The 144,179-nt window shown below is 41.9% G+C and overlaps 3 protein-coding genes and 2 long non-coding RNA genes across 21 annotated transcripts; 1 reads left to right on the top strand and 4 right to left on the bottom strand.

The window, feature by feature from the left end:
• Positions 1–2,940: 2,940 nt before the first annotated feature.
• On the bottom strand, positions 2,941–17,704 carry DACT1 (dishevelled binding antagonist of beta catenin 1). Of its 4 annotated transcripts, none has more exons than XM_075029574.1 (4): positions 17,242–17,704; positions 14,968–15,100; positions 13,284–13,439; positions 2,941–10,945 (listed from the first exon to the last, which is right to left on the bottom strand). In XM_075029574.1, the coding sequence occupies exons 1-4, from the start codon at positions 17,584–17,586 to the stop codon at positions 9,087–9,089; spliced, it is 2,493 nt and encodes an 830-aa protein (XP_074885675.1). In that variant the 5' UTR covers positions 17,587–17,704; the 3' UTR covers positions 2,941–9,086. The 4 variants fall into 4 exon arrangements, with proteins under 4 accessions (XP_074885675.1, XP_074885677.1, XP_074885676.1 ...); XM_075029576.1 differs by having other exon boundaries at positions 2,941–10,831; XM_075029575.1 differs by having other exon boundaries at positions 13,377–13,439.
• Positions 17,705–17,797: 93 nt separating this feature from the next.
• LOC142032392 (uncharacterized) lies at positions 17,798–33,048 on the bottom strand. Its single transcript, XR_012650818.1, has 5 exons — positions 32,910–33,048; positions 29,751–29,851; positions 26,945–27,063; positions 26,338–26,435; positions 17,798–18,037 (listed from the first exon to the last, which is right to left on the bottom strand). It is a non-coding gene; the product is annotated as an uncharacterized LOC142032392 (long non-coding RNA).
• A 3,331-nt stretch (positions 33,049–36,379) lies between these two features.
• On the bottom strand, positions 36,380–47,762 carry LOC142032393 (uncharacterized). The gene is made up of 6 exons (XR_012650819.1): positions 47,609–47,762; positions 47,297–47,378; positions 46,151–46,263; positions 44,721–45,530; positions 40,028–40,192; positions 36,380–36,816 (listed from the first exon to the last, which is right to left on the bottom strand). It is a non-coding gene; the product is annotated as an uncharacterized LOC142032393 (long non-coding RNA).
• An 11,419-nt stretch (positions 47,763–59,181) lies between these two features.
• KIAA0586 (KIAA0586 ortholog) lies at positions 59,182–133,376 on the bottom strand. 9 transcript variants are annotated; one of them, XM_075029554.1, is made up of 33 exons: positions 133,326–133,376; positions 132,791–133,108; positions 130,907–130,986; positions 129,753–129,822; positions 128,403–128,469; positions 127,548–127,725; positions 126,902–127,135; positions 126,193–126,361; positions 125,517–125,684; positions 124,903–125,023; positions 123,705–123,849; positions 122,156–122,197; positions 120,477–120,703; positions 119,447–119,519; positions 118,834–119,094; positions 118,207–118,381; positions 112,321–112,509; positions 111,267–111,454; positions 109,866–109,973; positions 108,580–108,660; positions 102,798–102,994; positions 102,500–102,618; positions 101,735–101,919; positions 99,048–99,207; positions 98,230–98,455; positions 97,432–97,679; positions 96,863–96,939; positions 94,008–94,142; positions 92,194–92,362; positions 88,969–89,108; positions 83,544–83,631; positions 64,265–64,330; positions 59,182–59,598 (listed from the first exon to the last, which is right to left on the bottom strand). In XM_075029554.1, the coding sequence occupies exons 1-33, from the start codon at positions 133,342–133,344 to the stop codon at positions 59,453–59,455; spliced, it is 4,869 nt and encodes a 1,622-aa protein (XP_074885655.1). In that variant the 5' UTR covers positions 133,345–133,376; the 3' UTR covers positions 59,182–59,452. The 9 variants fall into 9 exon arrangements, 8 of the variants coding, with proteins under 8 accessions (XP_074885655.1, XP_074885657.1, XP_074885656.1 ...); XM_075029556.1 differs by having other exon boundaries at positions 83,544–83,628; XM_075029555.1 differs by having other exon boundaries at positions 88,969–89,105.
• A 55-nt stretch (positions 133,377–133,431) lies between these two features.
• Positions 133,432–142,863, top strand: TIMM9 (translocase of inner mitochondrial membrane 9). 6 transcript variants are annotated; one of them, XM_075029569.1, is made up of 4 exons: positions 133,432–133,485; positions 139,088–139,153; positions 139,503–139,598; positions 142,334–142,863. In XM_075029569.1, exons 2-4 carry the CDS (start codon positions 139,115–139,117, stop codon positions 142,466–142,468), a joined length of 270 nt encoding a protein of 89 aa, XP_074885670.1. In that variant the 5' UTR covers positions 133,432–133,485; positions 139,088–139,114; the 3' UTR covers positions 142,469–142,863. The 6 variants fall into 6 exon arrangements, with proteins under 6 accessions (XP_074885670.1, XP_074885669.1, XP_074885674.1 ...); XM_075029568.1 differs by lacking the exon at positions 133,432–133,485 and adding an exon at positions 133,489–133,595; XM_075029573.1 differs by lacking the exon at positions 133,432–133,485 and adding an exon at positions 133,506–133,595 and having other exon boundaries at positions 139,093–139,153.
• The last annotated feature ends 1,316 nt before the right edge of the window (positions 142,864–144,179 follow it).

Genomic DNA, 144,179 nt, shown 5'->3' with positions numbered 1-144,179 from the left:
CCAGCAACATCTTGCCCAGCTTCACAGCTCCCGTTTGTCCATTTTGCTACCCTTCCTAATTGTAGGTCAGTAAATTATTTGGGGTTTTAGATTAATATCAGTGAGGATCCTTTGGCAGGACAAAGAGCCTTTTCTTTCCTTCCTCCATGCAAAAGCATTGACTCTCTGCTATACAGTAAGGATGGTGATTTATTATTTTCACTTCTTTTGCTGTGTTTCCTGTCCATATCATGACGCTTGTGTTGAGAAGTTAATGAATGGGGGAAGCACAACAGAAAGAAAATCCACTCACCACTCACCTATTTTTTTCAAATATGAAATTCATTGCTTATTTCATATTTTTGTAATGGATTCACAAAGTTTACTTAGACCAAAGACGTAAGTGCTGTGCTCTGAAGTCATGAGGACCACCCCCACAGCTGGATAACTTCAGATGAGAGTCAACAGGACAGAAGATGAAAGTTAAACAATCCCGCTGTAGTGGCAAAGAAGAGGGAAGGGAGGAAGGCTCAGAGCACCCACATTACCGTGTACATGAGGCCATGCAGCCTACCCAGGGTGATGGTGGGCATCTGCAACAGGCCCGGGGAAGACACATGCTCTGAATCAAAAGTCAATGGCTCAGCAATAAAAACCTCTCTCAGGGCTAAGACCATCCTTCAAGGGCAGCAATTCTTACCCTAGATCAACACAGGAAAAAGAAAGCAGCAGGGACCACAGCAGAGATCACTATCTCCATGGCAGGGAAAGGGAGGGGAAAGAAAGGGAACTTGTCATTTAACAGTAATAATAAACATTTCTGAGCATGCTTCCTCCTCGCCCTGCAGGAGCACCTTCACCCTAAGCACTGATGGGCTTCAGGTGGGATGAGTCAGATCCAAACTGCCCAGTCACGATACCCCTGTCAGAAAAATATCTTGTGGTAGCTGTGGATTGTGCAGATAGAGGGTTGCTTCAGGGTGTCCTGCACAGTGTTGAAGAGAGCGGTGTGTTGTTCCATACAAGCCATTCGGAAGACACCTGTAAAAAATGGATATGTTGCAGATGAGAAGGGAATAGTTTCTCTACCTTCCAAGCAACTGAACATTAAGGAAAACACCATCATGAGGTGTTTGACAGGAGAAACAAGCCAGAACTTCAGTTTCATTCAGCACTTGTGCTTTAATGCCAAGCCACAATTTATTTCATGAAGAAGAAGAAAAAAGCAGTAAAAGAAACACTTACCAGGATGAACATGCTTGCTGTGGCCTGGAGGCATGAAAGTGGCTTAGGCAATAGCAGAGATGAGGACATCCAAGTCAGTGGCCAACATTGCCCTTGACCTCATCGGCCACCGCGTGAGATGGCTGCTCTCATGACGCAGTCAGGCGCTGCTCCTGTGGTTGGTACTATGGCCTTTGCAAAGCTGCTCCAACAGGATTTACAGACTGTTCTCTTATCAAACCTGATGGATTTCCTCTCCCACTCCTTTCCCAGCCTTTGCCCTGCACTGGGAGATACAGAGCATGACGCAGCATTGAGGACTGACCTTATGTCTAGAAAGAAAAGGCCATCAGCATGATTTTGCCTTCCAAGGCTCTGGATTTTTAGCAAACTCCCACTCTTTCCTGAGTTCACCTTCCCGAGAGAAGAACAACTTCAGGAAATCGTGTCAGTCAAGAGTCCAGGAAAGAAAACTGTAATGCGATATAGGTCTAACCTGCAGAAACGCTGTGAAAGTCTCCTTTTACAGTGGGCCCTTCCAAAAGGAAACTAACCCACTGTAAATAATGTGTCTGGGAAGAGAAGACAAACTTTTAACCCTTCCCTTGCCTCTACTGTTTGCTCAGTCAAACTGCAGCTTTCGTTGAAGGCAGGCAAAGTCACCCTCTCTATGCTTCCTAGCTCTGTTCTCCAGCTCTGGGTAGCCCAGAGATCCCACTGTTTTGCTAATCCCACTGCCTGAAACTGGGATTCAAGTAAGATTAGCCAGGCACATGAATGGGTGGTGCTCCAGACTCTACAGGTTTGGTGTTTGCGCCTGGCCTTCCCTGCCTGCATCATTCTCCCAGCTCCACCTGGACATCCAAGGGAAGGGAGCAAATGTAGAAAGGGTCATTCTGTCTCTTCCAGAGTGCCATTCCCAGGGCTTACACGAAGTCCTGCTACTGATACAGAGCACAAGCACGTTCGCTGTTATGTATCTCGAAGTGTTTTTAGCTCAGTGTCCTCAAATACAACAAATAACAAATGCATCTCTTCCTTTATAAGCACTTCTATTACTGCTTAAAGCACGGACTTAAGATAGATACTGCTTCTCCCAAGTTCAGATTAACAGTTTGAATCAAATTTCACCATACAGGGTCTGGCTCTTAAGGGAGAGCAGGGAGTCCTTCCAACATTAACCAAGAGAAGTCACTGGGACAGCTTGTACAAACAGACATAGGACACTTGCAAACATAAGCTTAACGACCTTGATCCACCAGCATTCCTGAGCATGTGCTTAATTCACTCCAGCCACGAAGTACCCAAAGCATGCACTGAAATGCTTCACTGAGTAAGAATGGGCTTTAATCACATGCTTAAACACTTACTGCATGAGTACTTCAGAGATTAAGATTGATTAGGTCCTTCTCCTCCCTGTACCTCATGCTTCCCCTCCTCCTCATGAAAATCTCATTTCTGAAGACACGAGGCTCACAGAGTGCAAGGAGACACAGGGAACATATTTTTCAACAGGTTGCAAATTTTCCAGCTTCCTGCCCTTGACCACAGAAGACCTGAACCTTTTCTGGGAGAAAACACTTTATTTGCTTACAAAGCCATTACATCATGAGTCCAAATCATATAGATTTTCCTTTGGTATTGTCATGAAAATCTTAGTTCCCAGGACTTCCAACTCCAACTCCTTTAAAAAGAACAAAAGACAGATTTTTCAGAGCTTGGCTCAGTGAAATCAAGTTATTAATGTTAATATACTTTATTGATCTTAAAGGAATACAGCATGGAAACAAAGGCCATTAACTGAGAGAGAGACTCTGTTTACATTAACAAGTCATTCAGCACAGAAGGAGCAGATCCAAACTAAGGTCCCCCCAAGTACAATATATGCAGTTCAAGTGTTTACTTCAGCCTAGATTTAGTCTGGTCCCCAAAGTCATTTGGACCAAACTTGTCCACATTTTTTGACTGGAAGCTATTCTAGGGAGCCATCACTGGTTCAGACCCCCATGTCCCTGTCCAGGTAGAAGCACATTTGCTGTGCCCCTGGAGTGGACCGTCTGGGTTAGCGTTCCAAAGGCGTCTAGCTAGCGTGCACCAAAACTGCTCTGCTGTCCAAATCAACATGCAGTAAGCGGAGACGACCACGGGATTCGCTTCCAGACTGCTCTGTTGCTCCGAACAAAAGCCTGAATGTAGCCACAGTCAGACGGAGAGAAAAACTCTCCAAGGACAGCAAAGTCCCAAGGCAGGGTGCAGTAGACGCACTCTGTCACTAGGATGGTTTGTTTGGTTTGGAGGTCACCCACTTTTCCTACAGTTTAGAAGCAACTGTAGGATGTAAAATTGCTGCCCAACAGTGACTTCCACGGTAGGCTAGTATATGGACTATGTCCATAACAGTGTTTGCATTACAGGGGGACGATGCTCACCATAACAGAGGATTCTGGCACAGACTGCCCTGTGAAAGGGTGGCTGAAATTATTCTGCCATAGGACAAGAGTGACCAGAAACACATGTCCATAGTTTGAATAAATGCTTGCCACCATCAGCCAAGCACGCAAAGTGAAGTTCTCTGCAAAGCAATGCAAAACTTGTCTTCAGCAGCAGTTGGGAGGACAAAAGACTAATAAATAGTGAGGAAATCCAATTGCATAGACAACTCCCATCAGCTACACCAATGGGGATCATAGGACTACAGGAAACGGTCTGCTGGGTCAGCAGGATGGTGCATCTCCTCCAGCTAATGGTGCTTCAGCAGTTGCAGGAAAAGACAATCTTTGGTGGGAGCACACAAGCCTGGCCACTGTTTGCAATCCATTCACCTCACACTCCTCCTAGCATCCACAGTCATTGACTGGGGATGGTAGAGCACACATCCTTCCCTACCTTCTCTGACCCCTTTGAACTTGCTGATATTGTATCTGCCTCACTATTTCCTGTGGCAGCAAATTCCCTGCTACGTAAAAAAAGCACCTTCTATTATCCCTTTTAAATGGATCTCCCACTCATTTCCATATGTCTCCCCTCATTCCAGCATTGTGGACTTTTTTAAACCCCAGAGCAATTGTTTCTCACCACAGTGCTCCATCTATAATGTTTAGTTAGAGAAAGAAACATCATGCCATGCAAGGAGCCTCAACACAATTCCTTGGAGGTTCAGAGAAATTCAGGAGAAAAGCAAGTTTGAAACATAGACCTGGAGTTTATGAATTGTCTCCATTGGTTTGCAGTCTCTGTATCCTCTCTGCACTGTGCACAGGATACTGCAAAGAATTGAGAATGGTTTAGTTTTTTGTACTAGCAGCTCAGTTGTATGTATTATTGTTGGCTACTCCAAAGGTACATACTAGATGCTGAAGTTAGCTATTAAAAATGTCTTTAGCTGTTTCTGCTTCCTCAAAATGTTCATGTCCTTGTTCTCTCCTGTGAGAAAAATCACAGGCTGAGGGAGAGCCCTGCCCGGCATGGTAAGTCATCTGCTGAGTGGTGACCACAGCTAATAAAAGCCTTTGCTGCCCTTTGTGGCAGAAAGGAATGGAGGTCCCTCAGGGATGGCTTTGCTGGCTGCCACCTGAGGAGCGCCTGACCTTTCTCTGAGCCACCAAACAGATAGATTTGGGATTAGTGAAGGCACAGGAGAATCTGCTGTCAGTCCTTATCCAAGATGAACCCCATGCCAGAAGAAAACTAGAAAACTGGTAAGGGATGGACAGATTCCCTCTGAAGCCCCAGGACAGGGAAAGCTGCAAGGGGCTGGGACCTACAGGCTCTCTGCAAGCAGGAGTTGTGCTATGGAAGGTCAAAAACAGACCTGGGTGACTGGAGCTTATCACTTGTCCCAGTAAAGGGACAAGTCCCCCTTCCAGGACTTGGCCAGATGGTTAAAGCACCTTGGCAACCGGCAGTGCTGATAGTGGCCTTGATCATTTAATGAGTACTGGAAGAAATGAGGCAGAGTCCCTCGGAGGACTCCGTTTAGCCCAGTCCAACTTACTGAGCTAGGCATTAGACTGGAACACCTCCTCTCTCAGCCTCTCCTGGAAATACAGACGAAACAGGATCAGACCACTCCATTTATGGGACTCTCCATTCCCACCTTCCTTCAGACCCAGCTATCCAAACCGGCATATCACGTTTCTCACGACAAGCGTGAGGTCCACAACAGAGGCCCCCCACGCAGTTGGGAAGTCTAGGCACAACGCCAGGGCCTCTCTCCGACCCCGCACGCACCAGACACAGCTTGCTTTGTGATCCGCTGACCCACAGCTGGTGGCTGGGGTTAGGAAGCAGAAGGGAGACCCAAAAAGCCTGCTGGAAGGCAGACAGCCCAGTGACACTCTCATGCCTTTCAGACGACAGCACCCCAGAGCGTGCGCGACGCCGATTCCTGCACTGGAAGAGATGGTACTTGGGAGGTGTGCAGCGACACTATATAACCTGAATCGCAAGAAATCCAGCTAAAGGGATCTGCTCTTGGTCTTTACATTAAGCATATGGTTCTGCACTTCCCTGCACTCAGTTATATATGGAGCACAGGGGTAGCTAATCCCAAACCTCCCTGCCACAACCTGCCCCCACCTTGAAATGGGCCCCAGTGCAATGAAGAGAAATGTTCCCGCTTCAAACTTCCAAAGACTACCATAAACACTGGGGATAATTAAAACGTGAACATTATGAAAAATACACTGGCAAGGACTCAAGGCTGTGGAGCTGGAAAGCCAGGTAGCTTAAAGAAGTGCCAGATATTTAACTGGTCTCCAAGATTAGCAGATGTTTTTCAACCTAACGTTGCAAAAACTTACTAACTTAGATGTGTTTCCTAAATCAGAACCAGAGAACAGGATGTGTGCTGTGTATTGGGACCATATCAAGTACTTTTCCAGCACTATAAGATCTTTTATTTAGAAAAAAAAAGGGGGGGGAGGGTGATAGAGAGAAAAAAACTAGTTCTGTTTAAAGGATTCTGAATGCTTACCTAAATCGTATATGAAAAGGAAAATTCATTCCCCAAACTGAGAAGACTCAGATGCAATTAAGATGGAGATAGCATCAGCCCATTTCCCCGTCTGTTATAGAGCTATTCAGCAAGAGTACTGCAGAATACAGTGGTTGCAGCTGATACAGTCTTAGCGATATTTAGGTGGTTATTTTCTTTTTTTTTTTACTCAATTATCTAAAAAGAAACTATTCAGCAGCTCATTTTTGAAAACCAGTCTCTCTCAGCTGGTACGAGATGATCTGCTATGGCACTGCAATTAAAAACTCATCATCCCAAAGCCACTGGTTTGTCTTCTCACTAGCGGCTCCTTTACAGCCAGAGAGACATAGAGTGCACATCTGAAGATCCTCTCCTACTCCGCTACACCTTTGAGATTTGCAGGAATTTGCACGTTTTTCTCGCTCAAAGAGAGATTATGTGGCATGATTAAGAGGTACTCTAGGAAAGAAGCTACTAGCTTTGACAAGCTTCTTGACATTCCCTTTGTTTGATATAACACCCATTGGTTATTAATGGGAATGCATTAAGCTGCTGCTTAGCCTTAGTAATGCCATGTTTAATAACAAACATTACTTCTCTTCCCCTCTCTGCAGTGGCAGCCATTGTCCAGTAATTTCTGGATGAATTATTCGGTATCAATTTATAAAATTTTTATACATACATATATATATATACACACAAGCTGCTCTTCCATGTGTAAAGCAATGGGAGAGTTATGAACAGATAAGGTGAGTCACAGCTTTTCCTGTATCATGAGAGATGGAAGTGCCAAGACTTTCTGGGTCACTGAATCCAGAACCTTGTGACCATACTGCAAGACCCCTTACAGAAACTGACATTCCTCTATTAAAAAAAGGAAGAAAAAAAATAATACAAGAGACATTTTATAAGTAGGGATTTACTACACTGCAGATTAAAAAATAAATTCTGCCACTTAGAAAAAGCATTACCACTGTCTCAGAAGCTGCTCCCGGAGGCATTTAATTCTGGGTGGATATCTCCTTCCTACATTTGCAATGCAAGGAAACCTGAGAAAAAAACTGCTCTGCCTTTCAGGTAGGTGACAGCAGGAAGGACACAGAGCAACCACAAAGATGTCTGCTCAGCAGATCTTGCTATGGAACGGGCAGGCTGCACTCACGTCCCTGAAATTCATACCAGTCACAGCATCCACACCGCTTGTATGTCCACTGCTTCACGGATGCCAGAGCAGAAGATGAACCTGCAGAAACCAGCCCAACCCCTGGGCCTGCTCCATCAGACATGCCTGCCATAAACCTCCAGCCTTCCCACCAGGCAGCTTCAAAACTGTTGCTGCAAAGGGAAGCAGCGCTGTCTATGGTTAGCTCCTTTCTCCTTTGCTGGCAGACTCACCTCCAGTCCTACGGGAAGAAAGAAACTGAGACAGAGACCGGTGGGTGCCACAATTGTCACTTCTTTCCATAACCTTGTCAGGGTTGTGATATGGTCAGCCACCATACCTAAAGAGGGCACCAGGGACCACAAGCCTATCCTCTCCTCCACCCAGCCCAGCTCCCAGAGCACACAGCTCTTGGGGATTCATTTACTGGACATTTCAGAAGGACACCTGTCGCGTTACACAGATCTATTCGGTTACAGAAACCTACCATCTGCCCCTGTGTTGTACCAACCAAAGTCTGCAAGCACCCTGACAGAGAGGAGGATTAATATCACACGTCCACCTGCTCCGCAACGTGAGCTGCCCATAAGCAACAACCTGAAGATGTCTCTGAGCTCCTAAACCCCACCTTGCCCTTAAAAAATGCAAGTTAAGGGAAGATCAAGAGGAGCCATGACAATCCAGTTCCCTCAAAGCACAAGTCACATCCACAGCAACATTTTAAACATTTTAGGCATGCTCTGTTTCCTGCATGGCTAAATGCAGAGAATGTTAACAGGTCACATCAGAGACATGTAAGTGGTGACGACACCAATATATAAAACCATTGACTGGGTCTGCACCAATGTAACAAACTTTAAAAAAGTATTAAAACAGACTGTTTATTACAGCATATGATGTGTTATATTAATTTACACAATGATATATATATATAAAAACAGCCATTGATGATGTACAGTAAATTGGACATCAACAGGAATATTAAAACTACTGATACTCATGCACGTGACATGCATATGTTTTTTTGTTTTTTTTTTTTTAAAAAGCAGTTTTACACAATATACTGAAGTTACTAAGCCTTGGTCAGCTGCTCCAACAGTTTACTCAACATCACCGCTATCCGCAGCGGGACTCCCAGGAGATCGGAGCAGAGTGCACTCCAGAGAAGGCGACTTAACCTCGGAGACAGATTGAACAGGAGCCCTTTCCTCGTGGGGGAAGGCTGGGGGAGGACAGGGGTGAGTTTCAAGAAGAGAATCAACAAGAAAAGAAAAAAAAACAGGCCAGACTACCAGGAGGAAGAAGTTCAAGATGTGGCAACAGGAGCAGCAGAAAGGGACAAGCAAAAACATGAAGACCACCCACACTCCCTCCCCCTTACCCCCTAAAAACTTATGACCTTAAGCTGTCGATATCCTCTATAAGACCCAGAACTGGAAAAACTAGGCAAGGAAGATCCATTCCCAGAAACATTAGCCTTTTTTCAAAGCCTTCTGACACCGTGCACTGGAGGCCGTTCACCACTGAAATGGCAGTGTTATGGTTTTTTTTTTAAAAATGAGTATAATGGTCTTTTATTTCCACGTAAAAGGCACTAGTATCCACCCAAGTTCTGAAGACAAGTGACATAATTTACCTTAAGTTTTAAATATTTGTATAAAAAAAAAAAATCTGTGGAAATATGTACACAAAAGCACCTTGCTTCCATAAGCAGAAGCAGATACATTCCACCGAGTCACCTCACTAGACGGTCGTCATGAGCTTCAGGGAGCCCGACCGAAAGCGGAGAATTTTCTTCTTGAGATTATGGGAGGCTTTGATTTTGACAAAGGCCTTTGCCGCATTTTCATGCAGCTCCGGCGCCGCGACCGTTTGGATGGGGAGCGTCTGGACAAACTGAGACCAAATAAGGCCCCCGCTCTCATCAGAGTCGCTGGTGGTCGTGCTCTCCCCTACGAACTCCACCTCGCTCAGGCTCGACTCGCTGTCTCCAAAGCAGTTCGTCGTGTAGTTGCTCTGCTCGTCCTCGCTCGTGTCCACCACGGTGGAGTGGAACAAGGACTCGCACTCCGCCGAGTACTCCGAGTCGCTGGCCACGTAGGCGTACGGGCTGACGTAGGGCAGGGGGACTTGCGAGTAGACCCCCACGCCTTCCCGCCGGTTCCTCCTCGCCCTCCGTAGGGCCTCCTCGTAGGAGATCTCCGCCGAGGACTTCCACCGGCGGTAGTCGGCCCGCTTGTGTTTAGGCTTGGCCACCACAACCTCTCGGCCGTGCCCGTGGGATCGGATGGCGGATCTGTGGAGGCCAGCCTGCCGACTCTGGAGGCCCGACTCTGGCTGCAAGCCACTGCCTCTCTTCCCCCGCGAGGAGGGTTTTTTCAGTTTCTTATTTGTATCCAACTCATCAGGAAAGCGGCACTTCTTGCCGACCGGCTTGGTTTTCTCCCGCAAGGTCTGCGAACCGTTTTCCAGCCCGTTGGCAAGGTGGGGCCTGTGTTTCACCACGGAGCTTTTCAAAATCTTGACATTTCGGGTGCCTTTGTGAAGCTTCACGCTTTGCTGCTGGGCCGGTATGTACTGGGCGTTCACCAGCAACCCATCATCCAGGCTCTGGGAGGAGGAGCCCTCGCTTTTGAAATCCAGCGCGGGCCTCTCCTCGACAGCGGGCGACGAGGAGCGAGCCGGCTGCAAGCCGCTCTTCAGCAGGATTTTTTTGGGAGGCTGGCTGACCCTGTTCTCCGGCTGCAGCACCACGGGCTTCCCTGGGCTCTCTTTGGGAGACGCGGCAAAAAGCTGGCCATTCTCCTTGGGGACGTCCCCTGCCGCGGCCGCTGCGTTGCGGCTGAGCTCCGGAGGTGCCGGTTTGACGCCCCGTTGCAGGTGCTTGCTCTGAAGTTCGCTTGAAGCACCGGCCGGGAAAGCCGCCGGCAAAGGTGCCTTCCGACTCTCCATCTGCTCACCAGCCGGCTCCCTCGGCCTCTGCTTTAACGGGGAGGATGCTGTGTGGTCCAGAGCGGTGGTCCCACCAGAAGGCAAGGACGCTTGCTTGGAACTCTTCAGGTTCACGACATTACCGTGAGCCACCACCCCTGTGGGCTGCCTGACGCACATGCTCCCGTGCCTCAAGATCCCTTTGGTGGGATCGGCGTTGAGACTCGTCCTGGGTTTGTTAGTCCTTACCGCGTGAGTCTTTTTCTGAACCAGGCTTAAGATGTAACCGTCTATCCTCTTGCTGGTGGAAGGGCATGGCGCCGGCCAGGAGCCTTGCGGCAGAAAGGCGTTGGCAGGTTTTCCCGAGTCCGTTTCCGATCCGGCACAAACGTCGCTAATATCGCAAGCGAGCCTCTCCTCTTCTCGCTGGGGGTTTTCAGTCACGGGGAGAAGAAACATGGGACTCTGCACAGCTACCGCATGGAGTGGGCTGGGGTACCGGTAGACATCATTCCCGTTTTTAGACACCAGATCGCACTGGTACTTTGGATGTACATCTGCAACGACATCGAGGGAATTTGAGTGCGGTGTGGACAAAGAGCGACAGACAGAGCCTGCGGTCTGGTCCTCATGCTGGCCTTCCTTATTATAGTCCATCCAGCCTATGAGATCTGAAAGGCATTTTAGAAGAGTTTAGAGAGCCTGCCAGGGACAGTTCTGCCATGTTTTTCATGTGCCATCAAGGACTCCGGTCCCATCTACACATACGATGCAATGTTTATACTATAGCAGCACTGTTCAAACAGTAGAAACCTTGCAACCAGGGATGCCATTCAAGCGATACAAAAGCAGCACTATTCTTCTGTGGGTCTCTTTGTAACTGCATTTATGTAGGATTTCCCCCAATATGACTACACGGTTAGAAAAATAAAAATCACAGCCCTAATGACAACATTTACATTGGTTTCAAACTTGTGCCTAGATTGCTAAGAGCTTCCTAATTTACATCCAAGCCACCCAGAAGTCTGTAAGGGTCTGTAATGTTTATATGTTACACAGTCACCTGTAAAACTCACTGCAGGCCTCAACATGTATGAATTTTATATTTTGTTTTGCTAAATCCAAAGAGAAACATAAAAAATCTGGACGAGAGACCAATTAATTCTTTTAGCTTATTGACAAATTTCACTTCCAGATTTTTTCAAGCCTATCTTGGATCAGAAAAAATCCAGATTTCATTTTATTATTGTTATTATTATTATAATTACTACTATTATTATCATCATAATTATTTTATAATAATGCTAATAATAATAACAGATGCTCTTTTTGAGCAATAAAGGGTTAAAGAATGGGAAACAGGCTCATCTTTCCACACAAGTACAAGGAGTGCAGGTCAATCCAGCTGACATCCTAGCCTTGGCTCTGCAAAGAGAGTTCTGTAAGAGAAATCCAGTGCGTTTCAAGATGCATGAGTCAGATTTAATAGCTAAGGCACTTATTTAGGAGGTAAGCGACCTCAGGAGCAGGTCTTCAATCCAAGCACCTAAGATTATTATTATTTTCTTAAGCTTATGTTGCCCTTGTCTTCTTGAGTAGGGGTACAATCTAAATGATCCTTCCAGGTCACTGTCAGTCCTGTTTTCTACCCTTGGGCTAGAAACTTCAACCAGGGTACTCAAATTTGAGCACTCAGTGCTCATCACTTATCTAAGGCTTATTTCAAAAGAGGTCTCACAGACTTTGATAAAATTCACTGATAGAGATGATGTTCCTGTGTGGGCAGGAGAGGAAGCATTGGGAAGTTAGGGGCAGGAACTTCCTCCAGATCACCTCACAGTTTTCCCACATTTCCTAAATTCTTTGTCAGAGTCAGGAAATGCTGCCAAATAGACTTCCTTGAAACATGCCAGTTTGTGAAATTTCACCTCTAAAAGTGAGATGGTATGATTAATGAGAGTTTTAGGGTTTTGTGATGTATACAGAAAAAACCAGCAATGCAATCTGCTGGAAATCCTTGTGTATACTTTTCTGTTTATGTATGGCTGATGAAGATCACATATAGCTTACAGCAGGGAGCACTAAATTACCTCAAGTTGCTCGAAGGATAAGTTAGAGGACTTCTCAGCATCTCAGAATGAATGTATCCCAGGCTGTATTTTCCCACTTTAGAGTTAGAAGAACTTGAATTATTTTGTCCTCGATTCACAAAAAAATCACTGTAAATTAACCTTAAGGAGCAGAATGGAAACTGGAAATACTATGGTTAGAAGCATCCTCCACATCCCAGAATGAATGAGCAATAATGCTTGATCACAAAAGTCCTACTGAAGTGTCCTTTCTGGACAACAAAGGAGGCCTTCCTATTTAACCATCCCACACATTAAGGCTTGCATCTTCAGCCTAATGTCCAAGGAAAGTCAACAGCTCTCTGCCAAAGAGACAAAATACCTTCTCCCTGTTCACGATGTCTATTTGTCTATACTATATAAACGCAGGACACACCTCAGCATGGTCACCTGGGGGTTAAGGACCATCGGAACTGACAAAATGACTGGTACAAATAGACTGCCATGCACCCTGACCTCCTAAAACACGTAGCTAGCTCCTTGCTCTGTCACTTTAACGAGGACGTGGCTGCTAAGGTATCTTTCATTATTGCTACTTAGTAAAAATGCTTTTCTAAAGGAAAGCAAGAGAAATTAGGCGACTAATGTGTTTTATGTGTATAGGTACCACTGCCCTCTACTGGGTAGAGCAGCTGTCATATTTTCACATGTTATTTTCATGTCTTTAGAGTGGCATATTCACATGTAAGGCTGGACTAGTGGAGGGCAAATGGTCCTGCCTCATGACCCATGTACGTGACAGGCACTGGAATCTTTTCAGAGCACAATACATCAAATGAAAGGAATAAGGGTTAATCCAACCCAGATACTCCTGAGGCAGTATTTCCAAAGCCAAAGCCACCTCCTGGAGTATGATGTATTCGACCTGCTTTTACTATACCTGCAGATTTAGGGCGTCCATCTGAGATATTCAGTGTTGCCTCCAAAGGGCTGCAAAAGCAAGTGCTAGAATGGCAACTGGATAAACACTCACTGAAGACAGAGTTAGATGAATTGGAGAGCGATCCAGAAGCTCCATCACTCAGCTCATAAAACCCTATAAAAATAAGAGTTTGGATTTATATTAGTTATGTCTACACAAAGTTACCATTTGTGTCCCTAGAAAGGCAGTCAAGCTCGTGTTTATGTTGGCTTACTCTATTGCAATTAGTTATGGGACTTCATTCAGTCACCCAAAAGCAGTGCACAATTTAGTAATATCCTCATTGCTATGAAGGATTCCGTTTAAAAGTAAAGCACTTAAAAGTAAAAAAAAGCAGAACTTTACTTAGCATATGAAAATTGGAACTTTTTTTTTAACCTTTACATGGGTTTCCACCTTTTAGCAAGAAAGATCCAGGCTGTGTTTGACACCCCATTGATTTAATAGTGTGTTATACTTCCAAGACAAGCTCTCCAGCTACTGCTGGACTACAAAATTTTTACCAAGTGCTGGGCCCAATGCTATCCATTATTTGCATCAAAGTTCTGGAGATAAACAGTGGATGACATGAAAGAAGGAAAATGGTAAATAACGTGCAGACACAGAAAATTTTATTTCTCGGTAAACTGGGTCTACTCAAGAAAAATATGACATACCATAATCAAGATTTAGGAAAAAGGAATGCAGGGCATGTCTACAGAATGGGGATGTACCCTGGAAAACAATAATCCTGAAAAGGACTTAGTCAGCATGGAAAAGCAGCTCAATCAAGCTTAATGATATGGCAAAAAAAGCTAATGAGATTGTTGGACGTACAATGAGACTAATGAATAGCAGTAGGGGAATGACTTCAGCAGTCTATACAGCACTGGTAAGAAAGACATTGGAACGGTATGCCTAGTCCTCGACTCCAGCACGCTTAAAACAAAGCTAAAAAATTGGAGAGAGGCCACAAAGCTATTTAAGAGCTTGGAAAAATGCCTTAAAACAAATGACTTAATGAACTTGACCTGTTTAGCTCATCAAAAAGAGTCAGGAATTATACTCTATAGCACCTCCAAGAGGGGAAAAAGCTGGGTACTAGAAAAGACCTTAGTCTATGGGAGAAAGGCATATAAAAAAATCAGTGATGGAACAAGTCAAATTCAGATTAGAAATTAGCAATAGTTTTAACAATTGCAAGTTGGTGGATTCTTCACTTTTTAGTGTCTTCAGAACAAGTCAAGATGCCTCTAGGAAAGGTTCCCCATAGTTAAATACCACTTACTGGCTTCAACACAGTTAGAATGGGATGAAATTCAATATATGGGGGATCAAACTGTTTGATTCAGTGTTCCCTTCTGGCTGTAAGATCAATTTTGACATGTTCCTCCTGCCGGTGGTGCTTCCTTTCACCATTTTTCCTGCAGCCTCCTTCCTAATATGCAGCAGAATTAGAACTTTTTTGAACTAATTGGTGGGTGGCCTTGGAAAAAAAATAAAATGCCCCAAACACTAAAAATCTAATTAAGCTTGAAATGCTTCTCTGAATATGTTGTCTATAAACAGCAATGTTTCCAGTGGTAGGTGAACTTTGCTAGTAGGCATCGAGTTTAATTCCAGGTACCAAGGGAGGCTCCATTTTGCTGAATATTGGCCTTACCTGAACTTGGACGACTGTCTGTCTCAAGGTGTTCATCTGTCGTTTTTTCCACGTCCAGGCGGAGATCACTTATTTGCTTATCTAGCTCTTGTAACTGATTTAGTAGGCCGGCGTCCCTCCTCCTCAAGCAGTTCTGGATAACAAGAAGACAAACATCAGCTCCTTCAGTGAAGCAGACATGAAGGGGCTCCAAAGACAATCAGTCTTCTCCATCTGAGCATCGTGGAAAGACCTTGTCGATACTCTTTTATACAAAAACCAAAACAGAACAAAGCCCTGAAATACTAGATAGACGCTCTGGATAAATACTTAACTGGCAGGAATTATGCAGGCACTTCATTCCAGCCCCTTTGCAGCCAGTTCTACATAAAAAGCACGCTCCACAATTTAGGAAGACCAACACGGTATGTTGGCAAAGTGCATGCTCCTTTGCAGGACCACAGCTGTAACAACAAAGCTGTACTGTATGATATGGTCAAACCAGACCTGTGCACATGAAACGGGCTACTTCAGTGAAAGCACAGCTTTGCCAGCTTAATAGGGGACATTCACCACCACAGTGACGTTAGTCAGAGACCAAATCTCTTCACACAATGGGAAGAAACAGCTCTGCCAACAAGTGCCTGCAGTATGGCAACCACCTTGTTCTGCTGCACGTTATGAGCTTATAGTCTACCACATAGACAGCAAGATTCCCAGGGCTGGGATCACAGCCCTTTTATTAGTTTTGCAGTGCAGCAGGAAGGAAGAGTAATTCTTCCTCTTCTCCCATTATAATTGTATAAAATTGCTGTGAGATGAATTTTAAGGCTATTTATGAAGGTAATTTGATGGCATAAAATAAGCAATAAGAAATGATTTTGTAAGGCACTCATTAACCCACGGTCAACGCAATCAGTTTCCCTGTGTGTATTATAATGTTGCTTATCCATCATCTGTTCAGCTGCATACCCTTTAATTGTTCTGGCTACGGGGAAGGCGGGGGGGGGGGGGGCAGGAGGAAGGTTTATCTTTTTTTTTTTTAAAGTGCATCATTTGATCCGTGCCCAGCAGTGCTCTGATACGCTCATCGCAAAGAGTTTTGATGCTCATAACTGGACTAGTTCTAAGCCCGTTAAATCCAGGACAACCTTTCCCCTGGGGTGGGCCAGCCCTCAGGCAAAGGGAAACCAAACGCCAACAGTATTAGCGAGGCTGTTTGAAGACGCTGTGCTGGCATTGAACACCATCCTTGGAGAAGCAAAGGGACGATCCCAGGTCTTCTCCTACATTTCTGACGGGGAGCCGGGGGCTGGCTGGAAGGAAGGAAGCCCGGCTGGCAGAGGTGATGGGTTCCAGGGGTAACTCACTGCGCCACCTAATGCCACCAGCGTCCCCCTCCCCCAGCGAGCACCGCATCTGGCTCCAATCTGCAATGTCAAGTGCACAAATTAAAGTGCTACCACAAATCCCCTTGGTTTTGGGGTTGGGGTTTGGTTTTTTGGTGGTTTTTTTTTTTTTTGAGTAATGATTCCCTGGTCCTTCACTACAGCTCTTTGGCAGCCAGCCCCTTCTGAGCAGAAAAATGATTTATTTCTATCTTTTAAAGGAGGAAATAAGCTTAAATGAACTAAGGCAAAGGCTAACAAGAAAAAAGGGGGGGGGGGGGAAGCGGGGGGCTGGGGAAAAGAAGAAATCAGGCAAATAAATCACGCAATCCAACTTCTCCCTGGGTGAAAGCAAATGCTGAGCCGTGCACAAAGACCGCCAGGCACAGCTGTACGCTATTTTCATTGAAAAACGATCTGCCGCTTCATGCCGCCCTCCGTCTCTTCCCACACCAGCGCCAAAGCCCGTCCTTCGACAAAAGCATCCCTTCTTTTTTTAAGGGGCCCGATCCCGCCCGTTACCTCCTGCCGGGGTTGCGACCCGGGCAGCTCGCTCCCAACTTCCATTCAAGGCAACGGCGGCGCCTCTCTTGCCTTGAATGGAAGTCAACCCGCCGGCCCGGCTCTGGAAACCGAAGGGAAACTCCGCAACCACCAGCTAAAACCCGGCCGTTCACCGATTTGTCACCTCTCCGTGCTTTTAAACCACCACCCCCCCCCCCCGGAGGTCGCTCCCCGTCTCCTATCACCTGCGCGCCCGGCCGGCCGGGACGCCGCGCCGGCGGTGACAGCGGCGGGGGCACGTCTCCCCTTCGGGGGCACCGCCGTCCTCCCCAGCCCCTTCCTCGCCCCTCCGCGGGTCACGGGAGAGCATCGCGCGTGTGTGTGTGTCCCCCTCCCCGCTCACCAGCTGCCTCCGCAGGAGGAGGATGTTCTCCTCCAGGAACTTCTCCTCCAGGCTGCGAGGCGACGGCCCCTCGCCCGGCGGTTCCCCTCGGCCTCCCTGAGCCCCGGGCACGGCCCCCGCCGGCCGCCTCAGCAGGAGGCTCTTCACCAGCAATTCCTGCCGCTGCCTCAGGTACTCCAGCTCGCCCAACCCGGCTAACGTGGCTTCCAGCCTCTCCCGGGTCCGTTGCCGTTCCGCCTCCGCTTCTCCCTTCTCCCGCCAACGCGCATCGGGCTCCCGCGGCCCTCCCGCCTGCCCCGGCCCCGCCACGGCGGCGGCGGCGGCCGCCGCGGGGCTCGCCTTCATCGCCGGGGAGGGGGGCGGCCGCCGCTGACAGGGCCCCTGCCCGCGGGGGGCCGAGCGCCGCCGAGCGCCGCGCTGCCGCCGCCGCCGCCGCCGCCGCCGGTCGCGAATGGGCCGCGGGGCGCCCGGTTCCCTCCCCGGCTGCCGCCGCCCCGCGCCCGCCCACCGCCGCGCCTCCCCTCCCTCCCGCCCTCCCTCCACGCCCGAGGTCCTCGTCGTCGTCTTCTTCTTCCTCCTCCTCTTCCTCCCGCCCAGCGCCTCCGTCGTTCCTCACCCCCCCAGCCCCGCGGCGGGGTGTGGGAAGGTGGGGGGACGCGCTGACTTCTCCAAAAACTCCAGCGGTCCCCGCCGGGAGCCTTGCGCGGTGTAGGGACGGGCCATCGGGAGCGCTTTTGGGGGGCTGCGTTGCTTCTACGGCCCCGCACGTCCGAGAGCGGGAGCGTAAATGGTGCATCTGGGGAAAAACACACAAAAAACCCTGGCCTGAAGAAGTGAGGGGGTTAAGGAGAGGGTAGGGGGAAGTGGAAAGCAGGGGAGAACGTGGCAGTCCTCGCACCCGCGCGCTGAGCGCGGCGGAGGTACGAGGAGCAAAGCGCCAGCGAGGTGTTGCTTCAAAGCCCGTTCGGAGTCGACTAGCCAAAAAAAAAAAGCCATCATGAAGTGGACTTCCTAACAGCATCTAAGACTAATTGCAGCAAAGGATCTGCAATTAGGTTTTCAATGGGCACGCGGTGGAATGGGGGGCGGGGGAAATGCAGATGCCGAAGAAAAAAAGAAAAATGTTAGTATCAAAATAGAGCAAAAACTGAGTTGCAGACATGTTCTGAGGGAGGAGAGTGGAAGAGGAAGAAGAAAGCGTTGAGGGAGCCCTTTACAATATGGGGTTTGTTTGGAAAGATGTGAGCCTGCCGTACAGCAGCTCTCACAGACGTTATGAGCATAATGAAATGCTCTTTCCTGCTCTCCCTCTGTTCCTCAGAAGATTATGGTTGTTTGTGGTACTGAGAGGTCTCAGATGAAATTCGTCTCCCCTCTCCCGTGCTTTTTGCAGTAGACAATACATTGCAGTGTGCCGTACGCCTACTTGATCCGTTGTAGGTGTTGGTTCATGTTCCAAGAGCCTGCAGCTGACACAGGTCATTATTTCACCATCTTCTTAAACCAGTGTAAAGTGCTTTCTAAAAAGGATATCCATTTTCCTCCTGCAGCTGATAACCAGCCCCTCCGTCCCTCCCAAATGTTGGCCCAAATGTACGTGAGGCCACACGCATCAGCTCAGAGATGGTCGAAGCTAAAGCTAGCTCCGTTTCTTCTTGCTTTTGATCTCTTCCCAGAGCTGGTTCACCACACAGCCGTGTCAGCAGAGTGCATCTATGTTAATGTTTTAGTTTGGATTACGAGTGCCTTTTTGAACCAAGTCTCTAGGTCGTTCCGGCTTACCATGCTGTGATTCACATCGCAGAGGGATTTTAGAACAAATGATCTGAGCTGATTTGGGGTAAGACAAAAGCAGAAGAAGGGAACGCACCTAAAGCACTCCGACCACTAATGGTTGTCCATTAATGGACATTCGGTCTGCGGGATGAGAACACAACTAGCCCAAAGTAACACCCTTGAAATAATTACAGCGTGGACGGCAGGTCCTCAGTCCAGCCCTACTGCTCGGTAAATCCATGCCTGCTACGCTGTCCTAGCTGCTAATGTAGACGTGGACGTATGTGCCAGCAAAAGGGGGGAAGTGAGGCGGCACAGGAATAAGCAGCCAGAGAAGGCAGGGCGAGACCTTTGGGGAGCAATGTCACTGCCAGATTCAAGAGACCATGAAATTGCAGCCACAGAGAGAACTGACAAACACTGAAAGGACAAGGGATGCCCCAAGGGCAAAGGATTGACTGAGGTTGCTAAGCAAAACTGGAAATAAAACCCAAATCCCATACTGGACCAGTCTCTCTACTCATATTATATATCTGGGCCCATAAAGCCCAGAAGTAGGTTCAGCCCATGCCCCACAACCTATAGGCCACCGCTGCTGACCTAAAAACGTGCTCCATGGCTTTCTCTCCTGCGTGCAGCTTGGCACGCAGCACCCTCTGAGCATGTTTATGCTGAAAGCTGTGTTGCAATGCAGAGTTATTTTCCCAAGCGGGTACCAGAAGCTCTCCAGATATGGAAGCAGAGAGCTCCCACATTTTCCTTCACCCTTTTTAGTCAGATTTTGCATGTAGCACGGTGCCTTCTATGCGTTTGTACACAAAAGCTTCATGCAATATTTACGCAAAGCTATTTCAACTATTTCTGTGCTGTTGTTCACTGTGCAATGTAGACGTTGCTTCAAAAACAAATTGCAGCACTAAATGAAATCTGTCTTAATGTTCAGATTTACTTATCTTGCCACTTAGCATTTGGTAGATTTCGGTCCGATTCCTCCCTCCCAAGTCACCTCTTCCGCTCTGAGGAGTATAAGATACTGCTTGTCTCCTGTACTCCCTGCTGACATTTCTGTGTTCATCCTTCGCAGTGCATCGGTTCCAGGAAGGAAAAGAAACACAAGAACTGCCAAAACAGTCAACTGCCTACATCACACGGAGAGGAGAATGCAGCTTCGACTGAACCAGACTCACTGCGCGGCTAGGATCAGAGAAGAGGAAGGGAAGGGGAATCTGAAGAAGAGGAACTCGGGTTTCTCCCCATAGATGAAGGAATAATAGGGTGCCAGAGAAGCAGTGGGAATTAGGAGGCTGGATAGCATGGGAGAAGGAGATGTGCAAGTGAGCAGCCAGCAAGACATGCCAAATTACGTGAATAATAGAAGGAAAACAAGATGTGACCAAAGACACCACGAGTGAGGGGAGGGCCACAGAAGACTATTCAAGAACTAGGATGCAGGTCAGCAGAGTGTAGGTCCTGGACACAAGGGGAGGGAGAGCCAGGAAAGGCAGGGTTTGAAGGCAGCAGAAAGACCAAAGAGAATGAGCATAAAATACAGTCCCTTTAATTTAGTCAGGAAGGCACCGTTCAGAAAACAACAAAATAAAAGAGTCCATAAGCAGCAAGAGAAAAAGTCTGGCAATAGGTGGTGGAATATAGATGAGAGACAGAACCAGAAGAGGACAGTGAGGTGAGAAGATGGAGAAAAGGGTGCCTTTGCTAGGTATCGTCCTCACGTAAAACAGGTATTTTAAGCACAGAAGGAACAAGAGACTAAGACTGGTTTCTCCCCTCTTGGTTACACTGCAGTCGATCATCCCAGTGAAAAACTAGTCTGAGATAAGAGGGAGGCCCCAATCCCCAGATTAGCTCTGACTAGACAGCCCTTGGAGGCCTCTATCTCAGCAAACCAAACATCTCAAAACTCTTAGCAAGGGCTAAGTAATAGGACTCTCACATGAAAAAAAATCCCCGAGTCCAAAACTGTCTTCCATTCCTCTCCTGGCTTGTGGCAACAGCTGAAGGACTTGCTCTTACACTCCTTTGTAAAGTTGCTGTTCCTTAACTGGGGTAATCAGCTGAAATCCTCCAAAAACAAATAATCCCAGGTTCCCCATCCTAAACTCAAACATAGAAACTGCAAGGACGGAGGCAGTGAGTTATCTGCAGGAAAGGAGAAGAGATGATGATTGAGGAGCTCTGTTGCTAGGATGTTATGAGAAGTGTAATTCTGGCTAGTACAGAGGCAGTTATGAAATGGCTCATCTTTTATGATTATCGTGGTTCATCTCTTATGATTATACTATTAGGGGAAAGAAATGCTGTGTTCCCTTTGCATTTCATATATAGGGAATAAAGAGATGGTCTCTGCTCCATGTTGCTGACAAGACAAGAAAAAGCAGGTGGCTGCCACCCGTAATATGAAAGGAGCCCTGAGAAAGCAGTGGTTGGCACGACGGGCAGTGAATCCAAAACACATAGCAAGGGGCAAGACCTTCTGATCCCCATCTCACCATTAATTTCCTTCCCACTGGGAGCGAACCCCTACATCCCAATGCATACATTTGTCTTTCCCTCTTCCACCCCTGCTGATCATTAAATTCAGTTTAGATTAAATGAGGCCAATTAACACTTGTTACTTTTCCTAGGTTTATTTCTGACCAGTCACACTAAAATGAGTGCAGGAAATTGCAGAAATTAAGAGGCACATTGCAATTCCCTGTTTGTAAAATGAAAGCAATTGCTTTCCTTGCTTATTGTAACACAGCCCGTCGGAGCCAGGGTGATACGTTATCCAGAAACATCCACCTGGGGACTATGCTTGAGACCCACAGCTGTCACGATGCCTCTGACACTTTATTTTAATCTATTCTAATGTTAATTTTCTAAGCATTTCTTAATTGCATTGGATAATATAATAGGGTATAAATCTTATCAGCAAATCAGACTGACATCAGTTTGTGTTATCGTATTACCATGGTTACGTTATTATTATAAGTGAACCTTGCGCTCATTACTAACCACAAACAATTCTAGCAAATAACCTAAACTGAAGCAAAATATCTTGGCAGTGTTTCCATTTTTTTGTCAAACAAAACCGATTTCTCTGGGTGATGGGTAACTGCGGCATACCTATGATGCATTTTACTCTTCTCAGACTTCTGCAGCCTACATTTATTTCCTTGCATTTGTGCAGCACCAAAACATTTCCATGCTGTCAACAAGACACAGAGGCCAAATTCCTTAAACGCAGAAGGCAGAGTAGGATCTTTAACACAAACTCACAATATTCAGATGACAAGCACTACCCCAGCCTGTCAAAACATTACTACATTTAGCAGTTACAGCAAAACCTAGTAGTGACTGCTACATTAGGAACCATTGACAACTTGATTAGGTCCCTCAAGGGTCCAGTTTCCCCTCACTCTAATCTGATCTGACTGTGGTCTCCCACCAAAAGACACAGTCCCACCTTCCCTCACCCCCAGTGCCACTGCCCATGTGCCAGGTGAAGGGACAGACATTTCCCGTGGGGTCACTGCGGTGATCTGACTCCCTGATCTGATGTACAGGAGGGGAACACGCGCTGGAACCGGGGACAATGGCGATGCTGTTCCTTTCCCAGCTCCTGACTGTTAGTTTGGGCATTTCCTACATTTGGCTATTCCTCTGCTGCAGATCATCGTCCCACCAGCTGTGCAGGGACTGTGGCTGGAAAACAGATTGCTATCCTGATCTGAGTTAAAAAAACCTCTTCTTTCCTTTTTGTTAACCCAGATATTTCAACGATCCACTTTTAAGCATGAGCAGTTGCACTGGCACGACTGAGAAGGCAGAGTTGTACAGGAATGAAGAGACAAGAGCAGGAAACCCTCCAGCAAAAACCTCCATCGAGAGGGAATGTGGAAGGAAGGATGGACTGTATGCAAAACAAGAAGTCACCCAGGAGGCCATGGAAGAGGATGCAGACAACAGCTGCTTGTGGGAAAGTGACTTTAGAGCTTCTCCAGACATTCCTGTCAGACTATGAGCCATGCAAAGACATTCGGGGTTTTTTTGCAGGCAGCAGCCCATCTGTTGAGTCAGGAAGAGGACTGATTTTGAATCACCCGTTGCTGCCTCAAATGATGTGGTGCTCTCTAAGGCCATGAAAGATCCACTTCTGCTTGGCAAAGGAGCCAGAGCGGTGCAGAACCTCTGGAGGGCTGGTGAGCCCCGAGGCCAGCGAGGGATCGCAGTGCTGCTCCAGCAATGCCTACTGCCCACGTCTGGTGTCAAACTGACAAGGAAGATGGAAAACTTGCTTCTAGTCCCTAGATTAGGGAAGGCGTGGGAGAGAATTGGATGCAAAGGGTGGAAAGCCAGGCAAGATCAGCTCCATTTTTACCTCTGTTTTAAGGATAAGAGAGGGTCTGATAAGGACAACACGGGGAGGGGGAACATGGAGTTAAACAAACCAGTGTCACTCATGATGTTCACAGCTGACAAGAAGCAGACCTTGAAGCTATCCCCCTCATTGTTCACTGTACAGAAACTTTACCAGCATTTTAGCAAATCACCTAATACATCATGCCCTAATGCTAACTGATGGGGACTGCATTCCCTCCCCAGGCTCATGGACACTGTTCAAATGAAGTCAGAGCTGGACTGCTCCAAGTGACACTTTCTTTCTCACTTTTTTTTTTTTCTTTCTCCCTCATCACCAAGCAGATGATGTCAGTTGAGTTCTGCTGCAATTACTTTTGATTTATCCTTACCATATCATGTCTGATGTCCTTGTACTTTGACTCCTTTTCTTCTCTTGGCCTGGATTTCATCTTTACATTTAAAAAAGCCTAACCTTTGGTGACACAGACTTCTGCTTAGTTTAATGCCTTCTGGCACCCATGCTGCCAGTGTTCATCTCAGCACATCAGGCTGGGAAGAGCCCTCACCAGCATGGCCTTTGCAGAGGAATATCTATTCAACTGTGAATAATCAGCTACTGGGAGTGGAAGAGTAGAAATGATGGGCTTAAATTACAGCTTGAGATTTAGACAGCCTGGGAAAAATTCCCAACAGAAGGAAGCGGAACAGCCTGAGGAGGAGAAAGCTTCTCCATTGTAAGATGTCTTTGACAAAAAGTTAGGCATGAATATGTCAGGATCGATAAGGACTTTTCAAGGGACAACGAGACACCGAGCATGAGCTCATGCTCTTCAGGTCCCACATTAACGTAGGCTCCAAAGGCAGCCAGTCCAGTAAAGCAAGTCCATGCAAAGGCCAGACCCAGTCCTACCACTGGCTGCCTTCCCTTCTCCTCTCCCTCTGCCTTCAGTACTCAATCTTCCCTAGAGAACCACGCATCCTTGCTTACCAGGAAAGGGAGTCCCACCGTACCTGCGCTTGGCTACACAGAGATCTCTCCCTCTTGCCATCACCAATACCCCTGACAGCCTTCCGAGACCTACCCATGGCAGCCTGCACACAGAACCACTCATGCTGCTGAGCTCTCCCTTGCTCCTTCACGTTGCTAAGACCCTCTGCTCCTCCAGCAAAACCCATCTGCGTTCCCCTCTCAGCTCCACGTGCCCAGCAGCCCCGCTCTGCTCCAGCTCTCTGCCGAGAGCAAGGAGGGCAGAACGGGTCTCACCTCCAGCCTTCCTTTTCCCTGTGCTGCAGCAGAAGGACATCCACGTAGGGGTAGGGAGGAGGGAGGCAAAGCGCAGCAGGGCAAGAGAGGCAATGCTCTGGCCGGCTCTGCTTTGGGGACACTGCAAAACTACGGTAACATTGCTACTATAATTCAGTAAAGCAACAGCTCTCTTGTTATGCAGTGGTGTAGCACCGTTTCAGCCTGTGTGAACACTTACCCCACACAGGGCTAACCTAGCCAGCTAATGTATGGTCGGTAGTGAAGGTATAGCAATAGTGACACCTGCGTGGCCCAAATATTTTGTCCCAAACAGGCTTATATATTTCATGCTCTCCTTGCTAGCTGAATCATTGCACCTACCTCACCACACATCCATAAACAGCTCAGCTTTCAACCCAGGACCAGAGAGGTTCATGCTCAAAGTAGTAAGCCCTTCCCAGAAGAAAGGACATAATTTGCAGCACAATTTGCATTCAGACTGCCTGCGATGAAGGCAGAGCTGGCTGCGGTTGTGCTCTTTGGATGGCCTTGGGACCCCTCAGCTGAAGCAGGCCGCCTGATGGGAACCTGGAGCTGGGCAGAAATGCTCATGGGGAGGCTTTCTGATCAAGCCTTCCTGCATGCTGTGGGAAGCCAGGCAAGATCAAACTATGTCCACAACAGGTTTTAGTTCATACAAACCTGACAGTAATGGCAAGGACCTGTAGGGATTTTTTTCCTCAGCAAATTCTAACCCTACAGCCTTTAAAGGAGTTCATTTAGTCTCAGCTGATGCTTACTTGGACAAAGGCCCCTTTACATCAGCTCCACTGCCAGTGAAAAACAGCCCTTGAATATGAATCAGAGGCAACCTGCATGTATCTTGTTTGCACCAAACAGCACATTTTATGAAGTGGCTTTTAACTTATTTTGGATACGGGCAAGCTGAGGTAGGCTAAATAACTCAACCAAGGTCACAAGACTTCAGTGGCAGAGGCAGAAGAGATTAGGTGTACCATGCCCTGTCATTTGGGCTCTCCCTTTAAACCAGAAGTTGTCACACCCGTAAAGGAAGAAGGCTCAAAAGATCTTGTGGTAGTATTGGTCTGCTAGGCGGTCCTCAGTGCATCACTTCACTCATCGCTATCTCACCCTCACATTCTTTGCATCTAAGAACTTAATTTTGCAATTAAGAACGTAACCTAAAATTTTAAGCTTCATCTCCACCCATTGCCTCTCCTGGTTTTCTATACTCTATACTTTAACAGGAGTGAGTCTCATTTAGTGTATAACAACAAGTCAAGGAACCACGAAAAAAAACCCCAGCGTAAATCTCTTTGCCTGAAACAATTCCCTTTCCACTGTGCTGGGGAGAACAAACACAGACCTCTTGCTATTACTTAAGGCACGTGTCTGGAGGAAGGCGAGTTGTCACTGGCTCCAGGTTTTGCATCAGTGAGTCCCATAAAACTTGGAAGGTCAGGTGTGCAGTCATGGAGCCTGTGACACATAAACAGCAGGATCTGAATCGGAACAGATAGGGCTCTGGAGAGACTTGCTGTCAGTCTCTAAGACTTATCTTAAAACCTGAGCTGAGAAACTGCCGCACACAAAAGGCTGGCTTTGAATTCAGGTGCAAACTGACCTGCAATGGTACCTGAATCTCTTTTGTTCTCATTGTTCCACCATTTTTTGAGTATTGAGGCTCTTACCAATGTTGGCTTAAGAGGGAATATCACTCTTTAATCTTCTTTAATGAAGGCGTTGTCCTGGAAGAACACATTTTCTATCAACGCAGGCATCTGCAAACCTGCAAGAGAAAAGAATGGCATTTCAATTTCCAGAAATTATTGGCCCAAAACTTTAATCTGAATCTCACAGCTGAGCTGTTGATTCAGGGCATGCTGCATCTTTGCATTACCATTTGCTGTATTAGCATCAGATGTGCAGACAGGAACATTTTCTTAGAAAAATAGCCTGCAACAGCAAGGCAGCGCTGGGGAAGTTAGTTCGTTTCAAAAGATGTTGGCATTGCAAATCAAAGCCTTTCTCTCATATGGCACTGTTAGTCATGGGACAGCACTGCCAGCCCTGTCCCGGGACCGACTCAGCAGCCAGCCTGCCTGTCCCTCCAGACCTGGGAGAGGACACAGAGGAGGGAGCGCTGCATCTGGTTTGTCCAGAGAAAGCCGCTCCAGTCCTGCGATTTTAACTTTGTCTTTCCTTTAAAAGGAAACCTAGTTTCTGGTAACCATTTTGGTGCCTCTGCAATACGCTGAAATTGTTGCCCAGAACTGTTCCCGCTTTTCAGATGATTACCTCCAAGTGGCTCTCAGATTCCAACTGTTCGTCTCATGCATAATGTATTTCATTTCAAGCCTTTCATCTGTGCATAAGCTTTCCATCTATTTCCATCCTGGTCTCAGACACTCTTTTACCTGTAAAGGAAGAAAAGTTGCTATTTTCCCCCCTTCTTTCTGGAGCCTCATTTTTCTCAAACATTGCTTGCCAGTTCCAGCTCTTTTGCCACCAAAACACTATTTCAGGGGATGAGGTTCATATCAATCCTCTTGTTGCAGACTTTTGGGGACACCTCCTTTCCAGCAGCATCTACGTTGGCTGAAAAGCTCCCTGCCTGTGGCTACTCTCTGTTCCCTGCTGTGGGTGACAGATCAGGCAGCTGTGTTCCTCTGATCACTCCCTAATCCACGTCACCCCCGGGAAGGCAGCTTAGCTCATCCTCACCCACTCCTTCTAACCAAACCGACTTCAGGGGCTCTTACAACAAGGAGAAGCTGGATACGAGGAGCAGCACAGCAGCCACCAAAAGAGGATATCCAAAGGCCCGCAGTGTGCCTCTCCACTTGGACCAGCAAACCAGCGTCACACTTCGACCTCCCAGTATTGCCGTGCCGCCTTGAGATTACGGATGGAAACTGCGGGACAGCTGAACTTCTCTGGGAGTTGTGCTGGGGCGTGTGTTAAATGTCCATAACTCCCTGTGCTCTCTTCATAATCACCTGGTGGCCAGGGACAAGTCATTTAGATGATTTGGAATAGCAATGAGAGCACATTTAGAGAAACAAGCCTTCAAAGCAGGAATGCAGGGCTCAGCAGTCAAACATCCAGCAGTATCTGGATGCCACTTCTTTTCCAAATCCTTTCAGATGCAGCCTAAGGGGTTAGTATTGACTTTAAAAGCCAGGGGCCCTGATTCAACAAAAACAGCTAAGCACTTAATAACATTAAGCACATGCTCAAGTCTCTTCCTATTCAACAAAGCACTTAAGCACATACTTCACCCCTCTTAGATGGCCCAGAACCAAAACACTGGGTTCTCAGAATTTCTTCAACCTTTATTTAATTTTGGAGGAGGGACAGGAATTTGAACCTTGATCCATGTTTTGCAAAGGGTCCCTATTTGCAAGTGAGTCAGACTCCAGCTCCAGACCTACACACCCAAATGCTGGCACATTCATGTTTTGGATTGGGATCTGAATTTTTCAGCCTGCGCCTCACTCTGATCTATGCTTCATTCTATGTTCATTGAAGAGATTGAACTGCAGGCAGGGAGCTGTTAAACCACCTTTCTGTGCAAGGTTTAAACTGATGATACTTTCCCCAACTCCACCTAACTGAGATGCAATCCTGAGTCTCCACCTCGGTGTATAGCGCGCAGATGCTCAGCCTAGGAGCGTGCGGGATTTGCACAGCTCCTCCAATTTAGCTGCTCCTCCAAAAACTTAAACCCACCACAGCCCAGCTCCATAGCCTAACTCCCAGAGTCATGTGAAATCCGCAGCCTTTGGTTATTATTAAAATGTCATATAATATTCACTTGGTGGTTGCAGAGCGAAGGTGCAAAGGGAGCGAGCCCGGCGTGCTTTGAGCCCGCCGGGGGATGCAGCCGAGGAAGGGGACTGACAGCCAAGAGGGAGAGCCTTGATCTGCCTCCGAGCTGTTGTTTCAAGCTGAGGCAAACGTCACCACATTGCTTTGCGCACATTTCCAAATGTCGCCGATTCCTCCAACACCTTCTCCCCGCACCCCCCCCCCTTTTTTTGTTTTAAATTTTGATTTGTTTCAAAAAAAGCTGAGATCCTCCAGAGGGAAGCAGCAGGCATCAGGGAAAGTAGCAAACAAATAAAGAAGTCAAAACAAAAACAGCTGGGCCATGTGGCTAAATCCGAGCCCGCTTCGCATCTCGCACCAGTGCCAGTCGCATCTCAGTGCGTGGAGCTCAACTCTTCTCCTCTCTTGCTTTGGCAAGGGAGCTCCAGGGCTGCTGGCAGGGCAGAATAAAGCTACAAAATAAAAGGCCGGGCTTGTTCCAGGGAGACTGAAAACAAATAGACTGCCAGTTGTCTGAGGGAGCAGGGCAAGTGGTACTCAGACACCTAAGGCAGCAGGAGGAGGTGAGAGCCCTCCCATAAGCATTACTAGTTACCTGGAGGAGGAAGAAAATAAACCTGGTTAAAAAGAAAAGGAAGAAAATAAACCTGGTTAAAAAGAAAAGGCAGAATTCAAATAGCCGCATCATGGGCCTGCCGGGAAGACCATCACTGGAGGGTTTGCTTATTAAATGGTTGCCAGAGGGACAAGAGGAGGAAGGAGCATCCAGCCAAGGGCTATAGGGCCCGTAAGGAGGCTGTCACTTGGAGCAACAAAAGGCCCAGGGAACCAGTTGGCCCTTCCTTGCTGGTCACGGCAGCGAGAACACCAGGAAAGTCAGAGCAGCTGGAGGGACTGGTTCAGTCAGGCTTCCCTCCATGGCTGCTGGGGACCGATAGACATCCAAACAGCTCTTGTCCTTCCCAGGCAGCTAGACTCAAGGGGAGACAGGCACAAAGACTAAACGTGAGACCACTAATGAGGAGAGGCAGGCATGACAACTGCCTTGCGGGCAATGACTGCCTTAAACCTGCCCTGTTAATTGGCTTTCCACTATACCTGCTCTGAACAAAGGCACGTGGGCTGGAGACACCGAGCCTCCTTCAGTTGGGTGGCAGATAAAGAGACTGCAGTAAATGCCCCGTCTTACCGAGCGGGAAGCGGAGATGGGGAGACCTGCCTGAGCTAAGACACGGAGATGAGAACAGAGCTGGCACATGCACACGAATCTTACTAGTCACCATCTGGCGCTACTGCCACAAGATCAGGCTCCTTCACACCACTGGATGACACTTGAACAGGGGATTCCTCCTGGGGAAGATCAGACCTGGAAAACTTGAAGAAAAAAAAAAATAAGAAAATTAACAACTCCTTGCAGCCCAGCAGCACTTTGAGAACTTGTCATGCTCAGCTGGGCTCGGCCGTGTTGCTGGGAAGCGGTGCTGTCAGCCACCTCTCTGCATCGGCGGTGGCGATGCCGAGGTGCACTGGTTCGGCAGATCATTTCCCAGCCTTTGGAAATGGATGGCATCCTGGTACAACGAGCTCTCAGAATTACCCCGCTGCATTGCAAGAGACAAACACAGCACCCTGCATCATTGTGATGAGGCAAGAATTTTATCTTTCATGGACGTGAAGGCACTAACCACAGCATATTTGAGAGGGCCACAGTGTTGGGAAGGACTGGATGGCAAGTGTTGGTACAATAACAGGGGTTTGGCTCCTGGGTGTCACTCACTGCCCTAGATGCCATTCCCTGTCCTCTCCCATCCTGCTCTGAAGCCAAAGCAAGATAAAAGGTGGGGAGAGGATGGACCCAGCCCAAGAACCACATCCAGACCGTAGGGTGCTGGCTGGATTGTGCTAGTCTGCTCAGACCTTCCCCACCACTCCCCAGATCACAGGTCATTTCCAATTAGGGGCACCAACCCTAAATGTGGGTGCAACCCCGGGTTTACCACAGCAGGGGTGTTGCCAGCACTTCCAGCTTAATGCACAAAGCCCCGATGATCAACACTGGCTTAACAGAGAATCAGAAGAAAAGCTCCAAAGGCTGTCACCCTCTCTTGTCTTTCCCAACCACTCCCAGCAGCTTATCCAGGCAACCTCTTAACTAAAGTGACCAAAAAACCATCTTTCATTCTTGTCCCCTAGTATGTACACTGGCTTAATTTCTATCCTACAATTGCTGAGACCATCGGAAACCTGCAGCCTTTGGAGAGCACGCGATGGCTGCAGCAGCCACCCTGGGAGATTTATGAGGGCAGCAAGCTCTTGGTTTCCCTGGTCACCCTCAGAGGATTTACAGCCCCGTGCATTGAGAATGAACAAAGACCTGCTGTTCCTCATCAGAGACCTTATGATTCTGTCTGTGGGGAGGAGGCTTCAAACATAGATAACCTTTGCAAGGAGAAATAGCCATTCCTGGATGTAACATGAGAGATAGGCAGAAAGAAAAGCATCCGCAGTGCTCTGGGAAATCTCAGAAAATGAAGCTGGGAGTTTGCGTTATTTGTAAGGGTGGAGAAGAAAGGTTAGTCGTGGGGGCAGCAGGAGGAGGAAAGGAGGTCGGTAGCAGGGTTTGTTCATGTAAATTTGGCTTCTGGGCCGATTTTCTCCTGGATATGACACAATTAAAAGTTGCTTCTGCACAGGACTCAAGTTCCAGCTTCTTCTTCTATCTACAGAGCACACGGTGCCCTGAGGTCTGCACCAGTAGTCTTGGTCTCCCGTTTTGAGCAGGCTACACTCTTTGACATACAGATACGATGCACCTATGGGCAGTTTTTGGAGTACAAGGGCTGATAAACTTTCAAAGGCTTCACTGGAGCCTGTGCACTTTGCCCCTCTATCTGTGCTGGGGCTCTGATCTTCCTGTAATCAAGAAGAGCACTTCCAGCAATACTTTCTAAAAGACCGTGCTACACAGCCGTGACCTGTATGGTTTTCCTCTCAGCTTGTTATCCAGTCTTAAACAACTGGCATGAGACTTGCACTCAGCCGAAATACTTGATTCCACTAATGGATCTGACCATGAATCCCACACAGCTGTTTACTGTACCCTTTGTATTGGAGTCATCAATGAAGGAGGAAGGACGGTAAACAGTAATTACTATGCAGATTTCAAAGAGAAGTGCATCTGTGCCTTTGGTTTCTGCTTTGTTTGGTGACATCTTCACAGGACAAAGTGGAGTTTTTTTCCTTAACCCTTAAATGAGCAGGGGAAGTATGAATTTGTTGTGATACTAATTGTCATATGCATTTTAAAAAAAAAAAACAAAAACAAAAAAAAAACCCTAAGAACAAACAGTAACACCATTCCCTGGGACTGAAGATGCTGCATCTCAGTAAGTGGCTTCCTGGAGGAATATATCCACAAAGGAGCAAATTCCCATTCTAATTAGAAGGGAATCTCTGAGACAAGCTTTTCCATGAAGGAAACAAAAAGGCAGAGCTGACACATCTAATGCATATATTAACACTAAAGACATGGAAATTAATTGGATTTATTACTAGTCACAGCTGCAAAGATGGCTCATTTCTAAGTTTATTTTACAGAAAGTGGCGGGAGGAGTGGGATTTAATAGTCATCTCAGTTAAGGTAATGAGCCAAAACTAATGGTCTCTTCTTGTTTAGAGAGGCCCCAGCTCAGTGGAGCACCTAAGCATGTGTGCAGCTCTCACCGTGGTTTCCAGGGGATGCTTTGCATCTGCTGGAGTGTTTGTTGATGAGGAGGATGCTTACAGACGCTTATGGTCTGGGAGGGAGAGGAAGCATTTTTCTGAATGGCAGTCAAAATCAATGGGATGATCAGTTAGGATCATCCCATGTTACCATTTCTGTCCAGAAGAGAGGAAATGACTTTCCAGAGAAGAAAAAAGACAATGAGAAACTCAGCGTCATGAGGAGTTCCCTGCTGTCTTTAAGTTCTTAGTGTGAAAACAACAAAATCTCTCCCTGCACTTGCAGGTGATGAAGTGCAACAGAGGGTCTGGCAGGACTCACACCCTCTGCACAGGGCACAGCTGGGACAGAGGTGATGGCACAAATACAGTGAAATTAATTGCATTTCAATTATAAACCAAAACTAAGTAAATCCAGCCTGCCTACAAAGAGTTTTTCAGCCATTCCAGAAAGACGTCTGGATCCTGCAAGAAGGCTAGTCACTAGAAGGACTGGGGCTGGGCTTTCTGCCGTGACCAAGCTGCAGAAGGACCATCATTCCTTTTTTTCCTTTTTTCCTCTCTCCCTCTCCTACCTGCAGGGTCTCATGCCCTTTCTAGCCCAGCAGAGCACAGTCTTTTTCTTTTTTTTCCCCAGGTTAGTTTTCTGCTATTTTAACAAGCCGAACCAAGGGGGGTTGGGTCCATTCCAAAAGAAAGCCATAGCTACCTTGTGATGGCTCCAGCAGGTACACCACTGAGATGGGAAGCCAGGAGCCCAGCTGCAGCTCAATATCGGCACCAATGTCCCTAAATCACAGCCTCTCTCATGTTTTCTAGGCCACATCACTTGAAAGGATGCTGAAAAGGTGCCCAAAGGAGATTTCAGAGATCCCTCCTCTCCTGTGGATGAAGAAAAACAGAAGGCGTTCAATGGGAAAACTGACCGTGGAAGTGGCAAGATGGGTGTCATTTGCAAAGTACTTATCTCGCCTCTCCATAAGAGGGTTTGAAGGATTTTGGTAGCTTCCTTCCCAAATTGGAAACCAATTTTCTGAGGCAAAGACAGGCTGCCTTAGGAAGGGAGGTGTTAGACTAACAACAAAAGGGAAAGGTGCAAAGAGGGGACAAATGGAAACTCATTTAGCACATAATGAAGGTGTTGAGAACAAAATTAATCAAAGCAAAGAAGGAAGTGGAGAGAAATTCTTTCACCACCTATCCACCAAAGGTAGGTCCTGGCTAATAAATGGGAATCACTGTTGTACAGGCAAAAATTTGGCCCAGCTGGAAAGACAGAAACCTGGTGGGAAGCTGATTGGAGTGTTAAAATCATGGCTTTTAGGAAGACTGAAGTAGGGACAAGATGGAGAACTGTTAGAAATAGGATCACAAGCATCCAGGTCATTGGACTCAGTAGTAAATTAATCTGAAAATTGACGGCTCAATCATCTAAAATAGAAAGCACAAAATAGACCAACCAGTATCTGCAGTGGAGCACAAAATCAAACCTGGGAACTATCTGAACATCTCCCTGAGCAGCTGCCAAAGGCAAGGAGGGGAAAAGGGCCAGATTGTCACAGGGAAACTTCAAATGGAGCGAATTCTGCAGGAAAGCTGCCTGCAGCACTGAAACAGCCTCCGTATTTGTAAAGATGATGGTGATTATTTCCTATCTCAAAAGAACTCGTACATCCAACAGGGGAGAATTGTATATTAGACCTTTTTTCTTGGCAGATACAGAGAATTTGATCACAGGACTAAAAACGCACAGTAGCTTAGGTAGGAAGTGATTGCCACCTGAAAACATATGTTATGTGCAGACAGGATAAAATCAAACCCAGTAAGATATTGCCTTGCTGCTCTCCCGGGCTGCTGTTACAAACCTGAAAACAATCATGAGCCAAATCAGTTCAGAGAAAGAATTTAAACAGGAAAAATAAAACAAAAAACAAAAAACAAAAACCAACCAACCAACCAAAAAAACCCAAAACAAACCCAAAGAAAGATAATTGGGGAATACTGAAGAATATTTCTCTATACTGACCAAAAGGCAAAATCCAACAACCAAGAGACTATTACAGTGGTTAAAACAACAACCCCTTCTTCACCAAGAGGAGAATAGAAATGCCCTTTATGAAACAAATAGGGAACAGGGAAGCCAAAGGCAATAAATTCAAATCAGAAGGTAGGATATATAGATCATCCATATGGGAAACAAAAGGGCACAAGAAGCAGGAGACAGCCAAGAGAATTAGGGCAATTGCAGCATTTTTTTTTTTAAACTACAAGGAAACTTCATGTTTTCCATGCAGGGAGAAATAACCCTGCAGAAAAGGCAGCAATGTAAAAGCAACATTTTTGATGTGTGTCCCTTGAAAACAGCCAGATGGTAAGGTTAGATCATATGGGGCTGATGACATACTTTTCACTCCAGTGGTAACTAGGGTGATCATTAGACAGAGCCTAGGTATTTTTAAATAAACAGGTTTGTACAACATGCAGCTAGGCAGAACTGTCTATGCTGGGCTTTTACCTTGAAATTTCCCGTTGCTGCTTTGTTGACACGAGCAGCGCTGGGAGTTTCTGCGCAGAGGCATGGCCAAAAAGTATGTTAGGTAAGAATGGGTAGTGCAACACCTAAAACACTGGGAGTAGCCTTACGGTAAATCTCTCCCATATCTTCCCTGGTAGATACGAGTCAGTTCTCCCATTGGCAAACAGATCTTTCCCGTTCTCATAAAGAGCGGTGGAGTTTGCCTTCTGGATCCCGGAGATTAAATCTCAGAAGGAGCCCGTGCTGTTGTTGCTGGACACTGCCCTTGGAGCAGCGAGGAGGACCAGGGCATGGGGTGGGACAGGATCTTGCTGACACTCCCTTACAGCTCCTGGCCTTGGGATTCGCTGTGGGATCAGTGTTTGCCTTTCCAGCTGGACACTCCCAAACCCACTTCATCTGGGTTTGTTAGCAAAGATCGTTTATTGCAAAGCCGGTTTAGAAACTCCATGTAAATAATCCTCAGCCTCTTCCCTGTTATTTAGCAGAGCTGCAGCCCTCCAGGGAGCTCCCAAAACATCCTCAGAGTTGCCGGAAAGGCAGAGTTAGTCACTGAAACCTCTCACTGGTGGAGACAGATCCAGGAGAAGGGTGAGCCCAGGGCAGCTCGATGAGCACATGGCCGGGCTCGCTTCCAAAACAAGGCACCGCTCTGCTCTCCACCTCCCTGACCAAGCCCATGCTGACCACCTTCCCATGCACGCAGGCAGATCCTCTTTTCAAGATGGGGGGACTGATGCTTCATGGCGCTGCTGCATGATGGTGGCCATCCTGCTATTGTCCCACAAAGCCGTCCCCATTTCCACTGCAGCTGCATGGAAATCAGCCTGTGTAAACGTATCCCATGGGCCACCGTTGGCTCCACAGTCAATAGCTGAGCCACCCCACTCATGGGACACGTGCAGAGGCATGTACCAGTTGGTATCTTCAACTTCCAGTGTCTTAAGAAAGAAGCAAATCTATGGAGATTTGCACAGGCACAGGTCTTCTGTATTTGTGCAGCCGTGGTGAGACAAGTCTCTAAACGATGTCCATACACACCCACCTCCACTTTCCCAGAAAACGCCTGTTACACCACTACAAAAAAAAAATCCCCTCGTTTATTAACTATTAATGAAAGCATTCTCCCAAGAGGTGGGAAGAAACAGGAAAGCCGATGAGCCCAACCCAGCTTACCAGAGCCAGAGATGTGGGGTGTGCAGTGCCAAGCAGCGATTGATGCAACGTGAGCGGTCCTGAGCCAGTAAAGAGAAAAGACCTGGCCTGGTGAAAGACAAGCCTAAATCCCATGGGTGTACAGCTAGGGGCTGGCCAGAAACTTTAGGACAAAAAGCAAAGAGCAAAGCTACATACCTTGAATCCACCATGAACCGCACCATGCTCCTGGCTACAGTATATCAGTTCTTATTAATATGGACTGTTATTTAGCAAGGGAACAAGTCAATGGAATAATATACTCCAGATTCATTACTGTCAGCTCGCTCAGAATTATGTGTATTAATGACCAGATTATATCTGTTTATATAATACAAATTACCATAGAGTGACTGCAGGCATTGAAACGCTCCTTGTCTGTTTGACACACATAAATAATGGAGGAGCTCACGCTGCATTTGGTACACATGACTAACCTTTTATCCCCGGCACCCCGGTGCAGGCTGGAGAAATGACTCGGGTTTCAAATTCCTCGCTCCAGCTGTCATTAGCCTCGCAAAGTGTTAGCGAATCGGCGGCTAATTGATGTCCTTGTTGGACATTATTTTATTAGTCAGGCCTGGTGAGCATCAAGTGGAATTTTAATGCCCTTCTATCCTTGGGCCCGCGTGGCCGTAAGTATTAAGGCTTGTAAATAATTAACTGCACTCTAAGAGTTCTAGGAAGGGGCAAATAAGTTATTCTGTGGGTTCGGGCTGCTCCAGCTGGCCCTGGTGTTGCGACCAACATAGGCTCCTGGTAGGGATGAGTTGAGCTCTCCACGGGGTGGAAAAAACAGCCCAGACCTCGGTCGCTCAGCGATGGTGGTTTATCAACCAGTTCTGGGGTTCACATCGTCCTTGGGTGTGGATGGTCCTCAGGGAAGCTGCCGTGGTGAAAAAGGAGAACCAGGAGTTTGCAAATAGCCTTGAGAGAAGGTTCAAATGAAGGCTCAAGGGATAAAGCTGCCCGGTGCATGTTGCTGCACCAAAAATACATCATTGCGTCAAGCTGTCCCCAACATGTGGTGAGGAATAAAGGATTTTCACAACCCGCTGTGAGCTTCTGGCTTGTCTGAAAACCCACGTGCCGGGTCACGGAGGGGTTGGGGCTTAATGGCTGTGTCGCTCATCAGTCGGGGAACCGAGCAGCAAACCCATGCTGGTCCTGAGCGCCTTTCAGCAGCGAGACCGCAGCTGGGGCACCCAGGGTGAAATCAAACCCCTCCGCGAGTGTGGGGAGAAAGGTTTCACTTTGACAGTCTGCATGCAGAGCATGTTGCTTTGAAAATACTAGCCTTTTTGCTTCTAGTTTTTGCTTTAAAACTGGGTAAACAACCTGAAAATGAGCACAGATTTATAAATCAAGGACAAAAAATATTTTTGCTTGGGTTGAAATGAAACTTTGAGAATATTTTCCTTTTTAAAATTTCATCCATTTTTTTTCCTTTTCGTTTTTTTAACAGCACTGGGAAGTCCACCATAAACCCAGACCTCCCAAGCTCACCGCGGTGGATGTCCTCAGTGCCATCCCCTGCTCATCTCTTGAGAATTCTCCCCTTCCTTTCCCTCCTCTAGCCATCTCCCTGTAACCCCTCTGGAGCAGGAATCATCTCTTCCTACATGAGTATTCTGCATTTGTTCTCAAAGAGAGCCTCTGAGGCAATAGCGCAATGCGAAAAATAAATAATTTAAAATAAAACCTTCCTCAGTCTCATAAGATCCTTACTCCAGCCCTGCTTATGTACTGCACGGGCTTTCCAGGAGCTGAGTAAAAATGAACAGAGAACTTGGGCACACCAGGCTATTCATACATTAGGCAATAATTATAATGTATATTAACTGCCTGGGTGTTGAAAGAGTCCCAGCATGAGATTGCTTCTCTAATAGGAGACAGAAGTGATAAAAGACAGTAATAGATTGCCTTTCAGATGTGGAATTAAAAGCAGCGACTCATCAGATTATTTTTTTTTCACAGCCTCTAATGGCAAGTAGTTTCTTTTCAAGTCAGATTTCCATTTCCAAGGCTAAGCTCGGCAACACAAACAGAAATTAAAGGGGGGGCGGAGGGGGGGGTCCTATTCTGACCTCTCTGGCATCACAGGAACGGGGAGTAACTGCGTTCAGCTCAGCAGTGCTGCCCAGCCGGAGCGGGAGCCCAGGAGCCAGCCCACCTAGGCAGCCTTCTGAAGAGACTATCATCAAAAGATCAGGCTTTGGCAGCTTTTTTTTTTTTTAATGCTAACTGCAGCTACTAAATTTCCTTTTTTAAGAGATAGCCTAGAAGATAAAGCTTTTGAATTAGAGCAATCAAACAAAAAAATGAAGTTACTTCAAAGCAGTGGCGGAGATTCTTAAAAACTGACATTTCCACTTACTGATCTAGTTTGTCTCTAGCAAGGAATGCTTTCCAGACAATTTTGGCTGCTGTTTTTAGAAGAAAAGTATAGAAAGCAGGAGAAGAAAAAGCTGGATTTTAGCTGAGCTGGGAAGCACAGTAAATAACATTCATTAGGTACTCCTGGACATTTTTAATGACTCAGAGTTTTAAATCGTTCATTCAACATCTTTATGGGCCAAAATATAGTATGGTTTCAAACTCAAATCCTTTGGCAGGAGCTCTATAATCCATAAAACATTTGAAGGGGGAGTACAGGGGGAGAGGAAAGGAGGTATAAACTCAGGCTGAGAATGGTGTTGCTGGTCAAATTTCATCTAAATCGGCCACAAAGTCCACTTTTCTCTGTATTGATGGCACCTAAAAATAAAGGAGACCAGAGCACCTCCGTCTTCCCACCCCCAAAGCCTGGACCAGCACAACCACGTGCACGTTTTGGCTCCCAGTGCTCCCAGAGACCCCAAGCATGGGTTAACCAGGTTTCACCGCCCGCGTTTATAGTAGCTGAGCTCTTAAACACAGATGGCGATTTGGATCCGGCAGCACAAAAGCTGCATTTTTTTTTTTTTTTTTCCACTGTGCTGTCCGTTTACCTTGGATGGGAAATAAGCTCTTCAGCAGCTGGGACTTGTTTGTGCCCCAATGCTGCTCCTGGGGAGCTGGGGCAATTGAAGCCAAAGCCTCGCAGTTTGGTCACGGCTCTCCTCAAGGAACGTGGGGATGCAGGGAGCACCCAGGAGCTTTTCTGGAGCCCAGGGGCTGGTTTTGGGTGCACCCTTATGGGGTACAGTCACAGCCACCTACTGTATAGTCACAGCCACCTACTGGGAAGTTCATCCCCTTGCCCAGCCTCACCAGGTTGAGGCTGGTTATGGTGGTTTATCCCGCCCGTAGCAATCTCTGATGCCAGTTAAAGGGAGTTTTCGGGGTGCTGCAATGGGCAGAAATGCGAAGCCCATACCCAGAGCCCAGCACAGCCGTCGTTGGCAGGAGGCATGGTTGGTGGGCATGGTTGATGGTTGGACTCGATGATCTTGAAGGTCTTTTCCAACCTAAATGATTCCGTGATTCTATGATTCTATGAGGCCTTCTGGCTGACGGGAGACGCGAGCTCATGTAGCACGGACCTTGCAGCAGCAGCAAGCGGTGACACGGACCAAGTGACACCAGCTCTGCCACAACCCAGACCCCCCCCCCCCCAGACTGAGCTACAGCTGCCCTGCAGCAACCCCCAGACCCCAGCTGTGCCGACACGGGGTAGGGGCAAAAGCTTGGTATCCTGGGGGAGAGAGACCCGATACAACTGGGCTGCCCTGTTCCCCAAAAAGGGCTTGCTCCCGCAAACCCCGTTGCACCACCTGGCAGGGAGGGAGCGGGGAGAGGGCGGCATCTGGCAGCTGGGAAGGATGGAGAAATCGTGGCGGAGCATTAAAGGCAGCGCCCGTCGGCCCGGGGGCTGTTTACAGGCATCTCACTGCTGGCCCTGTCCCCAGGGACACACACCCGGGCAGGGCTCCTTGAGGAAAACACCCTGTGGAGGACATTTTAAGGAAAGTCTTCAGCATTTTGGGAACCGGAGCAGGCTGGGGGTGCTGCAAAGGCACCAGCTCACCCCGGGGCGGGAGCCTGGAGCTGAGACGACTTTTGTCATTTTGGTATGAAAGCGCTTGGGATAAGGGTGGTTGGGGCCCAGATCTCACCTCCAGCGGTGTAAATCAGGAAGGCATCCGCTGCCGTCTGCAGGGGCACGGCAGCAGGGCAAGGCCGTGACATTTGTCCAGAGGTGATGAGAAGCAGGGAAGATGCTTTTCTGTACATCGGTTTGACGAACATGGTGTTGTGGTTAAGAGACGTCTGGAAGAGCCCTGCGAGGGGAAAGGAAGAGAACACGCAGGATTTCCCGTTTATCAGCTGTAACCACCTCTTCCATCTCCGCTGTCAGACAAGAAAGAGTTTGCAGGAAGGCGCTGTGGTCTGGGCAGGAAAGGGATTTCGTCCCTATCACACCACACTGCGGCACATCAGGCCCCGCTGATGGTTTGCCTGGCTCAGACATGCTTTGCCTGGATCAGGCTTTGCAGCCATGTGCGTTTAATTGCAGCGGCATCGCAGCCATGCGGATTACCCAACGCGTTCACCAGCTGGATATCGAACCTGTAGTCCAAACCAAAAGCCCTCAAGTACAGAGCGTCTCACCGCACTCCAGCTTGGCTCTGCTCCCCAACTCCGCTCATTCCTCCAGAGACAAAAGGCTCAAGCCCTGTGGCCGTTTACTTCACAGAAATAGGATCAGGACCTAAAAGTAGCCATTAACCCCCCTCCAAAAAGTCCCCAGGGATTAATTTTTGTTGCTAAACGCTCTCCTCCTGCTCCCCCTTCCTCCCAGTATCCTGTTGCATGGAGAGCTCTAGCACAAAAAAATGCACAGCTGAAAATGAAGCATCCCCCCCGAGAAAACAAGGAAACCGACTCAGTAGTGAGCCCTTCCCTCTACTGCCCCATGTGCTAAACCCATTGGAGATGAGCAGCGCAGACCAAGAAACCCCTGGACTTCCCATTTTCTTGCTCTTTTATGATTACATGTCCCCGTTACAAGCAGGCAATAAAATCCTGCAGCCGCATCAACAAAATTAGATCAGTTCCATGGTTACATATCTGCCTTTAAACCTGACCAAATAACTCCTCGTCCTAAGGAACCTGGGGAATAGCTCTTTATAGGGAGAGCACGAAAGGAGACAGAATCGAATTAAAGATTCATTCAAATTAAAAGGTTCCTTTTTAAAAGAGGCAGGGCCAAGCAAGAAGGAGCTGGGGAACGTATTTCTTAATGAGCTCAGTGGCAGGAGTATCTTTAATAATAGATCTGATGGGGGAACCATGTAACCCAGCAGTGCACGAGGCATTTCCCTCCGCGCCGCAATAAAATGAACGGCATGTGTCCCCCGCGCACAGGTGGTTGTTAATGCTCCGTCTGAGCCCGAGATTAACTTTCGGTGACCAGAAGAAAAATGTGGCATTGGTCTTATGGACAGGCCTGATGATGCTGAGCCAATAGCACAGGAGAGAAAGTGCCCTAAAAAAAAGGGAAGATAATGAATAGTTATGAAGGAAAAAAAATAATTCTACGGTAAGATGAGATCCCCAGTAACTCGGCGGTGTCACTGCCTGGTCCTAATTTGAAAACAAACTGAGGAGGAGAAATGCTGCCTTCTTCAAAGTATGGATGAGGATTAAAAAAAGGGAAGGTTTTTTCCCCAGGCTCTGGCCTTAACTGCTGGGGCAACCTCAAGGCAGCCACTTACAACACGGACAGGACTTCTCCTTATAAATAGAACATGATACATAAGGTGCTTGTTTTGATGAACCCTCAGAGCATTAAAAACACGCATGTATCGCTTAGACACATCATTACCCCACAACTGCATTTTCAAAATGAGATTTCTCTAACTTTTTCTAGGTGGGGGGGCTGAAAATAAAAGGTACTTTACAGCTATTATCCCTTTCTTAAAGCAAAAATGCTTCCATTGCAAGGAAAACACAAGTTTTGTATAAAAAAATTTAGTTTAAGCCCCCAGTGAGGGAGCTCTGAGCTGACAGCCTGGGCTTGGGGGGTGATAAGTCTCCCTGCCCCATTTCAGGAGCGAGCATCCCAGCAGCCTGGCAGCCCCTCTCTGGCCGCGAGCCCTCACACTCAGCAATAACCCTCCTTGTCCGGCCGCAGAGAGCAGGCGACGATGCGTCACGCAGAAAGGCAAGGCAGGGAAATAGCCCCCCCGAGAAAAAAAATATTACCAAACCACTTGTGTCTAACCCGTGCAGGAAGCAGGGTCCAGTTTTAAAGAGCTTTGGAGCATTTCTCCGTGACCCCAAGCCTGCCCAGAGGATGCTTCCCAGCATCACCCAGCATCTCTGGTGGGACCAGCATCATTGGGGTCCAAAGGCAGCTCCTGCTGGGGACAGGGCAGGGGGGTTTGCAGATGCTCACAGGTTTATTATCGTTATTGCAGGCAACTTCAGCTCCATCGTTGCAGCCCGGTTCTGCAGCTCTCCAGGCTTTTTTCAGTCAATTGCATCAAAACTTACTGTCCGATAGGGCATCCTGAAACAGCGAGAGCTGCAGCCTGGCTGATTGCCGTCTCCCTTTCCGGGCTGGCGGGGGAACGCAGGAGGGGGCAGCAAGAGGAGACAGGCACTTTCTGTGAGCGGGAGGTGAGATTTATGTGAACAGTTGTGGGAGGGAGGAAAGGGAGGGCTTTGGGGCTCAAGAAAAATCTGCAACTGTTTTTTTTCCACGGCTGGCTCCCTCGCCGGCGGCTTTGCTTTGCAGGCAGCCGGCTGCCAGCGGTACTGTCAAACTCATCACTCTCCTGCTGTGGCCACACAGAGGCTTTGCAGGAGGTTCCCGGGCACCGGAGAAGTGCAACAGGCTGCACGAAAGCAAGCTGGCAGCAAGAATGGGCAAGAGCTTGGCCAGGAAGACAGGCAGGTGGGGAAACAGGGAAAAAAACAAAGAGAAAAACAGTTTGTGCCCCAACATCTCCAGCTGCACATCAGTCTTTTATTTTCCCCCCTTTATTTTCTTAGTTGACTTCAGTATGCTTCTCTCTTTTCTCAGCAGAGTCTGGCTCATTTTTCCCTCCCAGGGGAGAGACGGACTGCCTATGTCTGCAGCTGCCTGCAGGCAGACTGATTGCAATATATGACACATGTATATATATATATATATGCATATCTATATATAGGTGGTGCCCTGAGACTCCCTAAGACGCGGGTATCCAAGGGCACGGGCCCATATCACCCCCTCACCTCAAACTTCTCCCTCCCTTGCCCCGAATTGGAAGGCATTTCAAAGTCAGGTTTAAGGTCTTTAATTTCTCCGCTGCCTCAGAAGACTTCCCTGCTTGCTAGAAGCTGGGTTTCCGCTGCGGCACCGCAGCCCTGGCATTCGCAAGCCCCGCTCACCCCAACGCAGGATCTTGGTACAAACTTTTTCCAGCAAACCATGTGGCAACCCATTTATGAATGGGCAGGGTTTGGGAAGAGGCCCAACCTGGAGCACTGGGGTTTTGATGTTATTTTATGAATAGTAGCAAAATTGGAGCCCAGCATCTCTGTCCTGGGAACGGGGAAGTTCTGCCATGGATGTGGATGCGTGACTTAAGCTAAGAAAAAGCTCAGAGAGACACTGCACCATGCTAAACCCCAACATTTTAAAATCTTAAAACCTGGGATAGCATTGGAGTAAAGGGCTCAGGACATTCACAAATCCCTTCACAACTAAGTGACTCAGGTGCCACCATGCCCTTAATGAAGTGCCTTGACCCAGGACCATATTGTCACCGCATCCCACCAGCCACAGGCCACAAAGTACATCCTGAGTCACTTGGTGCCATCAAAAATGTCACGGTACTTAGTCGCTGTATTTAGCACAGCTCTAAAGCATCGCCTGCCCGTCTCAGATCACATCACACCAGCTCCCGTTAACAAAACAGAGCAAGTCTTTGGCTCTCATGATTGTGGGGTGAAAAATACTGGAAGCACATTCACCTCTAGACCTGCAATGCCAGTAACAAATGAGAAGCACAAGCAATCCTGTCCTTACACAGGGATTTTCTTATCCTGGCCTTACGCATTTTTTTTCAGTTGTTATTTCTGGGGTGTTACCCTATTTCTTGCTTGTTTTATGATATATAAGACTTGGAAGGTCAGCAAGGAGCAAGTGTTGTAATGTTTTTAGGATCTGCCAGGATGGGGACTGAGCGCATGGGATGAATCCAGCAGGATGGTTGGGCCTCCAGAATGCCAACATCTGACCAGAGCATCAAGGAGCAACTTTCCCAGCTGATGCTTCACTTTCCTAGCATGACCATCCACCAACTCCTTGAACTAAAGGGGATTTTCGTACTTGTTTAAGATGTTTTTGTCCTCAGCAAAGCACTGTTCAGTGCTCCCCGGTGAGGAACAGCCAATTCCTGTGAGCTGGAATAGCCCGTTCCCATGTGCTGACATTGCTGCACTCCAAAACAAACGTTTTTAAAAGTTTTGGCTGCTGTACGGCAAATGCCCTCAATCCTCACTTAGGGTAGGTCCCTTGGAAAGCAATTTCTGATGAGTTTTGTTTTTTAATTAGAATGTGGCTGCATAAAAAGTTATAAAGAGGTTGCTGTTAAACTACACTTTTTACAGCTGTGCTGTGGGGAAAAAAGCCTTTGCTTTAAAGCATGAGAAGGAATCAAGCGGGTAAGAAAGGCATAGCTTCCCTGGCACTCTCCTGATGAACTCAGGGCAGTTGAGCCTGGGGGAAATGCAAAACAGGCAGCTCAGCTCCATCACTCTTGCCTTCACCCACCCAAAAACACCACCGTGCCCCCGCCACGGCCATGCAGCCCCCACCTTCCCTCCTGCAAAGGATCTGCTGCACGTTGACTTCCACTCAAGGTTGGCTTCAAAAGGCTTGATTTAGCAACAGATGCAGGCACGCGATCAACCACGCCGTTACCTCCGGTTGTGCACCCAACGGTTTCCCTCTCTCTTGCCGACGCACGTTTGCCAACAGCAAATTGAAGAGTTACAAAGAAAAACAACAGAAATTGTTTGTTCCCCTTCTGCAAAGGACCTGGGGGGGTTCAGGGACCTCTGTGCAGGTATGGCTGCACTGCCACTGATACCAGCCTGATTGAAGGTAGACTTTGCCAGACGTTAACCGCTGGCAAAAACTTCAGAAGAGCAGCCCAAGTGCATTTTTCCATCGCCGGTCGCAGATGCGTCATTGGAGGTTCTGCAAAATTTCTCCCAGCGTTTTTCTTTTCTTTTTTATAGCCTCATAACCACTTAAAAACACTTCTTTTGGAGGAGAAGGGGTCTCTTTCTTTGTTCAGAAGTGAGGAGTGGATTGGTAGAAGACAAGGACAACCCCTTTCAAATGACTCCCCGTGAACCAAGCAAAGCGCCTGGATCTACAGCAAGATTGAGGCAGAAATCTTTCTTTACTGGCTCTCTTTGGAGAAAGAAACACAATAAATATGATTTACACAGCAGCTCACATGCTTGACAAAAGGCAGGCAACAGTTCAGCAGTTTCCCTGCTCCTGAAGGTGGGAAATCTGTTTGGTTACACTCGCCCCTTTCCCGAGTTGTTGGCGTATCCCAAGGAGAGCGTGATATTCCCGTGTTTCATTGGAGCAGCATAATATGACATAGAGACCTAGAAATCAAGGACCAGCACAAAAGCAATAAATACCAGCCACAGCGCTGAGCCAATTAGCAAAACAAGAGAAAACCAATTCAGCCTTGGGTTTTCACTTAAAGGTAGCAACACCTCTGCTGCAGCCTGGGAAGGTTCACAGGCATTGGCAGCTCTCTAAATTCACCTCGTGTAAACTCAGCAGAAAGATGAAAAATACATTCCTGCTCCAGGCAAAGCTGCTGAGAAGCTGCAAAGTGGCTGAAAGAGGAGTCTGCAGGCAGATTAATGTGGGGATCGACGAAATAGCCAGAGCAGCCAAATGAACTCAGCTGGACATTTGAGCGGATCAATCGGGATACGTGAGCGGCCCCCAGCCCAGCCAGCTAGTGAGCACATCGGAAACGACTGACCGCCTGGGTCAAAAGCAGTATTGGAAAACATGCCCAGAAAATAGGGCTGGAACCAAGGCTGATCTTCTCTCCTCACTGTCTGAGGAGGAACCCAACATAAAAATCAAAGCACCCAAATCACCGTGGTACTTCAAGAGCGCATGCATAGCGGAGAGCAGAGCATTGCAATATCCTACAAAAGATGTACGTGAAAGCACGAACAGAGGTTTTTGTGTCAGTAGCTCTCACCCCTGATGGAGGGATGTCTTCCAAGTTGGGACTTTAGTTCAATTCCTGAGTTTCTACACAGGGAAATCAACATCTGACATGCCAAGCAGCAGCTCTGTTTTGCCTTTATTAACCTGTAACCGAATAAAAGGTTTTAAATAAGCTTTTTTTTTCTGCAGGAGCCATGGCTCTTCTAAAATCCTCTTTGCAAAAAAGAAAGCACCAGGAACAGGTTCTGCTGCTGCATGAAGCTCCCCTACTCCAGAAGCTTGTGAGAAATCTCTCTTCTCAGTGGGACCATCAAGCCCAGCTAGCAAAAAATAAATTATTTTAACTCATATAGACATTTCGGCATTGCAGCCAGTCTTCATCAGTAAGAGCAAACATAATACTGGTGACTTCAATGCACCTTGCTGAAGAACAGGCTTTGAAACTCCTCCTGATGCTGCTGTCCTTATGCCCATCACCCTCAAAAATGGGGATATTTGAGATTTAAAGGAGGCTGTGCTGCACCAGCTAACAGCAGCCCCGGTCTACGGAGGACAGAGCAGCCCAACCTGACCTGAGGGGATGCAGGAGCATGAAATCCTGAGCCAGCGAAGGCTGGGGGCCGGTCTGAGCACCCCAACGCTGGGCAAAGTGCCCAGGGAGCACCAGCACGGGAGGGCAGAGGCGATGGCGAGCGGCAGTAAAACGAGCTGAGCTGGTCAACTAACCATGGCCTTACGAGAGCCGGTATTTATCACTCCACAGGTATCCGGGCTGGCAGGTAATGGCTACACAGCTCTGGCATCAGCTCTCCGTAAAGCAGAGTCTGCAGGAGATCCCCAATTCTCCGGCCAGTGGTGAAGTTGTTATATCTGGGGACCTGTTCTGTTTAAAGGTCTCCTAATGGTCCCCTCTGACTGTTTTGACAGTCCGTTGCCCTCTCCTCTGCAGCAGGGGAAGGAGCGGGGCCTCGTGGCTACCTCGCCTTTCCCACGCTGGCTCTGCCAGGCTGCGAGCGTCACAGCCGCCTGCCTTTCCTCGGCCTCTCCCAGCTGAAATCAATAGAGCGGCTTCGCTTTTCAACCCCCCCCCCCGTTTTACTTTTGGAAACTCTGGGCCCCACCCAGCCGAAAGCTGCCGTCATCCCCAGATAGCCATCAGCTCCCGGAGCCGCGGTACCTCTCGCTGGGATGCCGGCAGCTCATCCGGGAGCCGCTCTGCCGACTCGATCCATCACGTCTCCGATAGCTTTGATGGGGAGCTATGAAATTTAAAATATTATTTTAAAAAGTTGTTTTCAAATGCAGAAGGATATTCCCACTGGGGCTCGGAGCCAGGCTGGCCGCCAGCCCTGCCTTGCAGGGTGATACGCAGCAGCACGGAGCCATGCAGTTTGGGGAGCAACGAGGGTGCATCGGGCAGGAAAGCGGAGGCTTTGCTCCATCTTCTGACAAAGCACAAACCCAGGGATTCCCAATTATTCCCCATTACCTCCGATGATGCCTGAAGGATGCAGGGAAGGAGTAGGCGATGCCGGCAGAGAGACGAGAGCAGGAGATCCTTTCTCAGCTCAGCTGGAGCGGATGGTGTTGGGGCTTTGGCATGTTCGTTCTCCGGACATCGCCCGCGCAGGGAACGGAGCACACATCCCTCCTCACCCCCCAGCACAGAGCACTCCCACCTGCCCCCGCCACCTGCAGCAAAACCCTCAGCTGGGACAGCAGCAGAGGACAGGGAGCGGCAGGAGAAATGATTTTATTTCATCTCCGCTGCAAGGATCAGGAATCTGTGTGTAAACTGGCTTTGCAGCAACAGCACCTCTAAAGAAGCTTTTGCTGGCTGAGCGAGAAAGCTCTCTGTTAACTAATGAACTTAATGGAACACAGCTTAAAAACTGTCTATTTCTAGTTGAACTACCCAAATTCCTAATTTCTGCATACGCTCGCTGCCCTGAGACACAGCACGTAATACATCTACACGTACCGGCATGCAGTCTGAGAGCTGAAATACTATACCCATCAGTTTGTCTGAGGGAGGAAGAGTTATCAGATTAAAGATCAGCAAGATTTAAGAACTGGTAGAGGATTTATCACAGTGTCTTTTGCACCCATCTGCCTTATGTACTCAGCTGGGATTTACTCAGAGTTGTCACTATTTGGGCTCTGAGGAAGAAGCACGCAGAGTCCTTCTATGTTTCTCATTCAGTGAGATATCTGAGCCTGTGCCTAAATTCACCCACGTGAAGGATCTCACTGAAGCCAGTACAAGTATTCATATACTTAAATGTAGGCATGTGTTTTAAATATCTTGTGAAATTGAGGCTTGGGTGCAGTAATCCAAAATACTTTCACGTTTCTAAGCTTGTCCCCGGCCCTTCTCCTTTCAGAGCTTCTTTCAAGTTGATCAAAACCCTTGCACATTAAAATTTTCCATTTTGTGTGGATACTGTGTCAGTTTTACTAGCAGCAGCCGCAGCCCAAACAATTCAAATACTTCCAGGGACAAAATCACCGAAAACCAGCATTCGATCAGGTACTTGGGCTGCCTCAGAAATGTATGCGTTGTCTTTATTCTTATTTATTCCTTGCTGTAAGAGTTCAGCTTTGCACTCCTTAAACCATCCAATTTCTGAGCACTGTTTTCTTCAGATGTTTCACTTGCCATGCAAAAGTTAAGTATCACAGATAAAAATTCCCATTACATCAAACACCTTTTGAAAAAAACCACAACAAAACAACCTTTTCCCTAACAAAGATACCTAGCAAGATACAGAAATAGCTGTAAAAATGACAGACGAAGCATAATGGCTGTCCTGCATCCCCCTAATTTTGTGTTGTGTCTCTGGTGGCGGTCACCAGCAGATGCCCACAGCACAGGAAAAGTAAAAGCTGTGACAACTGTCTCACATTTGCTGAAAAGGATCTGAATTTCCAGCTAATTACCTTGTGTGAGAACAGGCCTTCTAAGCCATCTCATAGCCTAGGAAATGCTCTTGCAGACAGGAACCGGGAAGGAATATTTTTACGCCAGTAAAGGCTTTGCAAGAGGACCGTGCTTCCCCGCCACGCAGCGCCCTGCCTAGAAACTCAGATCAGTTTTTCTCTGCTTCTGTTTAAGAGCAGCATTCCCAGGCTGCATTTCCAAGAGGTTTTTGGTTTTACAGCTGTCATGACAATAATTTTCTCAGCTTTGCGAAGTTCCCTCATATCCTGTTCGAACCGGCTTATCTCTGTTTAGAAGTGATGTTCCTACACGGCATTCTTCAGGAACAGATGTTCCAGCTGATCCCACATTGCAGCACTCAACGTATTACACGGCCCCATTTTGAAACAATTAGCCTGTCACCGTTGAAAGAAACCTAATGGTTGGCTACTTTTTCATTTTTGAAACAAACAAAAAAAAAAAGAAATCAGAAGTAACCGATGGTTTATACTTTTTCCAAGTACGCTAAGATGCTCTAAATTTACAGTTCATTAAAATGGCAGCATGTCCTGGTTCAGCTGCTGGTCCCAAGATTTGTTATCTGGAGAAACAAATCTCTGGGCAAAGCTGCTAGCAAAGAGCTTCCCCAGCCCCACAAGTGACTGAAGAAAAGTAATAAGAATCTCTATTTACACAAATTAAAAGCTAATGAATTAGCGAGGAGGGTTTAGAGCAGTGGTGCCCATAGCTTTTGGACCACAGACCGCTGTCAACACATGGAAATTATTGTGGAATACAAGGCAGTCTAATGACTAAGTCTTTAACAGAAGATGCTCTGGAGAAGATTGTAAACACCCAACTGAGGGCCACGTAACCGTGGTTGTGACTCCAGTCGTTCGCAGACAACAGCTCGGGAACCGTCCGTGCAGGGCACTAACACAGACCCAGTAAATCACAGGTAAGATGTGGTAAACGGCTGTAGTGCCATAAAAGTCAATGGAGCTACATGCAGAATTAGATCAGCCAAGAATTTGATCCCCTACATTAAGCGGCAACAATACCCACGAAAAGGGAACTTGCAGGCCGCTGTAATAAAATTATCTCCCTTTGATCTCGTCGAGATTCCTCCAGCCTAGTCTCACTCGGAGAAATCAATCTCACGGTCATACAGATCCAGAGCAAAACGAGTAAGCACCCAGCACAGAGCCCGCCTGCTGCCAACACACGTCCCCTACTTGTCCCTATCTGCTTTGCACCTTCCCTGGTATGATTTTCTTGTCCTCTCCCTTTCTCCCTGTATCTGCCTTTCTCTTCAGGGCGCACGCATACAGCAAGGCGGGCGGTTGAGCAAAGCTGGAGCTGGCAGCCCCACGGCTGACGTTTCCTGGCCAGCACTGGGTGCCGTAACAAGGAAGACGGCAACAACCGAGTTGACGGCAACAACCGAGTTTCCAACATGGAGCAGCTGCCAGGCCACGTGTCCCTGCTGACACCCAGCCTGGCAAGGCCAGGTCCAGGCTGCCAGGACCAGGCTGAGCAGGAACAGCATCTCCAGGAGCAGGCTGAGAGCCCAGGCAGGAACAGCATCGCCGGTGACAGCTCAATAGCGGCAGACGGAGATAGGAGACGAGCTGAGGGTCAGGAGAGGGCTTGCAGTAACCACGAGCTTCAATTAACTGAAAACAGCAGAGGCTGCCTGAAATAAAGCTCCTTCTCATATCAGCCAACACTCAAGGCAACCGCATTTTTGACTATCAAAGCAAAACCAAAAAGCTTTGCTCTCTGCAATTGCTCACAGACCTTAGCTGGGAAGTAATCCTGCCACTCAAAATTTTAGCGAGAGAAATGCTTTCTCAGGCTCTTGGAAGGACCACACAGCACAGACGTGCCAGAGACATTCCCAGGTATTATACATGTGTATCAGATGTGAAACTCTTTCTTGAGTACATTTTACTCTCAAGCAGACAGCCCTTAAAATAGGAGCAGCTGAACTGAAGGACGGGAGCGGAACAGTGGAACGTTTGCAGGGACCCATCCAGGTCACTGCTAACTCCAAGTACGCATTTAGCAGCCAAAACTCCTCAAAGAAAGGTTAGAAGATGAGGTCTGCTCACTTGGAGGCTTTCAGGCCAACGGTGCTATTGGAAAATGACCCTTGGGGTGGGTTCATTTCTCCCACCCCCACCCCCTGATCCCTGCCATCCGGGGACGCTGAAGGGAAAGACACTAAAGGAGGTGACTCCAAGAGCAGAGGTGACTGGCATCCTAGAGGACCTGTTCCAAAAACCATAAGGAGGTGCAGAGGGCTAGCAGAGATATGGATACCTTCATTGCCCAGCAAACTGAATCTCACCCTCAACAGGGACACGGCAATAGGACCTCTGTACAGGCTTACTTTCACATACACAGAAATAGTTGGTTTGTAATGAAAGGCAAAGCACAGACACTGCATTTACCCCCTGGAATATCCCTACGAGGTTCATCACTGATTAAAGTGATTTCGGCTCCCCATTCCCCCCCCTCCCCCCAGACTGGCCTTTCTGCCTCTGGGTTCTTGCACATACCCGGGAGCGCAGCAGTCAGGGACCGAATTACCGGGGTTATAATTCTTGGCTGTGTACTTTTAACTACAGTGAGGCATTGGCAGAGCTCAGCGCACTAATTCACCTCCATGTAAACATGATTATTTTAAATGAACTCCAGACGAGGTTTAACTGTAAAAACATCTCCAGTTTTTGTAGCATTTTTAAGTGTTCAGCTCGGAGTTGTTTTCGTTACGGCAAGAACTTACCCTTTCTTCGGTTTACAAAGAAAATTTTCAGAATTAATGATGTCCCAACACCCCCCCAACTATAACATGACACTTGAACGAAAGTCACAAGTCTGAAAATTAAGCTGCAGTGGGATTTCATGGTCAGGATTTTCCCTTTCTTAGCCAGCCATTCCTTTCCTTACAAGTAAGAATGCTTTGCTACAAAGCGAAGTTGAAGAAGAGAAGTGAAAAGAGTAAGAGGTATTCACTTGGCCACATTTCTTTCAATGTTTCTGGCATAGGGTTCCCACTATAGCTTGCAAGGAGAAGTGGCAGAAGAACATTGTGTATACATTGTAATGGTTGTACTTTCTCTGAACAGACATGCTTCCAGGAGGCGGCAGATTAAAGAACTGGTGTTACTTCAGACAGAGAAAAATAACATCTTGCCAGTTGTGTTTATTTGTAGGAACCCATGATTTATGCTTTCCCATTTGTAGAGGGGTTGAGAGAAATGGATCACGTGGGCTCTGTTTAGATAATCCCTGAGGAAATTCAGACTACATCAGGCAGGGAGAGAGAGGGTTTGTTCTCATAGATGAGAGATGCTGGGAAATGGTAGGGAGACACGAGATTTCCTCGAGATCCTGGAATGAAGTTCAAGGCTCCGATTTTCTGAAAAGATTGAGTGTGGGTTGTGAGAATGAAGCAATTAAGATAACAACAAAAATAGTCCAGGTAGGCAGGGATGAGCAGTTCTTTGCTGTTATTTATTGGGCCAGTGCAGAGAAATAAAATGTTCCTCCCTAAAGCATTTTTACCTGTCAAACAGTACAACAAGAAGATGCAAAACTGTTCCTACAAGCACGAAAGAGGGATCTGTCACCCACCGACCCACACTCCTGCTCTTTGTTTTCCATAAGGATGCCTCTTTGTGGTGTGGTCCCCGTCTCATCTCTCTGCACCCTCCTGGTTTCAGCAGGACTTCCAGAAACCAGCCACTTTTGTGCCTATAAAGGTCTATAAGAAGCTAAACAAAACCACTGGCATCTCCTGCCCTGAACAACATCCTTGTCGAAATTAGAGGAGGCAAGAGTGCGACTGCTTTTAAAAAGAAAATACTTATTGCAAAGATGGGTTTAGTTAATTGATCAGGGGAAACAAAAGAAAGCAAAGCAAAATCAGCTGTTCAAAGTTTAGCATCAACAGAGGCAACAGCACAGCAGCCCGTGCACGGAACGGGAAATCCTCCTCAGTCTTGAGCTGCAAAGCTTATGGGCCAGAGGAATCCTTTACTCTACAGCACCTGGCACTGTACTGCCTGGAAAGCTGCATTAAATAATCGGCATTAACAGACATAAGTGCTATTTAAGCAGATGCTGGGTTTCACAGCAAGTAGCACGTTTGATTCGTGGCTCGGTGCCCGCTGCTTTGCCATAGGTGCTGATTAAGGAAACGCAGCGGGGAAGGAGACGTGACTCTGTAGCACGGAAAGGGAAGACGGTATTTATGTGACAGATGCAGGATGCTGAATGCCCTTCTCCAAGGGCACATCATGCTGGAAGATCACAATTTCCAAGACTGTCAGAATAAAAAGAAGGGGGGAAAAAATGACAGGATGCCACTCACATAGCAAAATCCCCAGTCGCTGCAATGAGCATCACACAGAACCTATTAAAAATAAGCTCTAAGTCATCATTTCAGTGGCAAGATTTTCACATGGTGATCAAACAGTCAGCTATCCAGGTGATAACAGGCTGCGGGGTAAGTACAACTGTACATATATTAAGCAACAGGCACCAACCTGGGGAGGATTTTTCAGCTGACTGTAAGAAATCGGTGCGCCGAGATGGTAGAGCAGGGAACGACCCCACCGATACGACCGCAGCGTGTCCCTGCTCAGGGGGGTCTGCCTGCAGCCAGTTCAAGGCAAAATGAAGTGTTAGCAACCCTAAATTTCAGGGCCGGGTGCTCCTGCCGAGAAAAGACAGCGCCGAGAGATGGTCTGAAGCGTCAGAGCCGCTGCCTTGCCTGCCTGGGGCAGGCAGGATAAAGATGGCCAGGGCTGGGAGCGCCCTGCCTGCTGCCTGCAGCAGTCGCTGCCTTCCTCCCCATCCCTCCGGGCAGCTGCCCATCGGCAAAGCAGGCGGCAGTAGCAGGATTGCGACTTTCCAGTTGGTTTTAGTTTTTTGAGTTCTAGCAAAGTTCTTGGCTCAGCACCCCCTCAACTCTTCAGATGGCTGATTTTTGCATCTCTCTTTTTCCCAACTATTTTTCTGAGAACTGCCCTAGACCTGCAATGGCAACTACACGGGCAAGAACCCCACTGGCTTTTAGTTCAAGCCATTTCAGGGTCTTCATGTATCCCATCAAGGTACTCAACAGCTTGAGTGCAAGACCCATCATCCTGGAAGACCTACGGGCCTTTGGGGTGAAGTCTGATCAGAACGACGATGCTTCTCTGGTCCAAGCAAGCTCTACAGAGGGGTGAAAAAGGACCTCTTCCCAAAATGGCCCTTTCTTGCACTGGAAATATTGGGGAATGACCTCCCCATGAACATGGTACTCACAGGCTTCTGATTCCACTTTTGATGGGACTTTTCTCTTACCTTCTTGTTTCTAACCCAAATATGAAGCAATGTATAAGAAAGAAAAATAATCCCTAAACTATAAGTCTACTTTCTGCACTCCCCTCTGAAGGCAGAGGATGAAAGCAAAAGGGGGTTTCACCTTCTACCCAAAATACAACAAAAGCTCTAGACTTGGACACAGGATTGTGGGTTTGTATTATTGCCATCACAGGAGCAGGGCCCAGGGCATTATTATGGCCGTGTCACCGTAGTGACATTTCAAATTTTTTTTTACATTTCTGTCAAAAAGCTTCTGTTGCAGTTCCCTCACCTGTTTCTGTAAAGAGATGTCAAAAGGATGACCCTGGAGAGGCAGAGAAGAGCCCTGTCTGGCTGAAGAAGCCAGAAAGAAGCGGCCAGAATTATCTCAACATTTTATAAATAACTGTAGCACTGTCTTGACAGAAACAAGAAAATGCTAAAACACACAATGGTGTGGCTCAAGGAGACCACAACATCAAGATTTGGATAAATGATATGGCCACATTTGCAGGACCAAAGCAGCACAATCACATCCAACGCCTAGAAGATTGGGGAAGGCATCAACACACAATCACAATAATGAATATTTTAGAGACAACTTTTAAAGATGTGTATCTAAATCTGGAGTGCAGCAGAAGAAAGGGAGGAAAAAAAAAAAAAAAGAGAGCTCCATAGGAACACGCCTGCCAGCCAGTACAAATATCACAATGCTTATACAATAGCTTTCAGTCCCACACACAAACCACTGTTGGACACCTATAGAAAGGATGAACTTCTCATGTAGTACAAATTCCGTAGGATGCAATCCTCTTGTCTTTCTGTCTTAAACTCTTGTGTCGAGTGTTAACAGCGAGCTGTTAAACAGCCGCAGGGTTCCAGCTCTTAAATGGCTACATTTCAGACTGAGATCCAGCAAATTTTTGCACATGTGTAATTTTAAACATCTGAGCACTTAATTCACAGGGAGGAGGTTGGCACGTACATCTTTACCCAGTCAGGACAGAAACATTATCCTGTAGCGATTTGTAAAGCACCTTGGAAGGTTAGCACCTGTTTTTAGCAGCTAATTTTGACAACTTCCATCTCTGAGCTAGGAAAGTGGACAGGAATAACAAAAGCCTCACTTTATCCGATTTCCCACAATTCAGATAAGATTAAGCGTGCACATGAAATTTTCCGCTTCCTATACTGAAAACCAAGGTAAGTCAGCTGAACAGGGGAAGGGTGACACTGGCATCAGACAAACCACCTACCAGCTTATGGCTGGGATCCTGCCCCAAGAGCCTGGGCTGGCCTGGGAGCAGGGAACTCCGCCTGTGCCAGGAATTGCATGATGTCCCAGTAGATCCACCCATTCTCTTTATTGCTGCCACCCTCACCATCCAGCATCTCTTTTTTTCTTCAGGGAGTGGGAGAGCAGGAGGAAAAAAAAACCCTGGATTTTGAGCACCTCACTTCTAAACTGCCAGATTTTACTTATCAAAGTCAGAAAAAGATGCTCGGCAAATACAAACACTTCTGACACTGCAGTTTTGCACTTTCCTATACTGCAAGTCCAATCCATGAACAAATACCCTCCTTCTAGTGCTTTCCTCATGTAAGACACGAGCAAGCTTCACCAGGAATTCAGTCAAACCAAAAAATAAAGCCAGGGTTTTGGTTTCCACACTACAATCCTGAAATCCAATAACAGCCCTCTTGCCCCCACCTCTCTGCTGCTGAGAATTAACTGAAAAATATAGCTGTATAGAGGTGGTTTTTTAATACTTTTCCTGGATGGAATTCTATTTGATGCTGTTAAGCTTTGATGACATACCCCAATGACTTGCTTGGAAGAAATCCATTTAGCAAGCTTGCAAATCATGCTGTTTCAGTTCTGTGAGTGCCCATGAGAAATGTGCATTTTCAATCATAAAAGCCATAGAAACAAAATGGAACTTGGAGATGCAGACAGATGAATTCCTTATCACGGCTTGGCTGTGTTCACAGAACATGTGCTTACCATTTCAAACTCCGGAAAACTATTTACAGGAATCTGAAATACAAGACTGAATCCAAAAGTAAGAAATAGATAAATTTCTAGAAGATACTTTTTTTTTTTCCATTTCAAAGGAAAAATGGAGACTGATTAAAACCAAAGGACCCCCACCCCCTGCCCCTGCAGCCTTTAGCTTTTCCGAGGAATATAAATAATTGTAATACAATCTATGCCCAGGGTGCCAGATTTACAGAGGTCCCCTTATGTTTATGTGGCAGGATACTTCATTTTGGGGAAGCCTGGGGAAAGGAAAAGCAAATAGTTTGCACTTTCTTCACCTCTCCAAAATTCTCTTTGAACAGGAACCGTGGAGGTTGCAGTGGGGATGAACAATTAGCAAGATCCCACTGCCACAGTGTAATCCCCACCGGCAGCAGATCTTTGAAGCACAGTGCCAGGAACCCAGAAGCTTCCAAAAAGATCAGTCACGTCAAGTTGGGAGAGAACATAGCTCTATGGGGAGTTTTCAAACTGACTGAAAATGGTTTTCACTGGGCATTTTCTGACATACGTTCCTAAAAACTCAGCTCATTTCTACAGGATTCAGTCAATGACAATACCTTTGATTTAAATGCAGTTGCTCCCAAGAATAGAAAGAGAAGAGAATTAGAGAAAAATGCGAGATGCTCAGCACCGCAGACAGAAAGCCCTGACACAGTTATTTTCCCAGTATGATGAGACGACTGCCTCATCCTTTCTTGTGCACTCTCCTTGCCTGTGTATCCATCTGCTGTCTCCTGTCTCATCCCTTAATCTGTCAGCTGCCTGCATGTTCTCCATTTGATTACTGTACTTCGTTCAGCAAAGTGCAGTCCTGATCCAGGCCTACAGCTCTGGGCACAAGAACAGTACAGCTCCTCTGCTTTTTACACTGCAACAAAGGGGACCTCAATTATATATGAGCATCCTGAAAAAAACTAGCAGATTGACAGAGCGCTGGAACATGGTTTCACGAAGGTTTTCTTTTGCAGGAAAGCTGGTTTAAGAAGCCCTCGCCCTCCCCACTGCATTTTGTTATCCTCTCACAGTTGTTCTAGTGCAAACACTTGATGCCCTGCTGTAGCAACCTGCTGCAGCGTAATAGAACATCTCCACCTTCCTAAAAAAGGCTGCCATTTTTTAAAGCACTGATCATATCAATAGTCTGATTCCTAGCACAGTTCCACAGACAGCAGCATCAGCACAACCTTGCAAATACTCTCCTCTGCTCATGGGTGTTTGTCACAGCATAAGAACATCTAGAAGCAGCTTTACCACTGGAGACAACATTCCTGGCATCACACACTGAAAACCAGCTCCCAGTAATGCTGTCTTATTTGTACCTTTTCTTTTTTTAAAGTGATGTTGCATTTTGCATGAAGCCTGCCACGCTTTTACCCCTCACCCAAATCCACTATTTTACATGTCCGTTGAGAGAGACAAGAAATCAACTCTATAACATACTAAAGAGATTCCCTTTAAAGTTGAATCCTCTGGATATGACCAAACCTGAACAGTTGAAGCTCTTTCTTTTTCCATTTACCTTTGCAGATTCTGCAGCAAATCAGCTGAACCTTGTGGTCAATGAGATCAAAATAAAACCAAGACGAACTTCTAATCTTTCTCTGTTATGGAGAGGTGAAATCAGTGCAGGCTCCATAAAATAAGAGTAATGGGAACTGTTGACGGTTATGAGTATCTGCAACAACAAAATACCTCTCATTAAGTGATGCAGTGAAGCTGTGCAGATGAAGTTATATGCTCTGGTCACAAGGTACAAGTCAACCAAAAAGGAGTTATTTTTTCCTAGCTTTTGAGAGATGCCTTCATGCCCCATGTCTTTGAAAGTGCCACAGTATCTCCTCTTTTCCACAGCTCAGACTGGATGAGCAACAGAGCAAAAGCAGTGTTTGCCCTGCTTGGAAAAGAGCTCCTTTCTTAATTTTCCTACTGGAATATGTCTGAATTCCTCTTTTTTTGTTTCACTTTGATGCTGCTTGGGGCAGACAGTCCTACCTTCCTCCCCAGCCACTGCTGGATAGACCAAGTTGTCCTGATTGAGGCAATAAAAAACTGAGCAGTCCCTGCAAGGGTGACTAGACATTATCACGCTTCTGAAGGGTTGAGACTGCAGCAACTAGCTCTGTCCCTTGAGAAAGAGAAATTTACATTAAAAAATATAAACAAATAACCTTACCCACACAATCTCTCCTTCAGACATGTTTCAAGATGGGAAAAAATCTTTAGGGAAACAAACATCAAAATGCTGAAAAATTCCTGTAGTTCTAAAAGAAGAAATTCATCATCACAACAATACAAAGTCTAATGGTCTCTTTTACATACAATTTTGAATTACTGTCTTGTGATAGCAGTCTTTTAAGGATGAACAAGCTCTGAAGATACCGAGAAACACAATTTTCTTGCAAACTTTAGTTTCAAATGTATTTCCCTTTGGCTCAACATTTGGACATTATATTGAGCTAAGCATTTTTTTCCATCAGCAAGACAGACTTTCGCCATGGATTTTAGTATCACGTTCAGAGAATCACAGAACGGTTTGGATTGGAAGGCACCTTAAAGATCATCTAGTTCCAACCCCCTGCCGTGGGCAGGGACACCTTCCACTAGACCAGGTTGCTCAAAGCCCCATCCAACCTGGCCTTGAACACTGCCAGGGAAGGGGCATCCACAGCTTCTCTGGGCAACCTGTTCCAGTGCCTCAACAGCCTCATTCTGACAGAAACACACAAATGAGAGTACATACAATAAATATTTAAATTGCCTTTATTGACTTAAGCTCACAATGATTCTGAAAGAATTGCATTTTATTTGCTTAAAAATACCTGATATATTCACAAACAGAATCATTGCCTAAATTTATAATCATAACAAAATTATAAGAAAAGTAGTAGAAAATAAACAGTACTGAAAGACTGGTATTTGGATAAAACACCCAGACTATCACACTAGGCAAACAAATGTACCAAAGACAAAAATCTTCAGACAGCGACTGTCATAAAAAGCCACAAGCTTTAAAATGTATCTGTCCCTGAAGAATCTGAATCGCCATGTATACTACTCATACTCTGTTCTTGGTTATCTATGTCCACGGAAGGCAGCTTCACTGATACCTTTGCTGCAGAAACATGTGAATTTAAATGCGGGGCAGCATCCTCTCCTAAAAAAAAAAATAAAAAAAGCAGAACAAAACACATTATTTGCTGTCTATGACAAACAACTAAACTGTACTGAAGTAATCTCCATATTGCATCACTCCATGGAAATACAAAGACACAGACATCCTTACTGTCGACAGCTTTGAGGCATTTCAAAGAGTGATGTTTTAGCCATCACAGTTCTCTTTATCAGGTAACAAAGGGATTAATTTATTTGCATATACAGACTGGGTTGTATATACATACAGATACACACACGCACACATACATATATAAACTTCAAATATGTATACTGGGGTTTTCCACATAAATGAAATGAGATCCATAGATACTAACAGTATTTCTAAATTCCATCTATATGTGTATGTCTGCTTGCATCAAACCCTTAGAAAACATCCAGATTGTTCATGACCACATATCCATGTACAATCATAAAAATCAAAGCAATACAAGTTGAAGCCGTTGGCTACAAGTCCTATGGAGAAAAACACCCTATCAATGCTTCAGCTGTCCAAAACACAAGTGAGAAGTTGTTTTAGCTCTTCCCTATCTCCAACCCATTTCCCTAACTCATTAAGGGTCCTTCTTGCTACTCCTTTGTGGTTTATCTCCCTTCTTTCATCCTCTAACAGACTCCAGAGAAAATGTACACAGCCTCCCCCTTGGAGATGTGGCTTGCAGGACTTTACAAGCCACGTTCATCTTCCAGCAAGCCTGAGATGGCTCCTTGCCACTTCCCAGTCTTGCGATCTGACCCTGCAAAACGTGGGAGAGGGACAAGCCCCCGCACAGCCCAGCCACCGCCGTGCCAGCAGCCCCTGCAAGGAAGAGAGACGCGTCGTGCAGAGCTTCCAGCAGCACTGGCTGCTGAGCAGCTGCGAAAGATCACTGCAGTGCTGAAAAGTTCTCCCGTCTGGGAACCACGGGAGGGGTAGAAAACAACCTGCAGCCAGACACCAGAGATGGGAAGGGAGAGGGGTCATGGGCAAAAGTTACTATATTTAGCCAGAGGAAGGAGACAAGATGAATCAATACAGGGAGCAGCGGGAGCAAGACAGGAATCAGGCTACAGACACAGAGTGAAGGAGAACAGGAGAAATGGCACAACATTCACAAAACTACAGAAAGAGCATTTTGAGATTTCAGTTGCCCTTGGGACATTTATTTTAAGTGCAGCAGCTACAAGCAAAACAAACATATATAAATCTGTGTACAACAGCAAAGGCTCTCTCGGAGTTTGTTCTTATTCCAATAAGCTATAACAATTCTCCCTTCCTCTGTGATAGACTAGGTAATTAAAACACTATTTTCCCAATAAAACCAAGAAGTTAGGCTTTCTTTCACCCCAGTTAATTATCTACTATGTCACTGTAGTATTAATCTGCTTTCATCTGACTTGTAGCAAAGCATGCTTCAAAAGGCTAATTAAAACAACAAAACCCCACTGCTAAAATAAAATTTCATCCGGTGTTTTTCATGCTCGAACAGCAACCAAGAGCCTCGGATGTCAAACACGAACGAGGCCAAAGACAGTAAAGCCAGTACATGGAGCAACCTGTGCCAGCCAAGCCTCCTGCCCCCCGGGAAAGCAGGGCTCTGGAGAGGTAGCAAGAGCACGAGAGCATTTTTTTGTGCCCCCAGGGAATCAACACGTCACCTGCTCGCCACAGCCGCTTACGCACTTTGCAAGAAGCGTTGTCCATAGTTTCACTAGACTATCCTCAGTAGTTGGACAGCTTTCATCACCCCCAGCCCAAACTCCTCTACAAAGCACAGCTGTCAACGTTTGGGTTGGCGTGGACCTGAGCAAACCTAACACACGAGCAGTAAGAAGACATGAGAAATCCTACGTCTTCTGAACATGACTTGAAAGCACATTTATGGTAACACCACAAAGGTGTGCAAGCAATATATGTGTTTTGTTTTTCCAGAAGTACTTCCATGAGCTTAGTCTGTAGCCATGTTTGCGTGATAAAAATAGGTTATTCAGAAGGGGAACTGAAGAAATGCAAAGTGTTTATTTGGTTAGACATGAAGCTGACACACAGTAAAGACATGAATGTGTAATGCCTGAGGAAACTTTGTAAGTCATCCTAGATGCTAAAGCAACTCTCCAACACTATATGTAGTTTGATGCTTTCAAAGCTTGACTTTGTTAATAATTTCCACAGTCATGTCACATTCCATGATGTCATTGTTTCAACAGCTGTTTTCAGGTTTGTTAAAAAAAAAAAAAGAAAGAAAAGAAAAAAGAAAAAATGGAGGGAAAAAAAAGAATATTCCCTTATCCCAAGGCTCTATAGTAACTTCCCAAGCATTTGATTCTGGGGTGCTGAAAGAAAGTATCATATTAGTCTACATTCTTCCTAACACATACTCTAATACATTTTACAGACATACTTGAGTTCAATTTTATGATAGATATAAAATGCTAAAAGGACAGAAAAATTAAAAGAGTAATTCCATCTACTTGCTCAACAGAAAAGTTACCAGGTCCTGAGTTATCTAAATAGCCTTAAAAATAAGCTTAAAAATACCCAAAGTAAACATTTGCCTTTTTTAAAGACAGAAATCTGAAGTCTTTGACTTTGTTAGATGCATGTAGAAAATACAGAACCTGGATTTTCAGCATTCTAACTGTAAAAAAAGTACAGATATCCTATTTCAGCTGCATGGGGGATTCTGCTCCATGACTGTAACTTTCCAGGATAGAAAGCTGCTAGTCCTGAAACTCTATGTTGGCCCAAAGATACAACTACTAAGTTGTTCTCACATCTGCTTTAACATTATCACCTCTTGCTTAATCTAACCTTGTGCATGCACAGTGCATAAAACACATTCATATATACATCTAGAGATGGGCATGTGAATAAATACACAAAAAGAAGCACACAGGTTTAAATGTTTGTATTCCTGCTCACATAATGTTTTTAGGCATACAGATTTACTGATGTCAGGATCTGCCTTTTGCTGTACACCAGTGATAATGTTTGTATAGTCCCTGGCCAGCTCCTTCTTTAACAATGGGATATTCCATTTTATTTCTTTCTCCCCCTACCCCCCCATCAGAGAACAGCTCATAACCAATGCTAAGATGGTTTCCTCTTAAACATTGAGCTCTTCACTGCCACAAATATGCAAATTGCAATGGTGCTTATAATCTTCTGATATGCCATAAAAATGGAATGGAAAATTCCTCCATTTACAAAGCAGGGCAGGGCAGGGCAGGAAAGCAGGTAATCTTCACAGCTTTTTTCCCTCTTCTGAGGCTCTGGAAGTAGTCAGTACAATTTTGTAATCATGTGCTTAGAGGTATTTATAAAAATTTTCCTTGTTAAAATCCAATAACTGGAACATGTGACCTGAGGTGACCTCCAGTTCTCCAAATTCATTGTCACTGTCTAATAGAATACATTCATATAAACTGTGAAAACTGACACTCTTGGTAAGTGTGTAAGGGTGCTTGACTGGTAGAAATTCAACAGTGACTGAAAACATCTTGGTGACCCACTGACGGAAAAGGTCAGATTTCAGATTAGAGATTTTTCCTGTTCTTGGCAATCTATAACAAATTCATGTACAGTACTAAATTTCCAGATCTTTGTTTAACAGAAACATAAAAATTAATGGTGTGTCAACCATCCGGTGACCTGTGAAGGGAGTTTTTCTCTGAGAGGTACCGTCACACAGAGAGTATGCTATATACAAGTGTATTGTGAATGTATGCCAAATGGAAAAGGAATTAAACACACTGAAGGGAGGTTTGGTTACTAATACCATATGGCAACAATAAGAACAAAGAAAAATGTTTAAATCTTTCTTTTTAAATTTTTCTATTTGGCAAAATAAAAAGACTAAACAAGTCTGACTTTTAAGCCAAATAAAAACCACGTGCTTTAACTCCTTCAAGTCGGTGTACATACATTAAATAAAACTTCTATTTTTAATCTATCCGGATGTAAACCAGACCCATATCTTGTAAGTGAAAAGAGCTATCTTCAAGACAATAAATAGGGAGGGGTTTGAAGGATCAGGACCCAGGTTATTGTTTCAGTATAAAACCAGAATCATAATTACTGTAATTACCTACATATTACTTCCTAAAATTTAAAAACAAACATCACCCCCCAGCAACCCTCCCTCTACTCTCTAATTTAACAACTGAAGCAGCTAACTTCTAGAGCAAGAATAAACTTCCAAGCATATGTAAAAACAACTCCAGTGCAGTGCTCTCATTCCTTTAATAGCACGGGTTGATACGAATGGCTTGTTTCTTCTTCTGCCAGATTCCAGCTGCTTCACTTTGTTTATTACTGACTTCAAAGTTTAAAACACTGTCCTGTCCCAACAAATAACTTCCTCCAGATGGCATTATCTCAAGTGTTCAGAGCACTAGGGATAGCACAGCACCTGCAGATCTGTAACTCAGCATCTTAAAATCTTCAGTGAAAGTTCCTTTTTTTTGTGTGTGTGTGTGTCATTCCCCCATTTTGCTCTTTCCCTACAAAAAAATATTTACATCTAGGATATAGTTACAAAGACCATTAGCAGGAAAACAGAGTTGTCAGAAATTCCTTATAGTAATGACTGTAAACTAAAGTAGAAAACCTACAAGTCCACAGGTAACAGAACCACTATCAGTAGAAGTACTTTATCTGCCCCTCTTACCTGTAAGTAAAGATGTGAGATATGTATTTGTGCCAGTGGGTGTCCGATCTGTGTCTCCATGGTTATCTGTATGGTACCAAAGAAAAATTCACTCATTTTTGTACGTGGTTATACAGGCAAGATACCAAATATAGCAACCCAAGAAGCAGCATTTTCAGCAAAATCAAAATTATTCCAGACTTGCTGGGCTAACGTATACTGATAAGAAACATCCATATTTTGATGTAAGCAATTCTGAAGGCTACACTGAAAGGAGAAAATACACTGCAATGTCAGTCATGTTACTAATTATAATTATATATAGTATTTCCAGTTCAGACTCATGTCTAGCTATACCCAGCTATTAATTCAATGCTTCTGGAATTTAATGGCTTATACAGTTTAACGTGGGTATGGTAAGGAACTAGTCACATGGCCTCGAGGTGGTAAAGAATACAACATTCTCAGGAATAATCAGGACCATCAACAGTTTCTCAAATAATCCAATTGTTTGGACAAAATTATTCTCCATTCATTAGAAATTATAGCTCCGCCACTTTTCTAACCTTGGCCACCTTGAATCCGTCTGCATATTTCTGTTACTGTGGAGAAGGTGTCCTTTCTCAGCTCTGCCAGAAACGAAGCAAAAATGCTTAAGCATGTGTGCTTTTTAGGGCACGGACTCTGTAAATGCTTTGCTAAGCATAGGGCCCCTGCCTGCAGGTCAGACCGCCTGCCACTAGGACAGAAATACAAAAAGCAAGAACAAGATGCTCAGCAAATGCATGCAGTTCTGTTTTCGTAACTCAGAAAGAGACTGCCCCTAACTTAGCCGGTTTCAGGACAAACAGAAAAGAATCTAGGCAAACTTAGGCCAAATTTCTAGGGCTGAGTTACATGAAAGGGATAGATTTACAATTAAAACACTTCAGTTGTTTTACAGAAATGGACTGACATCTGTAGGACCTGAGCCAAAAATGTCTGGATTTAAAAGCATGAGTCTACTGCTTGAGCTGAAAAAACATGGTTTCATTCTCAAAGGCTTCAGCCAACTCATAAACCTCCATAAGTGGGCCGCAGACACCAGCGGAGACAGAAAACTATATAGTATGAGTTCAGTTCAAGTTTTGACCTAAACTTGGCAAATTCCACCTTCCCATGGTGTAATGTACTTACAGAAACTCTGCATACAAGCACACAGAAAATAAACATGCATACACACACACACGCTTTTCTTTTTGTTTGTTTGTTTAAACCTTAATGTATATCCTAGCTATAAATATTTCTGAAAGAAAATAAATTCAGATCCCGAGTCAGTAAAGGAGGGTGGGACGCAGGCTAAACAGCTAACAAATTTTCAAAGCAGAATATTTGAAAATTATTTTTCCTACTCTCACATCTGAGTTCAAGGTTCAGTGTTTTTCCAAAACATGTTATATTCCCACCAATAGCAACACGAAACAGAACAAAAACTAGGAATACATAAAATAAACTAGAACCAGATTTTTCAAAATCCTAACACAGAGACCGGTAGGGAAGGGCAGACAGAAAGCAGCTCCAAAAACATCTAGGAATGAGATTGCAGAGTTTACTAAATAAATATTTCCTTTTGGTGCCTAAAATCTGCTCCGCTTCTTTAGGTCTGGCATATTTTGCTCTGTCGAATATCTCATTGCTTAACAAGTTCGTTCCCTGGCCACAACTCTTGCTGTTGTTTCCCAGCAAATCACTTCCAAAAGATGTGTAATGATCTTTCCAAATAACTACAACAATTATTAATAATAAGAAGAAATATTAAAAGTCAGTTTGATTTTTCTGTACAGATGCCTGTGATTTTTGGATGTGCAATTGGCTAGGAACAAATAGTCTTTTCTTAACTTTTAAGCACTGCTGCTTCTTGACTGCAACCATTTTTTCGAGGCGAACCAAGATGAGGAGTCTGCGGTAAACCTTGAACCAGCAGCTTTTATTTCAAAATAAAAAAGGAGAAGGAGTTGGTTCATTACTGGTCCAGAGTCCTTGAAAAACACCAGGAAAATGTGTATCTTGTGCAAGGGCTGGGGGGATGAGTAATCTCTAAATCCACAAGAGACAACCTAGGTAAACAGCTGGTGGAATCAGGAGAATCTGACAAGTGATAATTAAAAACTGCATATCTAATTGTGTAATTAATATTTTATTTCTTCAGTAAAACTAAGTGTCACCTTCATACCAATCTTTTTCTCATTTTCTGCAAGATCTAACAGGCAAGTGGACAGGAAGGTAATTTTAAAAGTATGCTTCTATAATATATTCAGCTCTGTTATTCACACCTTCATGTTTGGGGATCGAAGAGACATTTTAATGCCAGTATCTGAAGCAAAATAAAGCAGCTCAAAAAAATCCCAACAAACCAACTCAAATGATCCATAGTGGGAATTCACACTAAATTCTAAGATAAAGTTATGCAGACTTCCCTCAGGATGCAGAATCGTTCACTGCAATCCTAGCAGCAGGACTGGCTCCACAGAGACCTCATATCTTAACAATATTAATTGCAGCAATACTGCCTCCAGCTTATCTACATCATACCACAGTGCTAGACATAATAGCATTCATAGCCTACATGGGGAGTGGCAAGTAAAAAACAAAATTAAAGAAATCATCTTTTTAATTCTTAAAAGTTACATGACCTGTTTTTATTTAAAAATAATTAAAAAATAATTTACACAAATAATTAAAGTTGAACAAACAAATTCAGTGATGTTTCATCATAAATAAGAGTTGCAGTGTGTTTGAAGATGAACATCTTTCCAGTTGACACTTAAAATGAAGATGGGCGTCCCAGTAAGGGGATCCCCTAAGCAAATGATGCTCTTTTATAAGTTAGCCTACTGGCCAGGATACGTATTGGGTTACTCTGGAATCCCATCCTGCCTTCAGATCAATTTGGCCTACGCAGTTAAGTTACCAACAGTTACCAACATGCTGCTTTTACGTAGTCTTTGATGCGTGGTTGTCCGTATCACTTGGGATGCACATATGACAATCTCTTCTTATCAGACACGTTCAGTATGTTGCAGGTCAAGACTGAGCATGTTATCCGCAGCAATGCTTGCACTACATATGCTTACTAAGCATCGCACGCTATCCAGCCCTATTAACTCCTCAGCTACATGACTATTAAAAAATTTGTTAGGAATGTTAAGAGGACAACTTTCAGCGAATCGGTGTGCAAAGTCACAAAGTACTTTCTATCACTTAAGAGCATGATGGGAGACCTTGATGAGCTCCCTCAAACAGACAAGATGATTTCGTGGGCAAGGAGGTTATGTCCCCCTCCAGCCATGGCAGCAATCTGCACCCAGATTTGAATGAAAGCTAGGGGATGGGCATCAGGAAGAAGACAGAAAACTTTCTGTACTGCACTAACTGAAGGGCAGTGCTGCAAGGCAGAATTTTCTCATTCCACGTCACTCTTCACATGTAATGGACTCACTAAACACATTCTTATAATAAAAAATTAAATAAGATATATTCAGCATAAAAAAACTGTTCAAACAACAAGTGTTTTTCTAGATGGCCACAAACAAAATAGCTGTGTTTCTCTGTTCTGAATACTTAAATACTCACATGACCCTATGCATTTGTTTTGATGATTTTCACTTACAAAGTCATGGGATTCTCCATATGGAGACAGTTTGCCAAAACTCCTATTACTGCACTACCATTACAAAGATCTGACATATTAAAATGCTTATACCTACAGCACAATTACTCAATTTTTGTAATTACATCTTTTAAAAAGATGATGAATATTTTCCCCAGAAAAAAACAAGACAGAACAAAACCAGTCCTACACAGTTAGCATTTTCCAGTGATGCTTTCTAATAAACACTGGAATGTCTCTATGCACATTTCTAGCACGTATACTGACAAACTTGTTAAAAAGACCTCCTTTCAAGCCATGGCCACTAAAGGTCTTACCATTTGTGCATATCAATTAACTTTGAAAAATGTATTAGGAATAAGCAATTCTAGGAAGTTTAGACAGGCAAGCAATTTTTCTATTAGCTCAGAAAAAATACTGTAGTAATCTACATAAGCAAGCATATGTTCAAATAAGGAAAACATTAAATGTCTTTACTGGAAGATCTGCTAGGAGACCACCATTATGCAAGTGCCCAGAGCCTATTCTGCCAAAGACTGTCTAAGCCTTCTTGAAATGAGTACCCAGTGTGATGACAAGTAACACTGCCTCTACAATTTAATGCCCAGGACCAGGAACTTGGAAGGTCTGAGAGTAAATATATGTTTTTATCCTGTGCTATTTTAAAGTTTGTTAAAATCTAAAATGTTTAAACTTTGTGCAATAAAGATAAGCATTCCTCCTTGTAAAAAAAAAACCACAAAAAACCAACAATCCAAGAACCTTGGCCTGTTACATGGGAAAGAGTAAAAACAAAATTCCTTTGCAATACTTGGGTGAATCTGAGCTCTAAATCAGTAGAATAAATGAACTGCAGAAACATATTGCTCTACATCTATGCTGCATATTCATCACACTACATTACCTTCTTAACTCTTTCCTGGGCACATCACTACTGATTTTAATATGACGCACCCCTCCCTTTCTGCTAACCACTATAAAAAGCGTGGAAAACACTGCAGACTGCTCCCAGCAACACTGTGCCTCTTAGAGATTTCACTACCGACCAACAGTTCCCCAGCAGCAACAGTGAAACCAGCAACTGTTGTTAGCAACCCAGGAGCTGCACTGCACAAATCTTCGAGCAGCAGTCAAGCAGTGCCTTCTGAGACACTGAACATACTCGTTTGCATTAGGGTCTCATCTGGGCAGATGTTCTTTACCTCTGAAGCTGCACACACACACACACACACAGAGAAGTTGAAATTTTGAACGCTGGCTGCATTAACTGATGGTGACAACTCCTTCTACTATCTACTGCCAAGTTATTTTAGAAAGCTTTGCAGCTCTTTGACATTCACTTTTCCCAGTTCAAGCTGTTGGTGCCAAACCTGGCTTGCACTCAGTTCATCAATACCTTTCTTCATTGCTTTGGGCCACGAGCATGATTAATACAGCCTGTAAGCCGCCTGAATGAAAATCATTTATCAGTTGTCTGGGTTTAAATATTCTTGGCCAAAATACAGGGAAATCTGCACGGCCAAGGAGCGTGTACGAAAATCCAGTCGGCACGTGTGGGAGCAGCGTCCTTGCAGAGGTGTGGGCTACTGCGTGCTGGTGGGACACGACTCGTGCAGGTGAACGGCACAGATGCCTGGGTCTGTTCACTGCTCTAGAGCACACGCTGCAATTCCTGAAGTTATACAGGGTTCACAGGAAGAGCAATTATGGAAAGCTCCTTAAGAAAGCAGCTTTTGCAAACCCTCCATATATCTGACAGTGACATAAACCCAATTATTTAGCACAATCCTAATCTGCCACAATGATACCCAGTGTCTACCAGTAGGAAAAGCACAAAGGCAAAAAAAAAAAAAAAATCTTCTTTCATGTGTCTCATGGGATTTAATGGGTCCCCAGTATTTTACTTGAAACAAATTCATTCACATTATATACACACACACATGCACTCCCAAGTTCAGGAACGCTTACTCTGCAAGTATTAGATAAATCAATCTGCTTTCTAGGAGTTTCTTGCACACGCTCACAGTAAGACCAGAAATCTTAAAAACATTATCCATTATTTTCTTTCTCTCCCTCTCTTAAATATCATGAAAGAACAGAGTCCAGAATGTACTTAAAATTCAAGGCACATACAAGTCGGGGAATATGTTTCCCCTCATCATTACTCTGTCACTGAGAGTTACACGGCCTACACAAGAGCAGAAGAGAACAAATGCTTAAAGATTATCTTTCTTTACACAAGGCAACATTTGAACGTCACTGTTATTTGATGCAATGTTGGGGGCTTTTTTAAATCTTGGAGGGAGAGAACGCACATGTTGCAAGGTCTCTCAGCACAGGACTGTCTCCTACCATGTAGGAAGCCTGGCAGAAAGGGGCCAGGATCATGTCCAGGGCCTCTCAGTCATTCTGCAGTGCAAACCGTGATATAGTTTTACTGCCCAGGTTACAGAGTTATCCAATCCTTCCCTATTCCTTCAGAGGAGAAATAAACAGGTTAATGCAGACTCATTGTCCATTGCTCTGTATTTTTAGATAGCTCCTTGGAAAGCGAGTAGTGCAGTAGCCAAGGTGTAGCATTATTGACACAACCTACCTTTATCACACACAGAAAGTTTCCTGGAAGTGTATTCTAAATCTGATAAGAAAAATTCTCATTAAGAATCATTTGCTTGTTTAATTTTCACTTATTGAGCTTTAATGTACCATAAAAGTAAGTAATAACAACAGCGCCTTAAATAAATATTGCTTGTCTTGTACTCATTAATGTTTTTGAAGAACACAAAACTGCCTCTAGATACAGGAAGCTGCTGGAAAATAAAAACTAACCAATCATATAAACTCAAATGAGAGCTTTAAAGAATTTTTTGTTGAACACGGAGTTCAACAAAAATGTATTCTGTTCACTGTACACACGACACCAATGGGAATAAGAGCCAGTTCAAGTTCTAAGTTACCATTACTTGGGTAATAGTTTCAAGCTGCAAGGCACAGCTGTATGGGCCCAGCCAGACAGGCTATCACAGCAATGCTTTGATAGCATGGGGCCCTTAAGTGTCAGGATATAGAAAAGGCAGCAGTTGTTGGCTGTGAAAACAGTCTGATACAAACCAGATGGGGACTTACTTGATGGGCAACACAAAGGAAAACAATTGGCTCATTCAACAAAGTCAGGCCACTGCCCCAGAGAATTAACAGAAGACAATAACAGTCAACCAGAGTTGATGCAAACAAGAAACAGCCATGTGGCTACGGTTTAAGGAATTGTTTCTCCTCAGACTAAACATAAAGTTTTGATTTCTAATTCTTATATTCATTAATTTCAGTCTCGTTTACAAGCCCCCTCTTCCTCCAAAGTCTTCTGTATAATTCATTTATGTAGCACCAGCCTTCACACACCTACTTAAACAAGAAAAAAATTATATGACAAAGGCAGCTATATTAATCTAATGTTTCCTGAAGAATGCCAAGACCACAGACAACTTTCTGAACCATGTCAGAACAACATTGTAGATACACAGTACACAGCGTGTTATTAGACACATTTGCATACATATGGCAGTATATTTACTGATTCTTCTTGATTTGAAATGCATAAAGCCCAGTAGGTCACATGCTGGGTTACCAGAGTACAGATGTCTTCCAGTTTTGTGAAGAGTTCTTCTGGTTTCTTACTTAATTTTTTTCAGAAGTAAACTTCAGATCAATTATGTTACCACCTAACAGTTTTGTTTGCCAGGCTACAGTTAAAAATCTATTAAAATAGCTATTACCAAACATTTTTTTAAGCAATCAAAAATTTAAAAATTGGCCATTTCAGCCATAATCCAAAAAATCCCCAACCCATTCATTTTTAGAAGCTTGTAGAAGATTATGGTCCAGAATCTTAATTGCTCTTGCTGTTTTATTACAGGAAATATGAAAGTGACATGTGCAAAGGTATTTTGATTACAAATTACTTACAGAGATTGCACAATAAGTCAGACCTCTAAGGGCTTTCTGCAATTTCACTCTCAGACTAAAAACATCTGAACTTTCTTTTCATATACTTCAAAATATTCCCTCTGGCAGGCTCTGCACTGCAGTGCTCTACACGAGTATGAACGGTTGGATGGCACGCTCTGGAAGAGACAGTCACATACTCGGATACCCAAGCAAGTATGTCTACAAAATGCAGTGACATACAGATGTCCTGGATGCCTTATGAAATTCCATCATCCTGGGACCCGTCAGTTTTAACACACCACCACACGTCCCCTGAGCTTCACTGCCTCTGGAGATTGCTTGAGGACTAGTTCACGTATTTCCGAGCTAGTGGTGTTGCATGATGTAAACATCTCCTAAACACATCACTTGGACCTACGATGTGTACACACGAAGTCTACTCCTCTTTATAAGTGCGTCACTTTCCACGCAGACTTGCAAAAAGCAGCTGGGTTAAAGAACTGAATGTATGGTTCTCATTTAACAGCCCACGCTGGACAGACAGAGCAAGGGAGTTTGTCCTTAAGGAAAGTAAAAAAACCCTACTGAATTAATGAAGTATAGAGTCAGACCCTAATTGTCATCTTAAGTGGCTCTAGCTTTTAGCTGCTGTGGTTCTTAAGCCTGTTAGCATGGTTTTACTTCAAAAAAATTGCAGCCTTGGCTGCATTCAAAACAACCACCACATATTGTAGGTAGAAAAGTAAGGTTTTACTTCAGTTTCCTGCCATAAGCACAGAGCCAACACTCCAACAAAGCCGTTGTGTGCTGTGCTCTGTCTGAGCGAAAACATCTCTCCGGCAGAATCATGAGGCTTATTTCCAAAAGCGCAGCCAAATTCTTGAAACCTCCAATGAAGGGGTGGGTTGTCACATCGTAGCAGAGAAGTTTTTGCTTGCAGTGCTGCTATTATTCATTTTTCACATCATATATATATCGAGGTCAGAACACATTTTTTACATACAGCTGAAATTTGGGGTTGAGTCTCTTCATTAGGCTGTTTCTAGAAGATTACGAATCTCAGGAACAGAGCAGCCTTTATCAAGCCTTAACCTCAGAGATACTGGCTGTTGTAGCCTTCCTTTTAAAAGCAGATGAGAGAGCAGCAAAAACCTCTTTAAATCGCAGGGCTGCCTGGACAGGCAAACCCCAGTTGCTCTTGTGAAAATGGTTTTGGACGTCGTTTGTCAGACAACGCCTCCACAAAGGACGGCATGTAAAGGCCAGCTGGAGCAGGGGGAGGCACGACTGCCCGGTCTCCATTAGTTAAAGTGAGGACTCCAACAGGAAACTGCTCCCCCCTTTCTTTTCTCCTTCTTTTTTTTAATCAGGAAGGAAGCTTCATCTTCAGAAACAAGCATTCCCTGTGTAATCTCCCTGCTTGCCTGTCTCTAGGAGCGGGTCCAATTACTGAAATAAGCAACATGCACTTTTAAGAAGTTAATCGTGTATTTACACTGTAACTCAAACTAGTAAATATTTCCCATTTATAATTTTGATTTACATAACAGGGCACAATGGCAGCTGCTAAGTAAATAAAACAATTTTCTCAAGATCTGTAATTATGGTTTTAGGATTATAAAAACAAACTAAAAAAACCCAGAAATTAAGCAACTGCCAGCAAATTCCATGCTTTTTACTTCTACTGACGATACAATGGCCTGACAAGGACAGAAATTGCAGCTGTTATACTGTCTTTAAACACACAGAGCTCTGCCTAACTCTTGCAGTATGTACAGTATATAAAACAAGGCCACGATATGCAACCCTGAGATTATTACTTTACTGTACCAACCTGAGTTAGGATGGAGGTCAGCAGATCATCCCATATTAAGTCTAACCTGCTTTGATTGCATAATTTTGAGCCAAAACATAAACGTAATTCTACCAGACCCAGAAAATGCGAGATACACATTTTCATTGTTCGCATATGGTTGATGATTTGTTATTTTGTATTAAAACTACATGCCTATCTGACGTTAAAAAAAGAAAGAGTTAATAGAAAGTCAAAGTCATGCCATACACAAAAAGAAATAGTTACCTCCCTGCAGCCAAAGCATTGGGGGAAAAAAATATGCATTTTACAAAACTGCTACGTATTTTGTGCCACACTCAACAACTTTCACCCAGGTTGTTTAGAACTGTGCTTAAAAACAGTTCTTCCTTCTTTAAAAGCAAAACATAAGTTTCAGATTAGAGAAGAATGACAACACAGATACAAAGGTTCTAAATCTAAATTAAGTTTTTCTAGGTGTAGGGCTTTTTTTTTTCCAAATGACAGCATTCATGATGAAAACCAGAGCACAGTAGTCCACAGACAAAATTTAACCCATCTCCATCATTTACTACTGTTCCTTGCAAATGTTGTCACCAAAAGCACATTTATAAGCGGTATTTCAGAGACGAAGATTTGTTGTATTTTACTTTCAAAATTAGTTTTATGGAAGATGAAAAGTGTTTTAACCAAGTTTTACATTTGCACATTTGCACTGTGACAAAGTGCAGTCCCATGTGCAACCTCAGCAGTGAGCAACAGGTCACGCATGACAACTTTAATCTTCACTCACCATTCCTTACCCTATTTTTAAGAAGAAAGCTACATTGGCAGACTGCGTTTCTCAAAATCAGCATGTTATCAGAGTAGCATTACCATTATTTAAATAGTATTCTTCATTTGGAAGACATCCTAGATAACATTTGCTCCATGCTGTTGCCTTATTTGAAAGTTTCCTGGGCTCCTAGTCTTAAGAAATGAATCACATTGGCACTGGAAACATATATTTAATTATAGGCAGTCTTTGTATCACTGTATTGAGAAGGTGGTGCTGGAAAAACCTGGCCTCTCTTCAGTGCATGAAGTAGAAGGTCTGTTTACTCCTAAAGTATCTAGAAAAATAAGCAAATAAAGTACCTAGTAATGACACTGTTCATGAGCATGAAAACTGCCTGTAAGTCAAGCCCTTTCACAATATAATAAGCAGTAAAATTTAAGAAATAACATTACAATTTGACTGTGGACACCAATCATCTAAATATCCATCTTTATTGGCCAGTTAGGCTTTATTAATACCTTTATAGCTATGCCTCGCCCCTGATAGCAGTGCAAAAATTTACAATGCATTAAAAAAGAAAAAGAAAAAAGTTTAATGTCTGAGATTGACAGCTTTTGTAAATCCCCCATCTCCTTTATAAAATAGGTTTGGGGGCAGACAGTCACAAACTGTGGGTTATTCATCACTCACATTAAGCTACCTCCACTCTGCATATACAATCTTGTCCTAGTAATTTCTCTTCTACCCAGCCACTCACCACACAAACAGCTGGCTCTTTCCAGCTTTTATGTTGTGCTTTAAAAAAGCTGAATCGAGAGCTCCTTAAGAACAGGTAGAGCTGAAGGGAGTCCAGCTGCCTCTGCCAAAGGATCCCCAAAATCAACACAGTGGAGAAAGCAGAAGCTGTTCCTTCTGTTGTGCTGCTCTCAGACATGCACAAGCCACTGAATTATAAAGGGCAACATCTGCCTTCCCTGCCAACCAGAAAAATAAAACAAACTCAGCACATACTGAAGACAGAAAGCCTACATTTCCCCTACCACAGTGCTATATATGTTTCTCCAAGTTGAAATACATGTTTGTAATACTCCTTGTTTTCACCTGTCACCATACAGTATCCATGCAATATGTTGGCAGCACCCAAAGGCATCAAGACTTTCCAGTCTGATACCGATGCCTTTTATAAAAGAAATGCAACTTTCACACTAAAAAAGAAATGTGAGATAAGAGGCCTACTTAAATGACTGTTAATCCAAGTAAGGATGGTCATCCTAGAAGATCCTGTAGTGTACCTGCCAAGTGAACTAACACAGAGTCAGCAGCACATCTACCTGAGAGAGCTGGAATGGTTCCTGACTCCAGCTTAGCTGGCATTGATGTACCAGGCTGAAAACGATAGTGACTGAGGCGTGTAAATATATCTTATTCAGGAATCTGCCTTTGCAGGCTGTAATCTCTGGCAGAGACTGTAGCATACTCCTGGAGGTAGTAACTCCAACCATATGCTCTGCTGAATAAGAAAAAGACAATGCTATTTCTTACAACACATCTTGTTATATTGACATACTGATGCACATTGTTTAGAACAACTAGGAATCTCAATTTAAATGCATTTGCCATCATTGCTAACGAATAGGCATGTGAATTAAAATAGCACAAGACCATAAAAATCGAATGCCTCTTTACAACATTATGACAGAAGATACTGTGTAAAGGGACTTCAGACTCAATTATATGTATATAAATGAGTAGCAGGTTCAGGAGAGACTATTCTGATCATTTTCCATGACCTACCACAAGACACAGGCCACAGACCAGCTAAGCACGCTTACTTTCTAGATGCACATCATTTCTTTTTTATTAAACCGTGGGCTCAGAGCTGTGGAACCACTAATTTGTGAGAAACTTCTCCCTCCAGAGAAGAGCTAACTGGAAACAGCCCTCAGGCTGATGTAAGCATTAAGTACATGGGGAGTCTCTGTCCTTAGGTGGCTTGCCCAAGCCCATTAATTTTTTGTGTGTGTCCCCCATTTATATAAGCAATGTTTGCATGAAAGGGGAAAGCAGGTCAGCCTAGTCAGCTTGCTACCATCTGCTTTTATTCAGAGTTACTCAAGATCAGTGCCAGTGGGATCAGTGCCCATTAAGGGGGTTTATTGTGTGTGTTTATTTTTTGCTCTTTACAATGAAGGCAACAGCAATTACTGTAAGTTTGTAAAAGTGCATACAAATCATAATACACAATACAAAGCTGCTTCAGTCAGATCCTAGCGTGTTTATGAATCCTACACAGGCTGTGAGAAAGACTGCTTTGGCACAACAATTTGGATAGACTGGTGTGGAGTGTGTTAGTGTCCAGGAGATCTAAGACTGTATTTAATACTTGCTATCAAGACCATACCCTGCTTGCAACGCACAGCGGCTCCAGCTGATTCACCACCCCACAAGAATCTCACACAAAAGAAAAAGCATCACATTCTAGCTTGGCCCCCAGACGGGTTGACAATAGGTGGATTTATACAACTGGAAACTGCAACTGGTAAAAGATCAAAGGTAGATTGCCGAAGAAGAAATAGCAATTTAGGGCTCTCAGCTAGTACATTCCAACTCTTAAGCGTGGATATGCAGCAGCAAGAGGTACTCTCCTCTTATTGAGAATTCTGCCTAGGATATGCCTGGCCACTTGAGACAACTACAAAAAAACCCAAACCAAAACAAAAAAAAACCAACCTCCAAACCAACCAACTATCAACAACACCCCCTCCAAACCCCAAACTGGCCAAAAAGGAAAAAAAGGAAAAATATGGAGAAATTTGCATTGCAGGGATGAGGCAGTGGTGCTACATGCAGCTTAGCAGAACTGTCTGGCAGTCTGGACTGCTTTAGTTCTAGCAGGTAGTCACAAGTGTTTGAAAAGCAAATGCAATTATGAATTGAATTTTTTTTAAGAAATTCTAATAAATTTGCAAGTAAAATCCTTTACATTATTAAGATACACTTAAGAACAGAAGATCCTCAGAACCCTCTGGTGTCTGTGCAATGTGATAGAGACAGCTGATGCTCAGCAGACAGCCATACTGGGTAACACACGCTATTCTGAGGCAAAAAGGACGTACAGACTCCAGAATGTACATTGGATGCTTTATGCAGCAGTACCATGGGTTTTCAGCTCACAAGTATGAAAAAGGGACTGGTCCCTCATTATTTGCACATTACAACCCTCATGTGTGTGTGAAATACCAGGCTTAATTTTGTCATTGCCCTGAACTTTAGTTTATGATATATAAAACACACTTTGAGGGATGCCACAGGTCACTGGATTAGATCACCTGCAATCCTGTAAAATCTAGGCTTGAAGAGAGAATCAGATGAGATTTCTGGATATTTACCTTGAGCCCCAGTAAATCTGAAAAAAGACAAGTAAAAATCCAAGTGTTTGACAGTCTCCATAGGAAGTAATCCTGTAAGTAGTGATCATGTCAGTTTGAATAAGTCTTTCTTTCCCTATGCACATAAAAAACCCAACTGGTGCTGGAATTTCAGTGAAAATCCCTGTTGCTGTGTACAGACCAGAGGAGGTACTTTGTAAAGGAATACATCCTGAACCTCAGCAAAATAACTTTAAACACAAAGATCTGATCAAAAGGGAGAAAGAAGCAACTGTGAACTGCTTTTACCTGCTCAAGCAATGGGGCTATAGATGCCAGCTTCACCTCACAAACTTAGAACTTCTGACTGGGAATACTCCTTAAGCCCACACTGGAAGATTTCCTGCTTTATTCTTTTTACTGTACAAGAAGTGAAAAATACCTTCCCTACAAAGATTAACCATACAGACATCCAGCACGGTGCCAAAGTTGATTCTCATGCGGACTGTACAAGGGAAACTTGAAGATATACAAAGCTGTGCAAATTTCACGATGGGTGTAAAGCATCATCTGTATAGGCACCAAGGGAAGACTAAAAGTGGAAGTTTTCTGCCTTTGCACATGCCTCCCACAGCAAAAGCCTCAGCACAAGGTCAGAGAAATGTCTTGACAATACTGCAGCAGTGGGAGAGTGCTGTATCCCTCTGTGCCATTTAAGGAGACATGCAGTAAGAGGAGAACTAATTCTCAGCCTCTTAGAAGTTGAAGAAAATTGCTAAGTGAACCAAAACCTACTGCACGTACATCTGTAAGAAAAGGGCCAGGTGATACATGGTGTGGAACTGGACTCCAGAGGAGAATGACTTATACCTGAGCGTGCTAGTCTGTAGGAAACCCTCAGACTGCAAGGCAATATGAGCCTGCTTGGTACAGTTTTCTTTAAGTATAAACTGGGGTTTTGGGGGGGTTCATTTCTCTGATTACTTTGTTTACAATTAATTTAGATGCCTCAAAAAATCAAATTACATTCTAGGACTCTAAAAAACATATGAGGGAGATTTGTGCTTCACCTGCTAGTAGCTCTTGTTGTTCATGCCTTTTGCACAAATAAGTGAGGGGAAGAAATGACAGGTCTAGGAGACCGGAGGATCATTTCCCAGGAAGAGATCTCTTGGGAATGGGTGCAAAGATGTGCACAGTCCCATGAAACCCACACCAGCTCCTGGTGCTTGCTTTCCCAGGACCCTAACTTGAAGCAGCAGAACACACCCATAGCAGAAGGACATCATTGTCTACAGTAACAATTCTACACAAGACTTTGCCTTAAGCTATGAAAAAACAAACTTCTGTTTTAACATTTTGTCTGAAAAATAACTGAAGTAACTCGATGGGAAAAGAAGCAACCATAGATACAAATGGCAATTCTCAACAGATAAATAATACTTACAAAAGCCAAGAAATTCAAAACTCCTGTTAGAAACATACTGTAACACAGCTAAATATTCACTTACAGTAATTCAAACTAGAAACTCTGAAGTGTGGCCACTGAGGATTTTATGTGGGAATATTATGCAAAAAGCATACTTATTACTCAGATGCATGTTTTCTAATGCATGACTATCATGTAACTGCTATGGACACGTGCAGAAAAAGCTAACGAAAACTCTTTGAGAACTGGTGTTCTAAACCACTTGGAGCACCTAAAAGCTAATCACTACTTAGAGAAAAGACAGAGTTTCTGTGGGAAACGCAGCTTAGCATTTCCTGACTTGCCCAAATGTAAAATATATTAACTGAATTATGACAATGAGCCATCTGATAGCATGGGGAGGTAACTGTATAGGAAAACCAGAGTCAAAATATACCAGAAATGAGTTCTGAAGAAGCACTGAAAAAACTTACATAAACCTCTAACGGGACATTCGCTTGAAAAATGCCATTAATTATAGCTAAGTGATTTCATTACTTCAATTTCCAAGATATTCTCTCAGAAATTAGTCAAATTCAAGGAGCAACGTAGGCTACGCAAACTATTTCTACACCTCAGGTTACGGTGGTACTCTCTACAGTGTGAAAGAATAGCTCTGTTTTGCTTCACGAGCTGCTATTTTCAGGGTGGTATGGACAGTCTTTAGCAAAAGTCTTTAGTGAAATTCAGTACAAAAAAAGAAACAGCAGGATATTAAGGAGAAAGTAAACTTTCAGTAGAATAGTTAAGAGTTTGACCAAAACAGTTCCAGTTCCAAGGAAAAAAAAAAAAAAAAAAAAAAAAAAAAAAAAAAAGACCTTTAGCCTTATCCTAATCTTCTTCCTTCCTTGAAGCATCTGTTAGAGATTTGCCTCATGCCACAATAGTTTTAAGAAAAAATAACCCAAAACCTAACTCAGAGCAATTCCTGGCTAAAGAAGAGGCAAAGAAGTATTTAGTTATAGCCATATTTTCAGTATTACAGTTTTCAATACAGCAGAATGTCAATGTTAGCACAAAAGTAGCCCATTTTCAATACTGAACAGAGACTCTGGAAGCTTTATTTTTCACACAGACTGTTTTAAGGGCTTCTTGCCCTCTTACTCATTTCTTGCACAGATCATCTCCTCCCACAAGCAATTGTGCAATCTCTCTGTGGCAACAAAGCCAATTGCTTAGTGTCCCAATATTACTTTCCCATGTACTTACGGCTGGCTGAATATAATTCACTAGCTGGAGATAAAAAGGAATTACTGTCATGAAGCTGTGCTCTCTAGCTCACATTTTGAGAGTCTGTGCTGTAGAAAAATAATTAAGTGAAGGTACATCTACCTCTTGGTTCTGAGCCACCCGTATTAAAGTTTAAAAATGCTCTGCAGTCAAGCATTGCCACCTGTTCCTTCATTTTAATTTGAAAATTCTGAATCATGTTCATGTAAGCCTGAAAATGGTTGTATTCTGGAAATATGTACATTCGCCAACCATGACAATTATTATCATATTAAATTTATGAAGATATATGAAAGAATGGTACAAAGATTAAAGGGTATTATAAAGCCAAAAATATATATGCATGTATATTATATACTACAAATATATGTTTTCAAACCACTGTCTCCACTATGTCTAGAGAACGCACACATTTCAATTAATAATACATTCAGGCTTTATTTTCATTTGTAACTTTCAGGAGACATTACCCTTTCAGGCATGATATTCTAACAGTCCTACTGAACTTCAGCTTTCATTAGAAGACATCAATCAACTTTCTTTCAGTAAAAACACATGTTCACTGTAGACCACAAAAATTTTTTAAACAACAAAAGAAAGCTCTATCATACATATATTGATGACCATAGACAAAAGATGAACCAAATCTTGTCATGTATTTATCATTTAAATAAAAAAAGCTTTATTTACATCCAACTCAAGACTAAAACAATTTCCCTTTTCTCCCAACACCCTGAATTCACACTTCATTTCAGGGCTCTAGATTTTCTAAGCTCTAATACCAATATAATCACTTACCCTTTCAACTCTGAAAAAATACCTAAATGGTCCTGCCTCTGAAATGTTTCTCCATTTTCAGGCAAGCACTCATTGTCCCTTGCTATCTCAGTAAAGGCAACTGTTTGACATGAAGTTTTTATAAACAGGGTGCTTTGAACTTACAGTAACAGATGTGCTTAATTTTAAAATGTTGTATTTATTTAAACCCACGTATACTTATCATGTTGCAAGTTTTCATTTTTCTTTCAAATGATTCCTATTAATTTTTACCCTCAACTTTTTGCCTGATTAAGGTTGCTGTGGTGAAGCTTTTAGAGACAAGACCTTCTGGTTAAAACTGACAGACAGTTGTTTCCATTTGCAAATCCTCTAGATTTTTATTGGCTTATTAAATATGTATACTTTGAATGAGATTTAAATTATCCTGGTATATAAATCACCCTTTTTTGTTCCTTTCAAAGAAAATTGACTACTGCCATCTCGTGGTCAAACATTTTCATCTGACTCGCAAACATAGTTGGACTGTGCTCAAATACCCTGTATTACAGTATAGGTAATTTTTTTTCTTCTTCTTTTTTTTTTTTTTTTTTTTTTACGATAAACATTCCAGAAAACATCAGATTCAATAAAAATAATATTTTTCCATTTCCATCCCTCACTAACACCCTACTCAATGATACAGACTGAAGTGCTTTCTTGTTAACACTTTGAGACAAAGTTGAGGTATAAAATCACGAAGTACAGTGTTAGGAAGACTATCCCCCCTTTCCTCCTTCTCTCTGATGCTTAATAGCAAGTGTTGGGAAGAAGAAGAAAAGGAAGATTCCTATAACCATTATTAAGGAAAGCTGCTTTTAAAGTTGGGAATGGATCAATCCTGCAAGGCAGACCTGCCACGTAATTTCCTTTTTGGCAATTTAGAGGTCATACTCAGCTCACTGGAAATTCACTTTCCTCAGGCAATTTGGATTTTCTGAACACCAGAGGAAAAAACCAGTTCTTCCTATTAGAACTCATTGCAATATTTTCCACTAATATTAAATAAAAGAGTTAACCCCCATTTTTTAATAAATTAAGTCTTTATTTACCCACTTTAAAAACACACATTGATAAATGTCCCTACAACAAAACACACGCATGCACTAAGGTGTGCCACTTCAGTTCTATAAGCTTTTCCACTAATTGTCCATAGAAGCTAAGTTTTGCATTATTCATAACTTTCTTCATATGTAAACCATGGTTTTGAAATTAGGTTCCAAGTCCCATGACCAATAACATTGGCCTAGGGCTTTTCTTACCACTTATAAATATTTGAAGCAAAATAATTCCATCAGAATTATAATTCGATTAGAGGTTTTAAAAAAAATTAAATGGAAGAAGTTCAAAGAATTATTTTTAAAAGAGCTTCAAGGAAGAATTTGTCTATACTAGGGCGGAGCAATTATAATTGCATATATTGTACACATGCAAGTTTTTAGATTCCTGTTCTTAGCATGTAAGATTACAACTGCTACATATCTTACTCCACCACCTCCACAAACTTATTATCTGCTAAAACAATTAAATATGGCAGTAATATGCACAGTTTATGTCATTCCAACACTGACTTAAACTACAGGAAACAAAAAATATTCTCTCCCTGTCATGCAACATACTTAACACTTTTAACACTGTTAAGTAATCTCCAAAAATAGCATGGTTATGCATAGATAATACATAGTGTCCTCCACAAAAGAAAATCACTGTTACACACTAGCTTGAAGCCCATCCCAAACCAGGCTATTTTAACATTGAAAAATCTCTGTGGTTTTTTCACATTTGCATGATCTTAACTTTGTATTATCCTTCAGTTCTCCTCTAGTATCCCTGCCTTTTCTCATGCATATGACCCACTGCCACCTCTCACAACATTATGAATATTTTGTTTGCTGAACAGCATTCTATACAGCAATTAAGATTCAGTTGACTATATAATATGCACATTGTAATACTCTTGGCAAATAAAAATTTAAATAAATACTTAACTGCAAGGATTCTGACGACTTACATACAGATACATTTCCAATCCTTTCAGTGCACCCCAACAATATCATAACTATGTACACAGATTTATACACACTATATACAAATGCTTGGAAATTTTGGGAACTTGGTAGTAATGAAAACCAAAATTTAAAATATCAGAACTTTATTGTACATCAGTATACAACAACATTTAAAAGTGATGTGCTTAACTGAAATAACTGTTAGCTTATTGACATTGATTTACCTTCTTGTTGCATCTCTTCAGGCTTCCTTCTCACATGAATAACTCGGGGTCTCACAGTCTCAACTTGTGCAGCTCCTCGGCTTTCCTGCTATATATCATATATTAAAATCACATTACAAGTCTGACTTTTGATGTAAAAGCACACTAAAATTACATGGAGCTTCAAGAAACATCCAAAGAGGTTTTTAAAGATTCATTAAAGGATATGCACTTATTCTCCTTCGACTTCAAAAGAATTCTGATCTGAATTAGCCTACTGCAATACTATTTCCTCTAGATGAACATCCAGGGAGCAGTAGGTATGGCAAAGTGCCTTTTAGACCTGAGGATACAGGAGACCCTCAATTTCTACTCAAGCATGTGGTGGAAAGAACATAAGATTTCTCTGGCTTTCTTTAATACCCAGGACTTCTTCCCAGGTATTATCCTCCTGACTAAAAAGAGAAAGTTGAAAGGGAAAACAAAAATAAAAATTTCAACACACAGGTTGGAAAACCCATGCCAAGTATAAAATTTATTTCCTTGACCGTGTTTCTATAACCATTTTCCACTCTTCCTGAAATGCCCTTCAGGACCTAGGCCTGCAACAATGCCTATAGGAAAACAGTTTCTTAGAAGCAACAAACACTTTGCGTGTTAAAAAGGGAGACATCATATTTGTCAAGTACGCTTGTTATCTTATGTGTTAACTAGAACAGGAATTATGGCCCAGGGACATTCTACTACATGTAGACAGGAAACACGAGAAGTGAAAAACACAGTCATGGAGTCCTAGAAGACTTAAGCATTCTCTAAGACAGACAAATTTGAGTTCATCAGTTATTCTGTTGATTCCATAGATGAATATAAGTTTTTTAATGAGGATTCTTAAAGAAGGAGGAACATGAGAAAGACCATAAATGTTTGCATATCACACAGCATGTGGAGCGTACAGACAGAATTGCTGTATGACGTCTGGAAGAATTATATGCCCTGAGAAGCAATGGGACAGATATTCTCTTGAAGACCTGATGACAAAGTACCAGTGGTATTTTGCTCCCCAAAAGCTAAAAAAGGAAGAAAAGGAAAGTATGCTTCAATTTTGTAAGAGAAACCCTCCACCACTGTGGAGGCCACAAGTGAAACAAACAGCCAAAAATACACATGAAAAGAAGAAAATTTTCATGTCTGGCAAACGATAAGCATGGTGCCAACTACGCAGTCAGGGCTTCCCATTTCTTTCGGCTAACAACTGTCTCCTCCAATAATAGGAATCTCAACAGTAATGGTATTGCTTCTTATGTAATTAACGTTCATTTAAGCCACTGTTGCAAAAATCAGGAGGAACAAAAAGATAAGCCATTCAGTCACTGTCTTTTCCTCAACGGCTGAATGGACTTGTTTACACTCCCCAGTAGACAAAGCATAGAGGGGGCTACACTAGTAAATAGTATGTCATCTCTAACAAGCACCAGCACAACCTCACCAGCACAGTGATGAGCATAGGCTGACAAAAGTGAATATACAAGCATCTGAGATCAAGCTAGCGTCTCCACAAGGCACTATGTGCGTGGATAGACCACTTAGGATTGGCACTAACTTGGGCACCTCTACACACCACGATGTTGACCAACTCTCTTCATCGTTTAAAGCTGACAAGATAATAAAGAGTCGAGATGACTTTCTGAAAGGAGGAAGGTCTCAGGGAAATGTGATCAAAGGCCACCAATCTTACAGAACATTAAATGTAAGCAGCATAACAGTACACTCATGAGTCCATTTGAAGCGTTTTTTGTTTTGTTTTGGATTTTTAATAAGACAAACCAAAAACCAGTTTAAACTGAACTGAGGTGAAAACAGAAGTTGAGAGATAACATATAGATTCATAACCTACAATTATGCATTCCTGAAGATTACAAAAACGCGTCTTTTGAAATACTAAAAATGAAAGCTAATGAGAATACCAAAGTGGCAATCCCACTTGAAAAATGTTGATTGTATGAAAACATTCATATAACAACATTATGAAAATATTTTGCAACTAACTGATTTTCTAAGATTTTAACAATGCATTTGAGACTGGAAACAATTTAGATTTACCATCTTTGAAATGTTTAGCCACACAAATATGACTTCAATGTTCATGTTCCTTCCACAATCAAAATGATTTATCTAGAACAGGAAGAGCGCAGCTTCCTCCTAGCCATTCTGTTGGTTCTTAGAGCTAAGAGCACAGGGGCAAAGTGGCCACAAGTAACAGTCAATTCGTATTGTTGCACAAGAATGGACAGAAGGGGTCAAACTGAAGATGCATTTAGTCTGGCATTCTGTCTAACAGTGGTTAAAAGCATATATAAATCTCAAAAAAATCCAATGCCAGAAATGGAGGAGCAGCCAAGGAATTTGGGTAGATAAGAAAATTCCTGTATGACTTAAGCCATTTTTTTTTGGAGTGAGCGATCAGACAGACTTCACTCCTCATGACTAAAAGGCATTTGATCCTGTCCTACATGAAAAAACAATGCTATTTCTGTTGGTCAAGATCTGATCTACACACCAGTGCCAGGGAGCAAACAAGTAGTACCTATATGGCAGATCCACATCACTGCCCACAGCTCCCCGAAACGAGGATCGTGTTCAGACAGATTGCAGAAACCACCCAAGCTTTGCCATAACAAACCCTAACATCCAGGAGGATCGTATCCAGTTAAATCAGAACAAAGGTCTACCAAACCCAAGGCCCAGCCGAACACCATCTGAAATACAGTGTCTTTTCTCAGGTCTCTCAGCAAACACCATGAGAAGCCTAGCTTTGCTCCTAAACAGATTCGTCTTCTGGCTTTGTACGTAGCTGATACAGTTTCATATCAATGAAGGCAAACACTGCCTAAAGATGAAAAACAAGATGTGAAACAACTGATGTGAGAGTCAGTGACTAACTTGGCAAGAAATCTTTTAAGAAGTTTAAAGTGACTGTCACCTTAAACATTGCATAGAATGAATCATTCTGAAAGCCTGAGTATCTCTTGCTCTCTTAGCTGATGTTACCAGAAAAAAAATCTGTTCCCTACAGGCAGGTGACAAAACAGATCCAGCCATAGATCTGAATACAGATGCCATCCCTAACTGAAAATAGGGGAAAGGTTCATAGTTGTTATATGGTAGATAGTTACTGTCAAAACAAGCTTTCAAATCATCTGGTACAAGGATTTTCTTTTTTCAGAGAAGGATGTACAGATCTAGTAGAGGATCTTATGGAGTATAGCTTTACCCTATCCAGGACAGACGTTCACTGTGGTTATTGCTTATCGGTATGGTCACGTCATAGAAAAGCTAAAAAGTTAGCTAGTGAGAAAGTGTGATTTAGAGTCTTACATCAGGAACACCCACGTACAGGAAGAGACTATTTTGTTTGGGGGGAAAAAACCAAAACAAACAAAACCACACACACAAAGTTTGGGCATTTGTTTGTTTGGTTTGGAGGAAGGATGAGTTTTACATGCCAGCAGGCAAAAAAAAACCCCAAACACGCTAAGGGTTCAGATGCAAGAAAAAGTTTCTAAAGATAAGATATTATATAACTATCTGTATATTTTCTATGAAAGACACTGTGTCAGATCACCTTACATTTCTTGCATAGGTAAGACTATGTACATGAGTAATCTTACACATGGTACATTATCATTTGCCTGTACCCAGGCAAACAAAAATCAATCCTAACTCCATCAGCTAATTCTCCAGAGCATGAGATGCAGGTATCACTGCGTTCTTTATCACAGCTAATGGTGCTAAAGAAGGAAACACGTTTTACCCTCTCTATGCCTTTTACTTTTGGCTAGTGAAACGATAACAAAGGTATGAGCTTCACCCCAACAGACACAGCAGTTCAACAGAATCCAGTCTTGTCTGTGAACAATCATTGCAAGTAATAATATGTTCCAGTGATCTCAAAGTGAAAGAGGTATAGTATTTAAAATCCTCTTTGAAGATGCAACACATCACTTCAGATGACATATTTAAGAACTGCTCAGACACCCATGGCACGATACACATCAAGGCTCAAAAACATAAAACCAAAGACAGGTCAATATAAGAGACTTTAGGTTATTTTTAATATAGAACATCAGGGAAGGACAGAATGCATCCATGAACATAGCAACCATGGTAAGTATATTATTACTTTCAAACACACTGTGAGGCTTAACATATTAAAGAGCAGTCTGCCACCACATTTTTAGCTTTTGCCACTCATTATTCGAATTTATCTTTAGTTAGTGAGTAAACCATGATCTCTAGGTAACAGTACACACTAATAAAGTAGCAACAGATTAATTCTATAGGTTGCAAGCAAAGATCAATAGATCTTCCTCTACCTTCAAGTAGTGTGAGGTACATCATCATTACCACCTTTCCAACCCTGCTCCTACTAGGACAAATGAAGCTCCTGAAATGCTGAATCAGTGGGTTACAATTCATGAGGCTGAACCTCTATTGTTGCTTCCTCTCCCATATATCCACTGTGTTATTCTTCTGTATTTGAAGCACTGTGCCCCTAAAACACTGGAATGCCCCATCTGAACTGAGTAGGTATAGTATTAGATCCTGTGAGACCAGTGAAGCTGTGAGGAAGTGCAGAAAAAGTAAAAAAGAAGGTCTGAGTCTAACAGAAAGCATATTGTAAGGGTTCTGTCACAGTAAACACAATCATTTTTATTACACATGTACTGCTGTATTGGGTCTGGCTGAGAAGGAGTTAATACTCCCCATAGCAGCCCTCATAGCACTGTGCTCTGCATCAGTAGCTAGAAAGGTGTTGATAACACACCAGTGTTTTGGCTACTGCTGAGCAGTGCTGGCACAGCATCAAGGCTGTCTCTCCAACATTTTTGCTGCCCACCCCCTCCTCAATGGCAGGCTGGGGCAGGGCAAGATCTTGGGAGGGGACATAACCAGGACAGCTGACCTAAACTAACCAAACAGATATTCCATACCATATGATGTCAGCTCAGATATAAAAGCTAAGTAAAGGGAGACGGAAGGGGGGGCATTTTTGGTCTTCTGGAGCAACCACTACGCGTACTGAAGCCCTGCTTCCCAGGAAGTGGCTAGACATCGCCTGCTGATGGGAAGCAGAGAATAACATCATTTGTTTTTCTTTGCTTTCACTTTATTAAGCTGTCCTTATCTTGACCCACGAGCCTTTTGTTATATTTTCTCCCTCCTGTCCAGCTGAGAAGGGGGAGTGATAGAGCGGCTTTGGTGGGCACCTGGCATCCAGCCAGGGTCAACCCACCACAACTTTTGACTTCAGTTTCACAGCTGAATGTGTCACTTTAAATGCACCGGTTCTGTGATGTCAGTCATCCCAGTGAAACAGGAAAATTTGTTTTCCTAGGTTTGAGTTTGCACTTTCTGACTAGTCACGGAAAAGATCCTTTGAGTTTACCTGGGACAGATCCTCTGAGAGAGATGTCACTCTGCAGCTTGGTTGGGCTGCTTGCAGAATAGGATTTGAAACTGGTTGCGATTCCAGTTCAGCCATAAGCATTGGACCATGACTTGTATCTGCATCTCCAAGGATTTCTGCTAAGAGAGAAAAATAAAGAGAAAAAATATCTTGATGAGCTGGAGCAATAATCTCCTGGTCAACTCATGTGGCAGGATGTGGAGCCTTTCAAGATTCAACAATGGGACATGCAATGTTAGAAGAGAATTATTTCCTCCTTACATGGCTCATTGTACATCCCTGAAATTGTTCTTGTGGGGAAAAAAAGAAGCAAGATATACATCTCTGTGGAAATTAAAAAAATAAATCAGTTTTATCATCTGTAGATTTCTAACATGGCAGGCATTTATGAGCTTCAAAGCTGTATAGTTCATCATACCATTATATGCTTAATGAGCTTTATCACACATATTGGAAAAAGATTGGAAAGGCTTCTTCATGAAAATGTTTCACTGTTGTGTGAATGAAAAGAAAACTGTATATAGTCTTTATTTAAAATGATAATTTGCTATATAATCCAGCATTTATCATGCTTTTGCAGCCTGCAAGTGTGTAAAGCATCTTTATGAAAAATGTACTGACAGCTCATGAACTAACTTTAGCCTACTGCTATCATACAGAGCCAAAGCATGAATTTTAAGCCTAATTAACTATAATCATTGCTTAATTAACTGTAATTATTGTTCACTTTAAGACTACATGTGCCACATTTCATTTGCATGGTGGTTTTTATATCCATGACTTTAAGCACTGAAAACAAGGATTTATAAATGAAAGACTGATCATCAAGATGCTGTTATATACATACATAAGCAACACGTGCTCCATCTTACAGACAGACATCATGTTTCCATAATACCTATAAAAACTGGTCACAAAACTGAAGACACCCATAGAGACACAATCCCCCAAATTCTTATGGATATATCTGTGAGTGACTCATTCTGACAGAGAAACTGAGTATCCATTGCAAGGTTATATGTACAGAGATATACACCCTGAAATACATGAACTTTTACACCCACTGGTGTAACAATTATTTAATTTTACTCCTAAAAATAATTATCAAATAAAATGATGGACCTGCATTGTAACTGTCACGGCTGCCAGGAACTAGCTCTTAGTCCTGACATGCAGTAGACTGAAGGACATGCAATCTCACATACCAGTGGACAGATAAAAAAAGATTTCGATGAAAAGTGGAAACAATCACAGATCATCCCTTCCCCCAGCCCCCCAAGAACAGATTGTTTCATATTCAGTGTTGACTTCACTATCAAAAGGACTTGGGAACAAGATTTTCTGTTCCTCCCTGATATGACAACACTCTTGTCTTGAAAGCACATGGTAGTTTTTATACAATGTTGTTTCCTTAGCAATGTCAATGAATACTGTGCCATGTGTTCAGAGGTGGGGAGGGAGGGAAGCTAGATTAAAAATCATCAGAATGCAACAGAACTCAGTCCGGGATTATTACAGATTATGTAAAGGCACAGGGCATTTCCCTATGGTAGTTAGTCCAGGGTACTTGCCTCCTCTCAAAAAAATACAACAGAAACAATACTATAAGATTTAGAGAGATGAGCATAAAAAAATAGTAGAGAAACACACTGCTTCTAGATTATCATCACATGCAGTAGCTGGTTTTGAAAAGTGTTAGATATTTACAGGACAGACAAAGAGCATCCTAAATTAAATTAAATAAATTTAAAAAATAGATATAGAGGAGATACAAACATGTTATGCCAGATACAGCTATGGACAGTCTGGGTAAGAAGAAAATAACCCTAGTAGACAGGTTCTCCCATTAATGTGCATCTTCTAACTCTCTATATGGTCCTGAGCACTTAGACACTTACCACAGATTGATCTAGATCACTAATTTATTCCTACAATGCAGTGCTCTTAATGGTCACTGTCTTTAACAACACGGTGTTAAACAAGTGACTTGGAGAAGTGTCTTGTGCCAGGAAGCCTAATGTAACCCATCTCCAAACAACATTCCACAACCTACTTTCAAGTAAAAGTTTGATAATATATAATGTACCTGAATGTATTTTCAAGGCTGACAGTGGTGTAGCTGGTCCAAAATGTTAGGTAACAGCTAGCTTAAAAAGCTTACTCTCTGTGTAACCAGCTCAAATGTAAATCAGTTCAGAACTAAGCAAATACTCTTACTTCTCCTAGATTATTTTTGCCGCACGTTGAAGAGATTCAATTTCAGTCCACTTCCTACTAGTCAAGGGTTGATAATGTGAGATATGCTTCTCTTGTCAAATTCATAAATGTGAAAATTAAAAGGACAGAAAACCAGCTGTTTGATCACTTCAGTTTCACAACTTTTGATGAATCAGAGCAACTACATTGGTGTTGTAACAGCTTAATTATTATTTCAGTTTAGTGTAATCATATTTAAAACCACAGTCAACAAAATGATGAGTTTCTACATGCTTGCAGCAGTTTAATTAAGCAGAAGTACATTTTCAGATAACAATAGAGAAACTGGGATAAAAAATAAGGGAGAGGAAGGATGGGCCATTGATTACAGGATTAGTTTCAACCAAAAAGAAATAACTTTATTTCCCTGCTTTACCACAGCAACTTATCTCTGCACTACTTTGTACAAGCCATTATGTGTGTGCCTCAGCTACCCACATGGGAAAAAAAGAATTTCCATATTGTTATAAGAATATATGAAGCTAAAATATATTACTGATTATGAGACACTGCAGTATCACCTTGATGGAGTGATAAAAACAATGAGGAGGAATGCGGTGTAAGGGGACGGAGAGAAGTAGCTTGAACTACCAGTGTTAATACCTGTCCTATGGAAACCAACTTCAAAAATGGTCAAATTAAGTGTTTTTGAGAGCTGAATTTGACTTAGAAGAATAAAATACCTACTTTACAAGCCAACTTTTGTATAGTCAAGTGGGTACTTGCCATGATTTTTGTTCAAATTGTAGAATATTACAAAGAAGATTGAAGACAAGGCTTGAAATAAATCCAGTCCTCAGAATAGGAATGCTAATAATTTCATTGCAGCAATTGCCTGTAAATTTTTAATTTTGAATATATTCTCTGAAATTATTTCAGATACTGTTATAGAAAAATCCTCAGAATCCAGATAAATATCACAGAGAAGAAATAACAGTCTAATTGTACCTCCAATTTGGGCAAGCTGCCCTGGTGATGGAGAACGGTAACCCTGGTGTAGTCTGTTCTCAGAAGGCTGGTCCTTGTAAACTGAATGTCCCATTAGGATTCTCTCTGCTGCTCTGGTCAGCCTTGGTCTTTGACCTTCGCTGAGCTCCCCAACACTACCATCAGAATCCTACATAGAAGAGCAACATCAGAACAGCAAGTGTAAAAAAACCCAATGTATTTCTTCCAAAACCAGACATTGTTATCTAATTACGTTAACCCTTAAAGCATATATAAACTTAAGTCTATACTATTAGCATTGAATAAAGAAAACTGAAACTGAGGAGATATCATCTAACTGGGTTTGAAAGTAAGATCTACATTTATCAGTACTGGACAGAATAGAATCACTTACAGCCAAACAACATCACTTATTTTGTTAGTGGTATCCCAAATGATCAGAACCTAAATTATATTTTTAGCACATGAAGTCTTTAATGTTACACATATGGCCATTGTTGACTGCCTGACCTTGTAACATTGAAAGCGTCTAAAAGCTATTGACTCTCTGTTGTATAGCATGTCAGATCAAAAGTTCAATTTTTAAGTAGGTTTGGATAGCACTTAAAATTGGGACGGTTCTCTGGATTCTGACTTTCAAAGCTGCAGAGAAAAAACATATGTGCACAGTATCATTCTAAGGCAATACTAAGGATACCTAAGGAGCCTTAACATCTAGGACAGTAATCTTTCTCTTCTAAATGAGAAGGTTTGCTTGCGCACACACCTTGCCAGAATCAGGGGCGGGGGGGGAGGGGGAAGTTTATTAGTGTCTTGTATGGACAGACTGAGAGGTTCATAACTATGGGAAAGAGAAGAAGCAAATTAGAGATGCATTTTTAATTGGCAATGCTGATGAGAAAACGTCACTACAATTACAGTCAGACTCAGAGCTGACACTGTAGAAAGCTTTTCACTAAGTCCATGCACCAGAACTCATTAAGCAAAATAAAGACAGACAAAGGAACAGTTAAGGAGGTGAGTGAAGTTAGTAATTATTTAGACTAAACTGACCAAGACAGAAAGAAGAAACTGCATATGCATCAATAAAATAACAAAAAGCAAGATCTTCATGATCCACCGTAAATAAAGGTGTTCACGAACCACATTGCAATATTCAAAATTCACTTTCTTTAAACATTCCTCCAGCTATGTCAGTTAGAACAGACATCCAGTCCAAACTACTACTTTCCACACAGAAAATACTTAGAAGTGTGACAAAAAATTACTTTTGTCCTTTGTGATGAAGACAGTTACATTTTTCTATTAGTCTGTTTTTTCTGCCAACTGAATATGAATATTTTGAGGTTTTGTTCCAAGATCAGTATCAACAGCATGTGCAAAAGTGCATGTAAACATTTTCTGAGTTATTCTTCATACCTCCCTAAAACACTCATACGGCTGTTAAGTGCAGTGAACTTGTACTGTTAAACATACCACCTGTATTGCTGAAGTGACAGAAAACTTCCCTGGTATTCAAAATAACGGGACAAATCTGGTACACTGGAACAGTCACATACACACCTTGAAAACTAGGTACATGTGATACTATGTACAGTTAACGTCTTTATAACAACACTTAACCTTCAGTGTTTTTAAAAATTTTACACGAGAACATAGCCAACAGAAGTGGGATCACTTCCAGCAGGGAATGAAGTATATGAACCTGTTCTATAGCCAACAGGAAGGGTAAGTTTGAAATATTTTATCTACTTTGGAGTATTAAAGTATCACTTCAAAACTACTGTATTGGAAGGAAAAGGACTGTAAGTTACCTCCAAATGGTACATTTCTTCTTGTGCAGCAACAGGTGCTTGATTTAATTTGGCTAAAAGAGTCAGGACAGGATCCCTGTGATAGCCTTTATCCAGTCTTCTCACCACTTGCCCTTCACTGGGAGGATCAGAATCCTAAAACAAAGAAACAAAATCCACATAATACATGATATAAAACTGTTTTTCTTAGGAACTTGAATCATTCTTCTCTAGTTCACAATTAAGTTTTTTTCTTTTATAGTAAGTTGTTACAGTTTCCACACTTTGAACCTATGTCATGAAAATCCAGGCATTTAAAAATAAGCAAACTGATGACACACTGCTTTCTCCTTCTACCCACAGACATGCACAGTCTTTATCTGATACATAAGACTGCAATACTTAGAGAAGAACAAGGTCATTTAGGCCTCCAAAATTCAGGGAAACAGTTAAATCCTCACACTTACTGGTTGCTAGAAACGATCTGGCTGCAGAGCTGCTCTCACCAGCAAGGATTTAGCTTCCTCAGAGAGCCTTGTTTGAGGATGGAGGACTACTGAAAGGAGTTATAATCCAGCTGACAGAGAGGGAAGAAAACCTTAGCAAGCAGGCTTTCTAACCTGATGATGGGAACTTTAATTTAGGTCCACCTGATAACAGAGTTTAAAAGAGGAAGTGTGGCAGACAGAGGAGGCTTCTAAACGGAAGCCCACAAAAGGAACTTTTACAATCTTGATCAGGAGAGAAGTCATTCTCCTCAGGCGCCTATGTACTCACATGGCAAAGACTGAACAACAGACAGAAAGATCTGCAAATTCAGGGCACAGTCTTACAACTATGACGTGAATGAATTCATGGATATTAGATGGGAAACTATGCACAGGCGAAGTATGGCCATGTATGGGTAGAAATGTTTAGGAAGCATAGGCAGGGAAAAGAAAAGTGGACTCCTACTCTAGGACATTTACACTTTGCGTTATTGAGGTCGGAAGGGACCTCTGAAGATTGTCTAGTCCAACCCAGCTGCTCAAGGCAGCACCTCTTCCAGTGTTTAGCCACCCCCCCAGTAAAAACATTTCTTATGTTTAAAAGGAATTTCCTGAATTTCAATCTGTGTCCACTGCCTCCTGTCTCACTGGATACCACTCAGAAGAATCTGGCTCTGTCTTCCTCCTTTCCACCAGGTATTTATATACATTGGTAAGATCCCCCCCCGCCCCCAAGCTTTCTCGTCTCCAGGCTAAATGATCCAAGATCTCTCAGTATGACAGATGCACCAATCACTTAATCATTTTTGTAGTCCTTTGCTGGACTCACTCCAGTAAATCCTTATTTTTCTTGTACTGAGAGCCCATAACTGGACACAATACTCCAAATGCTTTCTCACCAGTACTGAGTAAAGAGGAAGGACGACCTCCCTTGACCTGCTGGCAGTGCTTTTCCCAATGCAGCAAAGGATGATCGTGGCCGCCTTTGCCACGAGGGCACACTGCTGGCCCATGTTCAACTTGTCCACCAGGATGCCCAGGTTCTTTTCAGCAAAGCTGCCTTCCAGCCAGTCAGCCCCCAGCATGTACTGGTACATGCAGTTGCTCCTCCTTGGGTGCAGGACATGACATTTCTTCTTGTTGAACTTAATGAGATTCCTGTCAGCCCATTTCTCTAGCCCAGTGAGGTCCTTCTGAATGGTGGCACAACCCTCTGGTGTATCAACTAGTTTTCTAACATCTGCAAACTTGCTGATGATGCAGTCTGTCCCATCACCCAAGTCATTACTGAACATGTTAAACAGCAATGCCACTAGTATTGACCCCTGGCATACACCACTAGCGAGTGGCCTCCAGCTGGACTTGGTGTCACTGACCACAACCCTTGCAGCCGAGTATCTCAGCCAGCTTTCAGTCCCAGGTCAAGTAATTCCTTGAATTCACAGACCTCCATGTGCCTACTGATGGTCTGAGTCAGGATCAGAGGGGAAAGGTACACTAGGGATGTTGTGGGCAGGGTCTGCTTCAGGACACCTGACAAACAGAAGATAAGAGAAGGCTTTCTACAAAACATTAACGGGGGTCTGATGATTACAGGTCTTCATCCTCATGGCAGATTTCAACTATCTGGACATCTTCCAGAAGAGCCATACAGCATCATGGACACAGTCCAGGAAGCTTTTAGAAATCCCTCTGGAGTCCCCTTCCAACCAATACTATTACAATTTCACTATCAATTTTTTTATTCTTTCATAAAGAAAACAGTTTGGTTTACGCATAGTATTACTCTACCTGATACTCATCATTTATATGACAGCTATGTCCTACCAAAAGGCATTATACAAAGTCAGAGAGGGGAAGTCCAGGCATTTGAGGAAAAGACAAGTTTTAAAAGAGAAAGGGAATGGAGAATACCTTGACTTGGGAGGCTTTCAGGACGATGGACTAAAGCAGACGTCAGATAAGAAACTATACTGAAGTTTTAAGTGGCTCTAACTAACCTCAGCCTCAGCTAACCTACTTTAATAATTTAAGCACACAAGCAATTAAAAGATGGCTCAGAGCTGAAACAGCTCAGAGCATAACAATGTTCTACTCTGTTTAAGATGTCTTAAAACTAAAAACAATAAAGAAATGAAAATAGGTATTAGCTATCTGTCACCTATGGAATTACATAAATCATTCAACTTTTTAAAATATAAATTAGTTTGTATAATGTCTTTTTTTCCTTTGGAGCTCTGAAATTCTAACATTCTTTGTAAGTGTACAGTTTAAAAGCATAAATTTAAAAAGTTTATAAGTGAAATTGCTTAAAAAATATCCAATTTATCAAGATGCTCAAGGCAAAATACCACACTAACTCTGTTTCCTTGTGAAACATTTCCTTACCATTTCATTGGCATCTTGTAAAGTACTGGTTAAGCTCTCAGCGAGGTTTGGAAGAGACAGTCCTCCTTCTGCTAAGGCTGAAAAATATTTTAAGTTACAAATACTAAAAAACATGCAAGGTTTATGAAAGAAAGCCAAGGCCACATTCTTTAATAATTGCAAGACAGTGCTTTAGTAGAGTTGGAAATTCCTACTGCCGGATGTGTATTATAAAGACATATTTTCAGCTTCCAAGAAAATCACTCTTACATTATCTTTACAATAAAAACTTAGTACCACATGGTACTTGTGCAAGACAGTCCCAATTATTTTCCATGTTGATCTTATGACAAAAGAGCAGATTTAATCTTCTTTCATTAGTAAGCAGAAGCATTTTGTTCAGAGACAAGAAAAAGAGCAATGAGGCCTCTTCAATCCAAACCCAAGAACTGAAAGTTAAGGACCAGGTTAATGCTTGCAGTTTTATCAGAAAATGTATGAAATGTAACTTCAGTAGACTGGAAGCAAAGTTTATAAAGAAAAAAAATTAATCCAAATTCTCATTTCCACAAATTTGTCTAGTTAGTTACCTCTTGCAGCGAGCACCTGTCCATAGCTGAAGAGTACCTCCCCTTCTGAGATAGGTCTGTCTGCAGTTTCTGTTTCTGTCTCGGTGAGGGTAAGGCTGCTTTCCTGCGTGGACTGCCCAGAACTAACTGTAGGCACAGGTGATGGAACCTGTGGATTGCAAGGAAGCGATTCGAAGGGCTTCGCTGATGACTGCTGAGATGGGAAAATCAAGGCCTCTGGTTCCTCATCATTAGCCACTGACATCTCACTATAATGTAAGAATATGCATTACAAATACACCAAAATGCATTTAACAATATAGACTAAAGTCTTAAATCAATACTGAAAATAAATTAATTTGCAAGTATTTTTTCAAATGAAAGAGCACAGCATTTTACAGAATAGTCCAAGAATCAGCATGGTTAAATAATGTTATTAATGAATTTCTGGTTATAACTAAAAATTACCATGTGTATTCCCACTGAGGTAGTGGAAAAAATAAAATGCTAATAATACAATATTTCATTGTCACTAGATTTATTACTGGCAGAGGTAACAATATGAGTTTACTAAGTACAATGTTCAGCAGGATGATGAATAAGGACTGATAAACTCTGAGAAAGGTCCTGATTTCACATTTTTCTCCAAAATATAAGTCAAGCAATTAAAAAAAAAAAGAATCCTGGTTTATCTCAGTGCCTCCTGAAATATACATCAGGCATTTCTTTCTACTGACTTTTTGACAATATATATTTATAGAGAATATACATATTTATTTTTTTAAGAAATGAGAAAACTGTGCAGCCTGTTCAACTCACACAGCTTTGGGCCGGAATGGTTCTTCAGTTAAAGGACTGGGCTTCTCTTCTTCTAGAGGAAGTTCTGCACCATCCCATGGGTTTGGAGGTTTTGGACTTTCCATTTTTGCAGCTTTGGAGATCCATTCTGAGGCAGGAGGGCTTGGTGTGGTTGTTCTAGGAGGTGTATTGACAGGGGTAACCACAGGTGTGCCAACACAACTAATGGCAGCTGGAATCTCAACTCCTGCATGTGTGAAGTCAAATTTCAGATCAGAAAGGAAAGCAGGAAGTAAATCTCAGACAGAGAGCTTGTCAGTTCTACTAAGCACTTGTAGTTTTTGTGATACCTTTTGATAGTTATGGAGACAAGACTAGATTAAGACTAGTTTCTTTTAAGTACAGTGTTGGCATCTGAAGGAGCTAGAATAAAACCTCAATTGCTTACTTCCTTTAATAAGGAAGACTGCTCTGCATTTTAAAAACTAAGCTGCTTTACTTGGAGAGTGTAAATTTTCCTTAATTAACATTAGAATCACAGGAAGGAGCAAAAGACAGCTATTTTTCTGATGTGAAAAAGTTTGGAGGGGCTGGGAGGGGTGGAAATCACACAGACCATAGAAATGTGCATTAAGTTTGAAAATAGAACTGTTACCAAATAAAAGATGTTTGCTTTTTATATGAATTAGCCCATGATTTTTGTACTACATGAGTTCCCACTTGAATATAGCCTCAAGAATATTTATCCTGAGAGATAACGTGTCTTTGAAGAAGAAAATTAAAGGCAGTAGATTAAAGCATATTTGCTACTTCTAAACTTCAATTATTATTTTCACTACCTGTTTCTTTAATTTTTTCATGTTCGCAAACTTCTCTACTCATTTCTGTAAGAGACAGAGAAGACTCTGGAGTTTTGACCGGAGGCAATTCTTTTTCTGAAGGTGGTGTTTGTGGTGGTGTGGCCTGGGGTGTTGGCAATGGAGTAGGCACAAGAGACTCCTGAGGGGGGGAAAAAAAACCAAACAACCATAACCACAGTTATTATCTCGATGCAAAATCCCTATCTCCCAAGTACCCTCAGAGATAGCTGAGGAAGAGAGAGAAAGGCAGGTTATCACAGAACAGGAACAGTTGTGGCTTAGATACATGCTTCAGGGATCCAACTCCTCCATCTAAACACAAAGTTGCACCAGGCTAAATGGTATGCCTGGACAAAACAAATTAAAAAACAGTAAATTATGCATTAGAATGATTACATTTGGAAATCATTATGAATAGAATAGAACAGAACAGAATAGAATATTTCAGTTGGAAGGGACCTAAAATGATCATCTAGTCCACCTGCCTGACCAAAAGTTAAAGCATGTTGTTAAGGGCATTGTCCAAATACCTCCTAAACAGCGACAGGCTTGGGGCATTGACCACCTCCCTAGGAAGCCTGTTCCAGTGTTTGACCACCCTGTCAGTAAAGAAATGCTTCCTAATGTCCAGTCTAAATATGAATTACATGATTACATGAAGTTTAATAAACATTTGATACAATGTTAAGCAAGAAAATATTCTGTGATAAAATTGAGTCAGTACGATAATTTTATGGTAACAGAATCAGCTAAAGAGAAGATTACAAACAAAGCAGTAGCCAAGACAATAAAGCACCAGAATAAGCATATAGTTGTGATGTTCCTTAAAAAAATTACAGCAATAGCGATAAATCTGACAAGCAAGTATGATGGTTGTTTAGCCTGCTATGAAGGAATATGATGGACCTTTTCAGATTTTTTCCAGCCCTGTTCCCTGATATTTCATAAAGAAAACAAGATAATGGGGCTAAACGTAGCCTTTCAGGCTAGTTTCTGAAGCATAAATCCTCAGACTGATTATTTTTATTAAAAACTCTTATGGGAAGAGGAACACGCTAACACATTTGGCAGTTCACACACAAGTGCATGACATAATGAACACCAAAGAACTTGGGAACTGGGCAGCTGAAGTTCTAGATAGGGAACTTCACAGTAAGAAGGGGCAGATCAAGAATGCAGAAACTACATACTCAAGAACTTCTGCTATAGGCTGAGCAGAAATGGAAAAAGGAGAAGAAAAAAACCTTATGAATGTACAAGTTATCCAAAGGATAACTATTAGCCACAAATGTGGGAAGACTTTAAAAAGACATAATTAGCTCCCTGAGATCCCAATAATGGCAGGAGAGTATCACTACTATAGCACAAGGCACTGAGGAAACCCCATCTTGCATACTACATTATCATAAAAAATGTCTATTAGCATATTAGTGTTACCTGTGGTCAAGACCAATCTAAATTGGAAAACATAGAAGTGCTGCCCATCAGCAAGAGACGAAAAATGGTACACATATGCATGATTGCTTTATTTAGCCTAATCAAACAAAGACCAAAAAGGACAAAACTAATCTCTTGAAGTGTGCAAATGAATAGATACTAAGGAGAAAATAACCATTTCAGCCTAAGGACATTTCCATTTAAGCTGGTACAGAAGCAAGGAGGCTTAAGAGGACCATTAGTAAATGTAGAATGGTTATTAGAAGAGGTTTCTAAGTATCAGAAGAACAAGCTACAAAGACAGTCCTCTTTAACATACCCTCCTTAATCTGTAATGGAGTGGGGAAGAGCTCTATAGATGCAGGATGGCTATATTTAAGCCTACAGCAGTGAAATGATTACTTTTGACTACAGAATGATCTGTTGGTCACTTACAGCAGGCACTAGGTGGTATTTCAGTCTATATGCACTGTGGCAGAATAGAATAATGGATCTCACTTTCAACAAAGCTTTGAATAGTTAGATTTCCAAGTGCAGCAATGTCCACATTCATCCCAAAGACATTATACAACACCAGATTGTAGCACAACCATGTTATTAGCAAAATTAGAGCCAGCTGTCATTTGGTTATCAAAGGGAACAGAGAAAATTATCCTGTATTATAGGAAGCTCTACTAATCATTTATGCATTTACTGAAAACTACTGAACTCAAAATTAGAAAGAATTAATACTCATTTTTACAGATATTAAAGAATGGCTGCAAGCCCATTAGACCAAAAATAATATTGTTCTCAGCTTCTATTTCTTCTTCTATGAAGAAATTAGTTTCTTCATATTTCATTTCTTCACAAGAAAGTAGCACAGCTATTTCTGTTGAAAATAACATGAACTATATTTTGGCAACATGAAATTAAGCACCAAGTCCTTCCCTTAGAAATCGGTTTTGTCCTCAGCCTTGAAGTAAATAAATAAATATAGCATGTTGCATGCAGCACAAAGGAATTAATTCTTTTTTCTTTTCAATTTTTTTTTTTTTAAAGTGAAATAGGTTTAATCTTGTTGCTTGCTGGGGTATAATAAGGAATAATCAAAAAAAAGCAAATCATGCACATTCAGTTCATCAATCTTTTTCTGTCATCTTTGTCTTGGACATAATTGAACCATCATGCCACAAAGAAATTATCCCTTAGAACTTCAGTAGGAAAGTTTAAATAAAACGGACTCTTACCGTCATAATCATTGTACTTGGAAGAACATTTGTAGCAGGAACTGCTTGCTGAGCCTGCTTGTTACCCAGCATGGTTGCAATTGTTTCACTGAGAGCTTCATTTACAAAATGACTTATCATTTCTGAGTCTACAGGCACACCAGCATTGATAAAGAGTTGAAATCCTCCACCACCTGCAACTTCAACTGAAAATGAAGAAACATAAAGCACACATCCAGATCTCACTTCTTAAAATGCATGCACTGTACTGCAGCTACTCATTTTATCTCCATGAACTTTTAAACATTCCTTTGCAAAAAGTGATTTTTTTATTTTACAGATAAAGAAACAACCGTAGAAAAGCAATTCAGGATCATAAAAGAAGGCAGCAGTGAAGGAAAGTGACATCACAAGAGAAATGCATTTGTCTCCCATTCACACACATTTATAAGAGAGGTGATTTTTGACATATCTATTAACAAAAGAAAGGCAAAAATTACAGGCTTAGCAAAATGCCAAATCTGATTTAGATGGCCAAAGCCAGAAGTTGATTTGTACAGTGGTGTGTTTTATGTGTTCTTTTTCTTTTTTTAGATATTTAGTTCAATGGCCTTATAATGCTTGCTGTGTCTCAACATAAATTAAAGCATGCACATCTGCATTTTATAGTTTCACTGGTTCAGTATTATCCACTCTTAGGCTCAGGCAACAGCTACCTACACAGCTTGTTAAAATTAGCCAAAAATTGAGATAATCCATCTGCTGAGAACAATAACTCCTACTTACCAATGTCAGAGGTTACAGTCTCACTGTCTTCACTCTCTAAGGTGCTAACACTGGGCACTGTTTCTTTCTGAACTGGGTACATCCCACTGATAATTTTTGCCATTATTTCTTGTTCCACCCTAGCAGAATAAAACCCGTTTAACTATCAGCAAACACCAAGACACCTAAAAGTGTATGCAAGGCAGCCTAAAGGAAAAAGAAGGGAAGGGAGGGGAGGAGAAGAAAGGGAAGGTATTCTTATGGAGTGATTCCTTCTTCCATATATATTCTCTTGCAACTTTGTTACACTGCAACTCACCAATTTATCAACCTGTTTTCTATCGTTTCTCTCCTTTGAATCAGTTCATCCAAAACATCAGAAGACTGCTGAGGAGCAGAAGCCACTGGAGGAAACAAAGGACCATTGTATTTTGGTGAGGCAACTTTAAACTGTCCATTAAGCTCCAGAAGAGGCTCGAAGAATTCTGGAATTTCATCCCTCTCCTCTTCCTGATCCTAATAAATAAGTAGTAAATTAAGTTACTGTGAGTTTCTGGAAGGCAATGTCATTGAGGTAACCGTCAGATTTTTTTCTTTAAGAAACATTTGTAGATGTGTCACAGCACACAAACCACATTCTCCTTTCTTAGTACATCGTAGTTAATTGATACAATTCTAAACTTAGCAAATCATAAATCTGCAGAGGTATAAAGCTATAGGAACTGCTAAGTAAAACATGCTTTGGCTCATATTTCCTGCCTGTGCTGCACAGGGCAGGGAGCCAATGGTAATGCTAATACTTGAGAAATTTACTTGTGACATAAGTCAGGTTTCTTTAATATATATTCCAGAAATGCTCCTCCTTTAAACAAAAAAGTTTAGGAAACTTTCCACAGTTACTTGTTGCGTTAAGTTTTTTGGTTTGGGTTGTGTTTTGTTTGGTTTGTTGGTTTGTTTTTTTTTTAAATTAAACTTTTACATCTCCTGTCTGAAAAGATACATTCCCAAAAGTTAACAAGCATGTCGTTAGTCAAAACTCTAAGAAAGCTGCCAGCACTGAAGACTAGATATTAATAGTTTATGCATATGTTACATGTATGTTTACACTTTCATTAACTTCAGCTGCTGAAAGTTAAAAGGTATTTCGGGGTAAACAATTCACAAGGCCCTCACAAACACTTGAATATAACCTTAATGTGCTATTTCTAAAAAGTTATGGAAGTTACTCAGTGTGCATTATAAAGTTTGACTGTTTCTAAAGATGTCACCCTCCTTTCCCCCCAGAGCACATACACAGCATTAAGTCCCGAAAAACAGTCACCAACCCATCATATTGTAAAGTAACACTTTAGAAATGTCTCGTGATGGATGAGAACCTGCATCCTTCACTCATAATATTAAAAACAAATGTCTGTAATATTAATATGATTGTCTAAGAAGAAAATCTTGCATGCCAGAAAGAGATGAAGAGCTGAGCCTTAAATTACCAGTGAGAAATATGTGATATTGCATAAAAGATCTCACTGTAAATCTACATTTACTAAGATTAATATCCAACACAGTGAAAGGAGAAAAAAGGGGGGGTTTCCCCTTATATAAATTAAATTTACTTTTAACCCATAAAATAGAAAAAACCTATATATTTTCTATGAATAAAAGAACAAATCACTAAACCCAGAATGAACAGAGAAGAAAAAAAAAAAAAAAAAAAGATAGTAACATTTTCCTGTCTCCTTCCCCAGCCCAGCATTAATACTTCTCTCACTACCTTAATATACTTTAAAACTGAAAAGTCAGATAGGTCCATGATGGGTATTACAACAAATAGCTATTGGGGAGTGAGATCTTTTCTGGATTTTTGAATAGTAATAATTCTTCAAAGAAAAGCTGTAAGTTACAAAGCAGGCAATACAGAATATGTATCTTTGGGTGACAAAGAAAGATCTCTAAACCATTCTAGACATAGAAATAAGACAGTAAAGTTAAACTCAGAATGGCACTGGATGCATTGCAAGCTGATAAGCAGTTCATTCTGTTAAGATATACGTGTTCATAACCATAATTCATTCTGACAGCAAATGTAAAGATGTCTTTGTCCAGTGTTTCATTATGCATTTTCTTCTGACTGCATTAGTCCATAAATTTTCTTTGATGTTGCCTATTTAATATAATCTGTTCTGAAAGTATGCAAAATACAAACATCTGGATGAAATAAACCAAGTACATATAATAAATCTTACATATATTTAGGAACTTCTGACAAACTTTTGCAGTTCTCCGGCATTTCTAAACTATGTGCAAAAATATTTTATATTTAATAGTGCACAAATCCAAAAGAAAATTATATTCATTTGGGGGTGATATATTATCTCTGCTGAAATAAAAAAATAATATAATAGTCAGTATTTAATTACACAGATTGAACTTGCACATATATCACCTCATAGACCAATCCTGAATAATCTACACTCAATTCTGCATTTTACTTCCCTGGAGACTGTTGAAAATATCTATCATGACTCCCAATCAAAATATGGCATAAATTAAAAAGTCTTTCAGATATGGTTGGAATATTAAACACTGTACTTTATTATAAAGTATCAAGCCAAAAATCTATTTCCCAAATTACATTCAGATAATTTAAAAAATGTTTTAAATGATTAGGTGGTATAGATTAATTTTATTCCATTACCAAACATGTATATGCATAGTCTTTTATTAAAGCGATCCAAAACTTAGCCATGGATTTCTTCTTGACAGATTTCTAAAGCAATTTTCACAAGCAAAGTCAGGCTGCATTGCAGGTGCCACCTGTAATCTTTTGTCTGAAGAGTTACACGTGTAAAAAAATCACTGCCCTCGAGAGCATCTATGGGAAACCAGGGTTGAGGAAAATATGCTTACTCTGATCTCTGCAAGCTGTATATTTTGCAGTGGTATTCAAAATGGAAGCAAAAATTCTGAGAAACCAGTCCCCACCTTGCAATTAGGGCATGTTCAGAGAGAGCAAAAAGTGCCTCTAATTTTAAATTCTAGTAAGTTTTGTAAAGGTACTGCAGGATGCAGCTGCTCGTAAGAGTTGGACAGAAGACTCAAGAAAACTGAGAGTCTGTTCTGGGCTATGTTAGCTGAGCAAGTTTCTCACTCTGGAGTAAGGCAGGGTCCATGCAAGGGCCTGCAAGGGCTGGCCTTATGAAACCTCTTCTGTGCAGAAAGTCTGAACCTACTTTGAGGCAGGTGCAACCATTGATCAAAAATAAAAGTCTGTAAATCAAAGCTGTAACAGCTTTTTCTGCTTTATTCCACACGTGAATTTTCTTATTGTGAAATAAGAGCACCCAATTTAACTATTTTGGAAGATGGAGCTCTGGGTCTTTAAACACTAGACAGCAAAATTGAAATGGGAGAGCAAGGCACATCACCTCTTCCCATGGCAGGGCTTGTGTTTTACAAGTTGGGGCACATTGCATTAGTCCTCAAAACTGTTAAAACTGTTAGGTTATGTGATAAAAGGTTTGCCTCCAACCACACAAAAGAGCACAGAGGAATGACACCAGGTGGGAGAATACGACATCTGAGCACCCCAACATGGTTACTCCCAGGGCTATCACAGGAGAAGGCTCAGCCCGTGTCCAGGAGTGAAACCCAGCAAGATGAGCCCATGGAAAGACTCTCCATAGGATCCTTCTTAAGGTTGGGCAGGTGCATTTGGATGAGGTGATAACACAGTGACTTATTCTGGGATGCAAGGAAGAGTATTTTGGGATGGTACAACACTTTTTATGTGGTATTTATGGGGAGGAACCAGAGGTGTGGAAAGGGAAGGACCAAGGTGGTTTGGAAAGGTACAGGTGTGGGAAAATAGAGGGATAAGGGGGTAAAAGTGGTAGGTCAGCACACTTGCCTGGCCTTGCCCTATGCCTGATCAGCGCAGTCTGCCCTCATGTACACGTATGTATCTGCGTATTGCATACGTGTGTTTGTGTGTGTGCCTATTGGCAATACACGCTCAGCCTCACCATTGGCTGGACCCGGAGGCAGGCAGCTATAGCAGCCTTGCCTTTACTGGGCTACCAGTGCTAACAACTAGCATTTCAACTCCTATGTAATTCTTAAATAGGTATCTTCTAGTAGAAAAGGTAAAACAAATCCTAGGAAAAGGAAATGCCTGGGACAGGGTCCCGAGACATTTTTGCAATATCCATCAGGGAAGAAAAAAACAGAAAAAAAGGAAATTTAAAAAAAAAAAAAAAAAAAAAGGGCAGAGGGGTTATTTCACACAAATACTTAGCCTCTTCAGTTATAACAGAATTAACTTTTCATAATAAAAGGGGTTTGGGGGGAAGACAACAATAAGCTATTTTCCTGTATAGCATCTTATGCACAGTTTTTCATGAATCTGAAGCCTCTTTTATAACAATAAAACTTTGCTTTCTTTTGATGTCTTAAATACCCCTGCCACTTCAGAGGTTGATTTTATGCTTCCACATTGTGTTTGCCTTGCACATTTTTAAGAACATTGTCTGTGTGGTCATAGGCCAGACATATGTTTCACTTGGAACACTTTTTGGTATTGTGGTTGAAATATATCCCATTGCCAAAAATAAAAGATAAAAGCAATCCAGGAGAAAAATGAAAAAAGAAAAGATGAATAGCTATTATTCACATATAAAAAATTTAACATTGCAGCATTTTTTTTTGTTAGTTCATAAACTGATTTCTTAAATAGCTCTCCTATTTATTTTTATAAAATAAAGCTTTTTTGTGCAAACAGAAGAAAGTTGTCCAAATAGACTTAACTCCTCCCCTCCAATAACATAAGGTAATTTTAAAACTGAAAATGAATAAACCATTTCCCCACTTTTGATAGGTAAAACACCCCTTTAGGACTGTTTTAACTAACTGATAATGTTAAATGATGAATTCATTTTAAAAATAAATCTACCATACAGACCTGTAGGCTATAGAGTTAATATTTGATGTATACTCTAATCATGGGATCATGAGCACACAGAACAGGTAAAGAGTATATTTTTGGGTAGATTTTGATATGCACACAGAAAGTCTAGCTCACTGGAAAGAAGCTCGAGGAAAAAGCACTTCAGGAGAAATACTAGCCAGCAACAGCAATTTCAAGCTCCTGGAATTTACTGAGTCCTAAAGGCAGCAGGAGGTGGAAGCTGCCGTCTTCCACAGAGGCAAGATACTCCACAACAGCTGGGTGGCAGCATCTTGCTTCCTTCAGAGCCAGACTTTCCCAGCTACCACTGAGTTTCTGCTCTTAATCTAGAGAAGTGAAATACAGGCTGGTTCACCAACTTTGAGAGTTTGTCAGCCCTGACTCTGACTAACAGGAGATCAGCTAACTGAAAAAAGGACTTGCTACCTAAAACAATTAAACTGTAAAAGACTATCTGAAATAAAGCCATGTTATCATAATCCAGAAACAACAATGTTGTTAAACTGTGCGCAGACACACTAACAAGGCATCCAGCAAGACAAAAATTTTGTAAACTCTTACTGGGATCCATGAGATGAGTAGTACATGTTGTATGTGTATACTCACATACTTGCCTTTTTTTTTTTTTAAGTTACCTAATGCTTGACTGAAATGAGATAATATGCTAAAGCATTTTAGGATCTCAAAAGCATAAGCAAATTGCTCTATACCAAAATTTCCTAAAAAAGAACCCTCAGAAAATACTTTCACATTCTAAAATATAGGTCACCTTAATTAATATCTGTAAGAGCATCTTATATATCCATTACATTTAGAGTTTGAAATTATGAAATCTAAGTGCTATAATCACTGCTGATTTTAGAGGACTACTTATATTTCTAGTGGATTCTAACACATCTAAATGAAAGCTAATTTTAGTTTTTTATTGTAATTCTTCAAGTGTCCTTTACTTACTAACACACAGTAATTTCTAATATTGTTTATAGCACTGTAAACAGCTCAGTATTGCTCACAATGTGTATTTTGAAAGTTGCTAGTAAAGCCAACTAATTTTCTACATTGTGTTTTCAGTTATGACAGAATAACATAAAACAAATATAAAAACATTTAGAAGGAAAGGACACCTTTGCAATATAGTTACCTGCATGACATCAGTAACATCAACAAAATTAGTTCCTGGAAACTTTGTGTCTTCCTCCTCACTGTGTATATCTTCTGGTGTCTTATAAAGACAGATAGAAATTGTTAGGTATTTCATATTGGGGGGTAAAAATACATTAGCAGAAAACCTTCATGACAAGAATGCAACAAAATCACCACTCACTGTCAGCAGCCCAAATCCAGAAAAAAAATGCTTTACCAACTTTAAAAGTTAGGAAGAATTTTTTTTGCATAGCATAAAGAGAGATTATGAGAACTTTTTCTTGTATGCTGACAACTAAAACATGCTGTTACCAAATCTAATGAAATATCTCAGCATCAAAAGTTCTAGGGCAATACCTATAACTCATTTAAAAAAAACCAGTAAGACAAAATATTGTAAAACATAGCACATGAGAGTCTAGAAGTGTCTTAAGCAATTTACTTATGTGCGATTGCTACAGTGTTATTTAATAATATAATTTCCAAATAATAATCACTGTTTTACTCCACGGTCTCTGTCTTATCCAGTGAATACCTTGACCACAGGACTCTGGAGGACTTAGCTCCTTAAGTGAGAATAGCAGCTAACAGACAGGGAAAACAGAAGGTACAATAACTATACAAAAATAATCACTGCATCACCATGCCTTTGCACTGTCCAGTGCGTGCACAAGACAGAAGTCCACTGGAAGAAACAATATGCCATCCTGTAAACGTGCCCTAGTTTACAACTTTATCATTCAGCATGCAGCAGTTAACCTTTTAGTTGTGCAAAAACCTTTGTTACTGTGCAGATTAGATTAATAACACTTCTGAAAAGTTACATGGAAAGAGAATAGAGTAGACCAGCCAGCTCCACACACAACAGGCTACCAGTGAACAGGCTATGCATACGTGCCACTAACCACTCAAGTACAGTCAAGGAGCAGATGGAGGAATGAAGAACATCCTCAGTCTTCATGCCAGAACATTGAAACCAGTATAAATAAGACAGACATGGGACAATAAGGAATTACAACTCTTAACAGGACAGAGAAATGCTGTTTTTCCTAGAGTTTTGCTATGGTCATTATTTAATCTTGGAAAAACAGCGTCTTGCTGCAATTTTTCATTTTCTTAAACAAATACCTGATATTACAAATTCTTCAGAATAATTACTCCATTTTTTCCTGGAACTGTCTAATTTCTATAACTAAAACAAGATAATGAGATAACTTTGTAGTAATTTAACATACTTTATTTTTTCACAAATTTGAATTCACAGACATTTAGACCAATCAATACCTGTATTACAGCATCAACAGGAGGAAGTGCAGGTTCGGAGCCTGGAAGAATGTGGTTTATACTCACACTGTCACTTGAAATACTGTCAATATCTACATTTGGTAATACCTAGGACAGAAAAAAGCACCAATCTGAAAATCTATGTATTAGCTCAGCTACTATCATTGAACTTTTTACATTCTCTCTTCCACTTCCTAAAGAGACACTAAACTTCAGTAATCTCCTTTTCTCACACCTGTATCTGATAATAACTTGGTTCTGAAAAACAAAATACTGTAATGTACAAAAACTAACCCCAGAAATATTCACTGCTCTTCTTGCAGTACCTGGTTTCTCCTGTTCTCTATTTCCTTGATACTTTGTCTTGCATATGACAAAAGGTGAGTACACCTGTAACTATTTATATAGTGGATGTGTGTTTGACTTGCAATTCATTTACACTATGTTCACCTACAAGCCACTGTGTAGGCTGGTTATTGGCTTCATGTTGTCATACATCTGGTATAGTAAAATAAAGGGATAATTGTATTACAATATAGTTTGTAATAAAGGCATGTCCATTACAGCATCAAAACGTGTTGTGGTTTTTTTAAGAACAAAAATTTAAATGCTTGCTTAATTCTTTGGGGCAGAGGGGCAGAAATAACCTTAAACATTTAAGAACTGGGTGAAATAATACAATATGCATGTGGGCGCAATACAGTGATACAGCAGGGGAACAAATCACATACTACTCTACCTGTATTTAACTTTGAGTTCCATGAATCACTTGTATCTGAAAGGCATGTTGGAGTGTGTATATTCTCAACAATTTGAATCCAAAATAATGAACATGTAAGAAACATTAACTTCCTTTACAACAGATTTATATAAAAAATTTACCCCCCCCCCACCAAACAACCCATTAGGTAAGGACTGCAATGGTTGATTAATCAGGAGTGACATCCTTGGGTTGACTATCATGCTTGAAACAGAAATCTTAAAGGCCAAAGCAGTCATCCAAGAAAACTGACATTTATATTAATACTTTTTTTAATTCCAAGTTTGTTCTGGATCAAAAGTCTCATCTAAAAAAAAAAAAACAAAAAAACCACCACCAAAAAAAAACAACCAACCCACAAAAAAACCTAAACTATGACAGAACTATTTTACAAACACCCAGCATAGGTGACTTAAGGAAGAAATAGTTTTCTATTTGGTCAAATAATAAAGATAATTGTTAAAATATTAATAAAAATATTAGCATAGCGTGACAACTTCTTGGTCCCTCCATTCTATATGTTTCTAATGCTTACTGAAAACCATCTACTAATGTCAAAGTAAGTTACTGATGGATGAGACTGGTTTTAGTTAGCATTTATTAAAACAAACAAACAAATAATCATCACTCTTGACATGTACCTGCACAGACAGTTGAGGTGGATCCTTTTTCTCTGATCTCATCTCTATTACAGCTATGTTTGGTTTTTTTATCTCAACTGGTGGTTTTGGTGGCACTTGAGGAAGAGAGGTTGTAACTGTAACAGGGTGTGGTTTACCTATAACTACTCCAGCAGGCTGCAGTGAGAGGTCGCTAATTTGGGTTTGACCTAAGGACAGTTTAAGAATAATTAAAGATATATATAAATCTTTGAAGTCAGTAAATTAATAAATAAATTAAAATTAAAGTCTGGGTGTCTGTGTTTCACATGACACAGACTGAGATCTCATGCACAATTACAGACCAATTAGAAAGTCACTTATTAACACTAGCTAAAGTATAGTGCTTCACCAGGGTCTCCCAGCAGAAACTGTAAACTCAACATTGCCATTTTTTAAAATTATTCACTTTTCTTGACTACGGTGACATCTACTGCTGAAAACGAGAATAACTACATTGTGTTTGCCATTCAAAAATTACGTCCCCCACCTCACATTTTCTGAATCATATTCAAAATACTATTACATTTAGTATAGCATCCCACAAATTTTTGTTTGAGACACCCTTTTTCTTAAATAATTATCTTCTTTAAATGCCAGTATAATACTAACCCTTCCCAAAACAAGGCCTATGTAAAAATTCTACTGAAGGTCCAAAAATACAGAAGCCATGACAATGAATTTAGTGTGTTTGGCACAATCCTACTGAAATCATTGGGCTGAGGTTATTGTAAATGTTGAATCCAAGGGCCTGCTTACATGGATACTAAACTTAAAGCCAGAACAAGAACCCTATAAATGTAAAGTGTATTAAAGAAGGTATGTATAGCTAAGCAAATAACAGCTCTGTCAGGGTGTCACCAGACATGCAGCATGAAGAATGAGGAGAACCATGTTTCCCCAGGAGGATTTCCCACGAGAAGGGCAAATCTCACAGGCCAGGGCAAATCACTGACTTAAGAAGATGTAAGTTGTATTTCCATGAAGTAGCAGTAAGTAAACTTCACACATCCTTCTACAGGTTATTTGCTCCTACCTAGTGGAATAGCCATAGGAATTAGGTGACCTTCAAGTGGACCGCAGACAGCAGGCACATCTCGACTTGGACTAAAAAGATACTGATTTTCTTGGGCAAGTGCATATAAAGGATGCTGTTTCCTAGGGCTGGTTACTACCTTCTGTGTGTGAGAACAAGTCTGTGTTCCTGCTGACTTTACCTTTGTACCTGAAACAAGAGCAGATAAACTGTGTGTCATCAACACATGTACAGACCCAGTAACATCACACACTCTACTAATCTAAGCCCTTCTGAAACAATTACAAATTTTTGCTGTGGGATGGAAGGAACGAGGGAGGGAGACAGGAAGGGTAGAATCTAAAAGTGCTAAGTTAGCTGTCTCAGTATTGACAGCAATGAAGGAGTTAAAATTACATTTTTTGAGCATCTGATTCTAGCAAATAAAGGCACATAAATGTGAAGAAAAGGACACAAGGACGGTAGTAGGTTGCAATGAAACATGTGATTTAGCAGCTAAGAAGAAACCTATGATTTAGGCTTGAAATGCAGCATTAGAAGAGCATGCAAGCCTGGCATAAAAAATAGACAGAATATAGAATACAGCCAAGCTGTCATCTGTTGTTCATCTGATTGACTGCCTCAATTTTATAAACATGGAGTTTGTCTCCAGCCACAAGATTGACAGGTACTCAGAGGAACAGGTATAATCTACAAATTCCTGGTTTAACAACTCACTGCTAGTGGAAAATAAAGCCATAACTAATACCCATAAGTCTTGACTTGCAACATTGAGGGAGCACTGATTTTTTGGTCCAATCTTGAAAACATATTGTTAAATAGCCACCCAGAAGTAATTTGTATGTAGCAATGCCTAAGCATATAGCAGAGGAGAACACTTATTGCTATGTTACATTTCTCACTATACAGTCATGCAAGGTCTTACTCAACCTACATTCTTTGCAAACAATGGATATTATTAATTTAATCTAAATGGATAAAAACTGCCTGAAAATTCCCCCCCAAAAGAGTCAACAATCATGAATCAAACAGAAGTGCTTCTACTACTATTTGGAGGCATTAGGAAAATGAACCTGGAAAGAATCACATTGGTAACCAACTTCGTATCTTCACTACAGCTGAAAAATGTCATCTTACTCCTCTGTTGTTTCTAATCATCACTATTCCTGTATTAATGGCCAGTTAACACATGGTAACAAGCACTTTTTAGCTCTGTTCACATTTAATAGCTTCCTAATTAATTGAAGAATAAAAGTCAATGATTATAAAATTTAGGATAATCAACATTGATAATGTGACTTTTAACAAATGCAGAGCGCAAGTAAGGCAATTCACTCAAGAAGTGGTATTTTTGTACACACAAATTATGGGTTATAAACCTAGAAACAAGAACAGCAAGTCATGATTCTTCAACGAGAAAATACAGGTCAGAAAGAAGTGTCTCTGAAAAAGGCTTTAAGGTCATGCTGGATAAGCAATGCAATGAGAAATCACAATACAATGCTGTGGTCAATGGGATGAATGTAATCCTCAGATGTCTCAACAGGATGTCAGTGAGGTGGAGTAGAATAAGATTTCCATATATGATAATACTGCATTCAGCACTAATTCTCTATCTCTGTAAATATTAAAATAGATTGGACTTATAAAAGGCCTTTTTCATTTTGTAAGGAAAATCACCTGGAAACTGAAGCCAAAATCTCTATATATCAGATACATATCACTACATTTACCACTATAAATCAGATACTAAATTTGAAGTGTCCCATTTACTTTTGAACCATAAGGTATCTAGCCATGGGAAGAAGTAATTAAGGGCAGAATTTCTGATGTCTTTATGTGGTGAGCGTATGCCTTTCTGCAAAGCATAGGTTAGCCAGAAAAACTGTTCTTTAGTCAAAAACAAATTACTGGACTCAGTAACATAAATAGATATAGTTCAGTGGCTTGTGATTTAGAAGAGGTCATACCACATGATCTAACAGCCTCCCCCCCCCTTGGCCTTGAACTTTTGAGTAAAAACAGAAATTGGCAACATATCTGTAATACCGCCAACTTGTAAAAACAAGGTTCTCACAGTTAGAATGATTAAGTACTGTATACACACAGCACCTCATTTTAATTGCTTTCAACTTTTCATTTCCCCCTGAAAAGATTATTTGCACTGGGCAGAAACTAGACATTTAATTAAACTTAGCTTTAAAAACCTAGTGTTTTACATATATTTTATCAGTTCAAATTATGCAGGAAAACAACTCCAACTTTTTTAAGAAATGTTCTCTTACTCATAAAAGTGTTACATGGATTTTTTTCCTAACTTCCCATAAGAAACCAAGCATTAGTCACTACAGTTTATTTGCAAAGAAAATGGTTGAGAGGGTTATAAAATGACTGAAAAGAGACTCTCCAGATGGCCATTTCAGACTTAAATAAACATCCTCATTCTAACACTAATTTAAAACAAGCTCAGTGGACTGCTTTAACAAAATAGAGTCATTTAATAAGTCTGGATTTTCCAGCCAATCAAACCCAAGGCCAACAACTTCCAATAATTTTTAAACCTTTATCACCTGGTACATCAAGGCCGGGAAAGGAATCTGTGGGTGCAGATCCATGAAGGAAAGAACTAAGCATGCCTAATGCAAGCAAGATTTCTTTCTTTCTTTTTTTTTTTTTTTTTTTTTTTTTTAAGAACCTGGTGCTTTAAAGTGCTCATTCAACTTTGTTTCATTTTATTTACACTCCTACTATAGAGGAGTACAGATCTGTTTCTAATTTTATTATTTATACTTTCCTGCCATAACAGCATCTTTCAGAATAGCAGCCCTTAAAAACATTTCACTATTTTGTCTTCATGAAAAGATTAAATGCTTGTGAAACACAGAAGTATTACTTTTCCATTTTATTAGCAAGACGCAGGAAAGCACAAAAATTAAGCAGCTTGACCAACTTGTACTCTTACTCTTGTAAGAAGAGTCAAAGACAAGTAATGCCAGTATCAAACAAAGGCTGACCTCAGTCTAAAGCCATTAAAATCAGAAAACTTGGGAAATAGGACACATATTCATTGGAGTGCTATTCTTTTAAGTGTCATGCAAAAAATTCTGTATTCTTCCTTTCTTCCCTTAGATAAGAATAGAAGTGGGTGTCTTATTTTATTTACTGTCATGATAGAGACAAAACCATAACTTTTTGTAAATGCAGTCTGCTGTGAAATAGAGAAACGAATTTTAAGGCAGCTTTATTATTGCAAACGCACATGTTGCTGTACTGCTGTAGTATGACTTAATGACTTGGAAGAGAATCACTTTGGGTAAAGGCTATCCAGAGTTCATTCCATTTTCAGGCAAATAGCTTTTAAACTGTATTTGTCACACGCAGGATTTCTGGAAGATTGAATGCAGCATGGATCCAGTACACAGTTTTCTCTTTCATTTCTATTTGCCTCCAGCAGAAACAACCTAAAGCACAGGAGCAGCTTATTACAACTGCATGCAATCTGTACCTTTACATTTCACTGACACTACTGAATTAAACAAGTTACTGGTAGAAAACTGGTATTATCAGGAGATCAAATGACCTATTTACTATAATCGACTGGGAGGGAGGGGGATACTTTTTCTGCCTCTTTACAAGATATTGTTTCCAGAATGATGAAATTGGCCTCCCTGGAAAGGTTGTGACCTTCTATAAAGGACAAGAACCCAATAAATACAGAAGAAAAATGTCATTTAGGACTCAGCAAAGGCAGAACTGCTGATGAAATATTTTTAAGGAAGCGTCTGTTCTTAATCCAAATCTTAACAGTCACTGTATCATTGTTATTGCTACACTAAGTGCTTACTAGCACACATTTTATTAAAAAAAAAATCTGTACAGAATAAACTAAATTACAGGTGTGCAGCATAGCCAGTAGTCAAAAAGAGTGATACATCATGCTGGTCCTTCAAATGAGTATGCCAGCATTCTTCACAAAAGAAGAAGTGTTTCAAGACAGGTCAAATAAAATATATAAGCAACAAGACTAGCACTTTTCATATACTGAATTCTCACCTTTTAAAAAATACTGTAGGTTTTGAAAAGTCTTCTAGATTTTTGCCAGGACTATAACCCACGTTTTTCAGGAGGGTTATGAGAATTGCAAATACTTTCTACCCATAACACTCTTTCTTCACAGATCTCAACTGGGCTTCACAGCACAGGTAAGAAAAGTGCCAGGAAATGGCATGAAGACTACACTAAGTAAGCTTAACAATAGATTCTTGTACTGTTTTGAGGACTTGCTGCTGTGGATGTTTGTCATAATGTAAAAAAAAAAACAAAACAAAACACCCAAACCAGCAGTGCTTGTCTTCAAAGAGATGTATATGTTTTATACTATACATTTTAATGGCCTAAAAACATGGTCTCATCAAGTGACTGCATTCTCATGTTAACCTCTTATATTTCACATAGAATATAATATTTTGGCAGTTATATTAAAAACTCAGACACCATTTTTTAAACATGACAGTTAAGATTGCATCAAGTATATTTTCCCTGCATGGGTAACAATAGCATAAGTGCAAGAAGCGTAGAGGGAAGCCAACCAACGTTTTTCCATTGATCCTCATCCTATTAACTTGATTGTGCCCACTATCACTTTAACTGCCTCTTACACTTAACACACTCTTTCTCTCCATCATTATCTTTTATCGTGTAATTTGCTCACTCTCTCCCGCAGTGAGATGATGATACACATTGTTTTTTCTGACATATCAGTTAAAGATTGTTAGTTTCTGTATTAAGAATCAGTTAAGTTTTGAAAAGATAACTAGGAAATAAAACAGATCCAATTAAAAAATTACTTTCTACTAACTCAAGATAAAGTTTATCTACACTTACCTATGTCAGATATCATATAGTTTAACTTTTTAATTATTTTTACACATTTTTAATAGGTTTGAAAATTAGAATCTTCTGATCCTAACACTTTGCCTACAAAACTAATGAATGGAGTTCATTATTAATCAACTAATAACCTTTACCAATCAATTAAATAACCTTAACAAGCTAGTACAAGAGAGTTATACTCCACTTTTAACCCTGACTTGACTAACAAAAGTTACCTGCATCTAGTCAACTTAAACAATGCTTCTCATTAACATGTCCTTCAATATTTTCACGTTAACAGATGTCATCTCCACACCCATAAATTCAAATTTTCATATTTCAGTTAATATATTAGAAGTGGGAAATGGAATATCAGGCTTTAATTTTTCAAATCTCAGTAGATTTCTTAACTCCAAATGAATCAATCATTAAATGACATAACTGGATCTCAGCCAGACCCAATACAACCTGACATGAAGAATACATTCCTCAGTAACCTTTCTCAAAAGCAGAGTTAGTTTTTCAGCACACTCAACTTTCAGGTGCTTATGTCATTACTTCTAGCAATTCAGCTCTTTAAGACTTGGGCAACAACAAATATATATTAATATGTTTATTAAATTTAAAAATAAGTGTTAATTTGACAATCTAAAACACGTGAGATACACACTAAGAAAATCTGAAAACCTGCTGGTAGTTTTTAGTTTTGAAAAGAGCATCTTTTACAATAGAATATTTCAGCTGGAGAGGACCTACAATGATTATCTAGTCTAACTGCTTGACCACTTCAGGGTTGACCAAAAGTCAAAGATGGGTATTAAGGGCATTTTCCAAATGCCTTTTAAACACTGGCAAGCATAGGGCATTGACCACCTCTCTAGGAAGTGTACTGCAGTTGCTAAAGCTTTAAATTGAAGAGCAGGTGAGCAACAATTAAATAGCTTCATTTATACAAGGAATTCCTAATAGAAAAACTGGGAAGGAACACCTTGTTCACATCAAAGAATTACATACCTCTAACACACTCTATCACCTTGGGTCTTTGAAGTTTAGATCTGGGAGAGGGAGAGTTGAATCTCAAATATGGTGCTTTTTTAAGCGTGCTACGATGGCCCTGGTAAATTGGTTTACCATAAACTTGAGACAGATAGTCTTCATTTTGTAGCATTGCATTTCCATTCACAGGACCCTGACGCACACACACAAAAAAACAGGTAGTTTACAATTCTTCATGTATGAAAATTTGAACACATCAGTATTGTTGCAAAAGTCTAAAGGAAAAAAAGTAAGAAGTTCTGCAACAAACAGTATGAATTGCAAGCACATGTGAAAACACATTACACATACAGAACACATACAAGAAACTTACTAGCAGCTTAATAAAATAGCAGATACTGGGTAAGACACATTTGTAACACAACAATGAATTCTACATTGTTATGTAGAAGCTTCAGCTTCCACAGCACATGAAAACAAGGACAGAAAGGACAGAAGGACAGAAATCCACAGGACAGGGCAATCACTTTCACTTAAAATTATTACAGTTACACATACAAACAATTTTTCATGTGAGTACTGCAAATCTAAAGCATAGCAGTCATTAAAAAAAATAAAAAATAAATCAACTACTTGGGAACTCACGTCTGCCCTTTTTTCTTTCCTCTGCAAACTTTCAGAAGAAAAGTAACTTCTAAACCTCTGTTTGCTTGTGTTATCTTCTGCTTGCTTCTGCAATGGCTTAGCTGCAGATAAAGGTTTCTTTGTCAAGCATCCTTGGATTTTTTGATTTTTTGCTTTAATTTCTTTATTGGTCTTCATAGCCTTGATGTTTTGGGCTCTCTTGATCCATGGGACCTTTTGATCATATTTCACTTGTTCTGAATCATTTCTTGCCATTTCAGCCTAAAGATAAAATATAAATGTAATAAAAGGAGATTGTTATCTTCAAGGCTATCAGAGGAGTCTGTGGATAACTTTGAAGTTCTGAGAAATGGCCTGTTTTTCATGTTAGCCAGCAACTGTGAGCAGTGATTTTCATTAAGCAATTGAAGATTTAAAATAGAGGTAAATATTTTATTGAAGTTTTAAAATAAAGGTAAATATTTTATTATAGTATACCACATGCTAGTAATAATAAGCAGTTTTCTCATGTTTTCAGGTTGTGAATGAATCATGTTTAACTATTGACATGAAAGAACAATGCAAGGTGGAAAAATCTAATGCAAAAACCCGAAAACATTTTTTCCAGCCATACCTGGATTTCTAAACTGATTGCCTTAATCCACTCGTCCACAGTCTTTCTGATACGAATCTCTTCCAATACATCTCTGAAATAGAAGAAAGAACTATTTTACATCAGTGTGTCTTAAATTGCACAGATTTGTTCCTGGGAAAGTAGTGACCTATAAACACTATAAAAAGAGAAACCCAGAACACAGGCGGTAAGATTATGTACCCTACAGTCTCCAAAAGGCACCAAGCATAGCCTATCTGAGTTTCCCAAATCTAAATCTGTTCTTACATAATGCCACCTGCAAACCCCACCCCTCGCTGGTATGTACTAACATTATTACAAACATCTACGAATAAGTGGCAGCCATGTGTCAGTTCCTATTTTGATCAAAAACTGAAAAAACATGGCAACAAAAATATTCCAACTCAAAAGACAAAAAGCAGATGACAAAAATTACTACTTCCTCTAAAAGATGATGATAGCAGATATCACACCTGACAAAAATGTTTACATGAAGACAATAGTTACCTTCCTCAGGAAAACGCAAGATTAAATTATATTTTAATAGGAAAATGTTCATTGTGATTCAGGCAGGAGTATTTAACATAACTAATGAAGCAAAAGTTCAAAAGCCAAAGATCTTCTGTAGGATGACTAACGCTATAACATTTACAGGCTTATGAAGCCTCTTCTGTTCTGAATGATGAAATTACTCTTTAAATTTTCCTGTTAATGCAAGTTTGTCTACAAAAAGCTAAATGCCCCCTTATCATGACAGCAGAGCAGTTTGTCCAGATGACACAGTCTCAGAACTCAGATTTACCAAGAAGTAACAGGTACCTGTCAAAACATTCACTTCACATCAGGAGGGTCAAAAACCATTTCAAGTTCAAGAGAATTATCTAATGATTGCTATGAAGAGTGAATAAATACTTTTTGCAGGGAAGTGCACTAGATGTTCCATGCACGGAATTAAAAAAAATTGAGAGGTGATAAAAGATGAGCACATACCATGAAAAGTGACACAAAGCATTGAATTATAGGGTCTAACCTGTTCGTAGTCAAGGCGTTAATGAAAGTATACATGGCATCTCCATCTTTTGCGCGAATAACAGCTTCCAAATTTTCTTCAAGAACTTTTTTATTGTTTTGAACTCCTCTCAAAATCCTTTCAGCATCCCTCAGTATAGATTTTGGCACTTTAACATTTTGAAGGATGGATGGTTTATTGAGCAGATGATGTTCAGGAAGATCAGATACAACTGTAGGCTTTTTTGACTAAAATTGAAACAGAACCTCTAGCTTTTAATCAGAGATTGTAATTTCAATTTTCTACACACTGATCAGAACTCCTATTAATCTATTATCACATCAATGCCCATCATAAGAAATAGCATCCACGTGTACTATCATCAACTTCAATTACTCAAGAACATTCAGTATGTTGCAAATATATTTAAGAATCAAGCAAATGGAAAGACATCCAAAAGCTCTCAAATGCAAAATGATGTAACGTACGAGAAGCAATGCTGATGAAGCTAATAAACATGTGAAAAGATGCCAATGAGATACTTCATGTATCACATGCAAATCTCTCCATGTAACAGTATTTAAGTATAATTAAAAGCCTAATAAAAACAAAGTCCTCTAAATAGATGCACTCATTTGGCATCAATCTACCCCAAGAAACACCAAGCAATATACTTAAGTTTTAACAGCAACAAAATAAACCCCTCAACAGCACCATGATCCTCTCGCCTTTTTGCTGAATTTCACTTTTCAGAAGAAACAATGGAGCAACTATTAGCCTTTTACTTTGCAGAACCCTTTTACAGAGATAAAAATCAAGCATGTATTAGCTGTTAAATACAAAGGGACACAAGTACACGGGAAACAAGGAGCCATACAGCTATAGTTCTGACATTAATTCTCACACTCCTGATGAAACCCAGAGGTCCTCCAGCACAGTGCTTCATTTTCCAGAAAGGAAACAAAAAATAATTTTTAAAAGTGATAAATGTACATAAAGGAAAAAAAAAGCAAAACAAAACCAAAATACCCAAAACTTGAGTAGACTCTGAAAGCATCAACTGAATGAACAGAAAAAAATCTGAGATCACTAATCAGTTTTGGCTTTAAGGATACTCTTTTATCAAATCAGAATTAAACAAAAGTTTATGTTCTAACAGGTGTACTGCCAAAGCACAATGGACATAAAATAGAAATCAACGCACTGATCCCATGACCTTGATTTTGCCTGGTGAGATAAGGACAACATACCAAATTATTTACCAATTTTATATAGGTTTTTTATTTTTAAATTAAACTTTTTGACAAATACTAGCTCAATAAGACTGGTGAAATTTGTGAGAAAATGTAAGAAACACAGATATATGTTCAATCATAAAATGAAGTAGACTTGCCAGTTAGACCCAGATCATGCAATGGTTATTATACTAGCAGTGCACACTATGTTCATTTGAGATGACAGCTTTCTGCCTGACATTTGTATTATTCTCTCAAGGTAGTTCACTAAGATTGAATAAGACAAATCAAAGAACAAGTTAAATCTTACTCTGAGTAATGTAACCTGTACATAATAGCAACCTTTAAAAAATAAAATACAGGTATGCAATAGTTACTGTAGTGTTATCTGACTGCAGGCATATTCAAAACTGTTTCAGTATTACAGTACTTAAAAAAACCCAAACATAAAAATTCATGGTATACCTTAATAAGATCATTCATGTCTGATTTCCATGAATTTGCTTCCTAAAAAGACAGAAGAAGAGCTGTTGAAACTTATCTAAAGACAGATTTGTCAAGATAAAATCTAGAGGAGGCATTTCATCAATTTAAGTGGGCACAATGAATTCCTTGTGAACTACTAAATCTTACTGCACACTTCTTTTGGATTAGAGCACCACCTTCTGTTCCATCACAACCTATCTCAGTTAATTCAGGCCTTTCATTTGCTTGCATGACAAAGCTAGTGGTCATTTATCCCAAGCATCTATTTTCTCACTCTACAAATCTCTCAATGATGAAAAGTCAATAGCTAAGTATCTAATTGACTCAATTCCACATTTGCTGAAGTCATCATCTCTGCATTCCTATTGACCTTTTTCATAAGAAAGAAAAAGAGATTTGAAACCATTTGTGTCGACTGTGTCTTTCCCACCTGCCATTCCTTCTCTCATCTCATCCTGTTCTGTTGCCTATACTAAGGTATGTTACTCGATTAAGTTTTTACCAGTAGTGGCAAGCAAATATTTGCAACGTAAATGGGACACAGGGCATCTGTTCTCTTACTGGTACAAACAGTTAACACAATCCACTAATATGTTACAATATCTGTGAAACAATGCATCAACTATACTATAAGATATGACAGATGAAGTTATGTTTTCCAAAGATAGAGCAACAAATAACTGGCAGGTAATACACAGTATTTTTAGGGAAATATGCAAGCTGAAACCTTCAACCACAGAAACAAACCAATACAATCAAAGTTATCATGTTCCAAGCGCATTCACAAACCTGTGGATATTCAAAGTCTTTCTTCTTTCCCAACACTTACATTTACAAGAACAGAGAGGACCACAGCAGACAGGCTAAATGATCAGGTATATCTCACTTCCAAATGGAACCAGGTTAACGAACAGATAAAAGCCTCTATTTTCAAAAGCCTGATGCAAGTTACATGTTGCCAGCACAGAACCATTCTAGCACCAAACTACAGAATCATTAACATGGGAAACAATGTAACGATGTATACCAGGTAATTCTTCAGAAACAGCACTCTTTACCAAAATAAATGGCAAAATGAGAAAGGAAGGAGCTTAAGTCATCCCTAAAGTTGACTGCAGATAACTAGAATATTGTTCTTTCCCAAATGGGAATGTTAATATCAGCTCTGTAGCTCTAGTATCACAGGAAGAGAGCAAGCACAAAACAGGCACTGAAAATATCTGAAACCTTAAAACAAACAAATAAATAGAACACTTTTTTTTTTTACGTTTTTTTATGTTTGGTAGAACAGCGGTAAGAACCTTTACAGTCTAGTCCACTGCATTCTCATTAAGACATTACTCAGATTCAAAGCCCTTCCGCATACAAAGACTGCAGTATTTCAAGTTGTGTGAACAAATGTCAGCCTTTTTACAGAGGCAGAAGCAAGAACAACATTTTTACTGATACCAGACCTCTAAGGTTTTTTCCACATTTTTTATTCACCTTATTCAAACTCTTGGTCATTCTGACATAACATGGGCTTTACCTGTAGCATGTCATGCATTTCTTTCCTCAACTGGCCAAGATCCTGAAGTAAATCATCTGCTTTTTTCACTGTTTTCTCAATTGAACTGCAATTTTGTAAGGAGCTTTCAAAAGTGGGGAATGAGTCTGTATGCAAAGCAGTATGCCTGGTGGGAGAAACACTCTTGATTAAAAGTCGCATGGCTCCTCATGTGGCCCAACAAAGTAGCCAACTTTGAAACCGAGCATGAATTTAAAGTGCAAGAATACCAAACCTTTATATAAAATGGAATTTGCTTTTTCACCTGAGGTTACAGACAGGTTATTGGGCTCTCTCTGTTTACCACTTAACACGTTGAGCTGTATCCTTGTATTTTAAAGATGGAAACTACATCTAAAATTCAGATTTAACAGAGCAACATTTAAACTTTGGATAGCTTTCCATTTGAAGCAATTAGTATTTTTGTCCCTACTATCAGAAATAAGACTATATATGTAGCTGTTTCTCATTCTATTAGTGAAATTATGACATCAAATTATTGCCTGGGGAACATATGTTTCAGACTGGATGGCTATTGTATTCAGCAATACCATCTGCTTCTAAGATTTTGGCCACTGATACCAGAGGCTTTGATGTATGCCTTCCTACTCTTCTTGTTCTGAAGGATTATCCTAGAGAAGGTGCAGCACACGAATATCCTTCACTGCTACTGGAAGATAGCAGAAGACCTAAAGGTAAGACTCATCCTCACCCACTCTAAAGCTTAGAAATTGTTAGGCAGATGCTGCTCCTTCCCAACAAAGCGTTGTCATACAGCTCCCATGAGCAGGCAGCTTGGAGTGTCACTGACAAGGGCAATTCCAATTTAACACAATGCCTGTGTAGTTGACTTCCTGACACTACTCCACAAGCTGCCGCAATAGAAGAAATATACTCCGAAGACAGCAAAACACTTCAGGTGGCACCCCCTGACCTCTGAGAAAGGTGTTACAAACTATCCTTAGCAATGAGCTTTTATCTACATTCAGTACCACAGAAATGCACAAGTAGCATAGAATACCAGTGCTCCAGGGTTTTACTTCAAGCACAGTTTTGTCAGACTCAAGGACCATGCTAGTGACTCTATTACACCATCGATATCTAATACACCTTTCTCAATTTCATTAAAACAAACAAACAAACAAAATCTTCCTCAATTTGGGTTGTTATGTCTATTTACCTGTCTCTCTCAGAATGCCAGCTCATTTTATTACTGTTTAATGCTGCCTTCTTGGAAGACTCGATTTGCCTCAGTGGCATTTCTTGAGAATTCAGAATATGCTCAAGAAGTCTCCCTTCACCTAAGGCAGAAAAAAGAAAGTTTGTTAAATAGATTTCTTTCGTTTCCTTTCCAGATATTTCACCATTATATAATACTCACCAAGGACAGTAAAAATAATTCTTAGATTTTAAAATATAGATTTAGTTCAGATAAGACAAGTCACATAATACCACCCACACTAATATATCTTATGATGACTGCTTTACATTAGCAAAGTCAGAAAACAGATGAATGAAACTGTGACAGCAATTAACTGAGTCACAGAGAAACATTCTGTCCATCATGTCACAGGTCGCTCAATTTTTTCATCTGAGAAAACATTTCAGTGAGCAATCATGTCGAGATGCTGTAGGTTAGATCAGTACTGTTCCAAATGTACTTTCAAATATTCTGCATATATGCATTTAGGTGCCAGCAACCTGACAGCTCAGAATAGGTGAGGACCGGATAAAGTAATCCCCAGGCCATACTACTCATGCCAGTGGAGGGCAGGATTGTCTTACTCACAATACCTTCATTTGTGGATTTAGGAATATTTTCCTTTTCTGTAACAGGGTTTTCTTTCTTTGAGATTTTCACATTTTTTGACACAGGTTCTGGAGCACATCTCCGAGGAACTGGTGTCTTTAGAGGAGATTTTTGTGTGTGAATGCCACAACTTTGAAATTGGCTTGAATATGCTTCAGGGAAAAAAAAATTAACATTATTTAAATGTTAACAATTTTCTTCATAGGAAAAAAAATCTAGAAAAAAAAGTCATGCCAATATTATGAATTTTTCACAATCATTCAGAACATAACAGAACTAGTTAAAAAAGTAAACAGGAAGAAAGTTTCATACTTACAAGTGCTAGTATAAAGAGATCAAAAAGACCTCTAACCATAGAATGAGCTCGTTCATTACAAGCTTCCACATAGATTATTACTCAATAAGATTATTTTAGGTTAAGTCTAGGCCTCTCTTGGTACAGACTAAGCAGTTAGTAAACACCAAACTCTCACTTTAATTTAAACTGGAACTTTTTCAGAATAAGTGGTATACATTACATAGTATATTAGGCAATAAAATCAATTATACAGAAGAAACATTTACTACTCATTACTGATGGGATGTACAGTCCAATATTAATGGAAACAAAATTAATGCAAAACTAATAGTGGAAGTAAGATATTAAGAATTTGTCTTCACCTTGGTCAAGTGGACCACCAGTAGGAAATAAACCCCTCTGACATGAAGATACTTCATTAGTAAGCAATCGCTGTTCTGGCTTCTCAGATTGTTTTGTCATGAGACTGGAGGAAGGCACATGAATTTGTTGTGAGCCACCCATGTTGACTGCAGAGCTAATGAGATGAGACTAAGAGACAAAATTACAAAGTATTTCTGAAATATGCATTAGTTTCCCCAAGTAAAACTCTAAGCATGAATACTTGCCATGTAATCATATTAATCAGATTTTGACATGCTATGAGAGAAAAGTAATTTACAACAACCTCAGAACACAGACATGCTTGGACATTATTCTGCCTTTCAAAAAGCACGCAGGACTCTCCAAAAAACAATCTATAACTATTCTTAGATTTTTAATCTGACTGGCTACTTATTAAATGCAACTTTCTTCAATTAACAAAGGTCTAAACAATTTCTTAGTGGGAACAAGAACATTTCACAATTTTTGCATTTACTTTCCACAGACACAAAAACTAGGGAGTAGACAGGAGCAGGTATCTGGGACAGAACCAAAAATAAAACTTTTCCCAAAAAGCTCATATGCTGGCCACTGGATCTTTCTTTCTTTCTTTCTAATACTAAGATATAAACCAAATTATTATAATATTAAACACTGAGATATAGAAGAAGTTAGTAAACTAAAGCTTCTGCATTGTTACTTAGATACCTGAATATTCATTTGTTGCTCTTGTAACTTTTCCAAATGCTGAATCCGTTCCACCATGAAAGCATTCATTTGTTTTTCAAGCTCACTGACTCTTTCGTGACAGTGGGGCTTCTCATGCTGAGTCTTCATATTTGTTTGCTGTTCAGCAACACGCTGCAGCTGTCTGTCTGTCTCCTGTAGTTTATGAAGTAATGCTGAAACTGAGTTAACTTTTGCTTCCAAATCATTTTGAACCTGCAAGAGAGAGGAAGGGGGGGGGGGCGGGGGGGAAGGAAGGGAAAAAACCTTACTGCAAAAGAGGTGCAAGAATGAAGAGAACAAAACATCCTTCCCATCATCATGGAATGATTTGCTTCCCAAAAGACACAAATAAAATCCTAGTTAGCCCTAACGTTTAGTCGTTTAGCAATACTATGAAATTTTTCTAAAAGATAAATCAAATGGTCTCTGTCCATTTGCCCATTTAGCCAAATACAAATTAGTTCTCTCCGGTACATTGGTCAGTAAGTCTGAGATTACTAACACACAGAAAACAGTAGGCAGACACATTCAGTCTCTCTGGCTCTGCTACCAACAGTTTCAGGATTGCTTAGAACATCTACTATTTTAAGTGGACAAAGAACTAATGTTACCACAAGCTACTTACTTTAAGAAGAGGAGCTGTAGTAGCAATTGCAGCAGCAGTTGCTGCTGCAATGGTTGTTACAGAATCAACTTCCCTGTGTGCTGACCTGGTATCATGACCAACACCTTCCTTTTTTTCTGTGGAGGCATTTCCTAAGAGCTGTACCTTCACCTCCTTAAGTACAGGAGTATTTTGAGTTCTATAAAAATAAACAAGTGCTTGTAAATAGCATTGTTTTCTCCATATCCCCTCCAAGCAAATGATTTCCCACAAGTAGCACTGATATCACTACTTATATAAGCATTTCTCCTTGAAGCTCTTGACACCTAAAAAACAATTTCATTCTCATCTTTTAGCATGACACGAGAAATTTCTCAGGATTCTGTTACAGATTCTAATATAAAGGGCATCTCCCTGTGATGACTGCAACCGCAACAAAAGCATACGTTCACAGGTTGTATTTTGCAAAGTTCAATGTGCTAGTAGCAAAGTCCAACGAAATTTCTGATCTTCAAGATTTCCACCCTGTGAATAAACAGCATGTGTCCTTATCTGTCTTTAAAAATTTACATGTTTTTGGCACAAAATGAATTATCTATCAGAGCAGATCTTGTCTGACTCTTGTGTCATGAAATTATTAATTCAAACAGTCTAAAGGCATTACCAAAAATATGCAAAATAAACACAATACTCCAGTGAGCTCTGAATGATGAAATAAACTGAAAACACCTCCATAGACAGAAAAGGAGTACTAACAGAGAACAATAAAGAATACTTTTTTCCTTACCAGCTATGCATTTTGGCAGAAACTGAAGTAGTATTGTAGTATATCTGTACAGAAACAGAACAGCTGAGACACTAACAACACATACTTACTTTTGCTTTAATACTGCTCTCAAAGCCTCTTTCTGGCCAGTAGCATATTGAGAAATAAAAACATCATCTGTAGGGAGGGTCATAAAATATACTTTGTTAACTAACACAAAGTGTCTCTTTTAGAGGTAGATACAAAGTGTTACGTCAACAACAAGTACAATTTTGCTGCAAAGAATCTGTTGCCTGCACAAACTACATTATCTATTGCAGTAACAAATTGTTTCCCTTCACTAGGTAGCAGGCTTAAATCATGAAAGTAAGAGTGGGCTTCATTTAACCCAATTTTATACAGTATTGAATGTCAGTATCCATAAAATCTATTTTAGTATGCTGTGAAAATGACAATAGCTTACCTTCATAAAATTTGGGGAAAAATGCCATATAAATGGCAACTTGAGCTCAGACAACCCATTCAATAAAACCCTGCAAATTCTAACTTGAAAAAAATTTAATTAAAAAAAAAAGAATTGTGATATGAATATTTCCCCACAGTCATCATAAATTACAACACATTTTCTTAATAGCTTTAAATTATGCTAAAAGGATTGGAGGCTCTCCTTCATCCACTGTTTGCTGGGCAGAGCTAACAACCCAAGATGTGGCAGGTCTGGTGTTTCTCTGCTGACGACTACACCCAGCTAGTATATACATACTGATAAGCCAGCTAGCTGCTGCCTCTGGGAGTGCAAAAGAGGAAACTAAAGTATTGATTTTTGGCATTAAATGGGGGTATTGATTTGTGTTTCTTTCCTCTACATAGCCACAGATATCCAAGAAACCTGCAGAAGTGTATTTTCTTTAAAAAGTCTTCACCTCCCCAGATCTGATTGAAACTGACTGGCAGATTCAGAAGTTAAAGGAAAAGGCATTGGCAATGTGATTTCTTAGATTCTTAAGGATTAAAAATATACTTTTTATGGTGTAGGTCGCTTGCAGAAAAATATGCATTTGTAGTACAATTACTCACAAAAGGAAAATGCATCCAAACAAGGTCCCCCCCGGCAAATTCTCTGTTCAGAGACATGAATAGTTTGATTAGCAAAAGGAATCTCAACATTCTGGTGCACTGGTAGAAGTCCCTCTCAGTTGATCACAAGAGCTACATAAGCCAGTGTAATGCCAGCAAGACTGAAGTAAAATTTGCAAAATTTAAGGATGTAAATTACAATTATCATCTCTGTATCAAAGAAACCTTTGAATATTTTCACTCAAAAGTTTCTATATTGAAGAAAAATACCCAAGATAAAATTAAAGCTCCCTTTTCCTATAACTAATAGGTTTTCTTATAAAAAAGTACTAATAAGTTTTCTTATTAAAAAGAGGCTGTAGCAGTACATCAATGTGTCTTACCTTTAGGTCTTCTGCTATCTTCCAGTAGCAGTGAAGAATCTTCTTGTGCTGTAGCTTCTCTAGGATAATCCTTCAGAACAAGGAGAGCAGAAAGGCATACATCAAAGCCTCTGGTATCAGCGGCCAAAATCTTAGAAGCAGATGGTATTGCTGAATACACAAATGTAAGCATCTCCACACACTAACACAAGGTCTCGGAACAAAACATGTCAAGATCTCTACCACAGAATCATCTGGATCGTAGTCAAGAACTCACATGACATTTTAGGGACAAACTCCCTAGAAATACAATTAAAATAAGTATATTCTAAGTGCTGATTAAGTGTACTTTCCTCCTTTATGGCCAAAGAAGTAGTAGTGAAACTACACGTGTTTAAGTTTATACAAGTTGCTAATCTCAAACAGTTCAGGATTACCGAAACACACAGAATTAAGCACTCATAACACTGACTGTGGAACTGAAGAGACAGAGCTGTATTTTCCTGAAGTGGAATCCATGAATAATCAAAGTCTACAAAGGAGTCATAAAGGCAAGTTAGGAAAGTAAAAATCTCTTACTTAACCTTATTTGATGGTGGAGTACTCCACCATCCTTTTGAGACTTTTGTTCAGCTCACTAGGTCTGCTTTGAGCCATGCAGAGACATTGCTGCAATCCCTTCACAGCATGGGTTAATTTTACCCTCATGCATCCTTATCACCATATGGATGCCCTAGAGACAAGTTTCCACTCTATGTTAGGCACAACAAACAAATCAAAGCCTTTTAATTGTAAGTATTAAGGAGTTCAATATAAACTAATGTCCATTTCATTATCTATGATATGAAGAGAAAAAAAAATACAAAAAGTTTTAGGTTTTTTAACAAATGTTGTGCCATGTGTAACTGCCTTTTCAAAGGAAGAATTACACTAAAATGTAAAAACAAGCCTTGGTATTAATTATGCAACAGGTAGCAGTACAGGAAACAAAGCCCCTACAAACACTTCAGCATTAATATCACATTAGAAGCAACTCAAAGAGGAAAGCAGCTGCACAGTTATTGTGCAGAAGCTGAGCCACAGATTTGCTATGCTTTTACAGAAGCTACAACTTCTTGAGAAAAATGCTGTCCTCTTAGTCTGGAATTGCAGGAAACAACAGTAACTTTTCTTACCATCTGTGATAAAAACATGGGCTCTGCAGAATCTTCTACTGAAAGCAGACGTTCTGGAAGTCCTTTAGTACTCGGGACTCCTAAAATAAAAGCAGTTTTACTGTGGTCATAATGATTTGTTACGCATTTTCAGTATACCTTGACTAACTCAAATCTCAACATTTCTTCTGCCTGTATTTTTGAATATCTAAACATAATGACTTTCATAACACAAATGACCGCAGCCATTAAGACAAAGCTTACAAACGTTAATGAATTCTGTGAGCCTGGATTATAGACTTGTTTTACAATGTATGACAAAGTCACTGAAAAGCAGAGCATCTAAAAAAATCCACAATGTCTAGCTCAAATTCAAGTCTAAAGATCATAGGAACATAGAAAGTTACTTCTCTAGAGAAACAATTATAATTATATGATAACGTATCTTACAGAAGAAGGACACTGAGGAAAGTACACAGTTATGTCAGATTCAAATATGTCTTCCTAACACTATAAAAAATAACATCTTTTGTAGCTGTTTGAACCTTGAACCCCAAAGGACTAAAATCCCTTCCCAAAACTCCAAGGACTGTAATTGATATGTATTTCAAAGAAACAAAATGAATATTCTGACTGGATAAGTGGCACAGACTATGTCAGTTTTGAATTTGAAGAGTACATAGTACATCACTACAGTTTCATTCCATTAAAAAAAGACTTAGAATTATTTACTTAATACTACTATAAATAGTTTTTTTAAAAAGTTACAGAAAAGGATTGTCCTAGTTTCAGCTGGGATAGAGTTAACTGTCTTCCTAGTAGCTGGTACGGTGCATTCGTACAGGCAGTTGACCAGCATATGTCGTTTGTGTCAAGCAGGTGGGGTTTAGGAGGGGTAGGGTTGGTTGGTTTGTTTGTTTTCCAAGACTACAAGGGAAGAAAAATAATTTTAACAAGTAAAATTTGAAGTTATGGTAGATAGCAGGGATACTTGTTTTTTTTCCTAAGAGATTTTTGATAGTTGTTTAACTGACCAGCTCTGAAACGCACATTGTTTCATAAAACCTGCAAAACCTCTGCACATTAAAAAAAGACTAAAGCTGAATAACTTTCTCAGAATGCCTACTTCCAGCATTTAATATTTATTACCTTTGAAATGTCCAATGAACACTTCTTTAAAAAGGCAAGCTTGTCCAGAAAAAAATCACCTTTAAAGAAGCAGAGAAAGAGAAGTGTTCAAAAGACTTTTGATCTCTCTTCCCATATAAAACGACAAAATAATGCACAAAATTCCATGAAAACGCAAATGTCGGACAGCAAAGAAGGCCCAAATATTGGGACTACTCAGAGCTGTCTGTTGGCAGGAGCAATATTCTGTTAGGCACAGATTTGCCTGCTGACTATTCTTTGGGCATAAAATTGAAAAGGTACATATGGTGTCTAAAAGGATGAGCTACAAACTGCATTAAGAACTGTGACCAGAAAGGCATCAATCTTGTTACCTTTCTACTTTAGGTCCCTTCACGCTTACACTGTTTTATCCTCTGATGCTGCCTAAAACCTTCCTGCCTAGTATATTTGTGAAATGTCACGATGACAGCCATGATTTTTCTGATAAAGATGACAACTGCCTAATTTAATTGGAATAGGAATCTGGAGTCAAGTCTGGAGTTCTGTTAACGGAACTCCGACTGACCACCCCACCCTGCACGATTCGCTTTTCCTGTGCGAAACAAAGTCTGGGAAAACAAACAAACAAACACAGCTTTTGAAAGAGCGCTGATATCTGCGGTACCCGAACACAAAAATGATTTCCTTAATTATAAAGACTACTACGTGACTGAAAACGCCGCACAGCCATTTTGACCTCAAACCGAAGCTGAACACTGATGGTAAACCACGCACCGGGTGCCACGCTGCGTGGGGGGCCGGGGGTCACTGTCCCGCAGGGAGCCCTGTTGGCCAACAAGGCTGGAGGAAGGCAGGGTGTTCCGTCTCCAGCCCAAGCTGCCCGGCAGGGAGAAACCACTTCACGAAGCTTCTCCACAGCGATCGTCACTTTTTTCGTACGGCCACCGGCTCCTCTCACAGCCTCGACGGGCTTCTTCTCCCTGTGGACACCGGTGGAGCGGATGAGCACGTCGCCCGCCGTGAGACTGGCCAGGGAGTCTTGGCTGAGGCTGGAGTTGCTTCCCGCTTCCATGAGGATCTCCTCACGCAGCTCTGGAAGAGAGTCCAAAAGCAGCAGCCTGACAAAGAGGCCGTCCCCGCGGGCCGGGCCCCCGCCGCCTTGCCCCCGCGTAGGGAAAGCGGCCTGAAACCTCCGTGGGGCGGTTTACCCTCCGTGGGGCGGTTTACCCTCCGCGTCCCGGGCACGCCTGCCCTCCCCGGCGGCCTGAGGGACAGAGAGCCCCGCCGCGGCCTAGCCCGCTCCCCTCACCAGAAGCGCCCGCCGCCATAGCAACGGCACCCGCCCGCGCCGCCCTCACGCCTGCGCGGGGTCCGCTCCTCAACAGCGTCCGGAGGGAAACTTGATCCCGAACACCACCCGCTTCCCGGCAGAGCGCTGTCGCTTCGGGGGAAGGAGGGTAAAGCCGTCGGTAAGTCGGCGTACCGCCGATTCGCCGTGTGACGAATCGGCGGGGCCGGTAAGGCCTGCTGCGGCCCGGCTCTTCCCCTTCCCGCGCGGTCCGGGCCCTGCGGCGGTGAGGTGCGGCGTTCGCGGGGCCGGAGGGACGGGGAGCGGGGTGGGCCGTTCGCGGGAGAAGCGCCGCCGTGGACGGCGGCCCTGTGCAGGGCGGGTGGGCGAAAGAGGTCGCAGGGATGAAGGAAAAGACTGTCCGTTTTCGGGTGTTTTCTCGCTGCCCGGGGCGTCTCGTCCTCGGTTGGGGGTGGAGGGGAAAGGGCAGCGCTCGTGTAGCCGCACCGGCGTGTTGGGCTGGGGCTTGGCTGAGCGGGTGTCTCCTTGGGTAGAGAAACTCAAGGTGCCCTTGAAAGCAAGAACCGAAGGATGGGGTTAAAAAAAAAGGAGAATCAAGGTGAAATTATCTTATCTCAGCTCAGGATTTGATCTGACTGGGTCAGAAGTATCAGCCAGGCCTAATCTAACTTAAACAGGAGAGCGCTTATGGAAAAACACGTATTTTCTCCCAGGACAGACACCCTTGTGTCTTAAGCTCACTCTGATTTCAGACTTACTGTGTTAACTCGCCTTTGGCGTTCGGAGACTTCTACCATTGACCTTTTTCTCTTCAGACCAGGGTCTAGCCCACAAGTACACGCTTATCAATTATAACAATCTGTGCACCAGGTACATCTCATTATCCAGCCACCTCCTGACCAGCCCCTCTCTCATCTCGCCACGTGCCTCTGAAGGCTGACCGTAGTGTGCGGAGCGAGAAGAAAACCTTCCTGTAACCGCACGGCAAGCACCAGTTTGAAGGAAAGCGGCCGGAGCCCCGCTCTGGGTGAGGGGGAGAGCTGGGCTCTCTGCCTTCCCGGCAGGAGGGGACGCAGCAGGGCCATCAACGGTGCCTTGCTGGGCTGGCGCAGGACGGAGGGTGGGTTGCTCAGGCGTACAACACCGGGAGTTCAGTGTTAAATTGCCTCTTTCCCTGAATTTATTGTGATTAGTTGAACAGCCTGCTGGTTTCATAGGCATTTGTAGTTTGATTAGCTTCAGTAATAGAGCTCTTTAAATCAGTGAGGGGTTTTTTTTTAATCTGATGTCAATCAAGTTCCAGCCTAGTAATTCCCAACGATAAAAAAAACTTTCTCTACAAGCTGTGGGTGCTTTATCTTGACACGTTTCCTTGACTTGATATTTTTATTCTTCTTTGTCCTTTTTACGCACATGCAGAAACACTGTTCTGTGTGTACAATTGGAAGCAAAGGTTTTAAAAAAAATTGTAGCCCTCTACGTATAGAGTACTTGTGCCTACACCTAATTCAGATTGTTAATTGGGATAAGTGTGGTGTATTTATGGTGTCTTTCCATAGCCCTTCTCCCCCAGTAAGATGTAGCTCCTCACAAAAAGTTTGAAAAAACCCAAAACATGGGGCTTGTTTAGTTTCCATGGGGAAGGATACTGTTGACTCAAGATTAGGTAATAGACACTAATGTTGATTACATCAGTGGAAAAAACCCCCAACTTTCTCACTGTAGTTTACAGTGCATGCTTCACCTGTAAGAACTCCTGGCTGTTAAATGGAGGCAGGCTTTTTCAGCCACCCACCAGTACAGTAATAACAATCAAAAGCTCTGTTCCAGTTATTAGTGCTTAGGAGTTACATTCACGAGCTCTCTGCTTACGAAGGTCTGGAGAGCATAGAATGGTTTGGATTGGAAGGGACCTTAAAGATCATCTAGTTCCAACCCCCCTGCCGTGGGCAGGGACACCTTCCACTAGACCAGGTTGCTCAAAGCCCCATCCAACCTGGCCTTGAACACTGCCAGGGATGGGGCATCCACAACTTCTCTGGGCAACCTGTTCCAGTGCCTCAACATGCTCACAGTAAAGAATTTCTTCCTAATATCTAATCAAAATCTACCCTCCTTCAGTTTAAAGCCATTATCCCTTGTCCTATCACTACATGTCCTTGTAAGAAATCCCTCCCCATCTTTCCTGTAGGCCCCCTTTAGGTACTGAAAGGCTGCTATAAGGTCTCCCCAGAGCCTTCTCTTCCCCAGGCTGAACAACCCCAACTCTCTCAGCCTGTCCTCATAGGAGAGGTGCTCCAGCCCTCTCATCATCTTTGTGGCCCTCCCCTGGACTTGCTCCAACAGGTCCATGTCCTTCTAATGTTGGGGACCCCAGAGCTGAATGCAGTACAGCAGGTGGGGTCTCACCAGAGCAGAGTAGAGGGAGAGAATCACCTTCTTTGACCTGCTGGAAATGCTTCTTTTGATGCAGCCCAGGATACGGTTGGCTTTCTGGGCTGTGAGCACATGTTGCTGGCCCATACTCAGTTTTTCATCCAATAATACCCCCAAGTCCTTCTCTGCAGGGGGTCCTTCTCTTCTCAATCCACTCATTGCCCAACCTGTATTTGTGCTTCGGATTGCCCCAACCCATGTGCAGAACCTTGCACTTGGCCTTGTTGAGCTTTATGAGGTTCACATGATCCCACCTTTCAAGCCTGTCAAGGTCCCTCTGGATGGCATCCTTTCCCTCCAGTGCGTTGACCATACCACACAGCTTGGTGTTGTCGGCAAACTTGCTGAGGGTGCACTTGATCCCACTGTCCATGTCATTGACAAAGATGTTAGACAGTGCCGGTTCCAATACTGACCCCTGAGGAATGTCACTCGTCACGGGTCTCTACTTGGACATCGAGCTGTTGACCACAACTCTTCCCCAGATACAGCTGTGGAAGTTGTATTCCCACAGATAAGAGGTTTTGGAAGAGTTCTGACATACGTAGTTCTGGCTCCTGTTCCTCATGCCATGGAAACAGGTAGATGATTGACCCAGGTTAGCTAGGAATCCTTAACCTAATCACTGTTTTTATTTAATAAACTGGCTTTACCTTTTTTAAAAAAGGCTGTCACTCTGTAGTGATTTCATGTTTCCATGGCAATGGGAGTGGCAGCCGCAGCAGAAGCAAATATTGGAAGCATTTTCCAGATTCTAAAACAGGGCTGGGAGCTGGGATGGATCTTTCATAGATAATAGGTCTGAATAGGCTGAAGCCTTTATTATCTTTGGAAAAAGGATGGAAAATCCATTATGCCTAACTATGAGAAATCAAAACCTCAAGTTATCCTTAACTGCTAATTTTGCTCAGAGAGGCTTATCTTAAAAGAATGTCTCTTTAGAACATCAAAACATACTTGGAAGAACTCCAGGGCTCTTAAAGAAGGGAGATTTCCCAGCTGCTGCTACTTTGCTGGTAAACCAGCACATGCAGAGCATGTGGCCCTTGTTGCAGAGGTTTATTCAGAGATATCTGCTTCCTTCAGTGTGACATGTTTAAAAGTGCAATGCTGAATTTTCAAATCACATTTAGCCCAGAAGAGAGTAATCCAGGCTGCGTAGGCTTAAACCTGAAGCATGCTGGAGTAGTTTGAGCAGCTATGTGAGAAGCTATGTGGTGTGTTAGCTGAGGTGCCAAGCCCCGTAATGGGCTCTTTCATCTTTTTTTTTTTTTCCCCCCTGCTTGTTTCACAGGCTGGAGGGAAAGGGGACAAACAACAGGAATACTTGATACGTTTAACGGACTTTAACAATAAACCACATATGCACATTTCTGGGAAAGTTCAGGTAGCACATTTTCAGATGTTAAGGCAACTGCCTGTAATTTATAGCTACTGAAGAGGTCCAGTAGAGCTGCATAATTTCACTGCCTGCTGTGTGGAAAGTGTAAAATACCTGTAGAGGGACAAGTGCTTCAGACACTTAAAATCAGATAGTGCTATTGTGCTGATTTAAATCAGAGCTGTTTCCCAAGTGCAAGTGTAAAAGCTTTGTGAAACTGCAGTTCAGTAAATCTGTAATTTTAAGCTTGCCAAACTAGACACAGAAGAACAAAAGATCAGGTTTGTTATAAACAAGCATAATGAAGCAATATTGAGTGTAAGAAAATGGTGCTGACAGTTGAAGCTTTTAGCTTTCTGTACCTGGGACAGAACAAGCGTATCTCCTATTCTCTGTGGTTTCTAACTCTATTTAATAATCTGCTTAAACTGACTTGATAGAATTGTCACTGATTTTTCTTCTAACAGGCTGAGAAATGAGAGTGGAGTTGCCATCCATTTTTGCTAGTTGTTGTCACGTCCACTTCTCCTAAAAAAAGTTAGAGGTTTACATTAACCTGAGTAATGCCTTGTTTCTTCTGAGCAACCATATCCTGTAGGTTCTTCTTAAGAGTAACCTGTGTCGCCTATCTGCCCATGAGGAATTCTTGGTTGTGGGGGTATGCATCTTAAATCCAAGAATTGTATGTGCTTTTTACTTCCAGTCCCTGAATTGGCTTCCTGTGTAGTGATAAAGTGTAATGGTAAGAGGTAGATGTTATAATAGCTCTGCTACTGCGAGGGGCTATAGGGAGAGTGCATGCTTGTGGGAGCTACATAATGCTATTTTTAGCTGCTTAGTTTTCCTTCTGTTGTAGAAATAATTATTAATGTCTTTTTGTTCTTGTTCAGAAGGCTTGCTTACCCTTCCCCCTTCCCCCTGCTGAGAGACTGGAATAGTTTAAGCTTTCTAAAGCATGAATGTCTTGCTCAAAATTTGGCAAAGCATAATACAAGATTAATTGTAAGTAGTCCTTGCTAAAGGGCTAAATGAACTTTTTTCACAATGTGATTACACTTCAGTGCTAATTTTTCTTCCACACGTTGATGTGAATTAAACTGAAGGATCTTGTTCTCATCAACGTGTAATACTAGCTTGCATTATCACTTATGTCTTAGATAATAGGTAAATTAAGGGAAAAGGAAGACTAGCTTGCAGTATTCTTCTAGGAAACCTGCAGGGATACTTTCAAGCCTTAACTCGTTTACTGTGTTGGATTAGGAATGTGAGTCTTCTTTGAGGAGGATGCTTGCTTAAATTCTTGGATCTATGGCTGTTCATTCTTCCCTTTGTCTGTTTCACTTCTTTTAAGGCCATTCTCATTCTTCTATGTTTTCTTGCATTTAATTCACTATATTCAATGACCAGAACATTTGCTGTAGCTTAAGTGTTTGGTGAGAATGCAGCTACATAGAAACCAGGCGTCTGCTTCTCTGATGCAAGCTGGCTTATGCTGCATCTACTCAGAGTGGCTACCATTTTATACTTGCCTTTTTTCCTTACTGTTTTTACAGATGACATCTAGAGTCACTGAAACTATAAGGCTAGAAAATGGTATTGCTTACTTCTTCCCCCACTCCTACCCTAGTTTTACTTTCTGAGTTTGAAAGCATTTATAAAACCTTTTTTTTTTTTAAGTTGCTAACTGTTTGAAATGCTTAAAAAGTGTTTAAAGGACAGCAGTTAACAGGTGGATCTGGGAAGGTTTTATACCCGGAATTAACTGGGATGTTCTTTTAACTAAATAAATCTCAAATAGATAACTTTCCTTCAAGTGGATGGCTTGAAAGTTTGCTAGGGAAGTTGCATTTAAAGACACTTCAAGGACATGTAAAATTCCATTCTGTTGTAAAATGTTGCAGTTCGTATGTATGCTTTTTGTGTGAAACTGAACTTTTATCTTCAGAATAGGTGACTGAATAGGCGGTAGAATATGGCTGGACAAATATCGGAATCTGATCAGATCAAGCAGGTAAGATGCTGTCTTCATGAGTGGTGGCTTTGGAGATCTTCTGTTACTTTGTCACATAGAGTAAAAGGTGTAGGGCGTGGAGAAGGACAAAAAATTTATCACCTGAGTTAAGACTGCCGTAGTTCTGCAGCAACCAACACTTAAACATTTTACCATTGACAGACACACTATAGCATCTAACTTGAGTACTAGCAGCATTTGGTGCTGAAATCTTCTGACTGATAGTAAAATTTTTTTTTAATGACTTGTCCTTTAAATGTTAGTGTCACCAGATGGCCCATGCAGCTGTGTGTAAGAAAAATTAATGCAGGTTTTTTTAAAATACTCATTGTCCAATTTTTATTTGTAGTTCAAGGAGTTTCTTGGAACATACAATAAACTTACAGAAAACTGCTTCCTGGATTGCATAAAGGATTTTACTAGCCGAGAGGTTAAACCAGAAGAGGTAGGTAAATGCTTTTAATGACCCTTTGGTAGAACTGCTGTGTAGCACTCAAATTTCAGAAGCAACTTAGAAAGTTTTGATCTTTCAACTAGCTGAAGATCTAGTTAGCAGTCTTTAGTGGCGTATAGGTGTCTGGCATGTAGCTTCCAAGTAAGAAAGGAAGTGAGTTTGTGGAAAGAAGGGAAGGAAGCTTGTCAGTAGTTTTGCTTCTCCAAATATGTCCAAAAGTGATGACAAATACTTCTTTGCACCCTCGCAGCCTGTTTACAAAAAGAAACCAACCAACCAAAGCCAAATGCTTTTGATGTATTAGATCATCAGCTAGAGACAAACTATGGGCTAGGACCTCTTGAGGTTTTGTCGTTGTTGTCTTTTCATTACGTATACACAGAGGGAATCTTCCTGATCTCGCTTGAGAATTGGCTGCTTATTGCAATTCTGTGTATTTCATTCTCTGAGCTATCAGTGGAGGTTCTTGTGCCTCAACTTCTGATGGGTGGTACCTTTACGGACATGGAAGTTGCCCACCTACAGCCTGCATCTCATTCTTTGAAAGTAGAGTCCTGCTGCAATACTTGTTTACCTACCCACATTCCCTGCATTGTACTGAGTCATAGAAACGTAGGCCTCCAAAGCTCTGCCTGTTAAAGCCACTTCTCTGCATTTCAGGGAGCTCCATCGCATAGTCATCTGCAAAAAAAGATTAAGCTCTTGGTAAGATTAGTTGCATGGTTTTTGCCTCTCCTCTCCTGTTGAGAGGCTGTTTCAGAATCTCATAATTTTGTTGGTTAAAAGTCTAATAAACTTTGCTTGACTCTGCCAGCAGGGGAAAAAACCCTAAAGTTTTACACCAACCATTGTTTTCGAGCATTTTCTGCCTCCTTGGAGTTTAACTCCTCAGCGCAGGCAAAAATCATGTCTCCTTTCAGCTTTTGTTTTGCTGTGCTAAACAAAGCTCTCTTAGCTTCCCAAGGCAGCTTCCTTGTTTCCCTGATCTCTGCATCTGCTTTAGTGGAATTTTTATTGGCTACAGGAGGTCAGAATTATTCTGGATGAGGTCTTGTTACTACATTTACCAACTCATTTTGAATTGCTTGAACAACACAAGGAGTGTCAGTTAACAGAACTGACAGAAGTGTTAGTGGCACAACCTCTTTACCTTTCTGTGATGGTATTTGATTTCCAGTAACAGATTATACTTCTTTCTTCTGCTACCCAAAGTGTTACTAGAATTTCTTTAAAAGTAACTGTTCGTGTAGTCTTTCATTAAAGACCTGGGATCCAAACCCAAAGAATGCTAATTGGAGGGGAATTAAGATTATTTAGATACAAAAAATATTCTTAAGATTCTGATCTACTTTTTTTTTTTCTTTCCCTCGCTTCTGTGATCTGCAAAGAAGCCATGTCCAGCAGTACAGGAGCCATCTGTTAACGATGGAGGCTAGGAAGAAACTTTCTTATGGGAAGTTTTGTCCATAATTATCCATTACGGGGTTTCTTGCAGAGCATCCGGCTCTCGCCCCTGCTGGAAACAGGACACTGGTCTAGATGGACCACTGGTCTGATCTGGTATGGAAATTCCTATGTTCTATTTAAAGTTGTAGTTTCTTATTAAATAATCAAGATTACTACCTCCAGGAATTTCCTTTGAGATTCTACATTTGAAAAAGCAACTTCTGACCTCTTTCCCTACAGCAAGTCTGCGCTGCAAGTCTAGACTTCCCCGGGCACCATGTCATAAACACCACACCCTCTGGGAGAAGTGGCTTGGGGTAGTTCCAGAATTTGTTTTCTAGTCAGACTTAACTTCTGCTTAACAGGTTTTGCTGTAGCTGATGCCAGGTGAAGGAGAGAGAATGGTGGGTGGCGGGTGGTGTGCACAGCTGCATGGTTTTTTTTGTCTTGTTCATTTTCAGCCCCTCTGCTTTTCTCATCCCTTTATACTGTGCAGAATCAAAGCAATTTCTGGTTTTCTAGTCATCACGCAAAGTGGTTGTCTTTCCTTTCTGTCTAAATTTGTTAACTTTTACAGCAATAGCAAGGTTTAGAACCATGATACAGAATATCCAGTTGGTAGAACTGTTGCTCAGAAATAGATCTAACTCTTTCTCTACACTTAAAGAAAGAAAAAAAACCTCTAAATTTAAAAAATAATATCGTGGGTGGGATAGTCCCTGGTACTTATTTCCCTGTCAGCTGACTGATCAAACTTCAGAGGGTGCTGTGGTTGCTTTTATGAAGGTTAACCAAGCAAGTACAAGAAGACTGATAAAGCTAATAGGAACAAGGTCAAAGAAGGTTTAAACTGAGCTAGCACACAGGAGACCATATTTGGCTGTCAAAAATAGTATGTGTTTGTAAACAGAATTAAAAAAAGATACTAATTTAATAGATTTAGTATTTATTGCAAAATAAAATGCTTTATATACTTTAATTTCACAAGAGGAGCCCAAGGATGAAATGGTAGTATCTCTAGATCTGAGATGTTTTCCATGAAGACTTTCATATGAGAATGGAATGTTAAAAGACATTTCAGACATCCCTCAAAAACTAAACTTCACCTTTTCCGCTGCACAGAGAGGCTGTGCACAATTAGGCCCTCATCTTGAGGCTTAACACAGAATATGAGATGTAGTCACCTAATCATTTATCCCTGTACATGATTATATTTTGGGTCCTGTTTGGGGAAGTGTTTTAACTGCTGTTTGAAGCCTTCTGTTTCCCTCTTCCTCTAGATGACTTGCTCAGACCACTGCCTACAGAAGTATTTAAAAATGACACAAAGGATCTCCATGAGATTTCAGGAGTACCATATTCAGCAGAACGAAGCTCTGGCAGCTAAAGCAGGACTGCTTGGCCAGCCTCGTTAGACAAGAGCACTCTGTTCAGACTTTACAAGCAGTGCCAGCGTTCATTGGGCAAGAACACATTCTGGATTTTCTACTGTTGGCATGTATGTCTGGCAACTCAGAAGAGACTTCTGGATGCTGTTCAGACAGTGGAAACCATGAAGGGTTAAAAAAGAAGTTAGTCATAAAGGATGGGCAATGGAGTCTGTTTCTGAGGTCCTTTTCACTCTACAATGGAGTAATATTGATACAAACTTTTCCAGGGCCCACAGACTGGTATGTTTAAATTTCAAGGTGGGTGGGAGGGTTATACTTCTTTTCTGCTAGGACTGGTTCAGATGAAAAAGTGTAATATGGGAAATACACTTTTTTATTTAATTCACATAAAATAAATGGGAACCGTACCGTTGTATGTATGTTCTTTCCAAAGATACATTTTTAGGGCACTGCTTGAGAGCAGTGTTTTGTTTGCTGTTGTCTCATTCCGGCTCAGCTACTACAGTGTTCTGTTCATTCATTGCTGCTTTAAGTTGCTGATAGGTAACAGAATTAGTGACTTTGTTTCAGCAGCTGGGGATTTGTGAATATGTTATTTCTCTTAATTCGGGAAGAACAACTGTTAAGCCACCCTTACAGAGCCCTGTGATCATTCTCACTCTCCCAGAGTGCTGGATGGTGGTGATTAGACCATCAAGCCAAGGGTGGTTATAAATGGCAGACAACTGCTGTAACTAATGAGTTCAGGTAGGCAGGGGTGCTCTGCCAGCTTATCCCTAGGTTATGTTTGCCTCTTGCTTCACCGGGTCATTTACAAGGAATAGAAGTGTGTCATTAGCAGCGCCTGTGCCCAGGGCAACTTCTGTGCACTCCTTGTTTCCCTCAGGGAACCCCAGGGGTCCTCCAAACCCAGCTTCCTTGCCTGATGCAAGCATGATGCACTCCAAGCACTGAGCTTGCTGACAGTTTTCTCCTTTAATTGTGTGGATGCCAATTGTGTGAATGCCAACAGAAAGTACAAGGTATGCACAAAACGACGTCTTTTTTGCTGCTGGATGAGTACAGAGAGAAGTTTGTGGAAGCTAGCTGTTTTGATGTTGTGGTTTTGGTTTAGAAAAAAACCCCAGTCCTTTGAAAGGATCTTGATAGCTGAAATCCTGCAGTCAGGTTGTTAGTACAGTAGAGTGATAGCTAACAAACAGGCACATTTTACTTTAGTTCTAACTAATAAAATACAGTAACAAAAGGAACTGAACATCAGGATTACCATATTGATTTTGAGATTTCAAGCGATGAAGACTGAAACAAAGCTATTTCATGTCAGCTGCCAGGTTCTGTTGTTGGGTAGAAAGGCAACAATAAGGAACAGAAATGGCAGGAAGCCTGCCTACGTGCTTTTTTGTTGTTACCTTCTCTGTTGCTTTTTATTTCTAGCAGCAGTTTGAAAGAATGATTTCCTGCCTGCTTTTTTTTCTTTACTGCTCAAACTCTCAGCTCTCCAGGCTGTGGATTACTAGGCCCTGACCACAGCACTGTACACCTGCCACTTGCACTGGACGCTGCTCTGCTTGCTCTTTAACGCTGCCCCAGCTCTCCACAGAAATCTGTTCATATGCCTTTCAAAGGTGGAAGAAACAACTATGTTCCTACGGTCTCATTTACGTGTTTTATACTAGCCATATCACAGCTCTTTCCTACATAGCCCATGCCTTGTTACCTTGGAGATGGCCAAGAG

The sequence above is a fragment of the Buteo buteo genome, chromosome 6, assembly GCF_964188355.1.
Source record: "Buteo buteo chromosome 6, bButBut1.hap1.1, whole genome shotgun sequence".
Classification (NCBI taxonomy): domain Eukaryota; kingdom Metazoa; phylum Chordata; class Aves; order Accipitriformes; family Accipitridae; genus Buteo; species Buteo buteo.
Note: the sequence above shows the minus strand (reverse complement) of the source record. Positions and strands in the feature narration are given on the sequence as shown.

What these genes read in the sequence shown, in the direction of transcription:
- DACT1 (XM_075029574.1), bottom strand. Translation starts at nt 17,586, where the DNA reads ATGAAGGCGAGCCCCGCGGCGGCCGCCGCCGCCGCCGTGGCGGGGCCG. An exon ending in AGACAGTCGTCCAAGTTCAG is followed by an intron (nt 13,440 to 14,967) that starts GTAAGGCCAATA and finishes TTATTTTTATAG; the next exon opens with GGTTTTATGAGCTGAGTGAT. An exon ending in TGGACGCCCTAAATCTGCAG is followed by an intron (nt 10,946 to 13,283) that starts GTATAGTAAAAG and finishes AATGCCTTTCAG; the next exon opens with ATCTCATAGGCTGGATGGAC.
- KIAA0586 (XM_075029554.1), bottom strand. An exon ending in ATGTTACTGATGTCATGCAG is followed by an intron (nt 102,995 to 108,579) that starts GTAACTATATTG and finishes CTTATTTATTAG; the next exon opens with GATCAGGAAGAGGAGAGGGA. An exon ending in AAGAAATGTACCATTTGGAG is followed by an intron (nt 92,363 to 94,007) that starts GTAACTTACAGT and finishes TCTTCTATGTAG; the next exon opens with GATTCTGATGGTAGTGTTGG.
- TIMM9 (XM_075029569.1), top strand. Translation starts at nt 139,115, where the DNA reads ATGGCTGGACAAATATCGGAATCTGATCAGATCAAGCAG. An exon ending in AATCTGATCAGATCAAGCAG is followed by an intron (nt 139,154 to 139,502) that starts GTAAGATGCTGT and finishes TTTTATTTGTAG; the next exon opens with TTCAAGGAGTTTCTTGGAAC. An exon ending in GAGAGGTTAAACCAGAAGAG is followed by an intron (nt 139,599 to 142,333) that starts GTAGGTAAATGC and finishes CTCTTCCTCTAG; the next exon opens with ATGACTTGCTCAGACCACTG.